Source organism: Bufo gargarizans, chromosome 2 (genome assembly GCF_014858855.1).
Source record: "Bufo gargarizans isolate SCDJY-AF-19 chromosome 2, ASM1485885v1, whole genome shotgun sequence".
In the NCBI taxonomy this organism is placed as follows: Eukaryota; Metazoa; Chordata; class Amphibia; order Anura; family Bufonidae; genus Bufo; species Bufo gargarizans.
In genome coordinates, this window is record NC_058081.1 from 266,009,719 (window position 1) to 266,153,897 (window position 144,179).

General features: G+C 44.0%; 2 protein-coding genes across 2 annotated transcripts; one reads left to right on the forward strand and one right to left on the reverse strand.

Annotated features, from left to right (window-relative positions):
• The first annotated feature begins 64,632 nt into the window (after positions 1-64,632).
• TMEM229A (transmembrane protein 229A) lies at positions 64,633-65,910 on the forward strand. The gene has a single exon (XM_044276935.1). The coding sequence runs from the start codon at positions 64,701-64,703 to the stop codon at positions 65,595-65,597; it is 897 nt and encodes a 298-aa protein (XP_044132870.1). The 5' UTR covers positions 64,633-64,700; the 3' UTR covers positions 65,598-65,910.
• A 15,852-nt stretch (positions 65,911-81,762) lies between these two features.
• On the reverse strand, positions 81,763-118,817 carry LOC122927925 (ADP-ribosylation factor-like protein 8B-A). The gene is made up of 7 exons (XM_044280266.1): positions 118,527-118,817; positions 118,268-118,348; positions 101,084-101,157; positions 99,846-99,939; positions 97,242-97,309; positions 85,892-85,962; positions 81,763-83,185 (listed from the first exon to the last, which is right to left on the reverse strand). Exons 1-7 carry the CDS (start codon positions 118,647-118,649, stop codon positions 83,136-83,138), a joined length of 561 nt encoding a protein of 186 aa, XP_044136201.1. The 5' UTR covers positions 118,650-118,817; the 3' UTR covers positions 81,763-83,135.
• Positions 118,818-144,179: the final 25,362 nt, after the last annotated feature.

Below are 144,179 nucleotides of genomic sequence, written 5' to 3' on the forward strand. Positions count from 1 at the left end.
AGCGCACATGCGAATATCGGCACGTCCCAGAACAGAGGCAAAGGGCTTTGCATTCATACATTAGTGAATTGAGTTGCGAATCTTCGTAAGGCGATTTTATTAGCGCACATGCGAATATCGGCACGTCCCAGAACAGAGGCAAAGGGCTTTGCATTCATACATTAGTGAATTGAGTTGCGAATCTTCGTAAGGCGATTTTATTAGCGCACATGCGAATATCGGCACGTCCCAGAACAGAGGCAAAGGGCTTTGCATTCATACATTAGTGATTGAATTGAGCTGCGAATCTTCGTAAGGCGATTTTATTAACGCAAATGCAAATATCTACACTTGTCCCCAGAACAGAGAGGCAAAGGCCTGTGCATTCATATAGTATAGCACCATATTCGCGAATACGTAGAACTTCGTAAAATTCGATTTACGAATATTCGTATTTTTTATTTTACTTTCCACCTTACAGATTACATTGATCTGTACTCTGTCAACTACTGTCATCACCCCCCACTGTATCTCGATTGATTCCCAAAAGTCTCACATTCCCTAGAAAGTGATTGAGTTGCGAATCTTCGTAAGGCGATTTTATTAGCGCACATGCGAATATCTACACTTGTCCCAGAACAGAGGCAAAGGGCTTTGCATTCATACATTAGTGATTGAATTGAGCTGCGAATCTTCGTAAGGCGATTTTATTAACGCAAATGCAAATATCTACACTTGTCCCCAGAACAGAGAGGCAAAGGCCTGTGCATTCATATAGTATAGCACCATATTCGCGAATACGTAGAACTTCGTAAAATTTGATTAACGAAAATTCGTATTTTTTATTTTACTTTCCACCTTACAGATTACATTGATCTGTACTCTGTCAACTACTGTCATCACCCCCCACTGTATCTCGATTGATTCCCAAAAGTCTCACATTCCCTAGAAAGTGATTGAGGTGCGAATCTTCGTAAGGCGATTTTATTAGCGCACATGCGAATATCTACACTTGTCCCAGAACAGAGGCAAAGGGCATTGCATTCATACATTAGTGATTGAATTGAGTTGCGAATCTTCGTAAGGCGATTTCATTAGCGCACATGTGAATTTTGCATAGCATATGTATTATGCGATGCGAAAATTCGAATTATCGCATATGCGAAATAATAACGAATTTGAATAATCGCGAATATTTTACGAATATTCTTTCGAATATTCACAAAATTTCGCGAATTCGAATATGGGACATGCCGCTCAACACTAGTGCTGGGCCTAAATTTATGACAATGGACTGTTGCAGTGGTGGGTGACGTGAAGCCTGATTCTCTGCTATGACATGCAGACTGATTCTCTGCTGACATGAAGCCAGATTGTCTGTTACGGGACCTCTCTCCTCTGCCTGGGTGCTGGGCCTAAATATATGCCAATGGACTGTTGCAGTGGTGGCTGACGTGAAGCCTCATTCTCTGCTATGACATGCAGACTAATTCTCTGCTGACATGAAGACAGATTCTCTGTTACGGGACCTCTCTCCTCTGCCTGGGTGCCGGGGCCTAAATATCTGAGAATGGACTGTTCCAGTGGTGGGTGACGGGAAGCCAGATTCTCTGCTATGGAACCTCTCTCCAATTGATTTTGGTTAATTTTTATTTATTTAATTTTTATTTTTATTCATTTCCCTATCCACATTTGTTTGCAGGGGATTTACCTACATGTTGCTGCCTTTTGCAGCCCTCTAGCTCTTTCCTGGGCTGTTTTACAGCCTTTTTAGTGCCGAAAAGTTCGGGTCCCCATTGACTTCAATGGGGTTCGGGTTCGGGACGAAGTTCGGATCGGGTTCGGATCCCGAACCCGAACATTTCCGGGATGTTCGGCCGAACTTCTCGAACCCGAACATCCAGGTGTTCGCTCAACTCTAGTCATGAGCTCTCACAAGCGGTCCTAAACGGGTCAGTTTTGCCCTAATGCATTCTGAATGGAAAAGGATCCGCTCAGAATGCATCAGTTTGCCTCCGTTCTGCTCTGGAGGCGGACACCAAAACGCTGCCTGCAGCGTATTGCTGTCCTACTGACGAAGCGGAGCCAAACAGATCTGTCCTGGCACACAATGTAAGTCAATGGGGACGGTTCCGTTTTCACTGACACAATCGAAAACGGATCCGTCTCCCATTGACTTTCAATGGAGTTCATGACGGATCCGTCTTGGCTACGTTACAGATAATACAAACGGATCCGTTCATGACGGATACATGCGGTTGTATTATTGTAACGGATCTGTTTTTTTAGATCCATGATGGATATGCCCAAAACGCGAGAGTGAAAGTAGCCTAAATTGCATTATTAATTTTTTATATAACTCTTGTTGAAACCTGGTGATGATTCTTCTGGGTGTTCTTTACTCCAAATAAGCATACAATAGACTTGGAGAGGATTACCAAATCAGGTTGATATAGTTTTCATACATAAATATAATACACTGGGAGACATATTACAACTTGATGGACTGCACTGACTATAAAATGACCGCTACCTGACATACCGCACTAACTATAAAATGAGCATTACCTGACATACCGCACTGACTATAAAATGAGCATTACCTGACATACCGCACTGACTATAAAATGACGCTACCTGACATACCGCACTGACTATAAAATGACCGCTACCTGACATACCGCACTAACTATAAAATGAGCATTACCTGACATACCGCACTGACTATAAAATGACGCTACCTGACATACCGCACTGACTATAAAATGACCGCTACCTGACATACCGCACTAACTATAAAATGAGCATTACCTGACATACCGCACTGACTATAAAATGACCGCTACCTGACATACCGCACTGACTATAAAATGACGCTACCTGACATACCGCACTGACTATAAAATGACAGCTACCTGACATACCGCACTAACTATAAAATGAGCATTACCTGACATACCGCACTGACTATAAAATGACCGCTACCTGACATACCGCACTAACTATAAAATGAGCATTACCTGACATACCGCACTGACTATAAAATGAACACTACCTGACATACCGCACTAACTATAAAATGAGCATTACCTGACATACCGCACTGACTATAAAATGACCGCTACCTGACATACCGCACTAACTATAAAATGAGCATTACCTGACATACCGCACTGACTATAAAATGACGCTACCTGACATACCGCACTGACTATAAATGACCGCTACCTGACATACCGCACTAACTATAAAATGAGCATTACCTGACATACCGCACTGACTATAAAATGACCACTACCTGACATACCGCACTGACTATAAAATAACCACTACCTGACATACCGCACTGACTATAAAATAACCACTACCTGACATATCGCACTAACTATAAAATGAACATTACCTGACACACCGCACTGACTATAAAATAAACGCTACCTGACATACCGCACTAACTATAAAATGAGCATTACCTGACATACCGCACTGACTTTAAAATGACCGCTACCTGACATACCGCACTGACTATAAAATAAACGCTACCTGACATACCGCACTGACTATAAAATAAACGCTACCTGACATACCGCACTAACTATAAAATGAGCATTACCTGACATACCGCACTGACTATAAAATGACCGCTACCTGACATACCGCACTAACTATAAAATGAGCATTACCTGACATACCGCACTGACTATAAAATGACCGCTACCTGACATACCGCACTAACTATAAAATGAGCATTACCTGACATACCGCACTGACTATAAAATGACGCTACCTGACATACCGCACTGACTATAAAATGACCGCTACCTGACATACCGCACTAACTATAAAATGAGCATTACCTGACATACCGCACTGACTATAAAATGACCACTACCTGACATACCGCACTGACTATAAAATAACCACTACCTGACATACCGCACTGACTATAAAATAACCACTACCTGACATATCGCACTAACTATAAAATGAACATTACCTGACATACCGCACTGACTATAAAATGACCGCTACCTGACATACCGCACTAACTATAAAATGAGCATTACCTGACATACCGCACTGACTATAAAATGACCACTACCTGACATACCGCACTGACTATAAAATAACCACTACCTGACATACCGCACTGACTATAAATAACCACTACCTGACATATCGCACTAACTATAAAATGAACATTACCTGACACACCGCACTGACTATAAAATAAACGCTACCTGACATACCGCACTAACTATAAAATGAGCATTACCTGACATACCGCACTGACTGTAAAATGACCGCTACCTGACATACCGCACTGACTATAAAATGAACGCTACCTGACATACCGCACTGACTATAAAATAAACGCTACCTGACATACCGCACTAACTATAAAATGAGCATTACCTGACATACCGCACTGACTATAAAATGACCGCTACCTGACATACCGCACTAACTATAAAATGAGCATTACCTGACATACCGCACTGACTATAAAATGACCGCTACCTGACATACCGCACTAACTATAAAATGAGCATTACCTGACATACCGCACTGACTATAAAATGACGCTACCTGACATACCGCACTGACTATAAAATGACCGCTACCTGACATACCGCACTAACTATAAAATGAGCATTACCTGACATACCGCACTGACTATAAAATGACCACTACCTGACATACCGCACTGACTATAAAATAACCACTACCTGACATACCGCACTGACTATAAAATAACCACTACCTGACATATCGCACTAACTATAAAATGAACATTACCTGACATACCGCACTGACTATAAAATAAACGCTACCTGACATACCGCACTAACTATAAAATGAGCATTACCTGACATACCGCACTGACTGTAAAATGACCGCTACCTGACATACCGCACTGACTATAAAATGAACGCTACCTGACATACCGCACTGACTATAAAATAAACGCTACCTGACATACCGCACTAACTATAAAATGAGCATTACCTGGCATACCGCACTGACTGTAAAATGACCACTACCCTGACATACCGCACTAACTATAAAATGAACGCTACCTGACATACCGCACTGACTATAAAATGAACGCTACCTGACATACCGCACTAACTATAAAATGAACATTACCTGACATACCGCACTGACTATAAAATGAACGCTACCTGACATACCGCACTAACTATAAAATGACCGCTACCTGACATACCGCACTAACTATAAAATGACCGCTACCTGACATACCGCACTAACTATAAAATGAACATTACCTGACATACCGCACTGACTATAAAATGACCGCTACCTGAGACAAGCAGCCTGGAGTGGGTGGGCATCTAGCACTTTCTATTCCCCCTGAGTATGGTCCATGACTATCTATCGAGGCAACGACGGTGCAACTGGAAAGCCCCTATACCCCTTACCCTGATTCTTTCCCCTTTCTTCTTTCTGCTTCTTTTCCTCCTCTTAGGTGTCTATACACCTTATTTTGTTCTGTGGGTCACCACAGTTCTTAGTTCAATTTAAATTGTTTGTCGGTCACCAAATTAGTGACTGCTCTGTTCACTTTTACTTTTCTTTGACTCATATGTCTGAAACTGCCTGGTGATTGCGTTAGGTGGGCAATGTCTGCGCATCTGCTTTGGAGCTATATGTGCAGCGTTATCGACATGTATTATTACTTGATCCATCCTGTATGATGTATGCTATCACCTGAATGTTTGCCGCAATCACAGTTCTGATGGCTTTATTCATGTATACTCACATGGTTAATGTGGCTGCGTCCACGCTTGTTTACTTCTTTATTTGTCGGTTCATGGTGCTGATAAAATAAAAAACTATTGAAACTAAAATGACCGCTACCTGACATACCGCACTAACTATAAAATTAACATTACCTGACATACCACACTGACTATAAAATGAACGCTACCTAACATACCGCACTGACTATAAAATGACCGCTACCTGACATACCGCACTGACTATAAAATGACCGCTACCTGACATACCGCACTGACTATAAAATGACCGCTACCTGACATACCGCACTGACTATAAAATGACCGCTACCTGACATACCGCACTGACTATAAAATGAACATTACCTGACATACCGCACTGACTATAAAATGACCGCTACCTGACATACCGCACTAACTATAAAATGAACATTACCTGACATACCGCACTGACTATAAAATGACCGCTACCTGACATACCGCACTAACTATAAAATGAGCATTACCTGACATACCGCACTGACTATAAAATGACCGTACCTGACATACCGCACTAACTATAAAATGAACATTACCTGACATACCGCACTGACTATAAAATGACCGCTACCTGACATACCGCACTAACTATAAAATGAACATTACCTGACATACCGCACTGACTATAAAATGACCGCTACCTGACATACCGCACTGACTATAAAATGACCGCTACCTGACATACCGCACTAACTATAAAATGAACATTACCTGACATACCGCACTGACTATAAAATGAATGCTACCTGACATACCGCACTGACTATAAAATGAACGCTACCTGACCTACCGCACTAACTATAAAATGACCGCTACCTGACATACCGCACTGACTATAAAATGAACACTACCTGACATACCGCACTGACTATAAAATGAACGCTATCTGACATACCGCACTGACTATAAAATGACCGCTACCTGACATACTGCACTGACTATAAAATGAACGCTACCTAACATACCGCACTGACTATAAAATGACCGCTACCTGACATACCGCACTGACTATAAAATGACCGCTACCTGACATACCGCACTGACTATAAAATGACCGCTACCTGACATACCGCACTGACTATAAAATGACCGCTACCTGACATACCGCACTTACTATAAAATAAACGCTACCTGACGGACCACACTGACTGTAAAATGAAATGAATGCCACCTGATAGACTGCATTTACTATAAAATGAACGGCTACTGATGGACCGCACTGACTATAAAATGAACGGCTACTGATGGACCGCACTGACTATAAAATGGACGCTACCTGACATACCGCACTGACTATAAAATGACCGCTACCTGACATACCGCACTGACTATAAAATGAACATTACCTGACATACCGCACTGACTATAAAATGACCGCTACCTGACATACCGCACTAACTATAAAATGAGCATTACCTGACATACCGCACTGACTATAAAATGACCGTACCTGACATACCGCACTAACTATAAAATGAACATTACCTGACATACCGCACTGACTATAAAATGACCGCTACCTGACATACCGCACTAACTATAAAATGAACATTACCTGACATACCGCACTGACTATAAAATGACCGCTACCTGACATACCGCACTAACTATAAAATGAACATTACCTGACATACCGCACTGACTATAAAATGAATTCTACCTGACATACCACACTAACTATAAAATGAACATTACCTGACATACCGCACTAACTATAAAATGAACGCTACCTGACATACCGCACTGACTATAAAATGAACGCTACCTGACATACCACACTAACTATAAAATGACGCTACCTGACATACCGCACTAACTATAAAATGAACGCTACCTGACATACCGCACTGACTACAAAATGAACACTACCTAACATACCGCACTGACTATAAAATGAACGCTACGTGACATACCGCACTAACTATAAAATGACCGCTACCTGACATACCGCACTGACTATAAAATGAACGCTACCTGACATACCGCACTGACTATAAAATGAACGCTACCTGACATACCGCACTCACTATAAAATGACCGCTACCTGACATACCGCACTGACTATAAAATGAACGCTACCTGACATACCGCACTGACTATAAAATGAACGCTATCTGACATACCGCACTGACTATAAAATGACCGCTACCTGACATACCGCACTGACTATAAAATGACCGCTACCTGACATACCGCACTGAATATAAAATGACCGCTACCTGACATACCGCACTGACTATAAAATGACCGCTACCTGACATACCGCACTGACTATAAAATGACCGCTACCTGACATACCGCACTTACTATAAAATAAACGCTACCTGACGGACCACACTGACTGTAAAATGAAATGAATGCTCCCTGATAGACTGCATTTACTATAAAATGAACGGCTACTGATGGACCGCACTGACTATAAAATGAACGGCTACTGATGGACCGCACTGACTATAAAATGGACGCTACCTGACATACCGCACTAACTATAAAATGAGCATTACCTGACATACCGCACTGACTATAAAATGACCGCTACCTGACATACCGCACTAACTATAAAATGAGCATTACCTGACATACCGCACTGACTATAAAATGACCGTACCTGACATACCGCACTAACTATAAAATGAACATTACCTGACATACCGCACTGACTATAAAATGACCGCTACCTGACATACCGCACTAACTATAAAATGAACATTACCTGACATACCGCACTGACTATAAAATGACCGCTACCTGACATACCGCACTAACTATAAAATGAACATTACCTGACATACCGCACTGACTATAAAATGAATTCTACCTGACATACCACACTAACTATAAAATGAACATTACCTGACATACCGCACTAACTATAAAATGAACGCTACCTGACATACCGCACTGACTATAAAATGAACGCTACCTGACATACCACACTAACTATAAAATGACGCTACCTGACATACCGCACTAACTATAAAATGAACGCTACCTGACATACCGCACTGACTACAAAATGAACACTACCTAACATACCGCACTGACTATAAAATGAACGCTACGTGACATACCGCACTAACTATAAAATGACCGCTACCTGACATACCGCACTGACTATAAAATGAACGCTACCTGACATACCGCACTGACTATAAAATGAACGCTACCTGACATACCGCACTAACTATAAAATGACCGCTACCTGACATACCGCACTGACTATAAAATGAACGCTACCTGACATACCGCACTTACTATAAAATAAACGCTACCTGACGGACCACACTGACTGTAAAATGAAATGAATGCTCCCTGATAGACTGCATTTACTATAAAATGAACGGCTACTGATGGACCGCACTGACTATAAAATGAACGGCTACTGATGGACCGCACTGACTATAAAATGGACGCTACCTGACATACCGCACTAACTATAAAATGAGCATTACCTGACATACCGCACTGACTATAAAATGACCGCTACCTGACATACCGCACTAACTATAAAATGAGCATTACCTGACATACCGCACTGACTATAAAATGACCGTACCTGACATACCGCACTAACTATAAAATGAACATTACCTGACATACCGCACTGACTATAAAATGACCGCTACCTGACATACCGCACTAACTATAAAATGAACATTACCTGACATACCGCACTGACTATAAAATGACCGCTACCTGACATACCGCACTAACTATAAAATGAACATTACCTGACATACCGCACTGACTATAAAATGAATTCTACCTGACATACCACACTAACTATAAAATGAACATTACCTGACATACCGCACTAACTATAAAATGAACGCTACCTGACATACCGCACTGACTATAAAATGAACGCTACCTGACATACCACACTAACTATAAAATGACGCTACCTGACATACCGCACTAACTATAAAATGAACGCTACCTGACATACCGCACTGACTACAAAATGAACACTACCTAACATACCGCACTGACTATAAAATGAACGCTACGTGACATACCGCACTAACTATAAAATGACCGCTACCTGACATACCGCACTGACTATAAAATGAACGCTACCTGACATACCGCACTGACTATAAAATGAACGCTACCTGACATACCGCACTAACTATAAAATGACCGCTACCTGACATACCGCACTGACTATAAAATGAACGCTACCTGACATACCGCACTGACTATAAAATGAACGCTATCTGACATACCGCACTGACTATAAAATGACCGCTACCTGACATACTGCACTGACTATAAAATGAACGCTACCTAACATACCGCACTGACTATAAAATGACCGCTACCTGACATACCGCACTGACTATAAAATGACCGCTACCTGACATACCGCACTGACTATAAAATGACCGCTACCTGACATACCGCACTGACTATAAAATGACCGCTACCTGACATACCGCACTTACTATAAAATAAACGCTACCTGACGGACCACACTGACTGTAAAATGAAATGAATGCTCCCTGATAGACTGCATTTACTATAAAATGAACGGCTACTGATGGACCGCACTGACTATAAAATGAACGGCTACTGATGGACCGCACTGACTATAAAATGGACGCTACCTGACATACCGCACTAACTATAAAATGAGCATTACCTGACATACCGCACTGACTATAAAATGACAGCTACCTGACATACCGCACTAACTATAAAATGAGCATTACCTGACATACCGCGCTGACTATAAAATGACCGCTACCTGACATACCGCACTTACTATAAAATAAACGCTACCTGACGGACCACACTGACTATAAAATGACCGCTACCTGACATACCGCACTTACTATAAAATAAACGCTACCTGACGGACCACACTGACTGTAAAATGAAATGAATGCTCCCTGATAGACTGCATTTACTATAAAATGAACGGCTACTGATGGACCGCACTGACTATAAAATGGACGCTACCTGACATACCGCACTAACTATAAAATGAGCATTACCTGACATACCGCACTGACTATAAAATGACAGCTACCTGACATACCGCACTAACTATAAAATGAGCATTACCTGACATACCGCACTGACTATAAAATGACCGCTACCTGACATACCGCACTTACTATAAAATAAACGCTACCTGACGGACCACACTGACTGTAAAATGAAATGAATGCTCCCTGATGGACCGCACTGACTATAAAATGGACGCTACCTGACATACCGCACTAACTATAAAATTAGCATTACCTGACATACCGCACTGACTATAAAATGACAGCTACCTGACATACCGCACTAACTATAAAATGAGCATTACCTGACATACCGCACTGACTATAAAATGACCGCTACCTGACATACCGCACTAACTATAAAATGAGCATTACCTGACATACCGCACTGACTATAAAATGACCGCTACCTGACATACCGCACTTACTATAAAATAAACGCTACCTGACGGGCCACACTGACTGTAAAATGAAATGAATGCCACCTGACATACCGCACTGACTATAAAATGACAGCTACCTGACATACCGCACTAACTATAAAATGAGCATTACCTGACATACCGCACTGACTATAAAATGACCGCTACCTGACATACCGCACTAACTATAAAATGAGCATTACCTGACATACCGCACTGACTATAAAATGACCGCTACCTGACATACCGCACTTACTATAAAATAAACGCTACCTGACGGGCCACACTGACTGTAAAATGAAATGAATGCTCCCTGATGGACTGCACTGACTATAAAATGAACGGCTACTGATGGACCGCACTGAATATAAAATGACCGTACCTGACATACCGCACTAACTATAAAATGAACATTACCTGACATACCGCACTGACTATAAAATGACCGCTACCTGACATACCGCACTAACTATAAAATGAACATTACGTGACATACCGCACTGACTATAAAATGACCGCTACCTGACATACCGCACTAACTATAAAATGAACACTACCTGACATACCGCACTGACTATAAAATGAACATTACCTGACATACCGCACTAACTATAAAATGAACACTACCTGACATACCGCACTGACTATAAAATGAACATTACCTGACATACCGCACTAACTATAAAATGAACACTACCTGACATACCGCACTAACTATAAAATGAACACTACCTGACATACCGCACTGACTATAAAATGAACATTACCTGACATACCGCACTGACTATAAAATGACCACTACCTGACATACCGCACTAACTATAAAATGACCGCTACCTGACCTACCGCACTTACTATAAAATAAACGCTACCTGACGGACCACACTGACTATAAAATTTATGCCACCTGATAGACTGCATTCCCTATAAAATGAACGGCTACAGATGGACCACACTGACTATAAAATGAACGGCTACTGATGGACCGCACTGACTATAAAATGAATGCCTCCTGACAGACCGCACTGTAATGGGATCTGGCTTCTATAAAAAAAAACTCAGCATTTTCCCGGACAGGTAGACCGTAGACGCAGCATGCTGTGCTATTCTGTCCTATGTTTTTGACAGAATCTGCAACAGAAGCTGCTGACGGATCCTCCAGAACAGATGTGGGTGAAACCTAACATGGTTTCTGTGCATGTAATCAAACCCCCATTATTTGTATCGATGCCATGTCCCATTCACCAGTGTCCCGATCACAGCCTCCTATTAGTCACATTAAACATAAAGATATCAGTAAAGTCTCCATGTTACACTATCCTCCTGTCCCTACTAGATTTTTAGTGTAAAATCTGCGGTGCGCTTCACTAGTCATACCAATTAGGGTCTGTTCACATGTTATGTATGCTTCTCCAACCTGCAAAAATGTACAGTATACGATAATGTATACATTTTTTACAGTGGAACTCTATCATGACTGATGCCCCTGTATAACATCATATACAGGAGCCGTTTAACGTATATGCCATGTTTACACTATAAACGCTCAGTAATAAGTAGGAGCTCTGACAGATGGAAAATGTTTCTGTCCGAACACGCACATTCTCTTACTGACTGTCACTACTAGAGATGAGAGAATTTCATATTTTGAAATTCGTTCACGCTTCGTTTGGTGGTAAAAGCATAATTGTATTATGGATTCCGTTACCACGGACCATAACGCAATTCTATGATGGAGACAGATCCATCTCGTTTCCGTTATGCAGGGAAGTCCTCTCCTGCATAAAAAAAACGGGACGGATCCATTTTGCAGCCCATTCTATTATGATGGAATAAATAACGGAATGCCTCTAAAGGCATTCCATCATAGAATTGCGTTATGGTCCGTGGTAATGTAATCCATAATGCAATTCTGCTTTTACCACCAAACGAAAAGCGAACCAATTTCATAACATGAAATTCGCTCATCTCTAGTCACTACAAACCATTGTCTGGGTTATACTTGTAAATATTTGCGTGGTAAGGATAATTTATCTTGATAAATTTAGTATTCTGCAGTCTATTACAGTTCCACATGGTTGTAACCCAGCTTTCCCAGAATGCTACAACGCAAACCAGCCTCAGTGTGACACAATTTAGGAGTGAGGAGGGGTCTTTATCTTGGTAGATTTAGTATTTGGCAGTCTATTACATTTCCACATGGTTTTATCCCAGCTTTTAAAAGACCCTGAAAGGCAAATCTGTTTAGGAATGGAGAGGGGGTTTCTCTTGGTAGATTTAGTATTCTGCAGTCTATTACAGTTCCACGTAGTTTGTGGTATCTGTGACTCTCTGTAGTCATAGTAGTGACGTCACTCTCGCTCCGTGCGAGCGCGAACCACTGTAGGGTTTCAAAAGCCGCGCCACCGGCAGGGGCGCGACTCTGCAAGATCCAAGGATCACCAACCGCACCCTGTGTTATATGAAGCCCATCCAACAGGTAACGCATAGTCTACTGAGTTTGTGGAGTGCTTTTAAACTAAGAGGTGGGGGTATTAGGTCTTGTGATCCATACAAGTTAGAGCGCAGTATCATTGATTTTCTTATTAGATTTAGTATTAGTATTGGTTGTAACCCAGATTTCCCAAAATCCTGAAATGCAAATCTGCATCACTAGGACACAATTTAGGAGTGAGCAGGGGGTATGTATGTTAGGAGATTTAGTATTCTGCAGTCTATTACAGTTCCACATGGGTTTATCCCAGCTTTCTTTGCATCCTGAAAGACAAATCTCCCTAGCCATGGCGCTGTGTAGGAATGGAGAGCAGGAATTATCTTGGTAGATTTAGTATTCTGCAGTCTATCATAGTTCCACATGGTTTTAACCCAGCTTTCACAGGGCCTTGTGTCATGGAACCATGAACCAGACGTACAACAAGAGATAAGTGGAAAATAAGAAGGTTTTATTGAAGAGCAAGCCGTAAGCAAAGTCCGAACGGATGGCTAAACCGAAGCAGGGTCTTGCGGAGACAGAGGTCAGGAACCAGAAGGGTAGTCAGACGAAGCCAGGAACAGGAACCAACGGGGTAGTCAGACGAAGCCGGAATCAGGAACCAACGGGGTAGTCAGACGAAGCCGGAATCAGGAACCAACGGGGTAGTCAGACGAGGCCAGGATCAGGAACCAGAAGCAGCAGCAGTCTTGGAAGCATGTGAACACAGGAGGACCAAGCAAGGAACTGAAGCCACAGACCTCCTATATATATATGAGCTGGGCATCCAGCTCCTCCCAGTGGGAAGGAGGAGCCGCAGGGTGGGAGGCTACAAGAAAACCCAGAAACCAAGATGGCCGCCAGCACATGTCAAACGAAGGGAACAGCAAGGAGGTAAGACCATGACAGTACCTCCCCCTCAAGGGCCCCTCCTCCGCGGAGTAAGGAACGGTTTCTGAGGGAAGCGTGCGTGGAAGGCTCGGAGCAAGACAGGAGCATGGACATCTGCGGAGGGAACCCAGGAACGCTCCTCTGGACCATAACCACGCCAATGGACCAAAAACTGCACCCGACCGCGGACCAGGCGTGAGTCCAGGATATTGCTCACCTCATACTCCTCACGATTGCCCACTTGGACCGGACGAGGCCGAGGAATCGAGGAAGTGAAACGATTACACACCAGTGGCTTCAACAGGGAGACATGAAACACGTTGGAGATCCGCATGCCAGGAGGAAGCGCAAGGGCATAGGCTACCGGGTTTACCCTGCGAAGCACTCGGAAGGGACCAACAAAGCGAGGCGCCAGCTTGGGAGTGGGCACTCGAAGGTTGAGGTTGCGGGTGGACAACCATACGCGGTCTCCGACCTGGTAGGAAGGAGCGGGCGCTCGTCTGCGATCAGCCTGGAGTTTCTGGCGCTGCGCAGAGACCTCAAGGGACCTCTGGATCTGTACCCAAGAAGCACGTAGGACGGAAAGGTGATCCTCCACAGCCGGAATATCCTGGGGAGAGAATACCTCCGGTAACACGGCAGGTTGGAACCCATAATTGGCCATGAAGGGAGACGTCCCAGAGGAAGAGTTCACCGCCGTGTTCCTGGCAAACTCAGCCCAAGGCAGGAGGTCAACCCAATTGTCTTGGTGATCGGAGACATAGCAACGAAGGAATTGCTCCAAGGCCTGATTGGATCGTTCTGCGGCCCCATTGGACTGAGGGTGGTAGGCCGAGGAGAAAGAGAGATGAATCCCCAACTGGGAGCAAAAGGCGCGCCAGAACCTGGACACAAACTGACTCCCCCGATCCGACACAATCTCCTTGGGCAAACCGTGCAACCGGAAGACCTCCCTGGCAAAAATCGAGGCCAACTCTTGTGCAGAGGGTAACTTCTTGAGAGGAACACAGTGGCACATTTTGGAAAACCGATCCACAATCATGAGAATGACCGTATGGCCTCGGGATGCAGGGAGGTCCACAATGAAATCCATCCCCAGGTGTGACCATGGACGCTCCCCGGTGGCTATGGGTTGCAAAAGGCCCAACGGAAGGTGCCGAGGGGACTTACTCTGGGCACAAACGGAGCATGCCGCTACATATGCGGCGATGTCGGAACGTAGAGAAGGCCACCAGAACAGACGTGAGACCGCCCAGGACAGCTGATTCTTTCCAGGGTGCCCCGCGGCCTTGGAGTTATGGTAGGTTCGCAACAACCGAGTGCGCAACTCCTCAGGCACAAAACATCTGCCGTTGGGTCTCCCAGAGGGAGCACCAGATTGAGCCGCCAAAATCTGCTCACCCAGAGGAGAAGTCAGGCTGGTGCGAATAGCGGCCAGGATCTGATTCGGGGGTATGACCGTAGTCGGAATCGACTCCTCCCCGGACAGCTCGGAGTACTGCCGTGATAAGGCATCCGCTCTGATGTTCTTGGAGCCGGGTAGGTAGGAGACCACGTAATTAAAACGTGACAAGAACAGAGCCCATCTGGCCTGACGTGGTGTCAATCTCTTGGCCTCAGAGAGGTAGGTCAGATTCTTGTGGTCCGTCAGGATGAGAACCGGAACCACCGAGCCCTCGAGCAAATGCCTCCATTCTTTAAGGGCCTGCACGATGGCCAATAACTCCCTGTCACCAATCTGATAGTTGCACTCCGCGGAAGACAGTTTCCGGGAGTAAAACCCACAAGGAAGCAGAGGACCCTCTGGTGTTCTACGCTGAGACAGGAGGGCGCCTACTCCCGTCTCAGACGCGTCCACCTCGAGGACAAAAGGCAACCCAGGGTTGGGATGCGACAGAATCGGAGCCGACACAAAGGCGGACTTTAGAGCCTCAAAAGCTCGGATGGCCTCGAGCGGCCAGACCTGAGGATTACTGCCCTTCCTGGTCAGATCCGTGAGAGGCTTGGCTAGCATGGAAAAGTCCCTGATGAACTTCCGATAATAATTGGCGAAGCCCAAAAAGCGCTGCAGGGCACGAAGCCCACTGGGCTGGGGCCACTGTAAGACAGCCGAAACCTTCTCAGGATCCATGGAGAACCCCTCAGCGGAAATGATGTAACCTAAGAAGGTTACCTGGGATCGGTGAAATTCGCATTTCTCAAGCTTACCGAACAGCTTGTTCTCTCGTAAGCGTTGCAACACTCGTCTGACATCCAGAATGTGGGCCTCCATGGATGCAGAATATACCAAGATGTCATCCAAATAGACCACCACACACTGCTGCAACAGGTCACGGAAAACATCGTTGATGAATTCCTGGAAGACTGCGGGCGCATTGCACAACCCAAAGGGCATAACCAAGGATTCATAATGACCGGTCCTGGTGTTAAACGCGGTCTTCCACTCATCGCCCGCCTTGATCCTTACCAGGTTATATGCCGCCCTCAGGTCGAGTTTGGTAAAGACCGTGGCCCCTTTGAGGCGATCGAACAGCTCGGAAATCAAGGGTATCGGGTAAGCGTTCTTGATCGTGATGCGATTGAGACCCCTGTAATCGATGCAAGGCCTCAACTCGCCGCCCTTCTTTTTCACAAAGAAAAATCCAGCCCCTGCCGGGGACGAGGATTTGCGAATGTGTCCGCGTGAAAGCGCCTCCCTCACGTACTCCTCCATGGCCTCATTCTCCGCTACCGACAGTGGATAGACTTTGCCACGAGGAGGAACGGCACCGGATTGTAACTCTATGGCACAATCGTATGGGCGGTGCGGAGGTAGGGCAACCGCGCGCACCTTATCGAATACATCCCGGTACTCTTCGTATTCAGGAGGCAACAGAGAGTCCGAGCAAGTACACAGCAACTTGACAGGCCCATGGATGCAACTAGCCCCACACTGCGGTGACCACGAGAGGATCTCGACCGATCTCCAATCGAAAGTCGGATTATGCTTCTGGAGCCAGGGGTACCCCAAGACCACCGAGTAGTGTGGAGACGAAATAACCTGGAGACAGACCGACTCTCTGTGAACGGCACCAATGGCTATCCCCACTGGAAGGGTCTCATGAGTCACGTGTGGCGGCAGAAGGGGTCTGCCGTCTATCGCCTCAAGAGCCAGTGGGGAACCTCGAGGCTGCAGAGGAATGGAATTGGCGGCAACGAACACTCTATCAATGAACAAACCACCAGCACCAGAGTCCACCAACGCCTGGGTCGTCACCGAGCCCCCGACCCAGGAGAGGACAACCGTGATCAGTGGTTTGTCAACACGGGAAACCGGGGACGAGGAGACTCCACCCAAGATCTGCCCCCGACAGGACCTCAGGTGCGAGCGTTCTCCCGGACGGTTCGGACAGCAAACGTAGGCGCCAATCTGTTAGGAGACCTCCGCAGGCTCTCCTTAAAGGAAGGTCTCTCCCTGAGTCTGGAGTCAATCAAAATCAGGAAAGAAATAAGAGACTCGAGCTCCACTGGTAGGTCCTTAGCTGCAACCTCATCCTTCAAGGCATCCGAGAGACCATGAGAGAAAGCAGCGACCAGAGCCTCATTATTCCAGCCCACCTCTGCTGCCAGGGTACGAAACTCAATGGCGTATTCAGCTACGGATCGTGAACCCTGTCTGATGGACATAAGGAGCTTCGCAGCAGAGGCAGCACGAGCCGGCACATCGAATACCTTCCGAAGAGAAGCAACAAAACCGGAAAACTCGGCAACCACCGGATTGTTGTTCTCCCATAAAGGGCTGGCCCAGGCCAAGGCCTTGTCCGAGAGCAGCGAGATCAAGAAGCCCACCCTTGATCTCTCAGTAGGAAAGGCATGTGGCAGCAACTCGAAGTAAATGCCCACCTGGTTAAGGAAACCTCGGCACTGAGTTGGCTCTCCCCCAAAGCGCTGTGGAAGGGGGGCAGAACCGGTCATACCCTGAAACACCACAGGCGCAGCAACAGGTGTCAGGGTAGACTCTGGCGCAACAACCGGAGCGGCAGTAGGAGCGGGCCCAGGAGCGACAACCGACCCATCGGCAACGGAAGCTAAATGAGCCGTGCGTTCAAGCAGGGTTTGAAACGCCACAGCGAACCGACCCAACAGGTGATCCTGCTGATCAAGTCTGGCAACCAGCGTAGGTAGCGAGGGTGGCCCTGTACCGTCAGAATTCATGGCTTGGTCCTAATGTCATGGAACCATGAACCAGACGTACAACAAGAGATAAGTGGAAAATAAGAAGGTTTTATTGAAGAGCAAGCCGTAAGCAAAGTCCGAACGGATGGCTAAACCGAAGCAGGGTCTTGCGGAGACAGAGGTCAGGAACCAGAAGGGTAGTCAGACGAAGCCAGGAACAGGAACCAACGGGGTAGTCAGACGAAGCCGGAATCAGGAACCAACGGGGTAGTCAGACGAAGCCGGAATCAGGAACCAACGGGGTAGTCAGACGAGGCCAGGATCAGGAACCAGAAGCAGCAGCAGTCTTGGAAGCATGTGAACACAGGAGGACCAAGCAAGGAACTGAAGCCACAGACCTCCTATATATATGAGCTGGGCATCCAGCTCCTCCCAGTGGGAAGGAGGAGCCGCAGGGTGGGAGGCTACAAGAAAACCCAGAAACCAAGATGGCCGCCAGCACATGTCAAACGAAGGGAACAGCAAGGAGGTAAGACCATGACACCTTGAAAGGCAAATCTGTCTAGCTATGGCACTATTTAGGAGTGAGGTGAAGGATTTATTTAGGTAGACTTAGTATTTAGCTGTCTCTATTACAGCTTCACACAATGTGTTACCCAAATTTCCCTGGATGACAAATCTGTCTAGCTATGTGACAACATGGAGGGTTTTCACTAGGATTCTTACTTAGCTTTTCCAGGCTCCTGACTAACAAATTCAGCTCAGTATTCTACAACACTGTGGATTTACCGATTCATAACCAGGCTGATCTGGCATTGTGCAGTCTGTAAAAGCTGGGTAAAAATCTCTGTGGAGCGGTGATGGGGGCATATTGGTTATCTAAAATACACACTATGCCTCCCTGATATATTACATGAATCTATCATATGGTACCAGGGCAACATAAATTGTTATCACCTCAAAAATCTTGTCGCCCAGCTTTTCCAGAAACCTGGATGTTGTTGTAGCTATATGAAGGTATTTATCACTATATAAATAGGCACAATTGGGAAAGCTGGGTAACAACCTCTGAAGAGAATTGTAATGGAGGACACTTTTGGTAAATATATTCTATATATACTATTGGGGTTATTTATCAAACTAGTGTAAAGTAGAACTGGATTAGTTGCCCATAGCCACCAAGGTTGAATCTGATTGGCTGCTATGGGCAACTAAGCCAGTTCTACTTTACACCAGTTTGATAAATGACTCTATCTATCTAATCAGGACATGTGTGAGTATATACTATATATGTAGCTTGATCTCCAACATACCTCCACATGCTACCCAGCTTTCTAAGGCTACTTTCACACTAGCGTTTGGCTGTCTGCTCGTAGGCTCCGTTTGAAGGGGCTCACGAGCGGACCCGAACGCCTCCGTCCAGCCCTGATGCAGTCTGAATGGAGCGGATCCGCTCAGACTGCATCAGTCTGGCGGCGTTCAGCCTCCGCTCCGCTCGCCTCCGCACGGACAGGCGGACAGCTGAACGCTGCTTGCAGCATTCGGGTGTCCGCCTGGCCGTGCGGAGGCGTGCGGATCCGTCCAGACTTACAATGTAAGTCAATGGGGACGGATCCGTTTGAAGATGCCACAATATGGCTCAATCTTCAAGCGGATCCGTTCCCCATTGACTTTACATTGAAAGTCTGGACGGATCCGTCCGAGGCTATTTTCACACTTAGCTTTTTTTTGCCATTTTAATGCAGACGGATCCGTTCTGAACGGAGCCTCCGTCTGCATTAATATGATCGGATCCGTTCAGAACGGATCCGATCGAACGCTAGTGTGAAAGTAGCCTTAAACTGCTAAAGGGCAAATCTGCAGAATTATGCAGTGAAGGGATGAATTATCACTGTGTAACTGGGCAGATCAGCTACTTAGCTGTATATTCTATGGCTGGTGCTGTGTATATACTACAGCTAGTACTATTGGCACTATGGTACCATTACCAAATCTATTTCATGCTATTACTAAGAGAGTCTTCCAACAAAATGGCCTGGCTCACTGTGTAGACACAAATTCAGCAGGTTAAACCCAACCCCTCCCCCTAAACTTCCTGGCTCACATGCACTAGCATCAGAGGGAGGGGGGGGGCGCTGAGAAGATATGACTGCAGACTGAGAGAACAATGCACTGCTTTTCTAGTGGTTTTTTTTTTGTCTACAACTTGGATATCTTGCAAAACGATAGCAAATAACTAAGACACATACAGTAAGTTGGATTTTTTTTTTTTTTTTGGTTGTTCTTTTTGTTTTGTGCTTAAATTCTGGGTTTAGTGTCCCAAGAATTTTTTTATTTATACCATTTTGGGGTACATATCGCTTTCTGGTGACTTTTTATTTATTATTATCATTTTTGAGGAGGCAATGTGAGAAAAAAACTGCAGATTGATCTTTTTTTTTTTTTTTTTTTTTCATTGCAGAGTTTGCCACTTGCAATGTTCTAGTATTGTATTAGTTTGGATGCAGTGATACCAATTATGTTTATTTTTTATTGTTTATTTTCTAATGTAAAATTAGGAAAGGGGTGATTTGAGATTTGAGCGTTTTTTACTTTTTCACTGTAATTTTTAGTGACATTAGGAGACTTGTACATGCACATGTACATCTTCTGATTGCTTGTACCATACAATTCAATACTATTGCAGTGTAAGGGTATTTTTACAGTCAGCCCATCAGGTTGTGCCCTGGACGTGTTTTGCTGGCAGCTCGCTATGACAGGGTTTTGAGTCTTCACGTGGCCCCAGGCTGCCATAGCAACCAATTAGAGAACCACGATTTTTCCCTCAGGTGCCACAGTTGCTACTGACAGCAGCATCTGCATTAAATGACTAGGACTGAGTTATCTCAGATCTCGGTCAGTACTCAGAGCGTGTGCCCACTTTATATAACCGCTTAACCATATGATATTCAGGTATGTCATATGTTATTAAGGGGTTAAAGTCCTCCTTTAAATTTGCTTGTATGTTTTATTTCCATTTTTGATCTGTAATATTAAAAGCACCTGTGTTTATCCATAAGCTGTACATTCCTGCATTTTTCTTTTATGTTCTCTACCCAAAGAGATGCTTATGTGCCTCACTGTGTATGCCTCTTATTGTATGATGTAACATTTCTAACCTTACTAAATAAATCATCATTTGGTAATGCATCAGTAAAAGAAGAGGTGAAATCAGTGCAGTTTTGTTGGAATGGAACTAAAGAAACCTCTGAATGTATTCATCTGTAGAATAAATTCCCAGAATACAGGCAATGCTCTGTTTGTTAATCTTTTGTGCAAAGATATTGGCCTAGTTTAATCAAAGAGTCAGCATTAGCACTCCTTATTCCCCAAAGGAAAGCGAGTGCCTAGATTGAGCATGATTTTATACATCTAGGCCACTGCTCTCACATGCCAATGAAACAAACAGTACATTGGTTGTCCCTGTATTTGAAAGTAATCAATCTGAAATCGCCTATTCATTGCCATTTTACATACATTATTACTATATGTAACAATGTGTTTTTACAACATGTATGTGTAATAAACATAAACAAACATCATACAATGCATGGATTTCATTCTCCACAGATATTTCTCTTGAGTATAATCAGATTATTTCCTTCGTCACCAAATACTTACCTATACTAGATGAAGACCCCCAAGTGAAAGATATATTATCTAACGTGTGTAGGTTCGTGGAAAGACGGGGCCTAACCCTAGGCAACCAGGTGGCACCCTCAATGTATTCCTCTCAGACCAGCAAACCCACTAACTGGGGTTCCTGTAAAGGTTTTTTCAAATGCGGCTTGATTAGATGCCACTTGTGTAAATTTGTTGTACCCACTAAACAGATGACACCTGTAGTACCCCAGAGGGGGCACTACCATTCTTACACCTAGCTACTATCTATAATGGCTAGCAAAGAATGTTTAATTCCAGGTCCTCTGATACTGTGCCTTAATAATATTGTTATGCAACTGTTATTACATATAATGTGCCTGGTTTTCCAGCAGGTGGCAGTGTATCTGGCAGACAGAACCTTTAGATAGAATGGAACTTACCATTCCATTCTCCCCCCCTTTAGGCAGAAGTGGACTAGTCCTGCTTCCTACCAAGGGAAGAGTTGGGGGAAGATATAATTCAGTCAAAAGTGGAGAAGTGGAGTTGGAGCAAGAGGGTTAAGTAGCATGGTGTGGTGAGGGAGAATTTCCCCTCGCTGCTGCAGGAGCTTTGGGAAAGTAGCTCAGAGAGCAGTCCACTCCTGATGTATAAAAGGACAGTACCTCTGAGAGGAAAAATAGAGCCGAAGACCCCTACTTAGCAAAACGGGTCACAGGATACCTTACTCTCATAAGCAACAGTAACTGAAGCTGATAGGAACCAGATTGAAGCCCGAGATCAGTTTACCAGTTTACCATTTGCTTGTTGGAGCCAAGAGAAAAATCAAGTATTGTTTGGATGACACAAGTTTATTGCAAGTTTATTCAAGTAAAAACCATTAAACTTAATTACATCTGGACTCTTACTCCACCAACTACAACTCCTTTGTTGCTATAGAACAGGGGTGTCAAACTCAAATTCATCGGGGGCCGCATCAGCAGTTTGGTCACCCTCAAAGGGCCGGTTGTATCTGTAGGACTATGTGTCCACTCTTTATTATCATAAATTATTGTCACTGCATTCAATTATTACAGTTTTTTGTAATAATGTAAGTAATAACTAGCTCTGAAAGCTTGACCTGCAAGCGCTGACTGGGGTCACATAGCATTATACTGATTTATGATGCTATGTAACCCTTACAGTTCTGGAATGTGTTGGATAACACTGACATAATTTTCGCCCTATAAGACGCACCGGCCCATAAGACGCACCTAGGTTTTTGAGGAGGAAAATAAGAAAAAAAATATTTTGAACCAAAAGGTGTGCTTTTGGTGGGTTTTGAACTAATTGTGGTCTGTGGGTGGCACTGTTATGGGGGATCTGTGGATGGCACTGTTATGGGGGATCTGTGGATGGCACTGTTATGGGGGATCTGTGGGTGACACTTATGGGGGATCTGTGGGTGACACTTATGGGGGATCTGTGGGTGACACTTATGGGGGATCTGTGGGTGGCTCTTATGGGGGATCTGTGTATGACAGTTATGGGGGGGATCTGTGGATGACACATATATAGCATCTTATGCTATGTGTCATCCACAGATCCCCTCCATAAGTGTCCCTGTAGTAGTGAATGACCCTCAATACACGGGCTAGGGGCCGGCATCTGCTTTTATAATGACAGCGGGGCCCGTGCAGTGACTATTCTACTACATGGGCCCCGCTCACTGTATAATCGTATCTCTAATAGTTAATGGTTACTGTATGTATATAATCGCATAAGGAGCACTGTGTATTATCGGTACTTACAACTACAAGCGCTCGCCAAGAGGAGGGAGGAGGCAGGCCGGGAGGACAGGCGCTGGCAGCGTGAGTCATACGTCATGCGCCCACGCCGCCTGCTTCATTCATAAAGTAGGCGGCGCAGGCGCGTGACGTATGACTCGCACTGCCAGCGCCCATCCTCCCAGCCTGCCTCCTCTCGGCGAGCGCTTGTAGTTGTAAGTACCGGTAATACACAGCGCTCCTTATGCGATTTATTATCACTTCCTGCAGGGGCCGCCTGCAGGAAGTGATAATAAAAGGTGAGGGCTGGCGGCCGGCGGCGGCTACGCGGGCCACATGACGAGGTCTGGCGGGCCGGATTTGGCCCGCGGGCCTTGTGTTTGACACCCGTGCTATAGAACCTAACCCTAGGGAGCGACAGTATTTGGGTAGGAGCACCATGACACAAACTGTTAGGGCCACAACATACCATTTGGCTTTCCTAACACTGAGACCCACTTGACCCTGGGGGGCAGCCTGCTGCACATCTACCTAAAACAATTATAAACATACTCATTTGTAAATTGTAATAGCACTCACATTATTTATATTATTGAGTGCAATAAATGTAATCTTCAGTATACAGGCAGCACTACACATGGCTTGAAAACTAGAATCGGTGAACATCTGAACAGTATATCCAATCCTGAACACAAAAGCCTGTCTAGTGCTGCAATGCACTTTGTGAATATGCAACAAGGAGATACAAGCTCACTTTAGATGAAAGCGATTGAAAAAGTGCACCAACCCAAATGAGGAGGGGATTGGTGAGGGTTCTCCTCAGACATAAAACCTTTTGGATACTGACTATGGGCAGTCGTTATCCAAATGGCTTAAACCTTAAAGGGAACCTGTCACCGGGATTTTGTGTATAGAGCTGAGGACATGGGTTGCTAGATGGCTGCTAGCACATCCGCAATACCCAGTCCCCATAGCTGTGTGTGCTTTTATTGTGTAAAAAAACGATTTGATACATATGCAAATTAACCGGAGATGAATCCTGTCCATGACTCATCTAAGGGACAGGACTCATCTCAGGTTAATTTGCATATGTATCAAATCGGTTTTTTTTACACAATAAAAGCACACAGAGCTATGGGGACTAGGTATTGCGGATGTGCTGGCGGCCATCTAGCAACCCATGTCCTCAGCTCTATACCCAAAATCCATGTGACAGGTTCCCTTTAAAGGGTCTCTGTCACCAGAATTAACCCTATTAAACTGGCTGACCTTAGCGATGTGCTAATGTCAGCAGACCCTTACTCTACTGTTCTTGTGCTTATTGATGGCCCCCTCACTACACAATTGTAACTTTTATGATATGCAAATTAGCCTCTAGGAGCAGGGGGGGAACGTTACTCCTGCTCATAGAGTCTCAGTTCTCCCACCTCATGTCATGCCCTCATGTATTTCTGTGCTTTCTTGCATATTCTCAATAGGCACAGTCCACCGTTCCATGCCAGATTTTCCAAAGTGGTGTTCTCCATGCATGCCTTGTTTTTCTGCATTTTTATTCATTTTATCATTTATGTATTATACCATGACTAAGGGCTCCTCCAATCGACACAATGTTTTTAACTTGTTTATGTCCTGAGATGATATAAACATTTTGAGTCTCATTTATTAAACAGAAATATGCCTATATTAGGAGTATTTCTGGCACAGATTGCGGCACTAAGGTCCTTTTCACTGCAATCTGCGACTTTTCCCCACTGACACCAGGTCTAAAAAGTGGGCGTGATTTGGACGGGAAAGGGGATGTGCCGGCAGGCCCGTCTCATTTACCATTTCTACGCCTAAAATCTGGCAACTGTGCAGTACAGGACTGAAGATCACCAGGCAGATACGCAGTACAACCTTCGATCTCCAGCCCTGTACTGCGCATCTGCCCATTGATCCCCAGCACTGTACTGTGCATTTGCCAGTCGATCTCCAGCCCTGTACTGCGCATCTGTCCGTCCATCTCCAGCCCTGTACTGTGCATTTGCCTGTCGATCTCCAGCCCTGTACTGCACATCTGTCCGTCCATCTCCAGCCCTGTACTGCGCATCTGTCCGTCCATCTCCAGCCCTGTACTGCGCATCTGCCCATCAATCTGTAGCCCTGTACTGCGCATCTGTCCGTCGATCTCCAGCCCTGTACTGCGCATCTGTCCGTCGATCTACAGCCCTGTACTGCGCATCTGTCCGTCGATCTCCAGCCCTGTACTGCGCATCTGCCTGTCAATCTCCAGCCCTGTACTGCGCATCTGCCTGTCAATCACCAGCCCTGTACTTCGCATCTGTGCGTCAATCTCCAGCCCTGTACTGTGCACCTGCCTGTCAATCTCCAGCCCTGTACTGTGCATCTGCCCATCAATCTCCAGCGCTGTACTTCCCATCTGCCCGTCAATCTACAGCCCTGTACTGCACAGCCTGGAGATTATAGGGCCAGGAGTGATTACGTCTACACTGCCTGGCCCAGTCAGTCAAAGTGGGGAGGTGGAACTAAGTGCATTTCTTTCAACTGACATGCTTCGAAGTAGCGTGGATTGGCCTCTCATGAAACTGGGCAAAAGATTCTCCTCTTCTGAAAATCCTGCTTCCGTCGACATTGCATCCTTTACCAGGTTTTTTGCCAGGATTATGGATGGGATGTCACTTCATCAATAGACAGGGCCAGAACTATTCCTCTTCCTGTGAATGTGCAAACTCCTGAATCCACCTCACATGCGCATGTGACATCCCGTACATAGCCCAAGCCGAACACCAGGTAAAGAACGTGATGTCAGTAAAAGCAGGGTTCCTTAGAGGCTGATCCTTGTGACTTTGTAATAATAAGTATATTATAAACTTTCTACAGGTATGTTAAGTGTAATAAAGGTGGGTGTGTGGGACCCACTGTGTCCCGGAAAACCCCTTTAATGCATTGATGCGTGTAATATAAAGGACTTTCACTTTCATGCGGAATCTGCCATTGAGCACTAAAAACAATATAATGAGGTTCAAAAATAATGCAGGCAATGTTTATTATTTCTGTCCATAATTTTTGTCTATGAAGAAATATAAATTGTGGGAATTATTTCTGGACAGTCCTGTGACCTTTATTTCGGCCCATCACCCCAATTGGAAATCCTCTATGCACAGAAGACAAAGATAAGGCTAAGTTCACCCCATGTTTTGTCCATCTTGATAAAGTGCACTTTTTATGTTAAAAACACTAATATATAAATATAGAGTATATTTAAAGTACCATATATTTAAAAAGCAACAGTATCAATATGATATTGCATCCTACTGCCTTTTGAAGTAAAAAAAACAACATTTGGATGATTTTTAGCAGCAGGATGCATTTGTCTTTGTACAATGTACAGTATGAAACTTGTGGTGGAAACTCAGTCATGGGGTCTTTTAAAAATCTATCTGGGGATCTGGAAATATAGATCTAATCTTACAAGGCAGGAAAAGGCTATAAAAGAATATTATACAAAAATAGGAAGTCACAAGACAATTAAGAAGAAAGAAGAAAAGGCTCCCATAGGCTGCTGCTATACTACAAAAAAAAATTCTTTAAATTGAAAACACATTCAAAAAGACAACCTAGTACAGTGGTTTTTTATGTTTTAGTGCTGTTTATGTGGCTTTTTCTTATCTGATATTCTGTTGTAGCACGTTTTTTAGAGATGCGTTTTTCTATAACAAAGTACAGGATATGAAAAAGCCATGGTTGAAAAAAATGCAATTAAAAAATGCCATAAACATGCAAACATGCAAGAAAATTGGATTTCTATGAGACAAAGATGCCCGAAAATTAGCAAAAAACACATCACCTTTTAAAACAAATGCACTGACCCAAAAAACACAATGTAAATGAAGAAAAACAGCACTAAAAAGCACGTTTAATTCCTGTAGAACTGCAGACAATATTTGGAGGTGGTGTTTTTTACCTAAACATAAAAAAAACTGCGAAACCAATTACCGAATAGCTTCTTAGCAGGTCAGGTATTCAAATCAAAACCACCAGACTGGTGGGAAAATCTGGCTGCTCCATGAGTAATGAAAGCTGAATGTTAGGCCTCATGCACATGAACGTATTTTCTTTCCTTGTCCGTTCCGTTTTTTTGCAGACCGTATATGGAACCATGGGTCCGTAAAAAAATGCACATGCATTCCGTTTCCGTATGTCCGTATTTCCGTTCCGCAAAAAAATAGAACATGTCCTATTATTGTCCGCATTACGGACATGGATAGTACTGTTCTATTAGGGGCCAGCTCTTCCGTTCCGCAAAATACGGAATGCACACGGACGTCATCCGTGTTTTTTGAGGATCCGCTTTTTGCAGACAGCAAAATACATACAGTCGTGTGCATGAGGCCTTAACTGCTAACTAGAGTCATTAGAAGAAACCTAAACAATCTATTAACAAATATTAAAGGGGTTAAGACAACTGTCACCCATATACCCCACTAAAGATTGCCAAACAATATCAATGGGATACATTTGAGAGATCCATGCCTTTATTTAACTTAAAGAGGACCTGTCACCTCTCCTGACATGGCTGCTTTATTGAAATAACGATTCTGGAGTATCTACTTATAACTTCTAGGTTGTGCCTTTCCTCTATTATTCCTACTAGAAGTTTATTAATGAACTGACAGCAGTCTGCGATATAGGTCCATCTGGGTGATACCAGTCGGTAACACCAGTCATATACACGGATACCACATTCTGTTGCAGGATACTGTCCACATTTTTACCTGTGCCTTTACAGGTATTTATGATGATGCCTGCTTAGACTGAATCTGAATGTACACAATGATACATCCTGCCACTGCATATATCTTGGGATAAAAAGTAAAAAGATTTCAGGTCAGCAAGCAGCTAGATTCACACATTTGTACTAGCAACATACCTACATACACACACTTTGACTATGGTTTAAAAGCATTTTTCCAATGATTCACAACCACAACCTCTTAGGATATGCGGCTAAGTGTATACATTTAAGTTTCATTAAAAGTTGTGTTCTCTATGCTGTTTGGTAGGCTGCATATCACTTCAATAAGGGGCACTGCAAAAAAGAGACTTGAATTACTGTAGCCTTTAACTTTTTTTGCTGCTAACGTCAGCAAGAAATAAATTAGGTCTCTTTCACACGTCAGTATTGACATCTGTGACAAATGTCCATGTTTCTTTTTTTTGCCCTCCGTGTGTCATTCGTATTCCATGTACACTACTAGGGAGAAAATTTCCAGAGAATCCCCTACCAATGGTCCATGAAAATCACTTCAATAGGCATATTTGGTCTGCATAATGGGCCAAAGTAGTGCACAGTCAGTGCAAAATCACTGATGTGTAAACACATTAAAATGAATGGGTATGTGTGCTGTCTGTGGAGAACATGGACAGCACACGTCTGACTCATACATTACACTGTTTTTGTGTCTGTAGAGAGAACAAGCTAGCAAATATAGCCCTGTGATTACAGCAGCCTCTACTCTGAGACAAGCCATGTGTAAAAGCATACTAACAGGGAAGGGGGGAAGGGAGCCAGAGTAGAAATTGTAATATGAGCTAGCCAATGTTTAGACTGCGAACATTACTAGGCTGCAACTCGACAATATTAGTGGCACGGCTAACAGTGATCATATCCTGTCAGTGAATAAGGAAAAGTTGGTTGAGTTTTGAATGGAAAAGTTTCACAAAAGTATTGCACATAAACTACAAGTTTATGGTTTTTACATTTTTAGTTACATGTTAACCTGCATCATCAAGCTTCATCAAGGTGATCCTTTGACTAGTTGAATCTCTACAGAGCTACTGTAGGATCTAAAGAATTTCTGGCCAATCAATCCTAGATTCCGATGACAACACTCATGTTGCTGTTTTTATAATTTACAATCGGATTTTTTTTTTTCTACAGTTCTCTAACAAAATCTCACTAAAATCATTCTTATAAATGTTAGCATATATGCTCACCATGACACTGGCCATGTGCTTGCATGTGAGCCTGGTTGTAGAGTAGTTCAGCTACAGACTGGCTACATTAGTCATTAATAGGGTCACTTATTAAAACATACAGTATACACCACTTTTTGGCGCATTAAAGTTGCACGTTTTGTCATTGCATCATATCATACATTTCTGCAGTAAAAACTCTAGAAAGTTACAAAGTTACATAGTTAATACGGTTGAAAAAAGACAGAAGTCCATCAAATTCAACTAAGGGATAAGTGGGGATGCGAATCCCAGAAAGAATTGAAACTCCGATTTCTACACGTTTTTATAAGCATTAATGTTGTTTACTTTTAAGAATTCATCTAAACCCTTTTTAAAACTGTCCTCTGTTCCTGCTGTGACCACGTCCTGAGGAAGTCTATTCCACAGATTCACAGTTCTTACAGTAAAGAAGTTTTGACGCTTCTGGAGACTGAACTTTTTCTTCTACACTTGGAGGCAGTGCCAGCTTGTCTTTTGAGCGCATTTTGCAGCATATTTTTTCACCATATTTTTTGTATATTTATATATTTGTATAGGTTAATCATGTCCCCCCTTAGACGTCTCTTCTCAAGACTAAATAAATTCAATTATTTTAATCTTTCTTCATAACTAAGACCCTCCAGGTCCCTTATCAGTTTAGTTGCTCTCCTGTACTTTTTCCAGCTGTAGTGCGTACTTTCTATGGACTGGTGTCCAGAACTGGACTGCGTATTCCAGATGAGGCCGCACCAGCGCTTTGTAAAGTGGCAATATTATATCCCTGCCCCGCGAATCCATGACTTGTTTAATGTATGGCAATATAATGGTGGCTTTAGAAGCAGCTGATTGACATTGTATGCTGTAATTTAATCTACCATCCACAAGGACACCCACATTTTTTCTCTATAAGTGACTCTCCCAGCGTTACATCACCTAGGACATATGAAGCACAGAGATTATTACTACCAAGATGCATAACTTTACATTTGTAGAAATAACTTCAGAAAAGTCACGGCACTTTTGTTCTTAAATCCAAGCTTAGTGCTTAATCACACCGAAAAAAATACAGCAACGTTTCGACACACAGGTCTTTCTCAAGCTACATGTGGTTTACAAGTGAACTTCAATACTTATAAAGGTGTGACATTCAATCCAGATTGATGGATGATTAAGGATGCAGCCCGTCCATACTGTAAAGCCTGTAACCGACAGAGAAGTCGGCCCAGTTCTCCATGAACCCAAACCCTTCCTTCCTGCAACAACTTCTGAGCCACTTATTTAACTCCCTAAGCTCCTGTTGTCTCTCTGGTGAAGCTCGTGGCACTGGTAGTATTTCTAAAAACACTACCTTAAAGTCCGGGACTTGTTTGGTTGAATGTATTAAGAATCAATGTATACACACAATACTGTGTTGGAGATGGACTGGAGATTGGCTCATAGAACGTCTGTTGAGCTCACTTTCTGCAGCGAGGAGAGACAGAGCACTCACAGGCTTCTTTCACCTTGTTTCAGTGATTGGTAGGGGTCTCATCACCCAGACCCCCACCAATCAAAACCTTTGATATTTCACTATGACATATTGCAAAAGATATCTGGCCTGGCAATTTTCCCTTGTCATGTCCCAAGACTTGTTAAAAAGTCAGACTGTGACTCATAGGGAGCCACTTCCATGAGGTGGCGCTAATGAGATGATTCTCTTTTCTCAGGAGATAGCTCTGTGCATTTTGTTTTCCCATGGAGCATTGCCAATAAGTCTCTAAACCATGCAGCACAGCCAGTAAGTCTCCACTCAACGCTTGTCTCTTTAATGACAGACAGTATCCTGCCTAAGCTACTAAGAAATAACAAAAGTATAATCTCTATACATCACAGGCTGATCATATAACTCTACATGCATCACTGTCCCTAATCTCTTCCCTTTCCTGCCCCAATAAGGCTGTAAATCACTACAATGACACCCTAAGAAGCACCCTGGACAAAGTAGCGCCCCCTACCCTCAGAACCTTCAAACACAGACCAAAGCAATCCTGGCTTACACCGCAAACTTGCTTCCTCCAGCGTTGCTCCAGGAGTGCTGAACGCCTATAGAGGAAAACTCACACACCCGAGAATTTTCTCCATTACAAATTTATGCTATGGCCCTATAGCTCAACCTCGCTAAACAGACTGACTTCACCACTCTAATCTCCTCACTGTCCAACAACCCAAAAAAACAATTTGACACTTTCCAATCCCTCCTCAGTCCTAAAGTTCAGGCACCCACTACAGACCTCTCTGCTGAAGACTTAGCCGCCTACTTCACAGTGAAAATAGAAACATGTCCATCATGAAATCAGCTCTCAGCCACTAAGTGCTATTCATACCCCTCCCCCCGCATCTCCTCTGGCTCACTATCCACATTTGACCCAGTCACAGAAAAAGTAGTCTCCAGACTCCTCTATTCTTCTCGTCCTACCACTTGCGCCTCTGATCCCATTCCCTCACACCTACTCCAGTCTCTCTCTCTGGCTGTCACCACTCGCCTAACAAAAATCTTCATTTGTGTCAGTTCCATCAGAGATCCATTATTTTTTATGGAAAAAAAAGTCCTACGAGGAGGACTTTTTTAATTTTTCAGTTCTTCTGACGTATCAGAAGAACGGAAAACAAAACAACTGTTTACAACTCTAAGGCCCATTTCACACGAGCGAGAATTCCATGCGGGTGCAATGCTCTCCCTCTCTTCTGGTATGTTCCCCTCCTCTTTCAAACACTCTGACATTACTCCATTAATAAAAAAAACATCTCTCAACCCATCCTGCACAACTAACTACAGACCATTCTCCAATCTTCCTTTCAGCTCTAAACTCCTGGACCGTCTGGTCTACTCTCGCCTTACCCGCTATCTCTCTGATCACTCTCTCCTCAATCCATTACAATCTGGTTTCCGCCTTCTGCATTCGACAGAAACTGCCCTCACCAAAGTGACAAATGACCTCCTGACAGCAAAATGCAATGGTAACTACACTCTGCCCAATCTCCTTGACCTCTCTGTAGCTTTTGACACTGTAGACCACCATCTCCTACTCGCCATGCTCCAATCCATCGGCGTAAAGGACACCGCCCTCTCCTGGTGTTCTTCCTATCTCTCTGGTCGCTCTTTCAGTGTATCATTCGCTGGCTCCACTTCCTCAGCCTCTCCCCCTCGCTGTTGGAGTTCCTCAGGGTTCAGTCCTAGGCCCTCTCCTCTTCTCCCTGTACACAGAACCAATTGGACAGACCATCAGCAGATTAGGTTTTCAGTACCATCTCTATGCTGATGACACACAACTATACACTTCATCCCTTGACATTACACCTGCTGTATTACAGAACACCGTCTGCCGTCTCTAAAATTATGTCCTCTCTCTATCTGAAAATAAATCTTTCTATCTACTAAATAAATCTCTCTATCTACTAACCTACATAAACTTGACGTCTGTCTCTCGGTGTGCAACACCGTCATCACTCCTAGGCAGCACGCCCGCTGTCTCGGGGTGACTTTTGACACTGATCTTTCTTTCACCCCCTATATTCAATCTCTCTCCCGCTCATGTCGCCTGCACCTCAAAAACATCTCTAGAATCAGCCCCTTTCTCACTATGGAAACAAAAACTCTCATTGTTGCCCTGATCCACTCCCGCCTTGATTAATGCAACTCACTATTAATTGGTCTCCCCCTCACCATACTCTCCCACCTTTAATCTATTCTTAATGCAGCAGCTAGGGTCACCTATCTGTCCAACCGCTACTCTGATACCTCCGCCCTGTGTCAGTCATTGCACTGGCTACCCATACACTATAGAATCCAATTCAAACTGCTCGTCCTCACCCACAAAGCCCTCCACAGTGCTGCACCACCCTACATCTCTTCCCTCATCTCTGTCTACCACCCTACCCATGATTTCCGTTCAGCCAATGACTTATGACTGACTTCCACAAAAATCTGAACCTCTCTCTCCCGGCTCCAAAATTTCTCCCGAGCTGCAGCGGTTCTCTGGAATGCTCTACCCCAAGAAATCAGGCGTAATCACAACATGCACAGTTTTAAGCGTTCGCAAATTTTCAGGGTGGCCTATCACCTCCCTTGATCTAACCTCCCATAGCCCATTTATCATTCCCTGAAGCTGAGCCTCCACTGCACCCAGAAGCACTTCGTATATTGGCTGCTGACCACCTCATGTGGCTTTGTATCTGCTCCCCTATTCTCCCAAGATGGCTGGACTATCGTACATAACAAGCAGTTCTACCTTTTGTGTCACCCCTATCCCCTCATAGATTGTAAGCTCTTGCGAGCAGGGCCCTCATTCCTCTTGTTGTAATAATCGAACTTGTCTGTTGCTATGTTATTTATGACTGCTTGTATATGAACCACTGAATTGTAAGACGCTGCAGAATATGTTGGCACTATATAAATATTATTATTATTATTATGATATAATAGAAAAACTAATATGGAAAGAAATACCCTCAACATACAATATTATTTGGTTCTGGAATGACCATTGTATGTTGAAACCATAATTCTACAGAAAATTGATAATTGGTTCCAAAGCCCCCAAAATGTCAAACTGAAAAAAGGAAAAATGAGGACTGAAGACAAATGAGCACAAAAACAATACAAATAAGCAAGTTACAGTATCTCACAAAAGTAAGTACACCCCTAACATTTTTGTAAATATTTTATTCTATCTTTTCATGGGACAATACTAAAGATCTGACACTTTGATATGATATAAAGTAGTCAGCGTACAGCTTGTATAACAGTGTAAATTTGGTGTGCCCTCAAAATAACTCAACATGCAGCCATTAATGTCCAAGTGAGTACACCACTAAGTGAAAATGGACAAATTGTGCCTAAAATTTCAATATTCTGTGTAGCTACCATTATCTTCCAGCACCGCCTTAACTCTCTTGGGCATGGAGTTCACTAGAGCTTCACGGGTTGTCACTGGAATCCTTTTCCACTCCTCCATGACCACATCTCGGAGCTGGTGGATGTTAGAGACCTTGCGCTCCTCCTCCTTCCATTTGATGATTCTTAATAGGGTTTAGATCTGGAGATCTTGTTTGGCCAGTCCAGCACCTTTACCCTAAGTTTCTTTAGCAAGGTAGTGGTCGTCCTGGAGGTGTGTTTGGGGTTGGTATCATGTTGGCACCGTTTCCGAAGGGAGGGGATAATGATCTGCTTCAGTATGTCCCAGTACATGTTGGCATTCATGGTTCCCTCAATGAACTGTAGCTCCCCACAAGCCGCCAGCACTCATGCAGCCTCAAACCATGACACTCCCACCACCATGCTTGACTGTAGGCAAGACACAATTGTTTTTGTACTCCTCACCTGGTTGCCACCACACACGTTTGACACCATCTGAACCAAATAAGTTTATATTAGAACATGGGACATGGTTCCAGAATGTCCTTAGTCTGCTCCTCTTCAGAAAACTGTTAGCGGACTTTCTTGTGCATCATCTTTAGAAGAGGCTTCCTTCTGGGATGACAGCCATGCAGACCAATTTGATGCAGTGTGCGGCGTATGGTCTGTTGTAGAGAATCTGGTCCATGGTTTGGTCTTCAGGCATCTTGTCTGTTCGGGCTTCGGTATATCAGTCGATTAGACATCAGGAACATTTTACTCCGGCGTATAGAAGGAATGGAAACAAAAAACGAAAGTATATGTCCTATTTCCTTTCGCCCCCGGATCCAATGGAAAACCAGTGAGCCCCAAGACCTCCCAAAGCTTTAAAAAGGATTCTGACCCATACTAGTCATAGCTCCGCCTCTGCCCTGCTCCTGTCATTATGGGCCTGACCCTTGTCAATGGTGTCTGCTAGCCAGGCATAACCGTATACCTTCCTCACAACTGGAGGATCCCACATCTACGGGTTGCCTAGCTGCCCAGACACCCATACAGGACTAACAAGCGAGGAGCAGGAGCCAGAGCTAATATTAATATTGTCTATCAACAAATGCCTCCTTGTAACAAATAAACAAAAGTGATACTCTTCATTCTTTGACTTAGTTGAGCAACTTCTTGCAGTGACCAGTGTGGATCCAGTTGTCTTGTCCCTCGAACTTCAGAGAGGTTGGCGTCATCAGCAGCACCTGGAATGGCCCAAGATATCTCAGCTCTAGTCCCGTCCTCGGATGTTTCTTTAGCATGACCCAATCACCTGGTTGACTAGAATGAACACTGGTTATTGAGTCTGGGTCTGGGAGAAACTCCCGAACCCGGTGGTGGACATCGGGTGATAACCCTTGGGGCTGCCTGGAGGCATACCTGATGGAATAAAAGGGTTACAGCGGAACATTCAGGCCATGGATCGGCCGTGATTTTTACCTTCTTTGCAAAAATCTGACCCAAGTACCAGCAAAGAAAAGGCAGTTGTGATGGTTTAGAAATTGATTGACATTTGAGAGGTTAGAAAGTTTGAAGATCGTTGTTTTCTGCACCACTTTCCCCCCTTCTCATCGTCCTTAAAACCAGGACGAAGAGAAGCTAGATTAAACATGGTGCATCGTCTCAAGGTTAGATGGAGAGATGACGGAGGGATGAAAGAGAGAGATAGAAAAAGAGAAAAGCGCTTCTCTTGGACTCTGCAGTCTTAGCGGGACGGGAGTACATGACAGTGTTAGTTCGCACTGTCTGGGACTTTTGAATGCCCTGTTGCTGGAGATCGATGGATTCATGCAGCCACAGTTCTGCTTTCTGGAGGGAACCATGGCTTTGGAGTCTAGTGGGGAATTTACGGACAAACTTTTTCCCAATCCAGACCTCAAAGGTCCCTTCTTTGGGGATGGTCCACTCTGAACCTACAGTCCCTTGGTGCCAGTCTTTGAGGGGCTTAACAACTCCTCCTCAATAGATGGATTTAATGTACTGCTTGGCTGTCCTATAGTCAGAAGTGGTACCCGTCTGTTCCCTAAATTTCCCTAAACCCATGCTCGAGCATACAGTTTCCCGCGACCTACGCAAGGAATTGTCCCGCGACTTACGCAAGGAATTGTCCCGCGACCTATGCTAGGACTGCCCTGCGACACACGCTGGGCGGCTATTACTTCCCCTTCGTTCGCCTCTGAGTTGCCCTAGGGTTTCTGGCACCGACACACGGACTCCGTTCAACCTAGTTAGACCTCAGGAAAAGAAGTAATCAGTGTGAGGAAAAGGGCTCTCGCCGTCACACGGCGGCCCTCTGTGTCTCCTAATGAGATATACCAGCCTCGGTTTTGGCTCTGAATAGTTACCGGACCACAGGATAGGGCTTCCAATTGACCTGGAGTGGAAAAAGGGGTGCACAGAGAACACACAGTACCTTCTGTGGGGACGAGGGGTGCACCGAGAACACACAGTACCTTCTGTGGGGATGAGGGGTGCACAGGAAACAAACACACAGTACTCCTGTGGGGAATGGGGTTACTCACACAGCTATTGGTATGCCCAAGTGATATATATCACCTTGTCTCCTTAAAAAAATGCTCATCAACTCACTTTCCTTTGCCGATATGATTCTATATAGTCAAGCTGAACAGCACACAAAGCCCTTTTTACAGTGACTGATCAAAAACCTCTCGCTCAGCAGCAACCCTTGAATTCAGCCAGTAGTTCCCACACAATATCATGAGACCCCCAGTAATTCTAACCAAATCTACAGAGAAAAGAGAGGGAGCGAGAGAGAAAAAGAAAGAAAAAGAGAAAAGCACCAAAATATGAAAAAAGGAAAAAATGGATAATGGACTAAAAATAAAAATGGGATGGTAAATAAGGAAAACTGAAAGAGACTTCAATAAAAGCCTAGCAAATAAAAATGGATTAGTAAAAGAAGAAAAATGTAAATTAATCAAAGAAATACCCAACCAAAAATAGACAAAAATAACTGAAAAATAAAAAAGGAAAAAACTTGATTACATACATTGAGATTCAGTAAAAAGTGAATTTTAACTTAAAACCCAAAACTCATACAAAAACTAAAACCTTAGGAACACATACAATTGTATAGGACTGAATTAACAAATCAATGTCTTGGAGGGTTCCCCTGAAACCGTACAGGAGAATTTCTACCCACCCAGTCATTGAAATGTTAATTTGCCCAGCCCCAAACAGCTTCAGATTTATTTTACCAGAGAAGCAGGATTTAACATCACAAGGTCCCAAAACCGGTTTCTTTCCTCTCTGAGCTTCACATTTTCACATTTTTACCGTTCATATTGATAAATGACCTTGGCTGTCCCTGGGTTCTCTGCCTTTGCAAAGAAGCATGTCTGGGACCATTACCCCACCTTGCTGAATAAACCACTTCACTTCTAGGTGTGGTTCTGGGGTACTTAACATACCTGTGTCTGTTGCCATTAGCAACATTACAATATCGTGCAATGTGACCAGATTTCATGCATGCGAAACAAAGGATAGCTCGCCTCCCTGCACAATACCTTGCACATGGCGATTTGACTTGGCGCACAACATTAACCATCCTAGCATGACTAGATCCCACACTACTATCTGTATTGAGTCCACTTACACACACTCATCTGAGGAATCTTCTGGCCTTGTGTTAATATGCCCAACTCCAGGGTCAGACACATTGTCCATCTCCATTCCTGAGTCGGTTCCACTATGTGACCCACAGTCCTCAGACTTCTCCATGCTTACAGCCCATACATTGCCTCTAACCCCAGACACATTACTCTCTAACGGTTGTTTCAATAACTCTGGCAATTCCCTTACAGCACCCTGTGCATGCCTCAGGCTTTCAGATAAACGTTCATTCTCCTTGCACAGCTCAGTATTACACCTCACAGTGCATTCATAATTAGCGCTAGCTTCAGCTGCCTGCTGGACAAGAGTTCTCAATTTAATAATTTCCACTTCTCCTTCCAAACTCAGCTTCAGCCTACAAGACTCCTGATATTTATCCGCTATCCACCCAGCAGCAAAAATCAGAGCATACTTGCCTTTCCTTTTGCGCCATTTTTTGGTACCGATCAGGTTTGCTACACAATTCTGGGCCTGCAGCCATGGATCAGTAGATCCCTGCATAGCCTGAAGAATGGCTGCCGTGTCCTTCAACTCTGCTACTTCTTTAAAAATACTTTCCATTGCACCAGAAAACAAACACCACAATGGTTGCTACAAAATACAACACACTAGCACCAATTTCTAGGAGTTGTCCCAATACTTTTGGCACAGAACCTTTCTACACTGTAGTACCCATATTAATTATGCCAAACAAGTCTACAATTCAGTGTAACAGCCACAGATATACAAACATTAAGCAGAATCATCAACTATAGGACGATTTCACCACTAAACTGCCACTAATGTTCACACAATGATTCCTGTATCAGACTGGTCACTGCGCTATACCATAACCGAACACTAAACAGATATCCAGCACAAAACTTATCAAAACAAAATCAAACTGTACATAGAAAGGTTACAAAAAGACAAGATAACTATTCGACAAAACTAACATTTTAGGCAAAAACAATCAAATTGCTTTCCATAGCAAACTAACTAAGATGGCCAACAAACTTAAAGATGGCCGACAAGCATGGTCATAAAGATGGCCGACAAGCACATGGTCATACAAACACTAAAACCAATTGCTGCCTCTATAAACCTCTATAAAATCGCCTCTTACAAAATCACAGTAACATAAAAGTTAAGAAGTTACAAGAAAACACAATACCCTGTACTGCTCATCATACACAATCTTATCATACAATCAACTCAGATCCATCAAAAATTGCACAATGGAAAAACTCTTACCTTATCCTTACACCCCTTGATGCGGCAGACAACAACCACATACACCCAAACTGTTGTTTAAATAGATTTTTTTCTGATATCAGCAGATTGGAGTACACAGATTTCAGTTCACAAAAAGCAAAACTTTCTCAAAAATGAGAGTAAGGAAAAGGATTTTACCTTATGCCGGCCTTTTTTGCTTTTTGAAAAATAAACTGTGTCTCCTTTAAGTTCTGCTGATAACAGGGAAAAAAATTATCTGCTTAACTGAGCTCGCCAAACTGTTGTAGAAATATTAATAGTTGTAATCAGCTCACATCAAAGTTTGTGTAAGGAAAAAGGTAAATCCCTATTGCCATAGCCGCAGTCAGAGACAGAACCAGGTGTTACCATATTGATTGAATTCTTGCTGAGCACTCCTCTCCGCCCTGCTCAGTCTGTGTCTTTTATTTACTAACAAAAGGTGTAAAAGGGGCTGGCCCAAGACAAGGATACGGGAAGTGATGACATATCAAAGGACAGGGGAGGGCATCAATGTGGCTGGCCAGACAATGCACCCCCCCATCCATGTATAAGGAAGGATGAGTCATGCCCATTACCTGACCAGCCAGGTGGCCGCCCACCCCCCCATCACTGTCAGCATGGACCTCATTCAATACTGCTCCAAAGTGATCAGTATCTAATAAAGATCATTCTACTGGTTCTCATAGGTTTGAGATTATCTGCGAGGCATTGCTACGGCTATTGTCAGTATACAGTACAAGTATACCGACAAGGCAGATATGCATGTCTTAAAATCAGATATGTGTCCAGAAAGGGATAGCGAAGCTGCAGCAGAGGTATAATATGTATCTCTCGTTATGCAGACTTCACTTCTCTAATGTGTATAGACATTTAAAGGGAAGAACCCCAGTGCTTGCACTTAGTGCTCACAAACCAGCAAACGCCCCCCTACACATTGAGAACACGTCTCCAAGCCCATGAGAAGGTTTTCATACTGATGGTTTTACCACTGGTCGCGATTCAACCCAAGTACCCTCTGCTAGAGCGTTCTTCGGTTAAATCCGACACAGGGAGACAGATGACAATCTATAAAAGCACACACACATCCTAAGATAAAATGTCCGCATAAAAAAATTTCCACAACAGGTCTGAGCACTGACAGGCTGACCTCCCACCCCTTTAACCTCTGCAAAAATGCTGGCAGCACTCATACATCTATTTTGAAAAGACAACCTCTGGATAAGACGCTGAGCATGTGCCCTCAACTTCTTTGGTCGACCAATGGCGAGGCCAGTTCTGAGTGGAACCTGTCTTGTTAAACCGCTGTATGGTCTTGGCCACCGTGTTGCAGCTCAGTTTCAGGGTGTTGCCAATCTTATTATAGTCTAGGTCAGGGATGGCCAACCTGAGGCTCTCCAGCTGTTGCTAAACTACAACTCCCAGCATGCTCACACTGCCTACAGCTATTAGCCTACATCAGGGCATGGTGAGAGTTGTAGTTTTACAGCAGCTGGAGAGCCGCAGGTTGGCCATTCCTGGTCTAGGTCATCTTCATGTAGAGCAAGAATTCTTTTTTTTCATATCCTCAGAGAGTTCTTTGCCATGAGGTGGCATGTTGAACTTTCAGTGACCAGTGTGAGAAAGTGTGAGAGCGATAACACCAAATTTAAAATACCTGCTCCCCATTCACACCTGGGACCTTGTAACACTAACAAGTCACATGACACCAGGGAAGGAAAATGGCTAATTGGGCACAAAATTGGCTTTTTTCACTTAGGGGTGTACTCACTTTTGTTGTCAGCGGTTTAGACATTAATGGTTGTGTGTTGAGTTATTTTGAGAGCACACCAAATTTACAAGCTGTACACCGACTACTTTACATTGTATTAAAGTGTCATATCTTCAGTGTTGTCCCATGAAAAGAGATAACATATTTACAAAAATGTCAGGTGTGTACTCACTTTTGTGACACACTGTACATGCAAGAGTCTGAAGGAGCAACTGAAAATTATTTATTCACAACCTCATTAAAGGGCATCGGTCAGCAGATTTGTACCTATGAAACTAGTGGACCTGTTGTTGCATGTGTGATTGGCAGCTGAAGATATCTGTGCTGGTCCCATGTACATATGTGTCTGAAAAATTAGGAGAAAAATGAAGTTTTAATGTATGCAAATAAGCCTCCAGGAGCAATGGGGACATTGTTATTGCTCCTAGAGACTCTGCTCTCTCTGCAACTGCCTGCACTTTGACTGACAGGGCGAGGCAGTGATACACGTAACATCATAACTAGGCTTGAGCGAATAGAGCTTCAGATCATAACATTAAATTGTATTGGCTCCGTATGGGCAAACTTCGTATTGCCCAAAGTTGTGCGAGGCTTCGGTGAATTAGTACGGTATTCCTATCTGCGTATTTAAAAACATTTTAAAATAGGAATCCGAAGTGGGCTTTGGTCCCGAAATACCAGCCGGTACCAAAGCCCACTTCGGATTCCTATTTTCCCACTTTGGTATTCCGCAAATAGAAATACCGTACTAATTCACCGAAGCATCGCACACTTTGGGCGATACGAAGTTTGCCCATACAGAGCCAATACATTTCAATGCTGAATAGAAACAGCGTTAAAAACTAATTTTTTGAACGAATCGACATCGGATCTATGATCCAAGCGAGATTCGCTCAAGCCTAATCATAACGCCTGGCATGTCAATTAAAGTGGAGAGGGCACAGCAGTTACAGAGAAAGCAGAGTTGAATACAGCTGAGTCCATCCCTACCGGAGTCCATCGCCCATCAGTGGATCACTGTAGTTTTAAAAATAGGTGGTCCATTACAATCAGACACCTATTATTGTATAGATGAGCAAGACCTCTGACATCCTACCACAGTCTCCTAACACCTTCATCCTTTGTTTTTATATTTTCTGTTGCATCATTTTCAATTCTAACCCTGTAAAATGGAAGAAGAATCTACCCTCCTGCCTTCAACTTATACCAAAATCTGCCCTGGTGACCCCATGCATTTGCATCTTAGGTTCAGTTCACATCCTGTCGGAGCCTACTGTCAGGGGTATTGCTCTGACGTATACTTCTCATAAAGTGGAATACACTGTCCAATAATTTCCATGCTCAAAAAAAAATACCACACAGTGTACTATTTTGTGGGGTGAAGGCGAAGTTGACAAAAATTTTCTTGGTATACTGATGTAGGACTCTTTTAGCTGCTGGGTTAATGGAGCCCTATGGCTACCTTCATGTTAGCCGGTGTATTCTCATAGTCTATACACAAAATGTAGAACTCAAACATGATATGAACAGAGCAGTTATCTCTCACCATCTGACAGATATATGCAAGTTCTCTTTCATCTATGCACAAAATCGGATTACTTTCTTTCTAAAGCAGTTAGCTCTTCATTCATCATTTGGCTTAGCAGCCTAATCCTGGTCTGCCTGGTTTATCTGACTGCCAATTGTTCATGACTGCTTGTTCTCTACCCGACCTGCACTCACTAAACTTACAAACGACCTTATGCTAAGCCAAAGTGACAATAACCAGTTGAGATAAGCCCTTCAAGATGCTTGGAAATTAAGCTATATAGAAGACATACTGTATGTGTTCACATATTACATGCATGTAATGTACAGGGAAAAGTAAGCTTGATCTAGCTGAGTAAAATTATACTTCTCTTTTCTTTCTAGGTGCTGGTGTTGTAGAAAAATGAAGATTTTTATTCGTATGCAAATGAACAATTGGAGCACCAATAAATGGACTTCTGTGGTTTGAGCACTGCTCCGACTACACTCCTGGTGCTCCAAACATGCTCCCCTCCCCTTAGATTGACAGCGCTAGACTTCACATCTAGCGCACTCATTCACAAACATGGTGCTTGCCGAGCAGCAAAGATGATTAGTGGCCACGCACTATTGACGTCATGCCACCCAGTAGTGGAGATGACTGCAGATGAAGTAGACCGTGCCTCCACTTCAGGGTTCAGAGTTGTTGATGCACATCAGGCTGGAAAAGGTTACAAAACCATCTCTAAAGAGCTTGGACTCCACCAATTGACAGTCACTCAGATTGTGTACAAATGGAGGAAATTCAAGGCCATCATACCCTCTCCAGGAGTGGTCGACTAGCAAAGATCACGCTAAGAGCAAGGCATGTAATAATCTTCGAGATAATAAAGGACCCCAAAGCAACCTTTAGGCTACTAAAGACCTTCTCACATTAACAAATGTTATTGTTTATGAGTCCACCATCATAAACCACAATCATGGTGTGTGTATAGCATAATTGCAAGGAGATAGCTGCTAGTCACCAAAAAGAACATCGCTGCCTGTCTGCAGTTTGCTAAAGATCACCTGGACAAGCCAGAAGGCTATTGGAACTATTGGGGTCATTTATCAAACTGCTGTAAAGTAGAACTGGCTTAGTTGCCCATAGCAACAAATCAGATTCCACCTTTCATTTTTCACAGCTCCTTCGGAGAATGAAAGGTTGGTTGCTCTTGGTAACTAAGGCTACTTTCACACTAGCGTTTGGCAAAAAACACTTCAGTTACTAATAATACAAACATCTGCATTTGTTATGAACAGATCCGGTTGTATTATCTTTAACATACCCAAGATGTTTTCTATTGTGTCAGATTGTGTCAGAGAAAAACGTCTTGCTCCGCATCCCAGGATGGAAAGCAAACTTCAGCTTTCTGCGGTTTTCTCTCCGGAATTAGAACAGAACAGAATGCATTTTGAAGCATTCCGTTCTGTTCAGTTACGTTTTGTCCCCATTGACAATGAATGGGGACAAAACGGAAGCGTTTGATTCCGGTATTGAGACGCTATGACGGATCTCAATACCGGGAAAAATTAACGCCAGTTTGAAAGTAGCTTAAGCCAGTTCTACTTTACACCAGTTTGATAAATGACCCAATATGTTTTATGGATGAATGAGACCAAAATAGAAATTCTTGGTTCAAAACTGAAATGTTACATTTGGAGAAGAAAAACACTGCATTCCAGCATAAAAGCCCCATCCCATTCGTGAAAGATGGTGGTGGTGGTAGTATGGTTTGGGCCTGTTTTTCTGCATATCTGTGCAATACAGAACCACTGGTGTGCCACTCTTATCTATGGGCTGCATCTGGTAAGGCAACTCACCTCTATTCAAGTGAATATGACTAATCTGCAATATCAGATACTGTCTATGGACAAGAGTGGTGCTGTTTCTGGGTAAAAACAGCATGGAATTTCATTCACATTCCAGACAACCGGATCTCAGGAGCTGTCACAAAGCAAACTCCCGAGCCTGCGACTGAACTGTAGGGTGGGCTGGCAGCCTCACTGAATGCTAACTGCTGCCGCCGGCCCACACGTCCTTACCATGTCCACTCACCACATTTCAGCTCCATAGCAGGGGAGGAGGATGGAGGACAGAATCACCTTCTCCTCTGCGCTGTACCGTACACTGCACCGTTCAGCTGACTGGTGGTGAGTGCCGGCGGGAACTTCTTCTGTTCCCTCACCTCCACCAATCAGTTTCCTCGATTCCTCCATCCCTACCAGGAGTGCAGTTACAGAGCTCTGCTCTGCTGCTGTGACATCGAAAAATACTGTGTTTTTCTGGTCCTCTGTTGTCCCTGTGTTTTGGCCTGTAACTTAAAGTCCCTGGGTAAGTACAGATCAGGGGCCATATACTGAAGTACATGGGTGGATTCCTATGGATGAGGGAGGTTATAGTCTCACAGTGAGAAACAGAAGTATTTGAACACCCTGCAATTTAGCAAATTTTCCCATCTTAGAAATCATGGAGGGGTCTGAAATTCCCATTGTAGGTGCAATCCCACTCTGAGAGACAGAATAAAAAAATAAAATTCAGGAAATCACATTGGATGATTTTTAAAGAATATATTTGTCTTGCACTGCTGAACATAAGTATTTGAACACCAGAGAAAATCAGTGTTAATATTTGGTACAGAAGCCTTTGATTGCAGTTACAGAGGTCAAACGTTTCCTATAGTTCTTGAACAGGTTTGCACACACTAGGGATTTTGGCCCACTCCTCCACACAGATCTCCTCTAGATCTGTCAGGTTTCGGGGCTGTCGCTGAGCAACACAGAGTTTCAGCTCCCCCATAACAGTGCATCATCCATGGATCCACCATAACAGTGTGTCACCCACGGATCCCCCATAACAGTGTGTCACCCACAGATCCCCCATAACAGCGTGTCACTCACAGATCCCCCCTTAACAATGTACATCCAACAGATCCTCATAACAGTGTGTCATCCACAGATCCTCCATAACAGTGTGTCATCCACAGATGCCCCCCCCATAACAGTGTGTCATTCACCAACCCCCCATAACAGTGTGTCATCCATAGATCCTCTCATAAGAGTGTGTCATCCACAAATCTTCCATAACAGTGTGTCATTCACAGATCCTTAATAACAGTGTGTCATCCACAGATCCTCCATAACAGTGTGTCATCCACAGATCCCCATAACAGTGTGTCATCCACAGATCTTACATAACAGTGTGTCATCCACAGATCCCCCCCATAACAGTGTGTCATTCACCAACCCCCCATAACAGTGTGTCATCCATAGATCCTCTCATAAGAGTGTGTCATCCACAAATCTTCCATAACAGTGTGTCATCCACAGATCCTCCATAACAGTGTGTCATCCACAGATCCTCCATAACAGTGTGTCATCCACAGATCCTCAATAACAGTGTGTCATCCACAGATCCTCCATAACAGTGTGTCATCCACAGATCCCCCATAACAGTGTGTCATCCACAGATCCTCCATAACAGTGTCATCCACAGATCCCCCATAACAGTGTGTCATCCACAGATCCCCCCATAACAGTGCGTCATCCACAGATCCCCCATAACAGTGTGTCATCCACAGATCCTCCATAACAGTGTGTCATCCACAGATCCTTAATAACAGTGTGTCATCCTCAGATCCTCAATAACAGTGTCATCCACAGATCTTTCAGAACAGAGTGTCATCCACAGATCCTTAATAACAGTGTGTCAGCCACAGATCCTCAATAACAGTGTGTCATCCACAGATCCCCATAACAGTGCGTCATCCACAGATCCCCATAACAGTGTGTCATCCACAGATCCTCCATAACAGTGTGTCATCCACAGATTCCCCATAGCAGTGTCATCCACAGATCCCCCATAAAAGTGTAATCCACAGATCCCCCATAACAGTGTGTCATCCACAGATCCTCCATAACTGTATTTTATCCACTAGGGCTGCACGATGTATATAGAAAAAATAATCGAATCGCGATAATCGCCAAATGCGATATGGCGATTTGGCCGACCCGAAAATGCTGCAATTATATATGAAGTATATATGAAGGGGCCCCGCGCACATAACTGGCTTTGTGTGTAAAGTATTTTACTACTGTGTGAAACAAGCTCTCTCCTATTGATAAAATGGCCAGCCTCTGTACTCACTTTCACTATAAATGCACTGCAGCGAGCGGCAGCGAGGTGGCCGGTCGGCGCGTGACTTTGTCCTCATGGCAAGCTGTGAAGGATGAAACTGTTATAAAATCCTTCAAAAAATTTGCATCAGTAATGCCTTGGACGATTCTGAGGATGGTTTCCTAATAAAGACACCAGTGATAGTGATATCAGTGATAGTGAGCCACTGAGCTTGAGTTCGGACAGTAGTGAGGAGTTTTTGGGGTTTCTGGATAACTAGAGGTGTATTGTTCTAAGATAAAAAAAACTCTCCTCATCTGTTAATTACACTAATAATGGTTCTTAATGCTGCTGTTGACTGTTGGTAATGTCTACATATTATTCTGTTATTTTATTAAAATGTTTTAGCTTACTTTTTAGTTAAAAAAATGTTTCGCCTATTTTCCTCCTCTGAAACCTAAGTGCATCTTATAAAGGGAAAAATACGCTATATATACAGTATACAGTACACCTGAGACCTTGTAACACTAACAAGTCACATGACAATGGGGAGGGAAAATGGCTAAATGGGCACAATTTTCACTTAGGGGTGTACTCACTTTTGTTGCCAGCGGTTCAGACATTAATGTCTGTGTGTCAAGTTATTTTGAGGGCACACCAAATTTACACTGTTATACAAGCTGTACACTGACTACTTTACATTGTATCAAAGTGTCAGTGGGGCTGATGGGAGGCATGGGGGCTGATAAAGAGACATATGTGGGCTCATGAGAGGCATGGGGCTCTTATCTGAGGTCTGATTGGGGGTCATTCACATTGGGGTCTGAGCTGAGGTCTGATTGGGGGTCTAATTGGAATCTTATTTACATTGGGGGTTTGATTGGGGGTGTCAGCTGAGGTCTGATTGGGGGTCTAACTGGTGATCTTATTGTCCTCCTCTAAAACCTAGATGCATCTTATGGGCGGGTGTGTCTTATAGAGCAAAAATTACAGTATATTTATTACATTTATTTAATAATTTTAACTCTGACATACAGTACAGACCAAAAGTTTGGACACATCTTCTCATTCAAAGAGTTTTCTTTTGTAGATTCACACTGAAGGCATCAAAACTATGAATTAACACATGTGGAATTATACATAACAAAAAAGTGTGAAACAACTGAAAATATGTCCTATTCTAGGTTCTTCAAAGTAGCCACCTTTTGCTTTCATTACTGCTTTGCACACTCTTGGCATTCTCTTGATGAGCTTCAAGAGGTAGTCACCTAAAATGGTCTTCCAACAGTCTTGAAGGAGTTCCCAGATGCTTAGCACTTGTTGGCCCTTTTGCCACTCTGCGGTCCAGCTCACCCCAAACCATCTTGATTGGGTTCAGGTCCGGTGACTGTGGAGGCCAGATCATCTGGCGCAGCACCCCATCACTCTCCTTCATGGTCAAATAGCCCTTACACAGCCTGGAGGTGTGTTTGGGGTCATTGTCCTGTTGAAAAATAAATGATGGTCCAACTAAACGCAAACCGGATGGAATAGCATGCCACTGCAAGATGCTGTGGTAGCCATGCTGGTTCAGTATGCCTTCAATTTTGAATAAATCCCCAACAGTGTCACCAGCAAAGCACCCCGACACCATCACACCTCATGCTTCATGGTGGGAACCAGGCATGTTGAGTCCATCCGTTCACCTTTTCTGCCTCGCACAAAGACACAGTGGTTGGAACCAAAGATCTCAAATTTGGACTCATCAGACCAAAGCACAGATTTCCACTGGTCTAATGTCCATTCCTTGTGTTCTTTAGCACAAGCAAGTCTCTTCTGCTTGTTGCCTGTCCTTAGCAGTGGTTTCCTAGCAGATAGTCTACCATGAAGACCTGATTCACACAGTCTGCTCTTAACAGTTGTTCTAGAGATGTGTCTGCTGCTAGAACTCTGTGTGGCATTGACCTGGTCTCTAATCTGAGCTGCTGTTAACCGGCGATTTCTGAGGCTGGTGACTTGGATGAACTTATCCTCCGCAGCAGAGGTGACTCTTGGTCTTCCTTTCCTGGGGCAGTCCACATGTGAGCCAGTTTCTTTGTAGCGCTTGATGGTTTTTGTGATTGCACTTGGGGACACTTTCAAAGTTTTCCCAATTTTTCGGACTGACTGACCTTCATTTCTTAAAGTAATGATGGCCACTCGTTTTTCTTTACTTAGCTGCTTTTTTCTTGCCATAATACAAATTCTAACAGTCTATTCAGTAGGACTATCAGCTGTGTATCCACCTGACTTCTCCACATCACAACTGATGGTCCCAACCCCATTTATAAGGCAAGAAATCCCACTTATTAAACCTGACAGGGCACACCTGTGAAGTGAAAACCATTTCAGGTGACTACCTCTTGAAGCTCATCAAGAGAATGCCAAGAGTGTGCAAAGCAGTAATCAAAGCAAAAGGTGGCTACTTTGAAGAACCTAGAATATGACAGATTTTCAGTTGTTTCACACTTTTTTGTTATGTATATAATTCCACATGTGTTAATTCATAGTTTTGATGCCTTTAGTGTGAATCTACAATTTTCATAGTCCTGAAAATAAAGAAAACTCTTTGAATGAGAAGGTGTGTCCAAACTTTTGGTCTGCACTGTATATTGTATTATTGGTACGAGGTCAGAATAGTGGACCCGTGTTTAGAAGAAGTTTAAAGGTATGGCCACACAGGGTGGAATTTTTGCAGCGGAATTTCCTCTATGGATTTGCTGTGCTTCTGCTACCTACTCCTCTTCCCTTAAAGGGGTTGTGCATTATCTCTGCCATTCCATTGATTCTCTATGAGAGCACCAGAGATAGCCAAACACTAGACTCGGCTATCTCTGGTGCTCCCGTGAAGAATCAAGTGAGTGGCAGAGTGCATCCACAACCCCTTTAAGGGAAGAGGAGTAGGAATGGGACCACCGTTCTTTGGATCGTGGGGGTAACAGTGTTCTAAATCTTGGCACCACCCCTTTAATTCACATCCCATCCCACGGTTAAACTAGATAGACATATTCAACTGCAAGATCTGCAGCATGTGGATGACTTTTCCTATGCACTTTGCTGGTGCAGTACAATGCTGCAGAACCACAGAGTTTATGCCATATGTGAGCATACCCTAAATAGGATGGTCCAGCGGGGGAAACACTGGGGCAGTGGGCTCTGATTGAATAAAAGGGGTTTTCTGATATTGATGACCTAACCTCAGTATAGGTCATCAATATCAGATCAGTTGGGGTCCAACTCCTGGCACCCCCACTGATCAGCTGTTTGAAGGAGCCTCAGCACTCCTGTGAGAGAGGTGTTCTCTTCAATGTTTACTTGCATGCCGTTGACACTGTAGTTGTGGTCTGGTATAATTACAACTGCTCCGTCTGACAGCTCGATCAGCGGTGCCGTCAGAAGTCGGCCATCCATCAATCTAAGGGCTTGTTCACACGACCATGCCGTTTTTTGCAGTCCGCAAATTGTGGATTCGCAAAACACGGATGGCGCCCGTGTGCCTTCCGCAATTTGCGGAACGGAACAGGAGGTCTATTATAGAAATGCCTATTCTTGTCTGCAAAACTCATAATTTTGGAGCAACGGATGCAGACAGCACACAGAGTGCTGTCCGCATCTTTTGCGGACCCATTGAAATGAATGGTTCCATATAAGGACCGTATGCGGAACACAGAAAACAGCCCATATATGGAACGCCAAATACGTTCGTGTGAACGAGCCCTAATATTGATGATCTCTCATCAATTGAGTGTGTGAATAGCTCACTGCCTTCTCAGTGTGGAGTAGGTGCTCTAGTCTAAACTGATCACCGTTCGAGAAGGAACAAATTGGCAAAATAAGTAAAATAAGACTGGCACTCTAGCATATGTGTACCATATGGAACAATAACAGTTTATTGGATATACTGTATAATCCGTGAGAACAGTCTCAATAAAAAAATATAAATACAAAATACAACTATAAAATAGTATAAAACACTAAATGACTCTAAATGGATCCAAAAAAGAAATCACACAAGGCTTCAGTAGTTCATGCCTATAGTGATGATTACAAACATAATACTGGTTCACAGTAATGGTATGCCTAAAAGGGGGCTGAGAGGGAGAGTGTGGATCACTGTGTACCTCTCTTAAACCGCATATAAGGTCCCTTAATTTACCGTAGAGAAACGAAAGTCCAAATAATGTGATGGAAAAAAAAAAACAAGAACCGTGACTGTTGGTTCCGTACCACATCAGACAATGCTACTACTCACCGCGCTGACCGTCTCTGCGATAACTCACCGGCGTCCTCGCTTGCCGCTAGCTGTCACGTGGTCCGGGTCAAGAGTCGCGAGGCGAGACTTTCAGCTGCCGTCTCCAAATTGAAGAGGAACAATCCTGGAAATATCAGACTTCGGAGCGCTACGATTTTGTTTAGTAAGTCTGTACAAAGTCCGTATTAAATTCTTCCCCACATAAATCTTGTGCATGTGTTTTAGTTAATTGAAGGCCTTTAGGGATTTTGTTCTGTTCAGGTATTGCCGTAATGATCTAATTTCCCAGTGCTGTCTTAATTGTTTTAATACCAGACGCTCTAGTTCCCTAAATGTATCATGGGTAGATCTTGCTTCGAATGATGTTGTACCAGCTGTCTCTGATGTATCAAATAGGAAGGTGTCTACCTTTTTTTTTTTTTTTATTCCATATGGTTCCACATATCCATACTAAAAATAGGAGGAGCTAAATCCACACAGTGGGTGATGGAAAGTCCGTCTTCATTGTTAATGGCTACGCGGCACCTTTAATGCACCTTTAAACAGGGGCTGTTGCTGGTGTGGGGTTTGGCTGGCTAGGTGGGCGAACAATATGTATATTATTGCCGTTCTGGACTGCAATCTCCTGCAGGTTATTTGACAGTACACACAGAATATTAATCAGCTCTGGCATACCCTCTTTTCCAACCTCAGCACTTTCCTGCCCTACAGGTGGGAGTCCTTCTTCTGCTATCTGCTTTTCCTCCTTTTCCATATAATCTATAATATAAAAATTGAGTGTTGTTAGTGTGAATAGCTCACTGCCTTCTCAGTGTGGAGTAGGTGCTTTAGTCTAAACTGATCACCCTTTCAGAAGGAACAAATTGGCAGAATAAGTAAAATAAGACTGGCACTCAAGCATATGTGTACCATATGGAACAATAACAGTTAGTAAAAAAGCCCAAACTATCCGGTGAAGATCGTATTGTTTAATTGTTTGGTGATTCAAAGTATACCTATACTCTGCAAGATTAGGAAAATATGTATGGGCCTAGCCATATGGTGTAGTTTTTTTAGTTTATCTCAAGATAGCAATGTTGTAGACTTTTTTCCTTTATTACATAGCTTGATCACATTAATGTGCAAACAATATGCAGAAAACGCATGTGGAGATGAAAAAACGCATGCAAAACGCAACCAAAACCGCAATGATCATTTTCTTGCTCCAGTCCTGCTTTTGATGATTACTGGAGGGAATATAAAAGGATATGACGATTTAATGGGGGTAGAGCCACTGAGGAAGGGGAAAGCAGTCCCCAAAACGCGTCTGGCGTGATTCACCCCTGCATACTTCTATCCATTGGAACATCTTTGTACGGACTTACTAAACAAAATCGGAGCGCTCCGAAGTCTGATATTTCCAGGATTGTTCCTCTTCAATTTGGAGAAGGCAGCTGAAAGTCTCGTCTCGTGACTCTTGACCCGGACCACATGACAGCTAGCGGCAAGCACGGACGCCGGTGAGTTATCGCAGAGACGGTCAGCACGGTGAGTAGTAGCATTGTCTGATATGGTACGGAACCAACAGTCACCGGTTCTTGAGAAAACATCACCGGTAAGACGCCAAGTGTGGGGGAAATTACTATATGGGGTAGTGTGGGGGAAATTACTATATGGGGCAGTGCGGGGGAAATTACTATATAGAGCAGTGTGGGGGAAATTACTATATGGGGGCTGTGTGGGGAAAATTACTATATGGGGCAATGTGGGGGAAATTACTATATGGGGCAGTGTGGGGGAAATTACTATATGGGGCAGTGTGGGGGAAATTACTATATGGGGCAGTGTGGGGGAAATGACTATATGGGGTAGTGTGGGGGAAATTACTATATGGGGCAGTGTAGGGGAAATTACTATATTGGGCAGTGTAGGGGAAATTACTATATGGAGCAGTGTGTGGTAAATTACTATATGGGGGCAGTGTGGGGGAAATAACTATATGGGGCAGTGTGGGGGAAATTACTATATGGGGGCAGTGTGGTGGAAATAACTATATGGGGGCAGTGTGGGAGAAACTACTATATGGGGGCAGTGTGGTGGAAATAACTATATGGGGGCAGTGTGGGGGAAATTACTGTATGGGGCAGTGTGGGGGAAATTACTATATGGGGCAGTGTGGGGGAAATTACTATATGGGGTAGTGTGGGGGAAATTACTATATGGGGCAGTGTAGGGGAAACTACTATATGGGGGCAGTGTGGTGGAAATAACTATATGGGGGCAGTGTGGGGGAAATTACTGTATGGGGCAGGTGAGGGGGAAATTACTATATGGGGGAGTGAGGGGGAAATTACTATATGGGGCAGTGTAGGGGAAATTACTATATGGGGCAGTGTGGTGGAAATTAACTATATGGGGCAGTGTGGGGAAATTACTATAGGGGGCAGTGTGGGGGGAATTACTATATGGGGTAGTGGGGGGGAAATTACTATATGGGCAGTGTAGGGGAAAACTACTATATGGGGGCAGTGTGGTGGAAATAACTATATGGGTCAGCTGTGGGGGAAATTACTATATGGGATAGTGTGGGAGAGAAACTACTATATGGGGCAGTGAGGGGGAAATTAATATATGGGGGCAGTGAGGGGAAATAGATATTGGGGCACAGTGGTGGGTGGAAATAACAATCTATGGGGGTAGTGTGGGGGGAAATTACTATATAGGCAGTGTGGGGGAAATTACTATATGGGGGCAGTGTGGGGGAAACTTACTATATGGGGCAGTGTGGGGGAAATACTGTATGGGGCAGTGTTGGGGGAAATAACATATGGGCAGTGGGGAAACTATATGTGGGGAGTGGGGAAATAACTATATGTGCAGTGAGTGGGGGGAAATACCTATAGGGCAGTGTGGGGGAAATTCTATATTGGGGCTAAGTTGGGGGGAAATTACTATATGGGGCAGTGTGGGGGAAATTACTTATGGGGCAGTGTGGGGGAAATTACTATATGGGGCAGTGGGGGAAATTACTATATGGGGCAGGGGGAAATTACTATAGGGGCAGTGGGGGGGGAAATTACTATATGGGGCAGTGTGGGGAAATTACTATATGGGGCAGTGTGGGGGAAATTACTATATGGGGCAGTGTGGGGAAATTACTATATGGGGCAGTGTGGGGGAAATTACTATATGGGGCAGTGTGGGGGAAATTACTATATGGGGCAGTGTGGGGAAATACTATATGGGGCAGTGTGGGGGAAATTACTATATGGGGCAGTGTGGGGGAAATTACTATAGGCAGTGTGGGGGAAATTACTATAGGCAGTGTGGGGGAAATTACTATATGGGGCAGTGTGGGGGAAATTACTATATGGGGCAGTGTGGGGGAAATTACTATATGGGGCAGTGTGGGGGAAATTACTATAGGCAGTGTGGGGGAAATTACTATAGGCAGGTGGGGGAAATTACTATATGGGGCAGTGTGGGGGAAATTACTATATGGGGCAGTGTGGGGGAAATTACTATATGGGCAGTGTGGGAAATTACTATAGGCAGTGTGGGGGAAATTACTATATGGGGCAGTGTGGGGGAAATTACTATATGGGGCAGTGTGGGGGAAATTACTATATGGGGCAGTGTGGGGGAAATTACTATATGGGGCAGTGTGGGGGAAATTACTATATGGGGCAGTGTGGGGAAATTACTATATGGGGCAGTGTGGGGGAAATTACTATAGGGGCAGTGTGGGGGAAATTACTATATGGGGCAGTGTGGGGGAAATTACTATATGGGCAGTGTGGGGAAATTACTATATGGGGCAGTGTGGGGGAAATTACTATAGGCAGTGTGGGGGAAATTACTATATGGGGCAGTGTGGGGGAAATTACTATATGGGGCAGTGTGGGGGAAATTACTATAGGCAGTGTGGGGGAAATTACTATAGGCAGTGTGGGGGAAATTACTATATGGGGCAGTGTGGGGGAAATTACTGTATATAGCAGTGTGGGGGAAATTACTGTATAGAGCAGTGTGGGGGAAATTACTGTATAGAGCAGTGTGGGGGAAATTACTATAGGGGGCAGTGTGGGGGAAATTACTATATGGGGCAGTGTGGGGGAAATTACTATATGGGGCAGTGTGGGGGAAATTACTATATGGGGCAGTGTGGGGGAAATTACTGTATAGAGCAGTGTGGGGGAAATTACTGTATAGAGCAGTGTGGGGGAAATTACTGTATAGAGCAGTGTGGGGGAAATTACTATATGGGGCAGTGTGGGGGAAATTACTATATGGAGCAGTGTGGTGTAAATTACTGTATAGAGCAGTGTGGGGGAAATTACTATATGGGGCAGTGTGGGGGAAATTACTATATGGGGCAGTGTGGGTGAAATTACTATATGGGGCAGTGTGGGGGAAATTACTATATGGAGCAGTGTGGGGTAAATTACTATATGGGGCAGTGTGGGGGAAATTACTGTATAGAGCAGTGTGGGGGAAATTACTATATGGGGGCAGTGTGGGGGAAATTACTATATGGGGCAGTTTGGGGGAAATTACTATATGGGGCAGTTTGGGGGAAATTACTGTATAGAGCAGTGTGGGGGAAATTACTGTATAGAGCAGTGTGGGGGAAATTACTATATGGGGCAGTGTGGGGGAAATTACTGTATAGAGCAGTGTGGGGGAAATTACTGTATAGAGCAGTGTGGGGGAAATTACTATATGGGGGCAGTGTGGGGGAAATTACTATATGGGGCAGTGTGGGGGAAATTACTATATGGGGGCAGTGTGGGGGAAATTACTATATGGGGCAGTGTGGGGGAAATTACTATATGGGGAAGTGTGGGGGAAATTACTATATGGGGTAGTGTGGGGGTGTTGCTATTAGGGGACATTATTTTTGGGGACACTGTACAAGCATTATTACCTGGAGCACAATATTATTACTGGGGGCACTCTAGGGGACATTATAATTGCTGTAGACACTATAGGGACCTTTGGGGTAATTTATCAAACTGGAGTAGAACTGGCTTAGTTGCCCATAGCAACAGATTCCACCTTTCATTTATGACAGCTCCTTTGGAAAATGAAAGGTGGAATCTGATTGGTTGCTATGGGCACCTAAGCCAGTTCTACTTTACACCAGTTTGATATCTGACCCCAATTATGAGAACTTGTCTGTGTAACAAACTTGGTAGAGATGAGATGCGGCTAAAAGAATTTGTTATGGCGTTCAGTGTCAAACGGAGGAGAAGAGGAAAGAGAAGGTCTACATGCAGGGGCGTACATAGAAATCATGGGGCCCCATAGCAAAACTCTGATTTGGACCCCCCCCCCCCCCTCACCCCATGCAATAAAAAATTGAATTATTGTAGCTGATCCGTTGGGGTGTGGGGTTTAATCTGATACTGATGAGAAAAAAATCTTGTGAAGTGTTCTTTTTTACTTTTAATAACATTGGATGTGTGTTATGTTGGTTATGTCAGCACGCAGCATCTAAAGTGTTACAATGGCAGAACTGGAACTAGCTCCAATCCTGCCAGCTGCCGCAATGTGTCACCTGCATGTTATAACGGACAGCAGCAGGTAATGGCGCAAGCTCAACTCCTGTGTCTGAACCATGTATGTGCAGGTACATAGCAGTAGCAGGAGATAATGAGGATTTAGGGGTCCAGTCCCTGCCCCCCTCCCCCCCTACATTGCACTAATAGAAATAGGCTATTACTAATAGATCAATATGGGGCAGGGACTGGACCTGTCTCAGAACATGTAGTATATGTCTATGCGGGGTTGTGTATAGTTGTACTGTATGTATAAACACCAGCAGAGGTCGCACTACATTTTTTCCAGAAGAGTAAAAATACTCCTCTTAACAATTTTGAAGAATATTTTTAGTACAAATTTTGCGGTAATTCACATATATAATGCATAGGCCCAGATAACGTTATGAGGCTGATATTTCTGCAGGGTTTACCAATGCTAATCTCCCATGCAGAAATAAATGTAGACAATTTTACATTTATCCAACATCATACACTAAACATAAGACCACCTGACGCTGCCATACACAGGGCCCGTCTGACGCTGCCATACACAGTTCTCACCCTACGCTGCCATACACATGGCCCGCCTGACGCTGCCATACACAGCGCCCACCTGACGCTGCAATACACAGCACTCACCTAACTCTACTATATACACATTGCACACACAGCCCGGCTACATGTCCATTACACAGATAGAACTACTGTGTGCACATTACACACAGAAAACTGTACAATAGACTGGTTACACTGGCATAACCCTGCTTTAGGCCTCTGTCACACGGGCGTCATGGTTTTGGGCCGGATAAGATGCGGGTGCCTCGCGGGAAAATGCACGAATCTTCTGCGCAAGTGCAAAACATTAATGTGTTTTGCACACGCGTGAGAAAAATCGGCATGTTTGGTACCGAAATAAAAAAACTAATAAAAAATATAACATGGTTATAAGGGAAAATAATAGCATTCTTAAAGGGGTTGTCCGAGTTATGAAAAAAAAAATATATAGCACTGAAAATCTGATAGGCAGCAATATATAACTAAGCTAAGCAAGTTTCAGGCAAAATATATACATATATATATATATATATATATATATGTCCTTATTTCCCTGGTTCTTTTCTGGCCCTTTGTTTAGATGCCCCCTCTACCCCTCCCCCAGCACTGCTAAGGGAGTGAATACAAGCGCTGCCCTGAGTGACATGTCTGCCTGCTGGGAGACTCAGCAGCATGTTGTATGTGTAGAACTACAAGTCCCAGCTGTACAATGACACTGCTAAGGGAGTGAATACAAGAGCTGCCCTGAGTGACATGTCTGCCTGCTGGGAGACTCAGCAGCATGTTGTATGTGTAGAACTACAAGTCCCAGCTGTACAATGACACTGCTAAGGGAGTGAATACAAGAGCTGCCCTGAGTGACATGTCTGCCTGCTGGGAGACTCTGCAGCATGTTGTATGTGTAGAACTACAAGTCCAAGCTGTATAATGACACTGCTAAGGGAGTGGATACAAGTACTGCCCTGAGTGACATGTCTGCCTGCTGGGAGACTCAGCAGCATGTTGTATGTGTAGGACTACAAGTCCCAGCTGTATAATGACACTGCTAAGGGAGTAGATACAAGAGCTGCCCTGAGTGACATGCCTGCCTGCTGGGAGACTCAGCAGCATGTTGTATGTGTAGAACTACAAGTCCCAGCTGTATAATCACACTGCTAAGGGAGTGAATACAAGTACTGCCCTGAGTGACATGTCTGCCTGCTGGGAGACTCAGCAGCATGTTGTATGTGTAGGACTACAAGTCCCAGCTGTATAATGACACTGCTAAGGGAGTGGATACAAGAGCTGCCCTGAGTGCTGGGAGATTCTGCAGTATGTTGTATGTGTAGGACTACAAGTCCCAGCTGTATAATGACACTGCTAAGGGAGTGAATACAAGAGCTGCCCTGAGTGCTGGGAGACTCTGCAGCATGTTGTATATGTAGGACTACAAGTCCCAGCTGTATAATGACACTGCTCAGGGAGTGAATAAAAGTGCTGCCCTGAGTGACATGTCTGCCTGCTGGGAGACTCAGCAGCATGTTGTATGTGTAGGACTACAAGTCCCAGCTGTATAATGACACTGCTAAGGGAGTGAATACAAGAGCTGCCCTGAGTGACATGTCTGCCTGCTGGGAAACTCTGCAGCATGTTGTATGTGTAGGACTACAAGTCCCAGCTGTATAATGACACTGCTAAGGGGGTGGATACAAGTACTGCCCTGAGTGACACGTCTGCCTGCTGGGAGACTCAGCAGCATGTTGTATGTGTAGGACTACAAGTCCCAGCTGTATAATGACACTGCTAAGGGAGTGGATACAAGAGCTGCCCTGAGTGACATGTCTGCCTGCTGGGAGACTCTGCAGCATGTTGTATGTGTAGGACTACAAGTCCCAGCTGTATAATGACACTGCTAAGGGAGTGAATACAAGTGCTGCCCTGAGTGACATGTCTGCCTGCTGGGAGACTCAGCAGCATGTTGTATGTGTAGGACTACAAGTCCCAGCTGTATAATGACACTGCTAAGGGAGTGAATACAAGAGCTGCCCTGAGTGACATGTCTGCCTGCTGGGAGACTCTGCAGCATGTTGTATGTGTAGGACTACAAGTCCCAGCTGTATAATGACACTGCTAAGGGAGTGGATACAAGTACTGCCCTGAGTGACATGTCTGCCTGCTGGGAGACTCAGCAGCATGTTGTATGTGTAGGACTACAAGTCCCAGCTGTATAATGACACTGCTAAGGGAGTGGATACAAGAGCTGCCCTGAGTGACATGTCTGCCTGCTGGGAGACTCTGCAGCATGTTGTATGTGTAGGACTACAAGTCCCAGCTGTATAATGACACTGCTAAGGGAGTGGATACAAGTAGCTGCCCTGAGTGACATGTCTGCCTGCTGGGAGACTCTGTGGCATGTTGTATGTGTAGGACTACAAGTCCCAGCTGTATAATGACACTGCTAAGGGAGTGGATACAAGAGCTGCCCTGAGTGACATGTCTGCCTGCTGGGAGACTCAGCAGCATGTTGTATGTGTAAGACTACAAGTCCCAGCTGTATAATGACACTGCTAAGGGAGTGAATACAAGTGCTGCCCTGAGTGACATGTCTGCCTGCTGGGAGACTCAGCAGCATGTTGTATGTGTAAGACTACAAGTCCCAGCTGTATAATGACACTGCTAAGGGAGTGAATACAAGTACTGCCCTGAGTGACATGTCTGCCTGCTGGGAGACTCTGCAGCATGTTGTATGTGGAGGACTACAAGTCCCAGCTGTATAATGACATTGCAAAGGGAGTGGATATAAGAGCTGTCCTGAGTGACATGTCTGCCTGCTGGGAGACTCTGCAGCATGTTGTATGTGTAGAACTACAAGTCCCAGCTGTACAATGACACTGCTAAAGGAGTGAATACAAGAGCTGCCCTGAGTGACATGTCTGCCTGCTGGGAGACTCAGCAGCATGTTGTATGTGTAGGACTACAAGTCCCAGCTGTATAATGACACTGCTAAGGGAGTGAATACAAGTAGCTGCCCTGAGTGACATGTCTGCCTGCTGGGAGACTCTGCAGCATGTTGTATGTGTAGGACTACAAGTCCCAGCTGTATAATGACACTGCTAAGGGAGTGGATACAAGAGCTGCCCTGAGTGACATGTCTGCCTGCTGGGAGACTCTGCAGCATGTTGTATGTGTAGGACTACAAGTCCCAGCTGTATAATGACACTGCTAAGGGAGTGATACAAGAGCTGCCCTGAGTGACATGTCTGCCTGCTGGGAGACTCAGCAGCATGTTGTATGTGTAGGACTACAAGTCCCAGCTGTATAATGACACTGCTAAGGGAGTGAGATACAAGAGCTGCCCTGAGTGACATGTCTGCCTGCTGGGAGACTCAGCAGCATGTTGTATGTGTAGAACTACAAGTCCCAGCTGTATAATGACACTGCTAAGGGAGTGGATACAAGAGCTGCCCTGAGTGACATGTCTGCCTGCTGGGAGACTCATGCAGCATGTTGTATGTGTAGACTACAAGTCCCAGCTGTATAATGACACTGCTAAGGGAGTAGATACAAGAGCTGCCCTGAGTGACATGTCTGCCTGCTGGGAGACTCAGCAGCATGTTGTATGTGTAGAACTACAAGTCCCAGCTGTATAATGACACTGCTAAGGGAGTGAATACAAGAGCTGCCCTGAGTGACATGTCTGCCTGCTGGGAGACTCTGCAGCATGTTGTATGTGTAGGACTACAAGTCCCAGCTGTATAATGACACTGCTAAGGGAGTAGATACAAGAGCTGCCCTGAGTGACATGTCTGCCTGCTGGGAGACTCAGCAGCATGTTGTATGTGTAGGACTACAAGTCCCAGCTGTATAATGACACTGCTAAGGGAGTGAATACAAGAGCTGCCCTGAGTGACATGTCTGCCTGCTGGGAGACTCTGCAGCATGTTGTATGTGTAGGACTACAAGTCCCAGCTGTATAATGACACTGCTAAGGGAGTGAATACAAGAGCTGCCCTGAGTGACATGTCTGCCTGCTGGGAGACTCAGCAGCATGTTGTATGTGTAGGACTACAAGTCCCAGCTGTATAATGACACTGCTAAGGGAGTAGATACAAGTGCTGCCCTGAGTGACATGTCTGCCTGCTAGGAGACTCAGCAGCATGTTGTATGTGTAGAACTACAAGTCCCAGCTGTATAATGACACTGCTAAGGGAGTGAATACAAGAGCTGCCCTGAGTGACATGTCTGCCTGCTGGGAGACTCTGCAGCATGTTGTATGTGTAGGACTACAAGTCCCAGCTGTATAATGACACTGCTAAGGGAGTGAATACAAGTAGCTGCCCTGAGTGACATGTCTGCCTGCTGGGAGACTCAGCAGCATGTTGTCTGTGTAGAACTACAAGTCCAAGCTGTACAATTACACTTCTAAGAGAGTGGATACAAGAGCTGCCCTGAGTGCTGGGAGAATCAACAGCAACTTGTAAGTGTAGAACTACAAGTCCCAGCTGTATTATGACATTGCTAAGGGAGTGAATACAAGAGCTGCCCTGAGTGCTAGGAGAATCAGCAGCATGTTGTATGTGTAGGACTACATGTCCCAGCTGTATAATGACACTGCTAATACACACAGGATCTTCCCCCTACCTTCTTGTGCAATGCTCTCTCTAGTCTGTCAGCTTCTGTGCCCAGCATTGTCTCCTCACTGCTGCAGCTAGCCAGTCTGTGCAGCTGAAGGGGTTAAGAATCCTAGGAGAGAGGCTGCAGTGAAGAGGGGCGTGGCCAGCACAGTGACGTCTCGTTTACAGGCTTGTAAACAAACATTATCAGAGCAGGGAGAGAAGCTGACATCACAGGTCATGTGACCCGCTGTATTAGTTCATCACGGCCGGCTGGCCTGGTGGTGCAGCCTTTAGTAACGCACCAGTAGTGGACTTTCTAGTGACCCTATCCACACCTGAGCGGTACCGCCCACTGCGGTTTTCATGTGCCATCTTGATCCGCCTTCAGACACTGGGGTTAGGTGGTCATCTAGAATTTTATATATAGGTTGTAGGTTTTCCCTTCCCCTCCCCCTTTTTTAAAATAATAAAGTATTCTTTTTATCAAATTTTCATAGCGTTCCGTACTCATGTAACCCTCAGTCAAATCTGATAAACCAGGCACTACAGATAAAGTGAGTGAATTGGACAGCTGTTACATTTGCCTAGTTAGGAACATAGAAACAACCCCTTTAATACAGAATGCTTAGTAAAATAGGGCTGAAGGGGTTAAAAAAATAAAAAAATTATTTAACTAACCTTAATCCACTTGTTCGCGCAGCCCAGCTTCTCTCCTTTCTTCTTCTTTGAGGAAAAGGACCTGTGGTGACGTCACTGAGCTCATCACATGGTCCGTCACATGATCCATGTGATGAGCGCAGTGACGTCACCACAGGTCCTTTTCCTCCTGGTTATCAAAGAAGAAGACAGAAGAGAAGCCGGGCTGCATGAACAAGAGGTGAGTTAAATTATTTATAAAAAATTTTAACCCCTCCAGCCCTATTTTACTAAGCATTCTGTATTAAGAATGCTATTATTTTATATTATTATAACATGGTTATAAGGGAAAATTATAATGATTAGGTCTCCATCCCGATCGTCACCTAGCAACCGTGCATGAAAATCACACCGCAGCCGCACTTGCTTGCAGATGCTTGCGATAAAAATAAATGGGTCCGGATTCAGTGCGGGTGCAATGTGTTCACCTCACGCATTGCACCCGCACAGAAATCTCGTCCGTGTGAAAGGCGCCTTATACACACCTTCCATACATAAAGTACCTCTACATTCTCCACCAGCACAGTCCTACAGGGAGCCTGTATTCCCCTAACTCCTCCCATACACATGGCTGCTCACATGGTAACATCTATGAAATCTGTACTCAGAGATTTATGAGATGGTGGGAGTCAGACTCCTGGCACCGCTGCCAATCCGCTGTTTGAGGAGACCGCGATCGCCTCTTTGCTTTGCGCTGTCATTTGCTAGCACTGTGCTTGGTATTACAGCTCAGACCCAATCACTCAGAGCTATACCTAGACCAGTGATGGCGAACCTATGGCACGGGTTCCAGAGGTGGCACTCATAGTCCTCTCTGTGGGCACCCACGCCCTGGAAAAAGTCTAAGGTGTACCAGTAGGGCTTTGACTTTTCCTGACATTAAACAGCACAGGCAACGCATTGAATGCAGACAGGCTATTATAGCGAAATGATAAAGTACAGGGAAGATATAATATTGGACTGTAGCATTCAGGCTACATTGCCGCATTGGCACTTTGCAATAAATAAGTGGGTTTTGGATTGCAGTTTGGGCACTCCGTCTGTAAAAGGTTCGCCATCACTGACCTAGACCATGTGAACGATGTCATATGGCCTAGAAGAGACTTTGGCGCTTACAAAGCACCGCAGCCTCTTCATACAGAAAAGAAAATTAAAATGGAGGGTAGACAGCCCCAGGCCTATCATGCACTTAATCCGCCCCTGCCCACCAGTGGCAGACAGGAGGGCCCAGATGGTCTTCTGGGCAACGGCCCACCGGGAAATTTCCCTGTAAGGTCTATGGCCAATCCACCCCTGCCGATGAGGATACATTTTGCTTGTGATGTAATTTGTATTGGCAGACATGTCTTATGGTGTGAGATGAGGCCCATTATCGGTTGGAGAATATCTGACATGATGTAAAGGCTAAGCAGACCGATTCCCGTCACCTGAAGAGCTAGATGAGACCATTGGGTGACACTAGCATGTCATATCCCTTTAATTAGCTGTTGCTTCCTTTAAGCTTTGTGTGAATTGTCAGGCTGCTGTAGGTCAACCTGCAACATGATCCCAGATGCAGTAAGAGGCAGCGACTGAGAACAAAGCACGGTGGTCTGATGCCAGATCCTGGGCTTGAGGTGACTGTGGTGGGGGGTGGGCTTCCTTTGAGGAGGAGCGCTGAATGCAGTGCCAGGCGCCGGGTAGCACTATGCGGCTCTGACACTGGGCAGTATGGGCAGGAGGCGGCAGGTGGCGAGAGCCCGGGTGAAGGCTCCTGCAGTGCCCCTGCCAGTATGGATGAGGCTGTATTTCTATGGCATGCACGGCCTGACCCTGGATGTGCTGAGCTCCTGTATCCGCCGCTTCCTTCACAGCCAGGACTACCAACTGCTGGGCTTCTCCTCCCCATACCGCTGCCTGCTGCATGCCCTCGCCCACCTGGCCCTGGAGAAGATCTACCTGCAGAGGAAGAGCTTCCCGGACAATGCCCTGGCGTTCCACTTCGTCTTCTACCCCTCGGTCTTCGTGGGCCTGCAGATCCTGCTCCGGAAAACGCTGCTGCAGGGCTGCCCCCCGGAGCGGGCACTGAGTGCGGCCGAGCTGGGGCTGCAGTATGCCCTGGCCATCTACTACTCCCAGCTCTTCCTCCGGAGCTTCCTCAGGCTGCAGTACCAGGGAGGAGTGGGGCCCAATGCCGGGCACCGGCTGCCCCTCGCCCTGCGCTTCACCTTCTACGGGATGCACGGCTTCATGGATGAAGTCTTCTTCACGTCCGCCTTCAACCTGCTGGAGAAGCCGGGCAGCCCGGTGAGCGGGCACACGTCCCTGTGGTCCTTCTTCATGTACGGCAGCTGCAGCCTGATCGTGGAGAGGCTCTTCCTCTACCTGTGCTATGGCCGAGGCTGGGGGGCTTGGAGAAGATTCCCTGTCTACATCCTCTTCGTCTACACCTGGGAGTTCTCCTGGGGTCTAGGGCTTCGCACATGTAATGCTTGTTCCTGGGATTATTCTCATTACCCTCTGAACTTCATGGGCCTGGTGACCCTCATGTACCTACCAGGATGGATATTTCTTAGCTTCTACCAGGACCTGCTGTCCAAGGTGCTGCTCCGAATACGTTATGTATGAAGCCTGCTGAGGGATCTTGTGGAATGTTCTGATGGTGGAGACATCAGGTTACAAAACCTCTGACAGAACGCTGCTTGGACTTTCTAGGAGTGATAGGCTGTGGAACCTAAGAAACTTCTCCATTTTCACATCGAAGTTTCAGCTAACCAAGTGTTTTCTAATTCTCTGCAGTTGTAAGTAGAAGACCATGGCAGCTTCTAGCAGCTGGGCCAATGCAGTGTACCCACTTTGTCATCTGCCAATTCCTATTTTCTTACACAGAAAACTGCTTTATAATGGAAAGTGTTTCCTTCTACATTAAAGGTGGACCAATTCTAAAGGTTGTTTTATTCTTGTGCATAGAATGGGGTGGGATTTTCTACTTTCTAGGTCACATCCTCTCAGTTTTCAAGACCTCTGCTTGCTGTCATTCTATAGGAATCATCAGTAGGTACGCCCAGGAGATAATCTGTCCTGTTCATATGATGGACGTGGGTCTATTGTCCAGTACTCACAATGACGTCTACGATCTGATAGGGATTTATGACACAGTGATATCCTATCATACAGCCAGTTTGGGTCTGGGGAGTCGCGGTGGTCCGGGAGATGCGGCCGACACACGGGCTGAGTTTCCTGGACCGAATGCGGTTGTGTCAATCAGGACTAAGGGATCGTTATGGACCCACACAAGAATTAGCCCAATTGTCCTTCAGTATGACTAATCTTTGTGTTATTCTCCTGGAAAAAGGGGTCATGTCCATTATTTCTGTGGTGGTTTTTCTTTACCTGCCTCCCAGAAATCGGTGCAGAAATTTTCCGATGCCATTCACATGTATGGAACTAGCCTTACAATACAGTTATTAATTGGATGTCACTTTTTTGTATCTTCTCAGAAACTCATTCTGATAGCATGCTCTATCAATATCAAAGACATATGTGAAATTTTTAGCAAAATTGTAAATATATATATATATATATATATATATATATCACATAAACTCTATTTCTATTACATGTAATTATTATTCCTGCCAGAGGTTTCTGAAGAAAGGTCCATGCGGGTGTTACCAGATAGGGGTGTGTCCTTGCAGTCTGACACTATCCAATCAATGCTGCCAGTATCACCCAGTTGCAGATTCATTTATAACCTTCTAGTAGCAATAACTGAGGAATGGAACAGAATAAGGGCTCATGCAGACACCTGTTAATCAGCCGTTCCGTGCATTGGGGACCGCAATGTGTGGTCCCCAATGCACGGGCAACATCCGTGTGGATTCTGCAGACAGATCCAGACCCATTCAGCTTGAATGGGTCCGTGGTCCGTCCACATTACAAAACAGTAGTTCATGCACAATTTTGTTGCGGTGCGGAGGCATGGACAGAAACCCCACGGAAGCACTTAGGCCTCATGCACCCGTCCGTGCCCGTATTGCGGCCCACAAACAGCGGGTGTGCAATACACGGGCAGCAGCCGTGTGCACCCCGCATCATGGATGCGAACCCATTCACTTGAATGGATCCCCAATCCTTAAGGTCGGTGTTGAACGGAGGCATGGAACCCACAGAAGCACTACAGAGTGCTTCCGTAGTGTTTCTGTCCGTGCCTCCGCACCGCAAAAAAATAAAACTTGTTCTATTTTTTTTTGTGGTGCAGACGGATCACGGATCCATTCAAGTTGAATGGGTCTGGATCCGTCTGCGGAGCCTGCGCGGATGTTGCCCATGCATTGGGGATTGCAAATTGAGGTTCCCAATGCACGGAACGGCCGTCTGCATGAGCCCTTAGGATGAGTTCACACTTCAGTTATTTGGTCAGTGATTTCCATCAGTTATTGTGAGCCAAAACCAGTAATGAAACCTACACAGAGATACGGTATAACGGAAAGATTTCCTCCTGTTCTGTGTCTTTGACCCGCACCTGGTTTTGGTTCACAATAACTGATCAAATAACTGAAGTGTGAACTCAAATGTATTTTCTATCTGTGTCCATTCCGTTTTTCTTGCAGACCGTGTGCGTAACCATTAATTTCCATAGGTCCACAAAAAAACGATAGTTACTACACATTCATTCCATTTCCGTATGTCCGCATTACAGACAATGATAGGACTGTTCTATTAGGGACCAGCTGTTCTGTTCCGCAAAATATGGAATGCACACGGATGTCATCTGTATTTTTTGCGGATCGGTGTTTTGTGGACTGTAGAATACATACGGTCGTGTGCATGAGGCCTTATAAAAATAGATGTTCCAGGATCATTATTACATGAGAAATGTAGTTACTAAAACAGATGTTAGGAGAGGTGACAGGTCCGCTGTAAAAAATAAAAATACTGTCCTTTGCTATTTGCTGCAAACCAGAAAAGGTCAGAGGTCACAAGTGTCATTAAACCAGGTTATTTTTTTTTACTGAGCTTATTTTCTGTAAATATGTTAATGTGCCGGTCTGTCAGCCGATAGGATCCCTATCAACCCTATAACACTGCTAACTACACAGTCAAGTCCTACTAATCTGAGCACCAGGTAATATCCAGAGTAACCATCGTGTGCAGCACAGATAGCAGCTAGACGGATTGGGAGGGACTCTGTGAGGTCCTGGTAGGTTGTCACAGGTATCTGGATCCATGCTGACTGCAGTGCACTGCACAACTGCTGGAGGGTGTGTGGGGGAAGATCGATGGAGTGAACACGAAGATCGAGGTGGTCCCAATTGGGTTCAGGTCTGGGAAATAAGCGTCCAAGGTAGTACTAGCAAATCTTGGTCATGCTCTTCCATCCAATGTCAGACATTTATAGACATGTAACATGTCATTGTCTTGCTGGAGGATCCCATTCACCACATGGAAGACAATCACCATGTATGGGTGTGCGTGATCTGCAAGGATGGATTCATACCCAAGTCAATTGAGAGTGACTTCTACATGGATGAGTGGGCCCACATAATGCCATGAAAACAGCCCCCAGACCATAACGCTGCTACCACCAGCTTGTGTTCTTATAGCAATGGTGGCAGGGTGTTTCTTCTCTGATGTTTCTTGCCCAGAGAAGGCAACCCCATGCCAATCAGCGGAGGTCCAATTCCAATATTGACGTGAAAATTGAAACCTTTTCTCGCAATCTACTTTGTTAGAAGAGGTGCAGAGTCCCATACGCAGTAGGGTTCACCGAATTGTGGTTTTAGACACATCTGGGAGCCCTGGTTCATTTTGGGGGTGAGCTGCTTCACAGTAGCGTGTTGGTCTGCCCTCATGCACCTTCGTAGCCAACATTCACCTCCCACATCAATGGCACATGGTGCTCCACAGTTTCCACGTGACTTATTTGCAATGATGCCATTTGTCCACTCACGATACACTTTCACCACAACAGTATGTGAACAGTTCACAAACTACAGTTTCAGAAATACTGCCTCCCATGGCCCAAAACCAATAATCCTCCCTTTTTGCAACTCTGATAACTCACTGCTTTTACAGCACCAAGGTATATGTGTGCAGACAGCCTATCACACACCTTATATACCCACCAAGCCAGCTCGTGATTTCCTTCACGAGCTACACTCTGCCGACGTAGGTGATGAGGTATCCTCATGGAATGTTAAACCAAGCATACATGAGGAAAAGATCTTTAAAGGTTATGTCCACCTTTGGGAGCTCTCATTCTGAGCTGAAAAAAAAAAATTCTATTGGTCTTTATTAAAAATGTTGAGCCCTTCTCTATGCTGCCTCGAGATTCTCTAGTAGTATGCTCTGTATTTTTACTGTTTGCCATCAGGCAGCTCAGCTGATGGCTCCGTATTAGAGATGAGTGAATCGAATCCCGCGAAGTGGAGTTCGATCCGAATTTCAGGATAAATTTGTTTCGCCTTGAAGCTGAATTTCCTTGTGCTTTATGTTAGCGAATCCATTTAACCTGAAATAGTGTAAAAAACAAAAAAAATATCTAACTTACCGTCTCCATTTGCTCACGACGGGCCATCACCCACCATCTTGATTGAAGATCTCGGCTGAAATCCCATGCTATGGTGACGTATGACGTCACCACGCCGGTTGGCGTGATGACATAATCTCGCGCCGCGCAAGATTTCGTGCCAGATCTTCAAGCAAGATGGAGGCGGCCAGGCCATTGCAAGGAAATGGAGGCAGTAAGTTTCATAGAATTTTATTTTTATGTTAATCTTACACTGTTTTTACACTCAGATGCGGCGATCATGTATAAACGTGGCATCTGAGGGGTACAATGATGGAGAGCGGCGCTATCGCAGCTCCCTGGCATTGCACCCGCTACTTACAAAAAAAAATGCGCTTCATGATGAAGTAATTCGTCACAAAGCAAATTTTTTGGTAAAATTCAGCAAATCAGCAGAATCAAACTTTTCAAGAATTCGGTCATCTCTACTTCTTATCTCATGGCTCATTTCTTATCTTACTGATAAGAATGTGGCTTAAATTAAGTGTTTATGACCTTTTAGTAATTTAGAGATAGGCACAAGGTGAAAGAACAATTCACACAGCCAGTTAACCCTTTGTGACAGAACGGGGGAATATTTTTTAATAAAGACCAATTGAAAAAATGACTTTCAGTCCAAAATGAGTAAAATGCAATTATAAAAAAAATTGCACCTGAAGGTGTACATAGCCTTTAAGGCCTTATTCACACAACCATACTTTCAGTTCGCCTCTGATATGCATTTTTTGCAGATTGCACACATACTCTTACATTTCTATAGGTCAGGTATCTTCTGTGTGCTGTCCGCATCTGTTTGGTCATTTTGCTAATTATAGAACGTATCCTATTCTTGTCCGCAAGATAGGCAGTTCTACTAATGGGAGTTAAACATATTGTGGAATGCACACGGCCAGTATCCAAATTTTGCTGATTGCAGTCTGCAAATTGCATAACAGTCATACAGTCATGTGCATGAGCCCTAAGGCAGTGTTCACATGACTGCTATTCATTTCCATTGCTCTGCTTCATTCTAGGAGTAGAACAATAAAAATAATGGAAGTGCCGGAATCGACACCTAGCTGACCCTAGTGGCACAGAAAACCTTTGTCTATATGGGTTATGGTTGGGGATACAGAATTTAACGCCTTCCCGACATATGTCGTAATAGTACGTCATGGTGGCAGGTGCGTTCCCGCATTTTGACTGCACAAGACGATCGGCAGAAAAATAAAAAAAAATATGGCTTTCAGAAAATGGAAACACAAAAACATATTTTTTTTCAAAAATGCTTTATTATGTAAAACTGAAACAAACAAAGTAGACATATTTGATATCGCCGCGTCCGTAACAAGCTGCTCTATAAAGATAACGCATGATCTAACCTGTCAGATGAACGTTGTAAAAAATAAAAACTGTGCCAAAACAGGCATTTTTTTGGTTACCTTGCCTCACAAAAAACTTAATATAGAGCAATTAAAAATCATACTGAAAGATCACGATTGCCCGATGAACGAGTCTTTGCTCGTTCATCAGGTAATCGACGCCAGTATTAGACTGCCAGATGATCGCTAACGAACATTACGTGTTCTGATTGGGTCCGATCAGCGGCATGGGCCCGGCTGTTACTGACAACCAGGCCCCTGCTGTATCCATCGGCATAGCTGAAAAAGCCAAGGCAGGTGGATTAACCCTTAACATGCCACAGTCAGCGATGACTGTGGCACGTGCATGTTTTACAGAGGGGGAGGGATCCCTCCTTTGCCCAATGAGCCTCACGCTCTGCATTGCTCCTAGGGGACTGGGTCTCCTAGGCAACTGTCAGCTTCTTACACTGTAATACACTGACAGTTCAATGCAGCATGTATTTTCCTGCAGTAAAACAGGGATTAAACCCTGAATAGCTGAAGTCCCACAGTGGGACAAAAATAACAATAAAAAAAAAGTGTTCAAGTAAAGTTTCAAGTAAAAAAAAAAAAAAAACTCCCTTTCATCTTATAAAATCATGTACAGTAAAAAAAAATAAAAATGCAGACATTAGGTATCGCCACATCTGTAGCGACCGGCTCTATAAAAATGTCACATGATCTACCCCTTCAGGGGTAAAAACGGTGCCAAAATAGAATTTTTTTTGGTCACCTTGCCTCACACAAGGCAAAATAACAAGCGATCAAAATGTCGTATGCACCCCAAAATGGTACCAATGAAACCGATCTTAATCACCGTAAAAATAAAAAAATATATATGGCTTTCAGAAAATGGCAACTCAAAAATACACATATACGGTATCACAGCGTCTGGCTCTATAAAAATGTTACATGATCTACCCCATCAGGTGAACGCTGTTAAAAAAAAATAAAAAAATGCCAAAATGGCCATTTTTTGGTCACCTTGCCCCCATAAAAGTGTAATATCGAATGATCAAAAAATCATATGTATCAAAAAATGGTACTAATAAAAACATCTGTCTTTCTGCAATAAACGAGTCCCTACACAGAACAATCTGCAGAAAAAAATAAGAAATGTAGCTTTCAGAAAACGGAGACATAAAAAACATTTTTTTTTGTGTAAATGTATAAAACTAAAATATATAAGAAAACAGACAATTTTTTTAAACAGAAAATTGTACAAAGGACAAAAGTATGATGACGGATTCACGTAGGTAATTGAAAGTAAAATGTTGTAAAATGACATAACATTAAAATTTGAAAGGAAAAGAATCATGTAGCAACTAATAGCACATGTATATTTAGCACTTCAAGTAGGCTCTGCATAACAAAGTGTTAACATAAGCATTCTTAGGAACTGTTTGGAATACCATTCTAAAAACAGCGCTGTGAGATACGTCTGCACTTCTAGTAAAAATTTGGCATGACTGTATGCAAAGAAGAATGTACAAAAAGTACAATAAAAGACCACAAGAATTAAAAAGAGAGATAGAGAAATAAAAAATACGATTTATTGTATGGGGTGGTAGCAATACAAACAGAAGAAAGGGAAAGAGAGAAGTCAGAGATATATAGAAAGAGATATGTATAGAGGTATACAGATCCAAACATTGAGACAGATTATAATGTCCTGTATGTCCCTGAGGTGCGAAAGTCTTCCTGGGGGCCCCAAATCTTCAGGCATCGTGTGTGTTTCTGGGGGGTATGGGCTATCAGTTCCTCCATTCTTTGATATAACATTACTTCCTCAAACCATTCCTCGAGCGTTGGGGAGACCCATCAATTTCCAGTGTCAAGGAATCACTGCCTTCGCCGCTTGGATGAGAAATTTGAGCAGTGAATTTTTATATGCAGGGATAGTGAGGTCGAAAAGGTATAGGAGAAAGGCTTCTGGTGTGTTTGGCATTGGGAAACCTGTTATTTTGAAAATAGCCTTGTGGACCGAGTCCCAAAACGCTCAAAGTGCCGAGCATTGCCACCAAATGTGTAGAATCGTGCCCTCCGCTGTCCCACACCTCCAGCATCTGTGTGTGACTGAGGGATACCATTTATGTACCCTGTTTCCCCGAAAATAAGACATACCCATAAAATAAGCCGTAGCAGGGTTGCGGCTTATATGCTCAATATAAGACATACCCCGAAAATAAGCCATAGTGATGGGAGTGGCTATGTACCGGCGCAGAGCGGTAAAGAAGACGTGGGCAGCCGTTCTCATCTGCCACATCGTGACATCCGCTGTAGGTGCTGTCTCACCTACAGTACCCCATTGTGACAGGTGCTGTCTGATCTGCCCCACATCTGTAGGTGACGGGAGAGTTGTAGGCAGCCCCATCAACACGGTCGGCTCCCTCTGTCAGGTCCCGGTCGTTGTGTGCACAACACGCTGAGGGAGAAAGTGAAAGTAAAAGTCTCATCAGCATCAGTGTGCAGATTCACTGGATCCCTGATAAATAAGCATAGTGGGTTTTTTTCCGGAAAAATATAAGACAGTGTCTTATTTTCGCAAACACGGTAGCAGTGTCAGTACCCTGTACCACCGGGACAGGATCTTATAGCAAGTCTCTTGTGCTCTTGTGGCTAACAGTGCTTTGTGTGAAAATTTTTTACATCTGAGCCAATGAGAAGAGGACAACTGGATACCTAAATCCCCTCCATATGTTGCACAGAATGGAGGAGGCAGGGAGGATCTCTGCTGTAGGAGTAGTTTATATATAAAGGATATGTCTCGAGACCCAGCCGAGGGGCTCAGACAGGCTTGTTCGAAGACTGTCAAATTCCTTGTACAATTATGCGAAGCGAGCAAGGAAGTGAAAAAATGCCAAAGTTGGAGATATTCAAAGGTATGTTTTGGTGTGGGGGGGTGTATTACCTAATATAAAGGTTAAAAGTTTCAAGGGAGTCCCCACGAGAACCTGGCAGAATCGAAGAGGGGAGGTTTTTGTGCCTGTGAGAAACGGGTTAGGGGCTGCTCCGGGGGGGGGGGGGGTAGATGGTGATCAAAAATGTGAGATGTGAGTGAGGAGTCCCTGCGGATCTATGAGAGAAAGCTCTGAGCTGATACCCCCAAGAATGGCAAATGTATGGTTCGAAGTGAAGGAGAGAGCAGATCGCCCTGTCCTCAGAAAGCTCCGCAGCCACGGGAGAGAGGTCAATGCTAAGGGCGGCAAGTCTCTTGCTATGTTAACCCACGCTTTCTGTGAAGAAAGCAGGAACATGTCCAAAAGGCTGGAATATGCTGTGGAATGGTAGTATAACCTGCAGTCCGGGAGACCAACCCCACCCAAATCCTTAGCTCGGGTCAGAGTTTCCCAGCGTATTCGTGGTCTCCCGGAGGACCATACAAATTTCGAGAAACATTTACGAATCTGGGTCCAGAAAGAGAGGGGGATCCGGATAGGGATGGTCTGTAGGAGGTAAAGAAGTCTGGCCAGAAGATTCATTTTTAATATGCTAATCCATCCGAACATTCAGGGCATGGGATTTGGACATGTTGATCTTAAAATTAGACCACGTCCCAAATCGAGACAGTTCCGACTGTAGACATGGAAGAGAGATGCGGGAGTTGGTGACATACAACAGTAGGTCATCCGCAAAGGCCGCACACTTGTACTCCTGGTTACCTGCCTGGATACCCTGGATATCGGGGTTATCACGAATTGTTGCCATTAGATGTTCTATAACCAGGTCATATAATAAAGGAGACAGTGGGCAACCTTGGCGTGTGCCATTATGGATGGAGAAAGGGGGAGAGAGAGTCCCATTGATTTTTATCCTTGCTGACGTTGTTTGGTATAAGTTAAGTATCTTAGACATGAACCAGGGGCCTAAGCCAATATGTGCAAGGGTAGAGCGTAGGGAGGGCCATGAGATACGGTCAAAGGCCTTCTCTGCATCGAGAGATAGGACCATAAGGGGTATATTGTGAGTTTTAGCATAATGTATAATGTCCAAAGTCTTGAAGCTGTTGTCCCTGGCCTCCCTTCCCGGCACAAACCCCACCTGGTCTAAGTGAACAAGAGATGGCAAAAACACCTTCAAGCGATTTGCCAAGAGTTTAGCGTATATTTTAAGCTCCACATTTAAAAGAGAAATCGGGCGATAACTCGCACACATCTGGGGGTCCTTATCAGGTTTGGGAATGACCGCTATATAAGCTGCAGTGAACTGTGCCGGAAAGGGAAGCCCAGACGACACCGTATTGAAGACCCGGAGAAGGAAAGAGGTTACTTTTTCTGAGAATACCTTGTAAAACCTTGCCATAAACCCATCTGGGCCCGGACTCTTACCCCCGGAAGATATTTAAATACTTCCTGAAGCTCTCCAACAGTATAGGGAGCCTCAAGGCTGCCTGATTACTCCGCCTTCAGCTTGGTGGCAGAAGATAGGGGCAAGTCCCCTGGCTCAGAGTCATACAAAGCAGAATAAAAAGAATGGGAAGTGCAATGTCTGGAGTAGTATGTACCAGTACATCCTGCTGGTCTTAATGACCTGGATGTGAAAACTGCCATTTGACCCCCTGAGGGCTCTGGCCAACATGCTCCCACTTTTGTTACCTAATTCTTAGAATTTGCTATGGCAAGTCTGGATCATTTTTTGGTATGAGCATTCCAGTAAGCGTTTAGCTTCTAGACGGGCATCCTAGAGATCTAGTAAAATAGCCTGAGTAAGTGCACACCTGTGAGCCAGCTCCAAAGAGGCAACCTTTTGTAGGGCAATAGAAAGATTATGAGCTCTCTCCCTTTTGATGCGAGTCCCATGTTTGACCAAAACATCCCGTATCAAACATTTGAGAGCCTCCCATTGCAGAGGCAGAGGGGTGGCATCTGTCAGGAGGTAGGCCAGAAAATCTGTGATTGTCTGGGATACCTCAGCGGCACATACTGAATCAAGAAGGAGAGTAGATTCGTAGATTCTAACCAAGTGAGAGCTTGATGTTGGATCAGGATATAATCTATGCGACTATAGGATGAATGTGGCGAGGAGTAAAAGGTGTAGTCCCTGTCTGCAGGGTGTTTTATACGCCAGGGATCGCTAAGCTGCAGTTGCAGGAAGGCTTTCTTAACCTTCCTTATTGCCTGGTAAGAAATGGCCGCACGTCCTGAGAAATTGTCTAGGGTGGGATCGAGAGTGAGATTCAAGTCTCCACATAAGATAACCGTGCCTCTTAGCTTGGGGAGGACCTTGTCGACCAGGTCAACTAGGAAGGTAACCTGATTTTAATTAGGGGAATATAAGTTTAAGAAAGTAAATTCCCAGCCACCAATACCTAAGGAGAGGATCAGGTACCTGGCGTCCGGGTCGACCACACAGTCCAGCAATTGGTAAGTCAAGGATGTGTGAATTGCTATGGCAACTCCTATGGACTTGTTGAGTTTATTATTTGCAACATGCCAGGTACAGACCCCTCCCTAAAATGCGTTTCCTGAAAGCAAACAATATGTACCTTTTGGCTATGAAAATGATGAAGAACCTGATGTCGTTTCTGAGGTGTGTTAAGGCCTTTCTCATTGAATAACGCAATTTGTAGCACAGGAGTGATGCTTGAAAATTTGCGCTCCAGGCCGCATCATGGAGTCTGGGCTGTGAGAGGCGGTAGAAGGGGGCAGTAGGGCAATGGAGGATGGTAGCAGGGAGGGAGAGGGTATTGGAAGGCATGCCTGAGAAGTTATGCTGTCCTTATCCTTCAGGTGGTCTGCCTCTTCCACAGTGCTGGCAGGTGCTGTGGTTTCTTGCTCGTCCTGCCGAAGCGGGAGTGGGCCGCCATTCTGCGCTTCTGGCGCCAGGACAGCAGCGTAACCGGGATGTATGTTGGTCCCGGTGGAGATCCCACTGTCAGGCGGCGCAGAACAGGAGCGGAGATGTCTTGCGTGTGGGGGATCGCGTCCACGAGGGCCAGATGGAGGATTTAGCAGGGCGTGTTGTAAAGGAGCCTCCGCCATCTTGGACGGAGCTTGTCCGGTCTGTCGGCATACTTTCTTCAGGGCCGGCCTGTTTTGCAAAGTATGAACACAGGTCGCCCTGGTATGCAGCGAGGGGAGCAGATACAACTTCACATTTTATCAGGTCTAAGTAGATATTACTGATTGGTGCACTAAGTATTGTTGTGACATCACAGCCCTATGTCTGTAGCATGTATGTATGGACAGCAGAAGCTATCAGCTACACTATATCAGGATATAACCTACACTATCTCCCACTATCTATCTGTATTATATATGAGCTAACTAATTAATTAACTATCCAATGTAATGACACAGGAAAGCAGAGAGCACAGCAATAACACTGCCGTCTCTCTCAGAAAGGCAAAATACTGCATACAATAACTGCTGGGGAGGTTCTTCTATAGTAAGGGGGTAGGCAACTTTCCTATTGGTTGCTAGGGATGTTGCTAAGCTCTGACAAAGACATTGCAGCCTTCTCATTGGCCCACAAGCAAGAAGAAGAGAGGGATCATGAGTTCAGATGAAAAAAATAATAATCTAGAATATTCGTGAATACAAATATATAGCACTATATTCTAAATCTTCGCGAATTCTCGAAGTGGTGATATTCACAATTAAACCTCACAATTTGAATATTCGTGCCAAACACTCCCTGTCAGAACTCCGTAAAAAAAAAAAAAAAAAAAAAAAAAAAAAAAAAACGGTGTCAGAACAGACATTTTGTGGTTACCTTGACTCACAAAAGGCGTAATATTAAACGATCAAAAATCACATGTACAACAAAATAGTACCAATAAAATTGTGTTCTTATTCTGTAGTTTCCAAAATGGGGTCACTTTTTGGGGATTTCCACTCTTAGGGTGCATCGGGTGGTTTACAAAGTCACACAGTCCGTAAAGATCCCATAGATTATAATATTATTCTATTGTTGTCTATAGTACAAGCGATCAGAAGATCACATAAACAAGTCCCCTAAGGGGACTGAAATTACAGTAAAGTGGTTTAAAAACTAAAAATTCCTTCTTGGATGTTTTTTTTTTTTTTTTTTTCAATGTTACCTCATTTGCTGTTTTATCATGCGGTTGCTGTCCCATCATGCTTTAGGGCAGTGAGAAGTGTCCTGACATCAGCAGATCATGTGACACTAACCACGCCCTTTGTTCTTACCAGTGACGCTTCCTAAGTCCTACATTACAAGGCTCCAATGCAGGATGTGACCTACAGCAACTGAATCTCAAATCAGATTTGCCACTGGGTGCAATGGTAGCCTAATAATTTTTGATAAATGGTGGTAATTGGGGAAAGTGATATAACAGCAGTATCTGTTGGGCAGGACACATTTATTTTAAAGCACAACCCCTATAATCACTAACATACAGTACATTTACCTGTATGGATGTCCGTTTAACCCCTTTCCAACTGCCTCACGTACATTTACCTCAGTGGTCAGGTATTTAAAAATACTGCTCGTGAGCACAGTGGGTGCCATAGCCGCCAGGTGCCTGCTGTTTTAAACAGCAGGCACCCGGGACTAATCTGTGCGATCGACAATTAGGTTAATCACACACATTTAATGCATCAGATGTTGGGGTCAAAAACCAGGAACACGTGCAAATGATCTGAGGCTGCTGCACATAAGTTCTATGGATAGCCAGTCTGTGGCAGGGCTCTATAGGAACATAGTGTAATTCTCATAGAATCCAATGCTAATGCAAAAGTGTAAAAAAAAAAATAAAAAAAAATGCGGTAATTGCTTAAATGACAGCACCCATGCGAGTAGTATCTCCCATGCAGACCGGAAACCTGAGAAGATAAAAAGGTTCACACAGACTTAAAGGGGTTGTTTGGGTTCAGCTCATACCCACATTTTCACCCAGGCAGCCACCCGATTTGAGCATCGGACCAGTTCATGCTCAGATGCTCTCCTTTTCCCTGCGCAAAAAGACATTTTGTGGAGTTCCGGTGACGAACCGGGCTCTCTTTAAGGCTGCCAGACGGGGGCTTCTGCCCAGCAGTGAGCCCGGTGACATCACTGGCGGGCGGGCTTTAGCGCTGCTCTAGCCTGTAAAACTGGTAGGGCAGAACCAGAGCCCGCCAATCAGAGCCGATGACGTCACTGAACACACTGCCATGCGGTGTGTTCAGTGACGTTGTCGGCTCTGATTCTACTCCATGGGTATGAACCCGGACATACCCATAATTTCACCAAGGCAGCCCCACTGTTCCGTTATTGATTCAGTCATAATAGAAGTCTATGGGCTGCAAAACGGATCTGTCCCGTTTACGTTATGCAGGAGTGGTAACAGAATCCATAACGCTGTGAGAGGCTCCGTATGGCTACATGAACACACAGTACCAGCAAAGTGTAGGAGATTTCACAAATCCCATGTACACGTATTTTTTAATGAGTGAGTGAGATCTGAGGCAAAACCATATGAAATCAAGTTTTTGGTGCAGAAACACAAATCTGCACCGATTTTCTGTTTACAAGTCCGCACCCGTGTGCAGGTAGGGGGAAGAGCAGTTTTGTAACCTCTGAATACCCCTATTGTAGCCTAGGACAGTTGTAAAAGGTGTTCCCATCAAGACCAATTTGTTGGCTACTAAAAAGGCTTTGGCGTTGAAAACTGACAACTACCTTTATGTTCAGAAGGTGGGTTACACATCTACATTTGTCAATGTTGGTGGCTACACAACTGATAATTCGGTCTTGATTATACACTGTGGGGCAAGGCGATTCATGACACATTGTAAAAACATCTGAATATATGGTGGAAGCCAGAAGCTTGAAAGCAAAAAAAAAATATCTTTTGCCCAAACAACATTTGAGGTAGATCACCATTCTAAGGCACTTCACTGTGGGCCGTGATACTTCAGGGCTGGCAAGATCCCATATAAATAGCAATTTACAGGGGGATTTCTAGCAACCAGGGTGCAAGCTTCAAATTTCCACCAACCACCACTTCCAACGGCACATACACAGATACCTACCGCTCCGTGGTCTTCTGCCGGCGTATAGTGTCAGGACGTATTGCACTATGACCTGATGCTGTGCGACGTCAGGTCACAGTGCAGAACTGAAGGAAGGGTGTGCTGGATCTACAAGTGGCAGCACTGTCCAGAGTAGGAGAGGTAAGTTATTTTGTGTGATCTGATGTCTGATTAAGGGGCTATTCATATGACCATATTTTTAGTTTATGTGACCTGTCCAGTCCACATTTTTTTTGCAGCTTGCATGTGGACCCATTCATTTCAACGGGGCCGCAAAAAAAAAAAAAAAAAAATGTGAACAGCACATATCCGTATATATGATTGGGCAGCAATCAGTGTTTTGCAGATCCGCAGTTTGCAGCCAATAAAACGTAGTTGTGTGAATACCGCCTAAAATTTGAGAGTCTGATCTGAGGTCTGATGAAGATTGCTGGTGGGTCTGATAGGAGATCTGATTAACAATGGGGAAGGGGAGGGGGGTCTGACCTAGGTGTCATTTGGTGTGCCTTATAGGCAAAAAATATGGTAAATTAATTGTCTTATGTATCTCCCTATACAGGTTGTCCAGTTCTTCACAAGTAATAGTATATCCTCAGGCTAGGCCATCACTACATTATCGCCAGGGCCCGACAGCCTGCATCCCTGCTGATCAGCTGTTGTACAGCATCTTCAGTGCCGGAACTAGACAGGTCCATCCATTGTGCAGTATAAAAAGCTGGTTAGTGAGTGGGAACAGCACTGCTGTAACCAGCTCCTTCCAATGCACAATGGATGGAGCTGTGTAGTTTGGAGCCACTGCAGAACAGCTGAGAGGCTCACTGTGATCTTCACACCCCTGCCTATCCTGAGGCTAAGCCACCATTTATAAAAGGAGTGGACAACCCTGTTAAAATACACCACGAGCTACATTTAATGTAGCCTAGGTCAGGCATGCTCAACCTGCGGCCCTCCAGCTGTTGCAAAACTACAACTCCCAGCATGCCTGAACAGCCTACAGCTATCAGCCTACAGCAGGGCATTATGGGAGTTGTAGTTTCAGAACAGCTGGAGGGCCGCAGGGTGAGCCTGCCTGGTCTAGGTACTCCACAATAATGGAAGTCTACTTACCTGTACTGCCCATGAGATCAGATGCCAAATCGACATCAGTTATGTGTACAAAATGCTATTAGTCACCTCTGTATGCTGATCTCTTCCTTTCTTTGGTGCAATGGCCAATACAACATACAGGGAGCTGAGCATTAGTATTAACGTTGGTTCATGCAGTCTTAGCAGTAGGATGTCGCCATCACTTACGCTCTATGGTTTCACATGTATTATTTTGTTACTGATCATTTGGATTTAGAACACTAAATTCATTATAAAATAATATCCAGTGCACTGCAGTAAAAGTGAATAGAAAAGTTGTTTTCTAGCTGTACTGTTTTCAATACACTTTTTTGGTGGTGGGAGAGTCATATGCCTCTGGGCTTGTGCCAAGTGAACTTTCAAGACCCTAGCAATGCCCCTGGCCATTTCTTAATATTACATTATTATGCGGGGGGTTGGCTACAGAGAAAAATTATAGTTATATACTGATGCAACATTGCTATGCCAGACGGTACCTACAAAAGGAGAGAGTTACCTGCTCTTTATTTTCCTCCGATCTGGCTTTCCTGGAGCCTGTACCATGATGAGACAGGGGAAGTGTCTCGGACTACCCCAGCTAAAAAGCAGGCCCCAGGGGAAATAAATGTTGGGTAACCATATCCGTACGTTACATATGCATTTCAGTTGTGTTAGAATGATATACATTACATATGTGTTTGACGCATACAACCTTTAAATGCTATTCGAGAGCAGCAGTGAAGAAACAGTATCAGTAGGGATCACAGAAAATCTCTCCTTTTTATTGAATCAAAGTTCATCTTAACAGTTGATAGATGTTGACATGCATGGACAATACTTCATAGAGATTCTTCAGAATTTATTACCATGGTATACTACAGCTGAGTTTTGTGCCTTAGGGCAGCTTGTTATAGGCACGATCATTTTTCACTACATTCACATACTGGACTACAACAGCAATACCACAAATAGTAAACTAAAGAACGCACTATCTGGTATGTATTTCCAGGATATTCATTACTGCCTGAAGGACAAAGGAAGGGTCATGGGACATGAAACCTGGCCCTCCTAAAGTGCTTATTCCATACTGGTGGCATGTCTGGTGACCCAACAGAAGCCGGTCGCTTTGTGTAGTCCACACATGATTTCATTTAGAATTTACAACAATCTGCAGGAAACAGCCGTAGATGGCAGGGAGTGATTTATAGTTAAAAGGAAAAAAAATAAAAAATTAAAAAGAAAGGGAAGTGAAGGGAAATGGGCGATATCAAGAGAAAGGGCTTTTTAGAAAGAGGACATCGCTGGAACATTTGCATAGGGTATAAAAAGTTTTAAATCAAACATTTCACATGGAATACAATTATTATTTTTTGTTTGTTTTTTACATTTCATTAAAGAAATGTTAAATCTGAAGTGGAAACTGATACTACACAGGCTGTAAACCCAATTAGCTGTAGATTTACCAACAATGATTGAACTTCTTAAGAAAATACCTTTGGCAGACACACATTATTATGCATAATATATTTAAGGCAACCCCGATGAGTTCTAGTAATATTTACAGCAACTGAATTAAAAAGTGTCCAAGGCAAATACGTACACATTCATAATCATCTCATCATTTGTTTTTACTACAAAGATAGATATCAGGATTTGGTAAATTGAAGCACGGTCACGTGTAGCTTACATACATATGCAATACATAAATCCAGAATACATGGTTGTAATGGAGCAGTCATTGCACAAAAGAGTAAATTCAGTATGCACTGGCAGGAAAATGCACTTCTGTGTTAACCCATATTGCATAAGGGCCCTCTTACCGTCCGAGTATAGACAAAAAAAAAACTGTACATGGCTAAATTTCACTGTGCATCACATACTACTGAACAGAAGTCGATACATGTCGTCCTATACACAAGTGCTAAAAGGGTCAATAATGCAGACTATAAAAAGATCCACAAACCACATTTCCAATTTTTCGAGAGAAACAAAAACAAAGCATCAAAAACCAGCAGTTAAACCTTGCATAAACTGCTCCAAATGATGTGTGAATCCCAGTAGCAGCCATCTTTCTGCCACCATGTAACAGGCAGAATGGAAAAGATATTGGGAAAGATGGTTTGGTGGTGGATCTTCAGTAATGTCTGGACTTGGAATGCTGAATAAGCCACTGCAATGTGATGTCTGAAACAGAAGACCATAAAGACCATTTTTACTCAGCAGGACAACATACTGTATTTTTCGCTTTATAAGACTCACTTTTCCCCCCCCAAAAGTGGAGGGAAAATGTCCGTGCGCCCTTATAAAGTGAATACTAGCGAGCGCTTCCATACGGAATAGTATCCATTGGGAGCATTGAGGGAAGCGCCGCAAGTGCTCTGAAATACTCACCCTCCCAGTCTTTATTCACGGGGCCGGTGCTTCACTGTCCTGACCTGCGTACAGCGTCAGGACGTAGTGCGCGCACTATGACTTGACAGCGTAGGCCGGGAATACAGGGAAGCGCGACTTCTGCCGGAGGTAGAGAGGAGTCGCGGCGCAGGATAGGTAAGAGAATTTTTTTTATTTTATCTGATCTGAGGTCTGATGGGGGTCTCACTATGTGGGCTGATAAGGTCTGATGGGGTTCTGACATAAAGGGCTGATGTTATGTCCTGATATGGGGGTCTGATCTGATGTCCTGATATTTATGGGGGTCTGATCAGAGGATCTTAAACCTGGGGTGTGTCTTATAAAGCGAAAAATACGGTACTTTAGCCAAGGTAAAAAAAAATACAAATGACACACAAGGCTCATAAAGGTTAGGGATGAAGATAAGCAGTAGTGCTATGTCACAGGCTTTGCTGCAACTATTTTAGTCACAAGGGTAACATAAGGGTACCAATTATACCTTACATATAAATTAAATGATCATTTAAAAAGGGGTTATCCAACCCCTATAATGACCCCCCTGATGCCCGGGCCCCTCGGATTATACTTACCCCGCTCTCCGGCACCCGCGTCACTCCTGATGCATCTCCCACGATGCTAGGGAGGCTCATCCCCGTCGGACTGCTATTGGCTACCCCAATCACCAGATGTTTTGATCAGTGCGACAGGGAGATGCAGTATGAATGAGATACCACTGCACACCTGAGTGCGCAATGGGTATCCCATTCATATTGGACTTTGGATTCTATCTACTCCACTTAGCACCTCAATTTCCCTGGACACTGAGTGCAGCCCAGGGAGATGCAATGTAAGCCATGTGGGTATCAGGAGTGACTCTGGTGTCAAGGAAGCAGCCATTAGAACTGTATAAACATTGTCTGAAGACAAATGTGATTGGGATTGCAATTCACACCCAGACATGGTCCACAGACTAGATCTGCACAGCTTCTGGAAATGTGGAATTAAAGTAATCCATCCATTTCTTTAGTTCCATCCCCTTCAAGTATATCTGTACCCACAGAGTGCCATGTGTTGACTCAATTCTTGCATGCATACATTCCACAGACTATGCCCACCAGAACACTAAAATGAATGTTGTTGGTAAAACAGCTGTGTATTTGTAAAATCGTGCAGCCATTAATAATTTGGATGCCACACAGATCTGCAGTAAAACCACAAATCATGGCCTTAGCATTGTGGCCATGGTGACTACTTCAAATATGTGGCCACAGGATGAAAAAGGCGCTCATAGGGTAAATAAGTAAAGAAGAATCAGCGTCCTTCAAATTAAGGTGAATATGTGATGCTCACCTGTTTAGGTTGCACTGAATTGGGTGCAACCGTGATGAAGGTCCGCTGGATGAACTAGGTATCAGGTTGGAGGTGCCGTGTCCAAAAGAACCTAGGGCAAGGGCCAAGTCTGCCATACAGCATTGTACTACGTTGTCAGTAAAAGCGACAGAGGAGCATTAACCTGCAGCTGCAGCACACCAGGTAACTTCCCCCATCCAAAGTCCGCACCCAGAGCCACATCCATTTATTGCCATTTCCTCCAACCACCAAAACAATGCACTCACATCTACTTATGATGTCAACATCCATTACATACCGACCAATCACGTTCATCCGCAGGAACTAGTCACAGTTCGTGGCTCCATTATCTAATGTTATTAATCTGTTTATCTTTTTTATCCATTTATTTTTTAATCCTTCTATTTATGTATTTACGTACCAATTGATACACCCCACCTGACCCATATAATTTAACATGGGAATACATATGAATTAACCGACTTCTAGCTATTTATGTATGAATTCAGGCTTACATACACAATTTCATATGACGACATATGAAAACGGATTCTTTTTATCAAACTGTTGTGTTTTTGCGAACCATTACCTATACACCTACGCATTCATTTTCTTGGATGCTTATTCCTTATAGGCCCCTTTCCTCTAGAGTCTTTATCCATCCAGAGAGATATAGAATATAAAAAAATATTTTTATATATATTTTTTTCTCTTCTCTTCTACATTTTGTCTTTTGAACATAGCACTTTATTTCATTGTACTATTTTAATTGAAAGATATTTCCACTCCTCATTTTATTTTTAGTTCTGATTTTCAACTATTATTATTGTGAGTTTTATCAAACCCTCGCTTTTTATACCTACAATTTTTCTCCCCCTTTTGAGTACAAATTGTACATGTATTTACATGTTTATGATTTATGTTTCTTGTAGACTTGATAAAGGGGTCATGCGCACCCCGAAACGCGTTGTCTCTCAATAAACCTGTATTTTTCCAATCCGGTTGCAATTTGCGCCTCACATCCACCAGCTCGCCAGACCACAAAAGCCGTGACGGGCACCGTCATTATGTTGACTACCTGTTAGGGCTGTACCCTTATGGTTGTAGGTGAAAAGTATGAAAAATTCTAATTTAATAAGCAAAAAATACCTATATTATCTTTCTCTTTACAGGAAATAGAATAACAACAGATTTCTCGATCTTGAATCGCTGAAAGGTGTCTGTGGAGAAACACAAAAGCAGAATAATAATTATCCCAGGTAAAAGCAGTAGATTAGTGAAATTATTCTCTCATAGGTGGTATTGGTATGAACAAACACAATACACTGAAACTAGCCATCAATTGATACAAGTCTATATACTGTATAACAAGAGAGCCTAGAGATCCAAATGCATGTTAGTTAACCACTTCAGCCCCGCTAGCTGAAACCCCCTTAATGACCAGGCCACTTTTTACACATCGGCACTACACTCCTTTCACCGTTTATCGCTCGGTCATGCAACTTACCACCCAAATGAATTTTACCTCCTTTTCTTCTCACTAATAGAGCTTTCATTTGGTGGTATTTTATTGCTACTGACATTTTTACTTTTTTGTTATTAATCAAAATGTAACAATTGTTTTGCCAAAAAATGACATTTTTCACTTTCAGCTGTAAAATTTTGCAAAAAAAAAAAATGACATCCATATATAAATTTTTCGCTAAATTTAGTGTTCTACATGTCTTTGATAAAAAAAAAAAAATGTTTGGGTAAAAGTTAGAGTTTACAAACTATGGTACAAAAATGTGAATTTCCGCTTTTTGAAGCAGCTCTGACTTTCTGAGCACCTGTCATGTTTCCTGAGGTTCTACAATGCCCAAACAGTAGAAAAACCCCACAAATGACCCCATTTTGGAACGTAGACACCCTAACGTATTCGCTGATGGGCATAGTGAGTTCATAGAACTTTTTATTTTTTGTCACAAGTTAGCGGAAAATGATGATTTTTATTTTAATTTTTTTCTTACAAAGTCTCATATTCCACTAACTTGCGACAAAAAATAAAAAATTCTAGGAACTCGCCATGCCCCTCACGGAATACCTTGGGGTGTCTTCTTTCCAAAATGGGGTCACTTGTGGGGTAGTTATACTGCCCTGGCAATTTAGGGGCCCATATGTGTGAGAAGTACTTTGCAATCAAAATGTGTAAAAAATGGCCTGCGAAATCCGAAAGGTGCTCTTTGGAATGTGGGCCCCTTTGCCCACCTTGGCTGCAAAAAAGTGTCACACATCTGGTATCGCCGTACTCAGGAGAAGTTGGGGAATGTGTTTTGGGGTGTCATTTTACATATACCCATGCTGGGTGAGAGAAATATCTTGGCAAAAGACAACTTTTCCCATTTTTTTTATTTTTTTTTATACAAAGTTGGCATTTGACCAAGATATTTTTCTCACCCAGCATGGGTATATGTAAAATGACACCCCAAAACACATTGCCCAACTTCTCCTGAGTACGGCGATACCAGATGTGTGACACTTTTTTGCAGCCTAGATGCGCAAAGGTGCCCAAATTCCTTTTAGGAGGGCATTTTTAGACATTTGGATCCCAGACTTCTTCTCACACTTTCGGGCCCCTAAAAAGCCAGGGCAGTATAAATACCCCACATGTGACCCCACTTTGGAAAGAAGACACCCCAAGGTATTCAATGAGGGGCATGGCGAGTTCATAGAATTTTTTTTTTTTTTTTTTTGCATAAGTTAGCGGAAATTGATTTTTTTTTTGATTTTTTCTCACAAAGTCTCACTTTCCGCTAACTTAGGACAAAAATTTAAATCTTTCATGGACTCGATATGCCCCTCACGGAATACCTTGGGGTGTCTTCTTTCCGAAATGGGGTCACATGTGGGGTATTTATACTGCCCTGGCTTTTTAGGGGCCCTAAAGCGTGAGAAGAAGTCTGGAATATAAATGTCTAAAAATGTTTACGCATTTGGATTCTGTGAGGGGTATGGTGAGTTCATGTGAGATTTTATTTTTTGACACAAGTTAGTGGAATATGAGACTTTGTAAGAAAAAACAAACAAAAAATATATATATTTCCGCTAACTTGGGCCAAAAAAATGTCTGAATGGAGCCTGACAGGGGGGTGATCAATGACAGGGGGGGGGTGATCACCCATATAGACTGCCTGATCACCCCCCTGTCATTGATCACCCCCCTGGTAAGGCTCCATTCAGACGTCCGTATGATTTTTACGGATCCATGGATAGGATCCGCAAAACACATGCGGACGTCTGAACAGGGGGGTGATCAGGGAGTGTATATGGGTGATCACCCGCCTGTCATTGATCACCCCTCTGTAAGCCTCCATTCAGACGTCCGCATGTGTTTTGCGGATCCGATCCATGTATCCGTAAAAATCATACGGACGTCTGAATGGAGCCTTACAGGGGGGTGATCAATGACAGGGGGGTGATCAGGGAATCTATATGGGTGATCACCCGCCTGTCATTGATCACCCCCCTGTAAGGCTCCATTCAGACGTCCGTATGTGTTTTGCGGATCCGATCCATGCATCCGTGGATCCGTAAAAATCATACGGACGTCTGAACGGAGCCTGACAGGGGGGTGATCAATGACAGGGGGGTGATCAGGGAGTTTATATGGGGTGATCATGGGTTCATAAGGGGTTAATAAGTGACGGGGGGGGGGGGGTGTAGTGTAGTTTGGTGTGGTGTTTGGTGCGACTTTACTGACCTACCTGTGTCCTCTGGTGGTCGATCCTAACAAAAGGGACCACCAGAGGACCAGGTAGCAGGTATATTAGACACTTATCAAAACAGCGTCTAATATACCTGTTAGGGGTTAAAAAAAATCAGATCTCCAGCCTGCCAGCGAGCGATCGCCGCTGGCAGGCTGGAGATCCACTCGCTTACCTTCTGTTCCTGTGAGCGCGCGCCTGTGTGCGAGCGTTCACAGGAAATCTCGGCCCTCGCGAGATGACGCGTATATGCGTCACTCTGCGCAGGGCTGCCGCCTCCGGACCGCACATCTGCGTTAGGCGGTTAAAGGGGTTGTGCCACTTCTTTAAAGTTATCCCCTACCCAAAGGATAGAGAATAACTGATTGCTGGGGGTTTGACCATTGGGACCCCCACCGATCACAAGAACAGGATACCCATTTTGCATTAACCCCTTCATGCATTTGGACGTGACTGTATTTCCAAATTGCAAGTGACTTAGTGCATTTGGACGTACAGTCACATCCAATCTGCTTACCGGGGCTGTGACACTATAAAGTGTCACAGCCACAGTCTCCGTTCTCCTGGAGAGCAGAGACACCGGGGAAGCCGTCAAGGATCAATCGAAGCGCTCTGATTGGTTAGTCTCTGCAGAAAGAAAATGCCAGTTTCAGGCTGCGATTTCGACGATTGAGATCACCGCCTGAAATCAGCCGTAACCCCCACTGTGACCCCATTCCCCTGATATCTTCACTGCCCACCATATGCTGCAATTTAGCCTCCGATTGCCCCCATTGTCCTCCTGCAGCCTGTTCCCGATGTGCCAGCTATAATGGCAGCGGCTCGGAAACAGAGCCTCTGCCATCAGCACCAATTTGGGCCATTGCAGCAATCTCAACCATTTAACTCCATAGAGGACGTGGTCAGTAGCCACCCGCGGCATCCATGGGGTTGAGAGGGAGGGAGCTCCCTCTCTTCCATCAGGTCGACGCTGCTGCGATGGTTAACATGGCAAGCAGACGTCTTACAAAAAGGTATCCGGGTTGCCATGTACCTAAGGCTGACCAGACCCTAGAAGAGGAAGAGAAAAAAAAAAAATATTTAAAAAAAAATGAATTGGTATCGCCGCACTTTGTATCACCATAATCTTATCAACCCACAGAATAAAATAAATCATAATATTTACCAGAAGAGAAACCCAATATAATATACAATTTAAAAAAAAAAAAACACCACATTAGTGAAAAAATTAAAATGTTAGAAAATCCTGATTATGCTCCTTCCTTTCTGAATGCTGCTTTGCCCCCAAACAGCGGTTTATGACCACGGATGAGATGTTGCCAAATTCAGGAAAAATGCATAACAAATTGGGTAGTGAAAATGAAAAATTTGCATTTAAAGCAACTATATATTGGAAATAAAAATGTAATTTTCATTTTTACAGCCATGTATCTAAATTCTATGAAACACTTGTTGGGTCAAAGCATTCACTTCACCCCTAGATTTATTCCTTGAGGGTGTAATTTCCAAAATGGGGTCACTTTTTTGGTTTTCTTTCTAGGGGTACGTCAGGGTCTCTTCAAATGTGACATGGCACCTGAAACCCATTCCTGCAAAATCTGCCCTCAGTTAATATGGCGCTCCTTTCCCTTTGAGCCCTGCCATGTGCCTATAGAGCAGTTAAGACAACAATAGGGTGTTTCTGCAAACTGCAGAATAAGGGTAATAAATATTGAGGTTTCTTTGGCTGTTAACCCTTACTGTGTTACAGGAAAATTGGATTTAAAAATGGAAAATCTGAACAAAAAATGAAATTTTAAAATTTCCCCTCCAATTTGCTTTAACCACTTTCCGTCCGCCCATAGGATATAAACGTCCTATGGGTGGACCTCTATTTCTGAAAGCACGTTTTAAAACGTCCTTTCAGAAACAGCATCTGCACGCTAATCGTGCAGCTGCTGATCGTGTTGCCCGCTGTCAGTGACAGCAGGGACAGTTCCCAGGTGTCCCTGCCTTCCGGATCGCTGCAGACACAGCGCTCACCGAGCACTGTGTATGCAGAGCAGGAAACGCTGTGCGCTTCCTGTTCCGGCCCGGCGGTCATGTGACCGCCGGGACCGGAGAGTGCAGGAGCTGTGTGAGGTCTTTCAGAGACCTCGATCAGCCCTGCTCTGAGGCTGTACAGCGCAGAATCATGCTGTACAGCCTCTCTGGGGGGTGCATTTCTTCTGTAACTGGGGCTACTATATCAGCCCCAGTTACAGGAGAAATCAACAGTGACAAAAAAAAAAAAAGTGAAGCAAATGTCCCCCAGAGGTCTTGTATGACCTTATGGGGGACGAAAAGTGTAAAATAAAATAAAAAAATACAAAGGGTTGAAAAAAATAAAATAAAAAAAGTTTCACATGTAAAAAATAAATAAAAAAAAAGTCCCCAAGTAAGGAATAAATTTTTTTTTTTTTTTTAAATAGACATATTTGGTATTGCCGCGTCCGTAAAAACCAGCTCTATAAAAATATCACATGACCTAACCCCTCGGGTGAACACCATTAAAAAAAAAAAAAAAAATGTCAAAACAAGCAATTTTTGTCACCTTGCATCACAAAAGGTGCAACACCAAGTGATCAAAAACGCTTATGTCCCACAAAATGGTACCAATAAAACCGTCACCTCATCCCGCAAAAAATGAGCCCCTACATAAGAAAATCTCTCAAAAAATAAAAAAAACTATAGCTCTCAGAACATGGACACATTAAAAAACATAATTTTTGTGTTTCAAAAATGCTATTATTGTGTAAAACTTTAATAAATGAGAAAAAGTATACATATTAGGTATCGCCACGTCCGTAACAATTTGCTCTATAAAAATGTCACTTGACTGAACCCCTCAGGTGAACGCTGTAAAAATAAATAAATAGAAACTGTGCTAAAACAACCAATTTTTTGGTCACCTTGCCCCATAAAGTGTTATAATGAATGATCAAAAAAATCATATGTACCTAAAAATAGTACTAATAAAACTGGCACCTTATCCCCTAGTTTCCAAAATGGGGTCACTTCTTGGGAGTTTCTACTGTAAGGGTGCATCAGGGGGCTTCAAATGGGACATGGCATCTAAAAACCATGTGGAGTTCCTTATCTTCTGCGCCCTGCCGTGTGCCCATACAGCAGTTTATGACCACATGTGGGGTGTTTCTGTAAACCGCAGAATCTGGGTAATAAATATTGAGTTTTGTTTGACTGTTAACCATCGATGTGTTAAAGAAAAAATTGGATTAAAATGGAAAATCTGCCAAAAAAAAGTGAAATTAAAAAATTTGATCTCCATTTTCCTTTAATTCTTGTGGAACGCATAAAGGGTTAACAAAGTTTGTAAAATCGGTTTTGAATACCTTGAGGGGTGTAGTTTCTACAATAGGGTCATTTATGGGGGTATCCACTATGTAGGCCCCACAAAGTGACTTCAGACCTGAACTGGTCCTTATAAAGTGGGTTTTGGCAATTTTCTTAAAAATTTGAAGAATTGCTTCTAAACTTCTAAGCCTTCTAACATCCTAAAAAAATAAAATGACATTTCCAAAATGAGGCCAACATAAAGTAGACATATGGGGAATGTTAAGTAATAATATTTTATGAGGTATCACTTTCCGTTTTAAAAGCAGAGAAATTGAAATTTAGAAAATTGTGAATTTTTCAAATTTTGGGGTAAATTTGGGATTTTTTCATAAAGGTGAAATATTTTTACTCAAATATATGACTATCATGAAGTACAATGTGTCACGAGAAAACAATCTCTGAATGACTTGGATAAATAAAGGCGTTCTAAAGTTATTACCACATAAAGTGAGATATGTCAGTTTTGCAAAATTAGGCCTGGTCAGGAAGGGGGCAAATGGCCCAGATGGGAAGTGGTTAACCACTTCCAGACCGAGCCATTTACCCCCTTCCTGACCAGGTCTAATTTTGCTAATCTGACATGTGTCACTTTATGTGGTAATAATTTTGGAACGCTTTTACTTATCCAAGTCATTCAGAGATTGTTTTCTCGTGACACATTGTGCTTCATGTTAATCAGCTTTTTTAGAGACTAGTTCAGTTCTGAAGTCACTTTGTGGGGCTTACATAATAGAATCAACCCATAAATGACCCCATTTTAGAAACGACACCCCCTCAAACTATTCAAAACTGGTTTTAGAAACGTTGTTAATCCTTTAGGTATTCCATAGGAATTAAAGCAAAATAGAGGCGAAATTTCAAAATTTTACTTTATTTTGCAGATTTTCCATTTCAATAATTTTTTTTCCTAGAACACATCAAGGGTTAACAAAACAAACCTCAATATTTATTACCCTGATTCAGCAGTTTATAGAAACACCCCATATGTGGTCATATACCGCTGTATGGGCACACGGCAGGGCACAGAATGCAAGGAGCGCCATATGGTTTTTGGAGGGCAGATTTTGCTGGAATGGTCTTTGGGCACCATATTGCATTTGTAGAGACCCTGAGGTATCACCACAGTGAAAACCCCCCAAAAAATTACCCCATTTTGTAAACTTCACCACCCAAGGAATTGTTAAGGGGTGTAGCGAGCACTTCACGCAACAGGTGTTTCATAGAATTTTTAATACTTGGGTGTGAAAATGAATTATTTTTTTACAAAAAATGGTGCTTTAGGGCTCATGCACACGACAGTATTTTGCGTTCAGTAGTTTTTTTTTTTTTAGTTCAGTATGCGGTACATATATTGAATCATTCATTTCAATGGTTCAGCAAAAAAATAAATAATGAAGTGTCTCTGTGTGCATTCCGTTTCAGTATTTCCGTACCGTGAAAAGATAGAACATGTCCTATTCTTGTCCGCAAATCATGGCGATTGGTTCCATTCAAGTCAATTGGTCCGCAAAAAAAACGGAACACATACGGAAATGCATCCATATCTGTTCCGTTTTTGCTGAACCATCTATTGAAAAAGTTATGCCCAGCCCAATTTTTCCTATGCAATTATTGTATATGGCATACGGAAAAATGGAACATAAAAACACAACACGGAACAACGGATCCGTTAAAAAAAAAAAAAGGACCGCAAAACACAGAAAAAGCCATACTGTTGTGTGCATGAGCACTCAGGCCCAAACTCTCTTTTACACAAAAGATAACAGGAGAATATCACCCCAGAATTTGCTACCCATTTTCTCCTGAACACATTAAGACCCCAATTGTAGTCGTAAACTTATTTGGGGATACGCTAGGGCTCAGAAGGGAAGAAGCAGCATTTGGATTTTCTAACATGGAATTTTCTGTTGAATGAGCTGCGTGAGGGCTTATTTTGTGGGGGACAAGCTGTAGTTTTTATTGGCACAATTTTGGGGTACATTTGGCTTTCTGGATGCTTTTTATCTCATTTTTTGGGAGGTGAAGTCACAAAAAAAGCTGTTTGTTGTAATTTTTCTATTTAAATTTTTTACACCGTTCACTTAATGGGGTAGATCCTGTGTTTTTTTTTTTTGTAGAGTCAATTGTTATGGACAAGGCAATACCAAATCTGTACATTTTTAATTTTTTTTTTTACATTTTACACAATAAGAGCATTTCTAGAAAAAAATAAATTGTGTTGCAATTTTCATAGAGCGATTATTATTTTTTTATCGTTGCAGACACGGCGATACCCAATGTTTTATTTTTTTTCTTCTATTCTTAAAAAAATAATAATACGGAATTGTGGAGAAATTTTTTTTGTGGAACTCCCCCCCCCCTTCTTCCAAAAACACTTTATTTTACACTTTGTCCCCCCCATAAGGTCATACAAGACCTCTGAGGGACATTTAACTTCATTTATTTTTTTATTTTTAACTACCGTATTTTTCGCCCCATAAGACGCACTTTCCCCCCCCCCCAAAAATCGGGGGGAAATGCCCCTGCGTCTTATGGGGCGAATGCGGACAATTTAACATCGCTGGATGCGATGTAGCGTGAGCAGGGGCCGGGGGAGGGACTGGAGGAGGAGCTGGGGGCCAGGAATAGTGGCGGGGCGGTGCAATCAATGTACTGTAGCCCCGCCCCGCCGATATACTAATATTAAATGTCTTATTCGATTAAAATATATTAGATATGCCCCCTCACTCCTAAATTGCTAATCGTACCTCAAATCCTATTCCTAGGTGCTGTAATGCAGGCCGGGCGGGCGGTAACTCCCTGATGTCACGTGCCTGCGCCGCCTACTTTATGAATGAAGCAGGCAAGTGACGTCAGCGAGTGACGCGCCGGCCGTCCGGCCTGCATTACAGAAGCTAGGAATAGGCTGTAAGGTACGATTAGCAATATAGGAGTGAGGGGGCATATCTAATACATTTTAATCGAATAAGACATGTAATATTAGTATACTGGGGGCGGCAGAGGCGGGGCGGCGGCGGGCGGGCGAGCTGATCCGTGGATGGCACAGTTAAGGTGGGGGGGGGGGGGTCTGTGGATGCCACTGTTTTGGGCTGGGGGGCTGTGGATGGCACTGTTTTGGGCTGGGGGGCTGTGGATGGCACCGTTATGTGGTGGGGGGGGTCTGTGGATGGCACATATATAACAGTGCCATCCACAGATCCCCCCCCCTGTAACAGTGCCATCCACAGATCCCCCCCCCCCTGTAACAGTGCCATCCACAGATCCCCCCCCTGTAACAGTGCCATCCACAGATCCCCCCCCTGTAACAGTGCCATCCACAGATCCCCCCCCCCCCTGTAACAGTGCCATCCACAGATCCCCCCCCCCCTGTAACAGTGCCATCCACAGATCCCCCCCCCTGTAACAGTGCCATCCACAGATCCCCCCCCTGTAACAGTGCCATCCACAGATCCCCCCCCCCCCATAACAGTGTCCGTCATCCACAGATGCCCCCCATAACAGTGTCCGTCATCCACAGATCCCCCCCCATAACAGTGTCCGTCATCCACAGATCCCCCCCATAACAGTGTCCGTCATCCACAGATCCCCCCATAACAGTGTCCGTCATCCACAGATCCCCCCCCCATAACGGTGTCCTTCACAGATCCTCAGTAATAGTGCCATCCACAGACCACCATTAGTTCCAAACCCACCAAAAGCACACCTTTTGGTTAAAAATATTTTTTTTCTTATTTTCCTCCCCAAAAACCTAGGTGCGTCTTATGGGCCGGTGCGTCTTATAGGGCGAAAAATACGGTATTGATTTCTCCTGTAACTGGGGCTGACATAGTAGCCCCAGTTACAGGAGAAATACACCCTCCAGAGAGGCTGTACAGCAGAATACAGTGCTGTACATCCTCAGTGCAGGGCTGATCATGGTCTATGGAAGACCCGACAGCTTCTGCACTCTCCTGGCCCCGGCAGTCACATGATCACCGGGCCGGGATAGGAAGCGGCAGTTCGCTTCCTCAGCTGTATACACAGCGCTAGTTGAGCGCTGTGTATACAGCGATCTAGAGGGCAGGGGCACACAGGAACGGTCCCTACCTTCTCTCTAGGGTGCCCTGCTGTCACTGACACCAGGCCCCCCCCCCCCCCCGCCCGGCAGCTGCGATCTCTGAAAGGATGTGCCAGAACGTCCATTCAGGACGGTTAGTTCTTGTGGAACACCTAAAAAGGTTAGTTCTACTAGGCATGTCTCAAAGTGACAAGTGACTCCATAACAGAGCTGGTCCTTTAAAAAATTTTAATTTGCTTCTAAACCTTCTCACGTCCTTAAAAAAAAAACAAAAAAAAAAAAAAACACACATTTACAAAATGATGCCAACATAAGGTAGACATATATGTGAAGTAATTAAAATTTTGAAAATAGCTAATTTTTGCCAAATTTCAGCAAATTCACCACTAACATGAAGTATGATGTGTCACGAGAAAACTCAGAATGGCTTGGATAAAAAAGTGTTCCAGATAAAAAGTTATTACCAGATAAACTGACAAATGTAAGATTTTAAAAATGGGGCTCTGGCATTTGGTCCAAATTGGCTGCTTGAAGGGGTTAATGCTCTATGGGACTGCTGGAAATGGAGTACATCACTCTGCTATTTCCGTCAGTTCCATAGAGAATGAATGAAGTGGCAGGGTGCATGCTCGGCCTGCGGGACTCCTGTTGTCACAATTAATTGGTAGGGGTCCCAGCAGTCAGCTATCCCCTACCCTGTGGATAGTGGATAACTATATAACTTGGAACAAATTTTTAACATTTGAATCATGTCCCTAGACTACACCTGGAGTCACAGTAAGCATTGTAAAAGTGTACTAGTCATGATAAGAATTATAAAACTAGTAACACAATGCAAATAAAAAGGTCTTCACAATACAGTTGCAGAGAAAAGTGTAAGTTGTACATAAAGGCCGGGCATTACCTTAATGCAGTGCGCCCAGCCCAGAGTGACCCATAGGACTTTGCCTTTCCCTGTGCTGTCCACAAAGGATATAACTAGAGATGAGCGAATTTCACGTTACAAAATTCGTTCACGCTTAGTTTGGTGGTCAAAGGTGAATTGCGTTAGAGGCATTCCGTTATAATAGAAGTCTATGGGCTGCAAAACGGAGCCGTCCCGTTTGTTATGCAGGAGAGGACTCCCCTGCATAACGGAAACGGGACGGCTCCGTTTTGTAGCCCATAGACTTCTATTATAACGGAATGCCTCTAACGCAATTCACCTTTGACCACCAAACTAAGCGTGAACGAATTTTGTAACATGAAATTCGCTCATCTCTAGATATAACATAGTAAGTAAGTCTTCTAAACACTTGCACCAATTACCCCGCCATGAACTTACAGCTTCTCAATAAGTTGTTTTTCATCCAGTGCGCCAGGCAGGTCTCTCTTGTTTCCCAACACTAAAACCTGTTAAGGAGAACCGGAAACCTATTAATTAAAAATAAAGTTATACAAGGCGAAAAAAAATGCGTTCATTTATCAAACTGGTGTAAAGTAGAACTGGCTTAGTTGCCCATAGTGACCAATCACATTCCACCTTTCATTTTACAAAGGAGCTGTCAAAAATGAAAGGTGGAATGTGATTGGTCGCTATGGGCAACTGAGCCAGTTCTACTTTAAACCAGTTTGATAAATCCCGATAATATAAACACAATGATGGATTAACTGCTTGCAGAGTATACCTGGGGGCGAATGGGATCGTCTCAGTCTGTACTACAACTGACCAAATTCATCCTTACCCATAACTATTTCTCTTTTGACAAGGAGATATATATTTACAGTGCACTGGGACCGCCATGGGTAAAATGGCACAGCAATAAGCAAATCTCTTCATTGCAAAACTGGAAAAATGACTTTTTGGTATCCCACCCCAAAAAACCCTTGGCCTACTTCAGTTTCATTGATGACATCCTAATAATCTGGACCGACTCTGAACATGAGCTGATAAAATTTAATGAACAATTCAATAAATTCCATCCCATAAACCTGACCCATAACTATTTAAACACAGAAGTCAGCCTTCTTGACACCACAATAATACTTCAAGACGGCTCAATACAGACATCCCTGTATTGAAAACCTATTGATCGGCCTACATAACTCAAATGGGACAGCTTCCACCCCAAACATATTAAAAAGTCCATCATCTATAGTCAAGTCGTCAGATATAACCGAATCTGTTCCAGCCCATCAGACAGGGATGAGCATTTACAACATCTAAAAGGACATTTTTACATCAGGGCTATCAATCCTGATCAGATCACAAGAGCCACCAAGATCCCCAGAAGTCAACTTCTCCAATACAATAAAAAGAAAACAGAACCAGCGTGTACCTCTGGTTATGACCTACAACTAGGAGGTACTGATAAAAACTGCCAAAAAAACGACACCATGTCCTACATAAGGATGACCGACTAAAAACAATCTTCCCAGATCCCCTCTTCCCATGTTCTACATCTAATGTTGTTTATCTGATTCTCTGCACTAAATGTCTTGTTGGAGGCCTCTACATTGGAGATACAGGACAAACTCCATGCAAGGATGAGGTCCCACCGCCACACAATTAAAGAGAAGAAGCTACACTTTCCTGTGGCTAAGTATTTCTGTAGCCCAGGACACAATGAAGAACACATGAAAGTTCTCATATTAAAAAGGTAACTTCAAATCCTAAAGAGCTAGAAGAATTTGGGAATACAAATTTATAACATTGCTTGACACTTTGAATACTGGACTGAATTTGTCCCCGGGATTTATGGCACACTACAAGATCTATAGATTGCAGCACAACCCATCTCCAAATTCTGACATGGTGCCTGGACACTATAGACAAGGATGCCCAAACTGTGACCCTCCAGCTGTTGCAAAACTAATCCCAACATGCTTGGACAGCCTACAGCTATTAGGACATGCTGACAGTTGTACTTTTGCAAGAGCTGGAGGGCCACAGGTTGAGCATTCCTGCTACAGACCATATTTTCTAGCTATTGGTGGGGTGACCAGCGGTCATTTCCCGCTTGAACAGCCATTTAAGGTGTATTCTTTTCTGAGACATTCATGACATATCCACAGCATATGCCATAAACTTCTGATAAGTGTATTTCCCCAACCTGCATCTATCATCTGTCCCATTTCTCTCCATCTCACTGGCGACCACATCCAGGTAGTGAGAGGTGGCTGGGTTTATGGAAACAGCCAAGCTCACTAGACTATACCGTTTCTGAAGTGAATAGGAGTTACAGAAACCATGTACAAGAGCAAAAATCGGTACACTAGAGTTCAGTACAATGCATCCATAAACTAGGCCGCTTCTTGAAGCCTGCATGCCGCAGGAACTTGCATTCAAGAGAAGTGAATCGCATCAATCCGAAATGTATGGCATATCCTGTGAATATGAATAACCCTTTAATGACATTAAGGCTCTAGTGACTATAGGAAGAGAATGTTTAACTATAAAGCAATGAATGCTTTTATTATACATACGTCTCTCTGGTGTCATCCGGAAAAACGGATCCGGAATACATTTTTATTTTTTTGCATTTTTTTCCCCGTCTGTGCAAATGCCAGATCCGTTTTGCCGGAACACTTAATGACGGATCCGGCACTAATACACTTCAATGTAAATTAATGCCGAATACGGCATTCCGGCAAGTGTTCAGTCTTTTTGGCCGGAGAGAAAACTGCAGCACGCTACGATATTTTCTCCCCCCTGAAATGGCAAAAAGACTGAACTGATGCATCCTGAACGGATGGCTCTCCATTCAGAATGCATTAGGATAAAACTGATCCGTTATTTTCCGGTATTGAGCCCCCAGGACGGAAATCAATGCTGGAAAAGAATAACGCTAGTGTGAAAGTACCCTTACTTTAAAAAGGTGGCATAAAGCAGATTTAAAATAAATATAAAATAAAAAGCATTACCACTATTACATATATACACACTTACAGGGATTCCATGCAACTGTGGTTTATCGAGCAAGTTGTGCAATTCATATTTTGACGCTTCCACTTTTTCCAAGTCTGCTGCATCTACCATGTACCTAGTGAGAAAAAATAAATAAAAATGACAGCAATTGTAGAACCCTCTCTTGAATGTACTGTATCTGAAGAAGGACAAGGTCTCTGTCAGGGAATACTTGCCCTCACCAATCGCTCGCTGCTTACCGGCTCCCTGCTGGTCTCTACTTGGTTCCGTCTCAACTCCCAGAAAATGTCTGGAGACGCCTGCTCAGCCAATCAGTGTCCAAGGTGGATCACCGTTGTGGCAGGATCAGGAAGTAATGACCAGCAGGAATGGCAGCAGCAGAACATCTATGAGGGTGGGGTATACCACGCAGAGATTAAAGGGGAAAAAACAAAAAAAACAAAAAAAAAAAAAAAAACACAACACCATCTTGATTGCCTAAAGTAAGCAACAAACTTAAAGGGGTTACACAGACACATCCTCCCACCAAACTTAGCTGGAAAAGACATAACTGACCACTGGGCAACCGTCTGATGCCCACAGAGTATCTATTCTACGTCTATTCCAATTGATAAGGCACATGCATGATACTAGCTGGGTGTCATGACTGTTTACCCCTCCCCCCACAAATGTAGCAGTATCTATCCACGCACCATGATAGATCAGGCAGGAGAGTATGCCTGTAAAATCACTTTTAGGCCCCTTGCAGACGAGAGTGTGCGGAAGTCCAGAAGCTTTGCGAATGCGTTCAGTGAAAAATGCACAATTTCACAAAAAAAGTAATTCAGTTTTGTCTGCGATCGCATTCAGTTTTTTTTTGCGCGGGTGCAATGCGATTTAATGCCTTTTTGCGCACAAGTGATAAAAAAAACTGAAGTGTACAAACATCTCTTAGCAACCATCCGAGAAAAACGCATCGTATCCGCACGGATGCGATTTTCATGCAGCTCTATTCACTTCTATGGGGCCACCATGGCGTGAAAAAAATAAATAAAAAATTATCGCAGAATATAGAACATGCTGCGATTTTCACGCAACACACAAGTGATGCCTGAAAACCAACTCACGTATACACTGACCCGTTGAAATAAAGGAGTCTGGATCACGCATTGCACTCACGCGGAATACTCACTCGTGTGAAAAGGGCCTTATAGTTTCAATAGTAGCAAGCTAACAAATTAGTGATTTCAACACAACATGAAAAATACCATCTTACTTACACAACTGCATTAACACCTCGACAGTAGCGCTCCCACATACTACGAAATCTTGGCTGACCTCCAATGTCCCAAACCTACAAGAAAAAATAATTAAAACAACAACTAGATAAGACTCAGCTCGACTAGTTTAAACCACATGGCTTCACCATCATTAGTAGGCCAAGCTAGTATTAGTGGCCTACAGAACCAAAGGTTGAATGCAAAGCAGGTACCAATTTCATTGGGCCGCTAGCTCCATCTCTTCGGACCGCTCACAGCAGTGTGCATTCGGCCTTAGTATCCCGGCCTGGCATCCTGCTGACAGCAGGAGCGCAGGGAGTCATTGGTTGCTATGACGCCATGCGCTTCATGCCGCACTACAGTAATACACTGGTATGATCTATACGAGTGTATACTGTAGTGCAGCGGCGGCATGAAGCGCATGGCGTCATAGCAACCAGTGCTTCTGCTGTCAGCAGGATGCCAGGCCGAGATACCACAGACTGCTCACGTCCGTGTTCTACGGCCGTGTGCATTCAGCCTTACTTAGGAATGGAGTTGTCTCTCCATCCTAATAAAATCAGGAGGGTTAGGGGTTCCTGTCATCTACAGCTATTATTTAGCTAATTTGGCTGAACAGGCCACTGAGTGGTGGTCTCCATCCTCCCTCCAGCAATGGGTCCACATTGAAGATCTCTACACTAGGAAACATTCATTGAAAGCAGTAATGGCCGCATATACTCTGAAGCAATTTTCACGCACGCTGCCCCTAAGCACTACGCAAGCCACAGTGTTTATTTGGATTAGTCTTCTGGGCTCCGAGAGGCACTTGTCTTACCATTATTAATTCCTACCTTCCTCTCACTGCCCTGGGATATCACAATCCCACTAGATCTCTTGCAGGTTGGGATATGAACTATAGGGGGTCTATATGATTAGTCTTCTTTCAAGGATTTTGAAACACTGCATAACAAATTCTTACTCCACCATTTATTTTACCATGTCATGCCGGTCCGTCACATCATGTCATCCTTACCACGATCGAAGTTCCAGCCCGTGAGTAGACCATTAAATAGGATCTTCGAATCCCAAACAGCTACACGCTCTAAGCTTACTACATTTTATTCCTACCTACTATCATCTGATGTGGAGAGCAAACAGCCATTTATGTTGAAATGGGAGCAGGAGGTAGGGAAGACCCTTTTAATAGCTCAGTGGCTGTTAGCCTTATCCTGGTCCTTTAAATGCTCAGAGTGTATAAATCACGTGGAATAAGTCAGGAAAATTCAGCTAAGCTGGTATTTAACACCGAATAGGTTGGCCCATATACTCCCCCCATGCTAGTGTGCATCGACAGGGACTCTGGCACATATGTGGTGGTTTAGTCCATCCGTGGCCGCTTTCTGGACCGAGATCACCACTATTCTTACACAGCATTGTCTATGACTTTCTGGCCTCCCTTCATGTACTCGCTGGGTGGTAGCGCACATCCTTAACCCATCCGGTACAGTTATTGCTCGCCGCTGGAAACTGGCCCAGCATACCCCCAACTGCTGAAGATGTGCAATGTGAGATGCAGGATAGTTACTTATAATAAGTGGCTCAGTAACTATCCTGGATCGCAGATTTGATGATAGGCAGGTGCCACATAATCAGACTTTCGATGGAGGCTTTACAGACATTACTCTGTCCCCAATGGGGCTCACAATATAAGTTTCCTATTAGTATGTCTTTGGAGTATGGGATAAAACCGGATTAGCCGGAGGAAACCCACGCAAACATACAAACTCCATGCAGATGTTGTCCTTGATCAGATTCGACCCCAGCGCTGCAAGGAACAAGTGCTAACCACTGAGCCATCGTGATGCCCATATTTCTGACTGTTGTTCTTTATCTTGTGTTAGTATTCCGTGTTTTCATTAAAAATTTCAATAAAAAAAAACTTTTTGAACATTAACGGTGGTCTACAGAGCTCTCACATGACGGGCTAGACTAGTCCCACGGCTTTTCTACATGCCTACTAAAATATGCTCCACTCTTGTATCAAAAGGATTCCACAAAGCACTCCACCTAGGCAGAGCCTTCTCCTTCATGTTGTATGAGCTAATGAGGCCTGAGAAGCGCTCCTGTAACAAGACCCGATTCCACTACACAAGCAGGGTTGCTAACGGCCTGTAAATTTTTAGATACTACGCAAAAAAATGGTATTTTCTTCTACCGTCCATAGCATGCCAGCAGGGAACCCAAAAAAAAAAAAAAATATAAAATAAAATAAATAAATAAATATGTCCTTCCCATACAAAGTTCGACTTTACTTATCCGATATGCTGGGGACTTTGAATCTGCTCCGAAAGTCTGTTTGTGAAACATCTCCACAGTATAGTTCTTTATAACCTTTAGTGTATTCAGTGGTGGTATGTTTGACCTCGGCCCCTTTTTTAATTTACTCATGTGTTCAGCTTTGGGCTATTTAGTCCTGCTTCTCTATGTTATCTTATGACCATTTGTGTATTCAGCAGGGGACTATTTAGTCTTCCTCACCTACCGTTCCATATTTTACATTCAACCATTTACTCAACACCTGGTTATTTAGCCTTGACCCCACCTGTTATTCCGTGACCATCCAGGTGTTGGTGGCGGGAGACTTGGCCTTTTCTATATCTTATGTTTGTATGTGTACTCAGCAATGGAATGTGTGGCCTCGCTTCTACACGTTACTTCCGTCTAACCCTTGTACTCAGCAGCGAACCACCCATTCCAGCTTTTGTAAGCTCTCCTAGAATTACTTGTGCATTCTCTGGCGGGATATTTGACCTAGCCTTTTCCTTCTATACTTCCCTTTTTGTTCATGTCCCCATTCCTTTCACTCACCCCTCCCCCTTTAACCCGTCTACCCTGTCCTAATACTGGTATCTTCTAGACCCGGCAGTGACTTCACATGGTTAAGAGCTGAATTTTGTGGCGGCTATATTCTCCAATTAGAGCTAGAGCTCCAACTTAGACCTCTGTTCTATCTCGTGGCTCCGTTAGTGCAGACACTGATGTTAGTTATCTGCACTCCCCGTACAGCTTTTAGCCAAAGCTATTAGAGCCCTAAATTGTTACTAGTTAGACTTTGCTTAGAGTTTTAATCAAGTCGCACTTATGTGCAATAGTTTATATGTTTGCTGTATTTTCTCAAAGTTTGGGCGAACTATGTCTACTATACAGATGGTAATATCTGGTTATATGCACCCGTACAGGTCTCTTAACTTCCACAATTAACTCCAATGTCCGATGTGGTAACATGTGTCACACAGTACATACTGGTTACACACCCCATCTCACAATATTGGTTGGGTTGTCCATTATGAGGGTTCTTTTTATTCAATGTCATGGCTGAAATACATATTCTGTCTTGGAATGTTAGAGGATTGGGTTCCCCAGGGAAAAGAGCGAGGCATTATAATCCTCATATTTTGTGTATCCAGGAAACGCATCTCATTCCAGACCTCTCTAGCAGGTTACAAAAACCTTGGGTCCAATGGGCGAGACATGCTTGCCACACCACGCACGCCAGAGGCGTGTCCCTATTGGTACACATGTCTGTCAGATGGGAGGTGGAGAGTTTGGTTGTGGATCCGGAAGGACGACATATTTTTAGTCTCAGCCTTCATTAATTGTATGCACTATGTTATTATAGGCGTTTATATCCCTCCGCCAGCTAATATGGCGATACTCAACCAAGCAGCCGCGTTCGCTGCAGCACACCCACAAGCCTGGACTCTGTGCATGGGCGACTGTAATATGGTACTTGACTCCTTTCTGTCATTCCCACTCCGCTGGCAGGTTTGGTGGGCGAGATGGGATGGGTGGATGTGTGGAGACACAGACACCCGCACGACCGCATCTACTCCTGCCATTCCTCTTCCCACCAGACTTTGTCCCACATTGACTATGTATTCATAAATTCATCATTATATAAAATCGTATCTCCCAGGTCGAATATGGGGTTAGAGGTATTTCTGTCCACTCCTCTTTGTACTTAATTGTCGCTGCAACTACATTGAGTCCCTATGGTAGTATGAGAATCCACCCCTTTTGGTTGACCTTGTTGACACCACATGATCAAATCCCTGACCAATTATCAGTGTTCCTGGCTTGTCAGGACCCCTCCGAGAACCCTCTTATTTATGGGAGACATTGAAGGCTTATTTCAGGGGCTGTCTGAGATCTTCTAAAGCATACGTTAAAAGAGCTTCTGCCAGACAGGAGTCCGATATGGAGTGGGATTGCGTTAGACTAGAGGCTGCATATGTCGCTAACCCTTCTGACTCTAACATATATGGCTTTTCCAGGGCCGCCAATACCTTAATCTCCTGAAAGAAAAGGCTCAGCGTAAACTTTTCTTCACTAAGCAATCATATTTTGAACTAGGCAATCAGTCTAGTAAATTATTAGCTCACATAGTACACCAAAACCAACATTCCCCTGCGGTGTTGAAAACCTATAGTACCACAGGATCACGTTTATCAAAACAGAAGCGATTGCTCACCGCTTTTATGAGGAGTTTTGAGTTTTATTAGGATCTTTACAGATCTCACTTACAGGTCCCCATAAGTGAAATACCTTTCTAAATTAGCTTTACCTCAACTTTCTCCCCAAGATGTGGATTCTTTTGATATGTCTGAGGAAATTAAATTGGCAATCTCATCTATGTCCAATGGGAAGTCCCCAGGGGCAGATGGCATTCATTGGAAGTGTATACCAAATATATAGACTCCCTTATAGAACCCCTCAAACAGATGTATGCCAAGGCAGTCTTCGAAGACTCCCTACCTCAGTCATTACATGACGCTACTATAATAGTGATCTTAAAACCAGACAAAAATCCGCTAGAATGTGGGTCATACAGAACGATATCCCTGCTTAATCTTTATTATAAGATTTTAGCGAACGTACTTGCGAACAGATTGAATAAATGCATGCTGAATGTCATCCACCCTGATCAATCTGGCTTTATGCCATGGGAAAAAAAAAAGAAGTTCAGGTTCTAGCACAAATAGGCATCACACAACAACAGCGATGGGTCTTTGCGCCTTATGACACCGCTAGGGCCTTCAATTAGGTTGAATAGCCTTATCTTCTGGAAACTCTCAAAAGATTTGGTTTTGGCCCAATCTTTTTTGTATAAAAAACCCAGGTCTAATGTTAATGTAAATGGTATCCCCCTCCTCTCATTTCACTCTTGGTAGGGGCACTAGACAAGGGTGCCCACTGTCACCCCTATTATTCGCGTTGGCCATTGAACCTTTGGCGGTTAGTATAAGACAGGATTAAATATTCTGTGGCATTGTCCTGGGAGACAGAGGACAGATTGGGTCTGTATGCAGATGATATGGTATTATTTATGTCCAATGTGGAAGACGCTTTCCCTCAGGCAATACGACTAACGATTTTGGCAGATACTCTGGTCTTTGTATAAACTGGTCTAAATCCTTTTTTCTTTCCACTATACAAGGTCCATGATAAAACCACCTTCTATGAGTTGCCCATCATTCAACATTTTAAATATTTAGGAATTACAATTACCAAAGACTCAGGATCTTTTCATTCCTTGAACACACTTCTCTTGTTGACATATTGCAGAGAAGTTCAAACTTTGGGGATAGCTCCCGTTGTCAGCTGCGGGCCGCATAAACCTTATAAAGATGATAGTGCTATCCAAATGTCTATATATTTTGGAACATGCCCCTTATACTGTCTCTAATAGATTTTTTCAGCAGATGAACTCTTTATTCTCACCATTTATTTGGGGATCAGGAAGACCTAAATTATCATTATCCACTTTAATTCATCCTAGAACCAATGGAGGTATGTCCTTACCCAACATGCATCTGTACTACTTGGCAAGCCAACTGAGATATTTGAAGTCTTGGTTGCTCCCTAGAGTCCAGATGCCAAAAATTCAGAGGCCCATTTGGCTTTCTACTTGAATATCCAATACCTTTGGCCGGTGTTAGAAAAACCAATTATTTCCACGCCAACTATTACCCATTCACAGAGTAGCCATCCAAGTATGGACGGCAGTGAAGAAATTATGTGATTACTCAGACGTAATAGAGGAGCTTCCACTATGGGATAACCCCCTCTTTCCTGATTTATTGTCATTTCATGATGCTTTTTTTAGGAGAAATCACAATTTTTGCTGCATAGGGGATATCAATCAAAACAAAGTAGTTATATCATTTACAGGTCTACAAACTAGACTCCAACTACCTCACAATGCATTTTATCGCTACCTACAGCTCAGGCATACTCTCACTCAGTTCCCGGGAGGGCCTTCTATATCTAAAATTTCCACTTATAGGAGTCCTGAAGTCACAGGGTCCTAGCGGACTCATCTCTTTCATATACATTCATCTGATAAATACCCAAATTAAATCCACTCAATTGCCTGTGATGCATAGATGGCAAAATTTGATCCCTGACTTAAAGAGGACCTTTCACCGATCCTGACATTGTTAACTAAGTATACAGACATGGAGAGCGGCGCCCGGGGATCTCACTGCACTTACTATTATCCCTGGGCGCCATTCCGTTCTCCCGCTATGCCCTCCGGTATCTTCGGTCACTAAGTTATGGTAGGCGGAGATTTCAGTCACTAAGTTATGGTAGGCGGAGATTTCAGTCACTAAGTTATGGTAGGCGGAGATTTCAGTCACTAAGTTATGGTAGGCGGAGATTTCAGTCACTAAGTTATGGTAGGCGGAGATTTCAGTCACTAAGTTATGGTAGGCGGAGATTTCAGTCACTAAGTTATGGTAGGCGGAGATTTCAGTCACTAAGTTATGGTAGGCGGAGATTTCAGTCACTAAGTTATGGTAGGCGGAGATTTCAGTCACTAAGTTATGGTAGGCGGAGATTTCAGTCACTAAGTTATGGTAGGCGGAGATTTCAGTCACTAAGTTATGGTAGGCGGAGATTTCAGTCACTAAGTTATGGTAGGCGGAGATTTCAGTCACTAAGTTATGGTAGGCGGAGATTTCAGTCACTAAGTTATGGTAGGCGGAGATTTCAGTCACTAAGTTATGGTAGGCGGAGATTTCAGTCACTAAGTTATGGTAGGCGGAGATTTCAGTCACTAAGTTATGGTAGGCGGAGATTTCAGTCACTAAGTTATGGTAGGCGGAGATTTCAGTCACTAAGTTATGGTAGGCGGAGATTTCAGTCACTAAGTTATGGTAGGCGGAGATTTCAGTCACTAAGTTATGGTAGGCGGAGATTTCAGTCACTAAGTTATGGTAGGCGGAGATTTCAGTCACTAAGTTATGGTAGGCGGAGATTTCAGTCACTAAGTTATGGTAGGCGGAGATTTCAGTCACTAAGTTATGGTAGGCGGAGATTTCAGTCACTAAGTTATGGTAGGCGGAGATTTCAGTCACTAAGTTATGGTAGGCGGAGATTTCAGTCACTAAGTTATGGTAGGCGGAGATTTCAGTCACTAAGTTATGGTAGGCGGAGATTTCAGTCACTAAGTTATGGTAGGCGGACACAGAGCTCACAGCCTGGGAGGTTATTTTCTCCCAGGCTGTGAGCTCTGCAATGCGATTGGCCAGCGCCACAGCAGAACAAGGGCAGACTCCACCCATCATACCTTAGTGACCGAAGATACCGGAGGGCATAGCGGGAGAACGGAGCGGCGCCCAGGGATAATAGTAAGTGCAGTGAGATCCCCGGGCGCCGCTCTCCATGTCTGTATACTTAGTTAGCAATGTCAGGATCGGTGAAAGGTCCTCTTTAACAGTGGATGATATATGCAAGGTCATGGAATCAGCCATGTATGTTTCCCCGGCAATAAATAATAGATTTATACAAGTAGGTTAAATAAAATGGGGAGATTAAATCACACTAGATGCCATAGAGAACGCAGATTTCTGGCATCTCATATGGGCTTGCCCTTACATTGAGACGTTCTGGTCGGAAGTCACCAATTTTCTTTTCCGGACTGATTCATATACCGGTCCCCAAGCTATGATTATTAAATGTACTAGACGAAAAGACATATACCCACTATACTAAAATGTTCCTTCGGGAAACATTTTTGGCAAGAAAAGCAATAGTTCTAAGATGGATGGGGGATTGAGTTCCTTCAATCTCTCAATGGAAAGGTTTAATTAACACAATTATCCCATATGAAAATATTGTTTATAAACATAGGAAATGTGAACCTAAGTTTGAAAAGGTTTGGGGAGCCTGGTGCTCCTCTCAAAATACACTACATTCAATGTCTTTCATACAAACCCAATTACCTTTAAGTCCATAGATCATTATGTTTGGGTAACAACCTTTATTGTATAATTGGCCAGTAATTTGGCATTTTGCCTATACTCTGATGTATATATGCTGATGCATTTGTAAACCTGCTGCTTATGTATACAACTGAATGTCATCGTACGCTGGCTCATAGGTTGAATAATTCATGATAAAAGACGGATTGAATGTCATACATATCTCTCTATTTGACATGTACTGTTTACTAATGTGTAGTGGTAACAATTGTCACCTGTTACTTTGACAATGTCTGTTATATCTACTTTACTTGTTCAATAAAACGAGTTAAAAAATAAATAAAAAATGGAATGATATCACTCATTTAGTGACTCTCATGGGTACAGGCCACAGAAATCGCACACCGTGATTTTTTTTTTTGACAAAACAATACTTTCCACTGATATCATCCTAAGTAATTCTTCTGTTAGTTTCCATATTACACATAACCAGTGTCCACCTCAATTACTCCTGCTAACCTTATTGTAGGAATTATGTTTAAAATTCTTCCTTCATAAAAAGCATTTTTGGTTTTGTCCATTTTTAGATGAAGATGCCCAAATGCACAACTGGCCTCTTTCAGGACACCAATAAAATATTGCTGATCCGGTATGCAGAAGGTAAAACAAGTAAAGAAAAAGTAAGCTGTCCACACAAATACACAAGGATTCAAAGAACCCCAAAGAGAGAATCCATGTGTCCTGTACTGCCCCTTCAGGACCTTTATTAAAATTACATAGGGTGTTAGGATACGCAGGGGTGGTGAAACCATAGCATGGTGTAAAAACTAGGACCAACATGCTGTAGCCCCCAGCAAACTGGAAATACTCCACGCCACTTCCCCAGTGGTCAAAGCAGGCCCCTTTTTAGTGAACACAGTAAGGACTCGCCCTCTTCCTTAGCCAACGGCTGCCTACTTGAAGGCAGATCAGGTTGGAAATCTAAGGCTGGGTTCACATGGGCGTTGTGTACTCAGGCACTGTTCTGGTCACTGAATCTAGCCTGTAAGGTGGCTTTTGGCACACACACACACTACAAGCAGCATTTCTTGGCCCATCCGAAAGCTGGTATATACGCAAGAAAGCTGCTGGATCCCCATTCACTATAATACCGGATAGCGCTTTTGGACGGAAAAAAATAAATAAATGCTGCGTGTAGTATGTATCTGGCTATGCCGGACACAGTGAACTCTGGCAGTCTGATCCTTCGCCATAACAGACTGCAGGAGTTCACAGGGAAGATGTGAACGCGGCCTAATGTCCATTGGTGCAGCATAAAGATACACATTCAATAGCAGTCGGCCAAATGATTTTTGCTTGCTTAGTCTATTGTGTGTGGGCACCTTAAAGAGGTTGTCCCACAATAAAATATTCTACATTTTTAAAACCAGCACCTAGATTTGAATACTTTAGCAATTCCATGTAATAAAAAACAATTTTGCATAGCCACAGAGTTATTCAATAAGATGTATCTGTATAGCGCCACCTGCTGTTTTTGTTTTTCCTATTTCTTTGACCTGCTCATTGAGAAGGCCGCACATGCTCAGTTTCATCCTTCAACTGCCTCCTGAGCTGTGATAGGGAGAGCTGAGACACGCCCCCTTAGCTGCAGCAATAAAGACCCTCCCCCTGAGCTGTCAGCTTGATATAAATCTAGCAGAGCAATGAATGGGGAGATCTCTGGACCCACGTGAGGCACAGGGCTGGTTCTAGCTTTGTGAGAGAGAGAGATTGTCATGTTGTATATGATATCTGATTTTCATTTTTTATATTAAATCATGAGATAACCCCTCTAACTGTCAAAGATCAGGCATGTTGGATTTCAAAAGATGTGTCCGGCTGCATCATATCCCAGTCTCAGTAAAAGTAGAAAAATACTGGCTTCCCGTCATGCTCCTACTATTTCTGCATACTAGGGATATGAAGAAATGCGCGCATTGCTTGAGGAGACACTGAGCTTTCCATCCGAAAATCAATACCAGGTTTCCTGTAAAAGCCTTATAAACAATAAGCACAAGATGAGGAGCGTAGCTTGGTACAGACGTTTCTGACCTGAATGTCCACCAGGCCACACTGCACGTCAGGCACTGAACTAGCCGATTGCACGTGATCACCAGCACAATCATATGACGGCTCGCTCACGGCTTCAGATCTTGCCCTCAGCTTGGAACGGTTTCAAACTGCACAGAGCAAATCATATAAATCTTTATAGATTACTTCATTGCCTGTGAAACATCAGATTTATATATATAAAAATCAATAAAAGGGACATTAGTATCAGCGCAGTCAGTGCATGCACATCTTCCACAAATCATGCTTCGTCATACACTGGGACATTCAGTTCTCGGAGGCGTCCACATATTACAAGGCCTCTATAATCAGATATGGGTTTCTACCATAGTCATTGTTTAGCTAGGTAAACATATGCATTGGTAACCATTGTATTCCCCCCATGCAAATGCTAGTAATACAAGATGTATGCAGTGTGACAACTGTGCAAAAAGCCCTATGGATCTCGGTTTCTTGGACTGTAATTTATGACCAGAAGTTTATGATAGAAGGAAAACCCCCTTTAAACAAGATTTTATTTATTTTTTTACTGATGGCGGGGGTCTGACACCCAGGACCCCCGCCGCCAGCTGTTCGAGAAGGCAGCGTCGCTCCTGCGAGCACCACGGTCTTCTCTCTGCTTTGCCTAGGCCAGTGACGACGTGCTTATTGATCACACGGTGAATGGGACTGAGCTGCAATACCAAGCACTGTCACTTGGCGAGCTGCGAGAAGGCTGCAGCACTTACAGGAGCACCCCTGCCTTCTCAAACAGCCGATTGGCAGGAGTCCCGGGTGTCAGACCGTCACTGATCACATACGGATGTCCTGTTCACACAAGACAGATCATCAGTAAAAAAATAAAAATTATCTTGGAAAACCCTTTTAATCAGATAATGTGCAGCAATACACATGAATGAAGTATACAATAACTAAAGATTTTCCACCCAAAAATTAATTTCCTTACAAATATTCTTTGGTGTACACCCTTTTAACAACAAAGCTACATTACACACATGGACGCTTGCGAGTCTTGGAGACACCACGTACACGGATACCAGGCCTCTGGTACAGATCACAATCCATTTTGCAGTCTATATTGACAACACATTGTTACATTGTGTCAGAGCCACAAACTACCAAACCAGCCAGTAATAATGGAACAGATTACAAGGAGGAAGATACTGTCATGCAAAAGTATAAGGCTACTTTCACACTTGCGGCAGGACGGATCCGACAGGCTGTTCACCATGTCGGATCCGTCCTGCGGCTATTTCGCCGTGCGCCGGACCGCCGCTCCTTCCCCATTGACTATAATGGGGACGGGGACGGAGCTCCGGCGCAGCACGGCGAAAGCCGCAGGACTAAAAAGCCTGACATGCAGTAATTTTAGTCCGGCGGCCTTTCGCAGTGCTGCACCGGAGCTCCGCCCCCGTTATAGTCAATGGGGACGGAGCGGTGGTCCTGCGAAATAGCCGCAGGACGGATCCGACATGGTGAACAGCCTGTCGGAGCCGTCCTGCCGCAAGTGTGAAAGTACCCTAAGATGATTTACTAAAGGGACACTACCATCAAAAACTTTAACCATTAACTACCTTCATCTACGTATAAAAAATAAAAAATTTGATGGCTATAATTTTTGAAGCTCTTAGGCTAGTTACAGATGTGCGAGTACAATGCGAGAAACACGCTGCATGTGTAATTGTGATTTGCTGTTCTGACCTCTGCTCCACTGACAGGATGGCACGCCATTAGGGTCCATTTACATATCCGCAAAATGGGTCCGCATCCGTTCCGCAATTTTGCGGAACAGGTGCGGACCCATTTATTTTCAATGGGGCCAGAATGTGCTGTCCGCATCCGCACTTGCGGAAAAGAATAGGACATGTTCTATTCTTTTTTGCAGATCCGCAATTGCGGACAAGAAAAGGCATTTTCTATGAGAGTGGAAGTGATGCGCAGTCTGCAAAATGCAGAACGCACATTGCCGGTGTCCGTGTTTTGCGGATCCGCAAAATACATATGGACGTGTGAATGGACCCTTATATTGATGTCTTTCTCTGCGTGACCTGGAATCTACTGAACTTTTCTGACATAGTGCCGGCAATGTAATTCAGTAGATAATTACAGCATTACACATTACATTAAAGGGGTTATCCGAGACAAAAACAAAATGTCCCCCTTATGCCCGGGCCCCTCACACTGAATATACTTACCTAGCTCCCCGCCGCGCCACTCCTGGTCCCCGCACGTGGATGAAAACATCTGGTGTTGGGGGGGGGGGGGGGAGCAGCCAATGGCAGACAGGGAAGGCGATTAGTCTCATAACCCCTTTAAGTGCAGTGCTCTTCTGTGGACATCTTTATGTAGGCTTATCAAGAGAACAGTAGAGCCATCATACTGTCCTCCCAATTCTACAAATACTGCTTCCCCTCACTCTACCAGCAAACGGACAACTGGTTACCCATCTATGTAGGAGTTTTATCTCCCTGTGCTGACTGCTACTGAAAGACAATATATTGTATTTGATTTTCAATGGCATAGTATTGCCCAAATGAACAAAAGCAGCCAAAAATTCTTAAGAAAATAATAATGTTTTCTTTAAATATTGAACTTAAAATAAAATAAATACCCTGATGGACGTGAAGCTTTAACTAACTGCCATTTGTCATAAATGCCCTGTAAATAATACCCTAAATGGATACAGCTTCATATGTATGGTCACTAGCAAGGAGGATTGACATGTTTATTGTAGACATAACCAGCAATAGGGCTCATTCACACGAGCATACTGCAATTCAGTGCAGAAGCAGTATATCCGTGTTTCCTTCATTCATATGCCTGCATCCAAACCAAATTTCTTGGTATAGTTCCAGCTAGGGGTGGGCGATATAAACGATATACAATAATATCATCATCAATTCGGCAGACGATATAGATCTTAGTTATATCGTGATAGATGACCACTGAGCGGTAGTGAATTGAAGAAGCTTCTCACTCACCGCTCCGTGGCCTCCCAACTCTGCACCGCGCTGTAGGGCCTTGTGTTCACACATAGTCAGCGCGTTGGCGGACGTCAGGTCCCTCCCAGTGCATGCTGGGAGGAAGATGCGGCCCGTCTCCTGTGGACTCCATCAGACAGCCATACAGAAAGGGTAAGGGCTGTTTCACACGAGCGGATGCCGTGCGTGACATCCTCTGCTTGAATGACAGCCAAGACCCGATGTGGACAGCAGAAGCACGGAGCAGTAACATGACTGATAATGCTCCGTGCCTCTCTGTGATCACTTTACTACGAAATCACAGTGACAACTTTATCTCACTGTGATTTCGTAGTAAAGAGGTTACAGAGAGGCACGGAGCATTATCAATCATGTTACTGCTCCGTGTCTCTGCAGTCTGCATCGGGTCTTGGCTGTCATTCACGGAGCGGATGTCACGCACGGCATCTGCTCGTGTGAAACAGCCCTAAATAGCAAGGGCCCGAATCTACTGATGGGGGGGGGGGGGGGGACACGATGATGGTGGCAATGGCATAGGGCTGATGGCGCTGGCTGGGGGACACGATGATGGTGGCAATGGCATGGGGCTGATGGCGCTGGCTGGGGGACACGATGATGGTGGCAATGGCATGGGGCTGATGGCGCTGGCTGGGGGACACGATGATGGTGGCAATGGCATGGGGCTGATGGCGCTGGCTGGCGGACACAATGATGGTGGCAATGGCATGGGGCTGATGGCACTAACTGGGAGACATGATGAGGGTGGCAATGGCGCTTTGTAATTTGTATACATACAGAAGAAAATAATATAATATATTGCGATATATTGCAAATGCTTCAAATTATATTGCGATATAGATTTTAGGCCATATCGCCGAGCCCTAGCTCCAGCACAGATCTGTAAAGTATAGCTTATTAACCCTCTCTTGTATGCATGTGTATTCCAGCAAAAACAATCCGCTACATGATGAAACGTTAACATCAACATGCAAACCCTGCAGCATTTTGGGGTTTCTAAGGCCAACATACAGTCTATGTAGACAACATGTGGGTGTCAGTCTGATTGCCAGGTAGGCAGTCATGGGTTGCCCATCAGTCTACACACCAAACCCAAATGGAGAGCAGCTGCAGGAGCACTAAGCACATTTTACTTAGATGCTCCGAGGACCAGATATGGCAGTTGTGACACCAATGAATGAGGCAGTAGACCATACAGCCAACACCATTCTGTCGATCCAAGCTGCGGCTTCTCTTCTCTGAACTGGTGATCAGGACTGCAATCTTCCACCAAAAAACTGTTATTACAATACAAAAAATGCTAACGTTGACAGCCATGACACGTAGGGGTACGATATTGTACTAGGGCTCAGTCACACAGCCGTGGTTCGGCCGTGCTTGTATAGTGGCCCACAAACAGTTGAATGGGTCCACAATCTGGAAGGTCGGTGCGGAACCCCATGGATGCACTCCTTACCATGGAAAAATAGAACATGTATTTTTTCGCGGTGTGGACGGATGACGGCCCTATTGAAGTTGAATGGGTCTGGATCCTTTGCGGCAGCTGCACGGATGGTACCGTGTATTGGGGGCCGCAAATGGCTGTTTGATTGTGCCCTTAGTCTGCAACTAACAAATCTCTTCCTTGTACAAGCAGCTTGGGTGCTACAAACAAGAAGGCAATGCTGAAACGCGCTGGCCAAGCGATCATCTTGGTAAATGAGGCATCAAATACAGCTAGTGTACAGAAGATGGCGCTTTTAGTCACTGCCTGGTCTTCTAAGTTCTCTCTCAAACAATAGGGCAGAGCTATGACTGGCATCTACAGATTAGTTGCACTGTCCAATAGGAGTTGGAGATAGTACGAGATCCACACGTCACCCGAGGCTCAAGCTGCTGCTCTGCCCGTCCCTTGTACAAGTGCTGCTTGTTTTACCGCAGGATACAACTACAAAGTCATCAAAACAGCAGAAGGAGGAAGTGATTGCAAGGGTGACCGTTTTCCTTCACAGCGAGGATGGAAGTATTAAGGTTCCTTCTAAACGGGGCGATTTCAGCCCCAGATGAAATACAAGTCGATTGGCGCTTGTTGGAAGGGCCTTTCATAAGGCTTGTTGCAAACTGAACGGGGGAAGAATGATTGTGAGCACGATTCATCGCCCATCCAGTAGGTATACTGTCAGCAGCCCATACCCTGGGTACAGAAGCAAAGTGCTGCTGACAAATGTCGATTTTTGGTTCCAACTAGGCAAACGATGCTCAGCAAGGAAGCCTGAAGACCTCCTTCAACTGCTATGGGGCACAAACACTAAGAATGGCATTTCATCTGCACATTTCTCTACTTAATAAATTTGCCACATGTTCAGGCAGACCGTGCGCCAGAGATTCAAATCTATGCCAGCTATGAACTGATGCACATTTCAACTGTATATGTAAGGGCCGCACCCTCCCACTTTTGAAGGATTGCAAATTATTCTGTATGTAGGGCGTGTGCCATGATTTGTGACTGTTTTATGCCATAAAAGTAAATGATACGATCAATATGCCAGTCAGTTTACATAAGACTATAATCTACTTAAAGTGGTTGGCCATTTTATATTACCAGCTGCAGGTGTGCTGGGAACAGTAATAAGCATCATCATACTTTCTTCACCTACGTCCAATCCCAGGTCTCCTGGACTGCATGCCCGGGCTGCCCACAGAACATGGCTCCATCTATCAGCAGCCTCCATTCACTTACACTGGGGACGGGCAGTGGATTTAGCGCATGTATATGTCAATGGAGGCTGCTGATGGACGGAAGCCCCCCCCTCAGAGGCCATGTTCCGTGTGCAGCCCCGGCACCAAGGTCAGGAAACCTGCGTGTAAACACGAACTATTCATGTTAAACTACCAGACGTTGGTGACGATAGTTTATTACAGGGGGATTATCCGACCCCTACAATACCCGCTAAAAAGCCCGGGCCCCTCATACTGGTCATATTTACCCCACTCCCCGGCACCCACAAAGCTTCTGCTCCCCGCACGCCCACCGTTGCACCTCCCCATCAAAACATGAAAGGGAGGGATGGGGTGTCAGGATCTGCCAATAGCAGGCCGCGACGGGGATAAGCCTCCCTAGTATCACCTGCGATACTGGTGAGGCCGTTACTGTCACGGCCCGCTATTGGCTGCAGCCCACTCCCACCCTAAAATGTTTTGATCCGCGTGACAGGGAGATGCAATGGCGGACATGTGGGCATCTGCAGCAACGTGGGTGGCGGACATTTTGGGGGGCATTACAGGGGCTAGATAACTTCTTTAAAGCTTATATTACTACCTGCATGTCTGTCCCAGAACATGTGCAGCTAGTAATATAAACAGAACAACTCCATAAAAATAAATTAAATTATATATGAATAAATCATTAACTGTAATTATATTACTTATGTTATGATCCTGATTTACAATTTTTTCATAATTCTATGGGAAAAGTGAGCTCTGGCTGTAAAGTCAGTAACTCCGGTAAGTAATGCCATGCAAAACCGGTGAACAGAATAATGGAGCCTGGGCAATAAAACACAAACACGATCTTTTTAAAAAAAATTCCACCACAGTATATGCAGCTGAAGAGGAAGACTCAGGAACACATCCGGCCCTGGGCTGAAGAGCTTGCAGCAGAGGCGGCAGCCTAACGGAGGGACAAGCACGGACCGAACGCTCTTCTGCCAGCAGAACCCCTTTAACTGACGCCTTAGAAGTCCATGCGTTTTAACCGACAGCTGGTGGACCCACACCCATGTATCTGAGGAAGGTGGCTGATGGCAGGACATGGGACCCCACCGACCCTGTAGACAACAAAGACTTACCTTGATGGTCACGTTGCCTTTAGTAACTTTTCTCATATTGAAACCCACAGTGGGAATCATGTCTTCTGTGAACTGTCCAGACTGCAAGAAAAGAGGAAGAGGCACATGAGTATGTCACAAGGAGGACATGGACCTGCAGTGATCCAGCAGTAGGTGTGGTCACTATATAGAATAGCCTCCGCTATACCAGGCCCTAATGGGACCGGGTCCACACAGGGGCGAGCAGTCCCCACATCCAGGCCGGATTAGCAGTCTTTACCGCAATAACGTTCACGAAGGTGGTCTTCCCGGAGTACTGCAGCCCGACCAGCGTCAGCTCCATCTCCTCCTTCCAAAACAGGGACTTGAACCAGTCCAGCAGCTTGTTGATAAGGGCCAGCATGGTGCCGCCGTGGGACGCGGAGGTAGAAGAGCGATATACTGGTGAGGTCAGCGAAACGCAGCCGCTCCCGGAACCCGACGGCTACTGAACACTGCTGAGCGGCCGCAAGTCATATGACAAGCGTGACGTCACACCACCGGCTTCGTAATGGGAGCTAGGAGCGCGGGCAAGCACATGATTCCGTCACGTGACTTCCATATCACATGATGCTAAGTTTACGTTCGGGCCTGGGAGGGGGCGGGGCTTGGGATTGACGCACGCCGTCAGTGAGTCACGTGATAGGATTAGGCTTGTTGTTTTTATCACTTGGTGAGTGACAGGGAAGTGGAATGTGCCTTACTTACAGATTACGATTGCATGTCACGTGACTGGGGGGATATATAGATAGATATATGTACGGTATATATATATATATATATATATATATATATATATATATATATATATATAAATCCCCCGTTGTGATGGCACATCCCAGTCACGTGACATTTGGAGATAGAGATATATAAGGAAATTTGTGCAGATTTATGAAAATAATGCCAGTTTTTTTCTAATCATTTCATTTTGTCCAGCATTGACCATGTCGTTTAAAGGGAATGTGTCATCTTCAAAATCACTTTCAGAGTCAGCATACCGCCATGTAGAGTAGGTGCCCCCATACATAACCATACCTTTCTTATGAAAACTCAGTCCTCTAATCCTGAGGAAAGCTTCTTCATATATGTATGCACCTAAGGTTCCTGGTGGACCATGAGTGGGACTGCTCCGTTTGGTCACCTGGCTTCCTCTGTGTCGTGGCCACTAGTCTTGAGCGAAACAAGCTTCGTTCAAAACTTCGGATTAATACTGTACAGAGATCCGTCTCCGTACAGTATTAGGATGTATGGGCTCCGATGAGCAGAAGTAAGTTATTCGCGAAGTCGCCCGTGACTTAGTTGAATAACTTTGGGAATTGATTTTTGAAGTGGAAAACCACTTTAACCACTTCAGCCCCGCTAGCTGAAACCCCCTTCATGACCAGAGCACTTTTTACACTTCTGCACTACACTCCTTTCACCGTTTATCGCTCGGTCATGCAACTTACCACCCAAATGAATTTTACCTCCTTTTCTTCTCACTAATGGAGCTTTCATTTGGTGGTATTTTATTGCTGCTGACATTTTTACTTTTTTTGTTATTAATCGAAATGTAACGATTTTTTTTGCAAAAAAATGACATTTTTCACTTTCAGCTGTAAAATTTTGCAAAAAAAACGACATCCATATATAAATTTTTCGCTAAATTTATAGTTCTACATGTCTTTGATAAAAAAAAAATGTTTGGGCAAAAAAAAAAAATGGTTTGGGTAAAAGTTATAGCGTTTACAAACTATGGTACAAAAATGTGAATTTCCGCTTTTTGAAGCAGCTCTGACTTTCTGAGCACCTGTCATGATTCCTGAGGTTCTACAATGCCCAAACAGTAGAAAACCCCCACAAATGACCCCATTTCGGAAAGTAGACACCCTAAGGTATTCGCTGATGAGCATAGTGAGTTCATAGAACTTTTTATTTTTTGTCACAAGTTAGCGGAAAATGATGATGATTTTTTCTTTTTATTTTTTTCTTACAAAGTCTCATATTCCACTAACTTGCGACAAAAAATAAAAAATTCTAGGAACTCGCCATGCCCCTCACGGAATACCTTTGGGTGTCTTCTTTCCAAAATGGGGTCACTTGTGGGGTAGTTATACTGCCCTGGCAATTTAGGGGCCCATATGTGTGAGAAGAACACATTTTGATTGCAAGGTACTTCTTACACTTTTGGGCCCCTAAATTGCCAGGGCAGTATAACTACGCCACAAGTGACCCCATTTTGGAAAGAAGACACCCCAAGGTATTCCGTGAGGGGCACGGCGAGTTCCTAGAATTTTTTATTTTTTGTCGCAAGTTAGTGGAATATGAGACTTTGTAAGGAAAAAATAAAAATCATCATTTTCCGCTAACTTGTGACAAAAAATAAAAAATTCTAGGAACTCGCCGTGCCCCTCACGGAATACCTTGGGGTGTCTTCTTTCCAAAATGGGGTCACTTGTGGCGTAGTTATACTGCCCTGGCAATTTAGGGGCCCAAATGTGTAAGAAGTACCTTGCAATCAAAATCTGTAAAAAATGGCCTGTGAAATCCGAAAGGTGCACTTTGGAATATGTGCCCCTTTGCCCACCTTGGCTGCAAAAAAATGTCACACATCTGATATCGCCGTACTCAGGAGAAGTTGGGGAATGTGTTTTGGGGTGTCATTTTACATATACCCATGCTGGATGAGAGAAATATCTTGGCAAAAGACAACTTTTCCCATTTTTTTATACAAAGTTGGCATTTGACCAAGATATTTTTCTCACCCAGCATGAGTATATGTAAAATGACACCCCAAAACATATTCCCCAACTTCTCCTGAGTACGGCGATACCACATGTGTGACACTTTTTTGCAGCCTAGATGCGCAAAGGGGCCCAAATTCCTTTTAGGAGGGCATTTTTAGACATTTGGATCCCAGACTTCTTCTCACACTTTCGGGCCCCTAAAAAGCCAGGGCAGTATAAATACCCCACATGTGACCCCACTTTGGAAAGAAGACACCCCAAGGTATTCAATGAGGGGCCTGGCGAGTTCCTAGAAATTATTTTTTTTTTGCATAAGTTAGCGGATATTGTTATTTTATTTTTTTTCTCACAAAGTCTCACTTTCCGCTAACTTAGGACAAAAATTTCAATCTTTCATGGACTCAATATGCCCTCACTGAATACCTTGGGGTGTCTTCTTTCCGAAATGGGGTCACATGTGGGGTATTTATACTGCCCTGGCTTTTTAGGGGCCCTAAAGCGTGAGAAGAAGTCTGGAATATAAATGTCTAAAAATGTTTACGCATTTGGATTCCGTGAGGGGTATGGTGAGTTCATGGGAGATTTTATTTTTTGACACAAGTTAGTGGAATATGAGACTTAGTAAGAAAAAACAAAAACAAACAAAAAATTTCCGCTAACTTGTGCCAAAAAAAATGTCTGAATGGAGCCTTACAGGGGGGTGATCAATGACAGGGGGGTGATCACCCATATAGACTCCCTGATCACCCCCCTGTCATTGATCACCCCCCTGGTAAGGCTCCATTCAGACGTCCGTATAATTTTTACGGATCCATGGATCGGATCCGCAAAACACATGCGGACGTCTGAATGGAGCCTTACAGGGGGGTGATCAATGACAGGGGGGTGATCAATGACAGGGGGGTGATCACCCATATAGACTCCCTGATCACCCCCCTGTCATTGATCACCCCCCTGTAAGGCTCCATTCAGACGTCCGTATGATTTTTACGGATACATGGATCGGATCCGCAAAACACATGCGGACGTCTGAATGGAGCCTTACAGGGGGGTTATCAATGACAGGGGGTGATCAGGGTGATCACCCCCCTGTCACTGATCACCCCCCTGTAAGGCTCCATTCAGACGTCCACATGATTTTTACGGATCCATGGATACATGGATCGGATCCACAAAACACATGCGGACGTCTGAATGGAGCCTTACAGGGGGGTTATCAATGACAGGGGGTGATCAGGGTGATCACCCCCCTGTCACTGATCACTCCCCCTGTAAGGCTCCATTCAGACGTCCGCATGATTTTTACGGATCCATGGATACATGGATCGGATCCACAAAACACATGCGGACGTCTGAATGGAGCCTTACAGGGGGGTGATCAATGACAGGGGGGTGATCAGGGAGTGTATATGGGTGATCACCCGCCTGTCATTGATCACCCCCTGTAAGGCTCCATTCAGACGCCCGCATGTGTTTTGCGGATCCGATCCATGTATCCATGGATCCGTAAAAATCATGCGGACGTCTGAATAGAGCCTTACAGGGGGGTGATCAATGACAGGGGGGTGATCAGGGAGTGTATATGGGTGATCACCCGCCTGTCATTGATCACCCCCTGTAAGGCTCCATTCAGACGTCCGCATGTGTTTTGCGGATCCGATCCATGTATCCATGGATCCGTTTAAATCCTGCGGACGTCTGAATGGAGCCTTACAGGGGGGTGATCAATGACAGGGGGGTGATCAATGACAGGGGGTGATCAGGGAGTGTATATGGGTGATCACCCGCCTGTCATTGATCACCCCCCTGTAAGGCTCCATTCAGACGTCCGCATGATTTTTACGGATCCATGGATACATGGATCGGATCCACAAAACACATGCGGACGTCTGAATGGAGCCTTACAGGGGGGGTGATCAATGACAGGGGGGTGATCAGGGAGTGTATATGGGTGATCACCCGCCTGTCATTGATCACCCCCTGTAAGGCTCCATTCAGACGTCCGCATGTGTTTTGCGGATCCGATCCATGTATCCATGGATCCGTAAAAATCATGCGGACGTCTGAATGAAGCCTTACAGGGGGGTGATCAATGACAGGGGGGTGATCAATGACAGGGGGTGATCAGGGAGTGTATATGGGTGATCACCCGCCTGTCATTGATCACCCCCCTGTAAGGCTCCATTCAGACGTCCGTATGCGTTTTGCGGATCCGATCCATGTATCCGTAGATCCGTAAAAATCATACGGACGTCTGAACGGAGCCTGACAGGGGGGTGATCAATGACAGGGGGGTGATCAATGACAGGGGGGTGATCAGGAAGTTTATATGGGGTGATCATGGGTTTATAAGGGGTTAATAAGTGACGGGGGGGGGGGGTGTAGTGTAGTGTGGTGTTTGGTGCGACTGTACTGAGCTACCTGAGTCCTCTGGTGGTCGATCCTAACAAAAGGGACCACCAGAGGACCAGGTAGGAGGTATATTAGACGCTGTTATCAAAACAGCGTCTAATATACCTGTTAGGGGTTAAAAAATTCGGATCTTCAGCCTGCCAGCGAGCGATCGCCGCTGGCATGCTGGAGATCCACTCGCTTACCTTCCGTTCCTGTGAGCGTGCGCGCGTTCACAGGAAATCCCGGCCCTCGCGAGATGACGCGTATATGCGTCGTTGAGCGCAGGGCTGCCGCCTCCGGACCGCACATCTGCGTTAGGCGGTCCGGAGGAGGTTAATATTTGGAACCGAACTCGGCTTCGGTTACGACTGTTATCTCGGAACCAAAGCCGAGTTCGGGTACAAGTGGTTTTCCACTTTAAAAATCAATTACCGAAGTTATTCAACGAAGTCACACTTTACGAATAACTAACTTCCAGGGCCACTTTAACCCATTCCGGACCAAGCCATTTTTCACATCTGTGACCAAGCATGATTTTGCAAATCCATGTGTCACTTTATGTGGTGATAACTTTGGAACGGTTTTACTTATCCAGGCCATTCTGAGATTGTTTTCAAATTACACATTCATGTTAATAGGGAATTTGAGTCGATATGTTTTACTTTTTTTTTAAAAAATCCCAAATTTACAGAATATTTGGGGAAAAAATGCAATTTTCTAAATGTGAAATTCTGTGTGTTAAAGACAGATAGTGATACCTCGTAAAATAGTTAGTAAATAACATTCACCATGTGTCTACTTTATGTCAGCATCATTTTGTAAATTACATTTTATTTTTCAAGATGTTAGAATCTTAGAATTTCAGAAGCAATTTTTCAAATTTTCTATTAGATTTTCAAAAAGGACTTTTTTAAAGGACCAATTTAGTTCTGAAGTCATTTTGAGGGCCTTACATAACATGAACCACCCATAAATGACACCATTTTAGAAACTACAGCCCTCAAGTTATTCAAAACTCTGTCCACCCTTTAAGTGTTCCGTAGAAATGGAAGCAAAATGACGGTGAAATTTAAGATTTTCATTTTTTTGTGAACTTTTTCTTTTATTTTAATCCATTTTACCTGTAACACACAAAGGGTTAACAACAAAACAAACCTCAATATCTATTACCCTGATTCTGCAGTTTATATAAAGCCCCCATTCATGGGCACATGGCAGTGCTCAGAAGGCAGGGAGCGCCATATGATTTTTGGAGGGCAGATTTTGCTGGAATAGTTTTTGGGAGCCAGTCACATCTGAAGGGACCCTGAGATACCCTAAAAAGGAAACCCATGAAAAATAACTCCATTTTGGAAACTACATCCCTTAAAGAATTTATCAGGGAGCAAAGTGAGTGCTTTGGCCCAACAAGCGTTTTTTTTATAGATTTCTGAAATACTTGGCTGTGTAAATGAAAAATTAAATTTTTACAATAAAATGTTGCTTTATGCCTCATGCACATGACTGTTGTGTGTTTTGCGGTCCGAAAATTGCGGATCTTCAAAACACGGAAGGCGTCCGTGTGCGTTCCGCAATTTGTGGAACGGCACGGACAGCCATTAATATTACTGTCTATTCTTGTCCGCAAAACACAGACAAGAATTGGACAGGTTATATTTTTTTTGCGGACCATGAAACGGATGCTGACAGCACACGGAGTGCTGTCGGCATCTTTTGAGGTCCCATTGAAGTGAATGGGTCCGCATCCGAGCCGCCCAAACTGCGGCTCGGATGCGGATCAAAACAACGGGCGTGTGCATGAGGCCTTAGTCTCACACTTTTCATTTTCACAAGGGGTAAAAGGAGAAAATGCACCCCACCAATTGTGTGTAGTTTATTTTTTCATTTTTAATTAATTATAAATGAACAGATATGGGAAAAGGCAATTTATTATTTATTTATTTATTTTTACACATTTTTTTTATCAAGTCCCATTTGGATCTTGAAGATCCAGTGGACCTGATGGCTATACAGTGCATTGCAATGCACTGTACTGTCAGTTTTACACTGACACTAAGGGCTCATGCACATGACTGTATGTATCTTGCGGTCCGCAAAAAAACGGATCCATAAAAAATACGGATGTGTGCATTCCGTATTTTGTGGAACGGAACAGCTGGCCCTTAATAGAACAGTACTATCCTTGTCCGTAATACGGACAATAATAGGACATATTCTATTTTTTTGCGGAACCGACATACGGAAACAGAATGCACACGGTAAAAGTTTGGGCATAACTGTACGCCCATGTGTGCAAACTTAGTGCTCACCTGGACGTACATTTCCGCCCAGGTACTCGTAGGGGTTAAAGGGAATCTGTCATCAGTTTCCTGCTGCCCTCACTTTTAAATCCTAACAGCTCCAGCGCCTGCCAATGAGTCCTCATATTTGGCTCTCCATGCCTACCTGCCTCTGAGTGACAGTTTTTTTTTCCATATGAATCAACAGCAGGTGGGCATGGTGAGCCGGGAGCTCATGAATATGGGGACTCAGTGGCATGATCTGGAGCTGTTCAATACAACATTTTGAGACAATTGAAGAAAGTGACCCAGTATTTTGCTAAGGAGACCTGTCACTAGTTTATATTGCGCTTAGCTCACCATAAAACTGGTGCCAGGTTCTCTTTAAATTCCCAGTCTGCCCCTGCTTGTTTCGGTAGGCTGGGATCCACCATAAAAGTCAATTGGCAGTATACAAATACATTCCATCACTAAATAACCAATCAGGATGTCCCACATTATAGTCAATGGTTAAAAAGTGGACCCAGGCAGGAGGATGGGGGAAGAGAGAACGACCATCCACCGTGTCCTCCTGGACACAGCTCCACAGACAAGAGTCTTAAGGCTGATAAGTAATCATACCCTACACTGTCCTACAGACCCCCTCTCTTTATCTTGTCTGATCATTCTCTCCTAATCTACCTTATCCCTGATTCCCCTTTAGGAAGAAGGGCAGAGTGCTTGGTGGGAAGCAATAGCTGTGTATATGAGTGTGTATTGTATTGTGCGTAGGTAGGTAAAAGGATTTTACTAGACACATACAGTATATCTTTTGGGTGTAAAGAATATTGTGTAAAATAAGTGTATATTGTACATATGTGTATATATATATATATATATATATATATACCTCAAGAGTATACAGGTCATCACTGCTGAAATCAGTGCTTGGCTGCAGCGGTAATGTGGTGTGTACAGGAGTTCATCACAGCAGCTGGCGGAGAGGACCAGAGCGGATGCTGGAAGCCAAATGAATGCCAAGGACCATACTTATCCTAGTCAGTCTACGTGGTCTGCCTGGCTCTGGTGTATATGTATCTGCAGATGCTCTGGCACTCCTGTTGTCTTCTGTGTTAAAATGCTCTGTCATCTGAACCTGCTCTAATAGGACAAATAAGTAGAGATCGCCCTAAAAAGCAGCCGTTTTCAGTGTGGTTTTTAAGCCAGGAGTGGATCCAAAATGAAGCAAAATTATATAGGAAAGACTGATACCTCTCCCCTGTTTTGTGTGCACTCCCGCCCGTGAGTGATTCCACCCTAGGTGGATCACATATACTTTTCTTTCTGAATTGATTGGACATGAGAATTGACTTATCATTTTCACACTAAATGCAGTACGATGGGTTTGTGTGAACATGGGAGTATGGCTATAGGAATAGCATTTCTTCTGTAGTTGTGTTACATTCTTGTAATTTCTTCTTTCCTGTCTTCTGATGACTTATAAATTATGCAACACATTTTATTGCACATTCATGTTGTTGGTTTTATGTTGTTTTTCTTTTGTTGATGACCATAAGGTTAGACTGGAATTGATGGCCTTACGTCATGTCTTACTACACCCACTTCTCTCATACTGCAGCTATGTTATGGTGCTAACATAGCTGGGCACCTCCCGCATGCAAACATTTGGAGTCTTCATCACCTATTCCATCAAATCTGATGTAAAATATTGCTGCATACATCACTACTTTTCCCAGTGGGATCTCTTGGATACTACCATATGATGTATCCTGCAGTATGATGGATACAACCAACAGACCATACTGACTTATAATGGGGTCCATTTTATGGTATCCATTGTATAACGTATCTGGCAGTATGATGGATACCACCCAATGGACCACATTGAATTATAATGAGACCATTTAATGGTGTCTTATATGATGTATCAGGCAGTATAATGGATACTGTTTAACCCCTTAAGGACACATCCTTTTTACACCTTAGGACCAGGCCATTTTTTGCAAATCTGACCAGTGTCACTTTAAGTGCTGATAACTTTAAAACGCTTTGACTTATCCAGGCCGTTCTGAGATTGTTTTTTTGTCACATATTGTACTTCATGACACTACTAAAATTGGGTCAAAAAAGTTAATTTTTTTGCATAAAAAAAACACCTATTTTACCCAAAAATGGGAAAAATTTGCAAATTTCAAAGTTTCAGTTTCTCTACTTCTGTAATACATAGTAATACCCCTAAAAATTGTGATGACTTGACATTCCCCATATGTCTACTTCATGTTTGAATTATTTTGGGAATGATATTTTATTTTTTGGGGATGTTACAAGGCTTAGAAGTTTAGAAGCAAATCTTGAAATTTTTCAGAAATTTACAAAAACCCAATTTTTAGGGACCACTACAGGTCTGAAGTCACTTTACGAGGCTTACATAATAGAAACCGCCCAAAAATGACCCCATTCTATAAACTTCATCCCTCAAGGTATTCAAAACTGATTTTACAAACTTCATTAACCCTTTAGGTGTTGCACAAGAGTTATTGGCAACTGGGGATGAAATTTGAGAATTTCCTTTTTTTTGCCTAATTTTCCATTTTAACCCATTTTTCCCACTAACAAAGCAAGGGTTAACAGCCAAACAAGACTGTATCTTTATTGCCCTGACTCTGCCGTTTACAGAAACACCCCATATGTGGCCGTAAACTACTGTAAGGCAACACAGCGGGGCGTAGAGTGAAAGGAGCGCCGTATGGTTTTTGGAAGCCAGATTTTGCTGGACAGTTTTTTTGACACCATGTCCCATTTGAAGCCCCCCTGATGCACCCCTAGAGTAGAAACTCCATAAAAGTGACCCCATCTAAGAAACTACACCCCTCAAGGTATTAAAAACTGATTTTACAAACGTTGTTAACCCTTTAGGTGTTGCACAAGATTTAATGGAAAATAGAGATACAATTTCAAAATTTCACTTTTTTGGCAGATTTTCCATTTTAAATTTTTTTTATTTCCAGTTACAAAGCAAGGGTTAACAGCCAAACAAAACTCATTATTTATGGCCCTAATTCTGTAGTTTACAGAAACACCCCATATGTGGTCGTAAACCGCTGTACGGGCACACGGCAGGGCGCAGAAGGAAAGGAATGCCATACAGTTTTTGGAAGGCAGATTTTGCTGGACAGTTTTTTTGACACCATGTCCCATTTGAAGCCCCCCTGATGCACCCCTAGAGTAGAAACTCCAAAAAAGTGACCCCATTTTAGAAAGTACGGAATAGGGTGGCAGTATTGTTGGTACTAGTTTAGGGTACATATGATTTTTGGTTGCTCTATATTACACTTTTTGTGCGGCAAGGTAACAAGAAATAGCTTTTTTGGCACGTTTTTTTGTTTTGTTATTTACAACATTCATCTGACAGGTTAGATCATGTGGTAATTTTATAGAGCAGGTTGTCACGGACGCGGCGATACCTAATATGTATACAATTTTATTTATTTATGTAAGTTTTATACAATAACTTAATTTTTTAAACCAAAAAAATGTTTTAGTGTCTCCATAGTCTAAGAGCCATAGCTTTTTCAGTTTTTGGGCGATTATCTTGAGTAGGGTCTCATTTTTTACGGGGTGAGATGACGGTGTGATTGGCACTATTTTGGGGTGCATATGACTTTTTGATTGCTTGCTATTACACTTTTTGTGACGTAAGATGGCAAAAAATGGCTTTTTTTACACAGTTTTTTTAGTTTTTTTTACGGTGGTCATCTGAGGGGTTAGGTCATGTGATATTTTTATAGAGCCGGTCAATACGGACGCGTCGATACCTAATATTTATACTTTATTTTTATTTATGTAAGTTTTACACAATGATTTCATTTTTGAAACAAAAAAAATCATGTTTTAGTGTTTCCATAGTCTAAGAGCCATAGTTTTTTCAGTTTTTGGGCGATTATCTTGAGTAGGGTCTCATTTTTTGCGGGATGAGATGATGGTTTGATTGGTACTATTTTGGCGTACATGCGACTTTTTTGATCACTTTTATTACCTTTTTTGGGAAGTAAGGTGGGCAAAATTTCAATTTTCTCATAGTTTTTATTGTTTTATTTTATTTTTTTAATTTTTATTCAGTGATAAATGTTTGTTTTTTTTATCTTAACTTTTTTCACTTTTTTTTACATTTTTTTGACCCAGACCCACTTGGTTCTTGAAGATCCAGTGGGTCTGATGTCTGTATAATACAATACAGAACCCTATATAGGGTTCTGTACTGTATTTTACTTACACTGAACAGATCTATGCTTTTAGCATAGATCTGTTCAGCACCATGGACAGCAGGACGCCAGAGCAGGCGTCCTGTTGCCATGGGAACCTTCCCCGTCTGCCACAACTTCGCAGACGGGGAAGGGTGAGTACGGGGCTGCGGGGGGCTGTCAGGGGGCTCTCTCCCTCTCCATCGGGGGGCTGCAAAGGCACAGCAGCCGCCCGATGGGAGAGGGAGGGAGCCCCTTTGACCCTGACAGTTAACCTTTTCCATACCATACCTTTTCCATACCTTTTCCGTACGGACCGCGGTATGGAAAGGGTTAAACGGCTGACATCTGCACAGATCTCAGCCGTTTATACCAGGGTGTCAGCAATGTGCTGGCACCCTGGTATAACCCACTAGAAGCCAACGAATTTTCAAGGGGAGGCGGGCGGGGGATCGCGATCCCGCCTGCTGCACCGCCCGCCTCCCGCAACACCCCCACCGCCTGCGACAGGGGGGGTGCAAAATCTTGATTTTAGGCACTCTAAAGTTTCTGATCCCCGCAGTCAGGGACCGCGGGGATCAGAAACTGCAAAAAGCGCAGCAAACCGCAGGTCTGAATTGACCTGCGGTTTGCTGCGATCGCCAACACGGGGGGTCACATGACCCCCCCATGGCGTTGTGACAGGATGCCAGCTGAATGATTTCAGCTGGCATCCTGTTCAGATTAACCCCTGGGCAGGCGTCCTGTTGCAATGGGACCTTCCCCATCTGACACAACTTCGCAGACGGGGAAGGGTGAGTACGGGGCTGCGGGGGACTGTCGGGGGGCTCTCTCCCTCTCCATCGTACGGACCGCGGTATGGAAAGGGTTAAACGGCTGACATCTGCACAGATGTCAGCCGTTTATACCAGGGTGTCAGCAATGTGCTGGCACCCTGGTATAACCTACTAGAAGCCAACTAATTTTCAAGGGGAGGCGGGCGCCTCCGGCAATAGCCACCGCCACCTGCGACTCCCACCCTGCACCACCCACCAGCATCAAATCGTGCAGGGGGGTGCAAAATCTTGATTTTAGGCACTCTAAAGTTTCTGATCCCCGTGGTCAGGGACCGCGGGGATCAGAAACTGCAAAAAGCGCAGTAAACCGCAGGTCTGAATTGACCTGCGGTTTGCTGCGATGGCCGACACGGGGGGGTCACATGACCCCCCTGGCGTTGTGACAGGATGCCGGCTGAATGATTTCAGCCGGCATCCTGTTCAGATTAACCCCTGGGGCGCCGGAATGCCTATTTAAAGTTAGGATGTACCGGTACGTCCTGTGTCCTTAAGGACTCGGGAAATAGGGCGTACCGGTACGTCCTGTGTCCTTAAGGGGTTAATGGATCACACTCACTTATAATGGGTTCTGTTTTGTAATATCTATTGTATGATCTGGCAGTACGATGGATACCACCCAACAGACCGCATTGACTTATAGTGGGTCCAGTTGGTGGTATCCATTATATGACATATGTTATGCAAGCAGGTGTGGACCCACTGTACCACTGACTGGCTATACCCTGGATGGGCTTGATTAAGTAACTACCTGGTCCTCACTAGAGCCTCTGATGGTGAGGATAGGCTTGGGCCGTTAGGGTAGTTGCCAGGTGCCACTCTAGAGCAGTCCCCGAGTCAGTGGCAGCTGACCAGGTGGTCAGAGATACCAGTGCAAGCACCGAGGGGAAGGCCGTGCTTAGGAAGTCCGAAGTCAGGGCAGGTAGCTATCAAGCAAAGTCCGTAACCGAAGTCCAAGGTCAGAGGCAGGCAGCAAACAAGCAAAATCCATTAAATCTAAAAGCAGGGTCCGGTACACAGAAAAGCAGAAACTTCCAAAACACCTTCAACCTAGGAACTAGACAAGCTAGTGACCAAGATTGCTCAGGCGCCTTCCTGGGGTGGGAAGCACCTTTAAATACTTCCTGCAATTGAGCCATAGGCTGGGGAGATAGAGGGCGTGTACGTGCTGCCTCACAAGGGAGGAGAGACACAAGTCCTAACAAATAGTACAGGTCTCCAGCAGGAAGTAAACTCTGGCATGGAGCACAGATATAACAGTTAAGCCACCTGCTGCCCACGCTTGTCAACACAGTGGATGGCAGCAGGAGGGAAAGAAGGATCCCGCCGCCCATGCCCGCGGGTAGGGGTAGCAGCGTTGACACGGACCACGGGGCTAACAACGTATCCAGCAGTATGATCAACTGTACAGTCGTGGCCAAAAGTTTTGAGAATTACATAAATATTGAAAATTTGAAAAGTTGCTGCTTAAGTTTTTATAATAGCAATTTGCATATACTCCAGAATGTTATGAAGAGTGGTCAGATGAATTGCATAGTCCTTCTTTGCCATGAAAATTAACTTAATCCCAAAAAAACCTTTCCACTGCATTTCATTGCTGTCATTAAAGGACCTGCTGAGATCATTTCAGTAATCGTCTTGTTAACTCAGGTGAGAATGTTGAGCACAAGGCTGGAGATCATTATGTCAGACTGATTGGGTTAAAATGGCAGACTTGACCTGTTAAAACTGTTCTTCCATTGTTAACCATGGTGACCTGTAAAGAAACGCGTGCAGCCATCATTGCGTTGCATAAAAATGGCTTCACAGGCAAGGATATTGTGGCAACTAAGATTGCACCTCAATCAACAATTTATAGGATCATCAAGAACTTCAAGGAAAGAGGTTCAATTCTTGTTAAGAAGGCTTCAGGGTGTCCAAGAAAGTCCAGCAAGCGCCAGGATCGTCTCCTAAAGAGGATTCAGCTGGAGGATCGGAGTGCCACCAGTGCAGAGCTTGCTCAGGAATCGCAGCAGGCAGGTGTGGGCGCATCTGCACGCACAGTGAGGCAAAGACTTTTGGAAGATGGCCTGGTGTCAAGAAGGGCAGCAAAGATGCCCCTTCTCTCCAAAAAAAACATCAGGGACAGATTGATCTTCTGCAGAAAATATGGTGAATGGACTGCTGAGGACTGGGGCAAAGTCATATTCTCCGATGAAGCCTCTTTCCGATTGTTTGGGGCATCAGGAAAAAGGCTTGTCCGGAGAAGAAAAGGTGAGCGCTACCATCAGTCCTGTGTCATGCCAACAGTAAAGCATCCTGAGACCATTCATGTGTGGGGTTGCTTCTCATCCAAGGGAGTGGGCTCACTCACAATTTTGCCCAAAAACACAGCCATGAATAAAGAATGGTACCAAAATACCCTCCAACAGCAACTTCTTCCAACAATCCAACAACAGTTTGGTGAAGAACAATGCATTTTCCAGTGCGATGGAGCACCGTGCCATAAGGCAAAAGTGATAACTAAGTGGCTCGGGAACCAAAACATTGACATTTTGGGTCCATGGCTTGGAAACTCCCCAGATCTTAATCCCATTGAGAACTTGTGGTCAATCCTCAGGAGGCGGGTGGACAAACAAAAACCCACTAATTCTGACAAACTCCAAGAAGTGATTATGAAAGAATGGGTTGCTATCAGTCAGGAATTGGCCCAGAAGTTGATTGAGAGCATGCCCAGTCGAATTGCAGAGGTCCTGAAAAAGAAGGGCCAACACTGCAAATACTGACTCTGCATAAATGTCATGTAATTGTCGATAAAAGCCTTTGAAACATATGAAGTGCGTGTAATTATATTTCTCTACATCACAGAAACAACTGAAACAAAGATCTAAAAGCAGTTTAGCAGCAAACTTTGTGAAAACTAATATTTGTGTCATTCTCAAAACTTTTGGCCACGACTGTACACACTTATATAATGCGGTCCATTTTGTGGTATCCATCTTATGATGTATCAGTCAGTATAACTGATACTACCCAACAGACTGTACTCTTATAATGGTGTCCGTTTTGTGGTATCCATCATACCATGTATCCAGAAGTATGATGGATACCACCCGAAGAATCACACTGACCTACAATTGGGTGTTTTGTGGTATCCATTCTATTAGGTATCCGGAGGTATGATGGATACCACCCAATGGACCACTCTGACTTATAATGGGGTCCATTTTGTGGTATCTATCATATGATGTTTCCAGCAGTACGATGGATACCACCCAATGAATCACACTGACTTACAATGGAGTCTCTTTTGTGGTATCTATTGTATTAGGTATCTGGCAGTATGATAGATATCACCCAATGGATCACACTAAAGTGACAATGGGGTCCGTTTTTCTGGTATCCATCATATGATATATCTGGCAGTGCACTTTGTTTCCTATTCTAAACAAAAAAAACACGATTGTAAACAGAGCCCAACACATCACATGTATAACTTATTCATAACTATCTCTTCTCCTCCAGACTTTACCAGTCTGCTTTCTGTTCGTGGTCCTCTCCTTTGGTACAACCACTGAAAGGTGCTAGGATAATAGAAAGAAAAATAGCTTTGCAGTTGTGAATTTCTCCGGGTTAGAAAACACAGCAACTTTACAAAATTAGCGACAACCAACCCTGGTTGCAATAGCTTTCACATACAGTGCCTTGAAAAAGTATTCATACCCCTTGAACTTTTCCCCATTTTTTCACGTTATGCCCACAAAAGTATTTTATTGGGATTTTATGTGATAGACCAACACAAAGTAGCAAGTATGTGTGAAGTGAACAAGACCCCTTTTTATCAATATTGTGTAGGACCACCTTTCTCTGCAATTACCGCTGCAAGTCTTTTGGGGTATGTCTCTACCAGCTTTGCACATTTAGAGGCTGACATTTTTGCCAAATCTTCTTTGAAAAATAGTTCACACTTAATCAGATTGGATTGAAAGCGTCCGTGAACAGCAGTTCTCAAGTCTTGCCACAGATTCTCTGGGATTTGAGTCTTGACTGGGTCATTCTAACACATGAATATGCTTTGATCTACTCCATTCCATTGTAGCTCTGGCTGTATGTTTAGAATCATTATCCTACTGGAAGATGAACCTCCGCCCAGTATCGAGTCTTTTGCAGCCTCTACCAGGTTTTCCTGCAGGTTTGCCCTGTATTTAGGGTACTTTCACACTAGCGTTAGAAGAATCCGGCAGGCAGTTCCGGAAATCCGTATGCAAACGGATACTATTTGTTTCCTTATTTGGATCTGTCTGACAAATGCATTGAAATACCGGATCCGTCTCTCCGGTGTCATCCGGAAAAATGGATCCGGTATTTATATTTTTCACATTTCTAAAGGTCTGCGCAGACTGGGAAAACGAATCCGTCAATGTGGCAATTTCCTGAACACTTGCTGCGGTATTTTCTCCGGTCAAATACCGTAAAAGGGACCAAAGGGAAGACATCCTGATGCATACTGAATGGAATGCTTTCCATTCAGAATGCAGTAGGGTAAAACTGATGCGTTTTTTTCCAGTATTGAGCCCCTATGACGGAACTCAATAACGGAAAACTTTAATGCTAGTGTGTGGGTATGATTTGTTCATGGTGATGTGCAGTGTTAGTTTTCTTCCACACATAGTTCACCTCTGATCTGACCAGAGCACCTTCTTCCACATGTTTGCTGTGTCCCTTACGTGGCTTGTGGCAAACTGCAAACAGGACTTCTTATGGCTTGCTTTCAAAATGGCTTTCTTCTTGCGACTTTTCCATAAAGGCCAGATTTGTTGAGTACACAACTAATAGTTGTCCTGTAGACAGATTTTCCCACCTGAGCCGTGGATCTCTACAGTGACCATGGGCCTCCTGGCTGCTTAGTTGCCAGGGCTGTCAGTTTAGGTGGAAGGCCATGTCTTCGTAGGTTTGCAGTTGTGCCATACTCCTTCCATTTTTGGATAATCGATTTAACATGAGATGTTTCCAGATTCCAGAGCCTGGAATATTTTTTTAGAACCTAACCCTGCTTTACACTTCTCAACAACTATCCCATGTGGAAAAGTCCAAGGGGTATGAATTCTTTTTCAAGACACTGTATTAGGGTGTTTGTAGACATGGCATTAGTGTGCCATATGGAAATCTGACTGCAATGCTGCTAGTAGGGTCTAGACACTGAAACACCTGTTTTTTGCTAAGGTTGGGTTCCCATATATATCCACCCAGCCATTGTAGTTTCCCTTTTGCACAGTACAGAAATGCAGGAGGGAAGCTGATGTCAGAACTGATACCATGGTTTTCTGGGGTTTCATTTCTGACATCAGGCGCATCACTTGTGTTACGCTGGATGTCTCCGTCAGCTGGACAGAAACACACAGCGTGCATCGCAACTGATGTATGTGAACCTGCAGCAAGCCACAGGTGCGGTGGAGAGGTTGGAAGTAGTTGTACTCACGGTGGCAGCTCTGGCTCTGTTGCTTCTAGGGCCATACAGTGATGGGAAGGACGCATGTTTCCTTCCTTTTGGGGCACACCCTGGTGTTGGGGTCCACCTGCCTGGTGTTGGTACGGGTTGCTCTTGGTGTTGATGGGTGCTGTAAGGTGCAAAAGCAGGGTCTCTTAGCATCTAATAATGGTATGGCAGAGCAGTGGAGTGGTACAGGCAATAACAACACCAGGTTAACAGCACAATGGTTCTTTACTGAACAATTAAGTTCAGGCACATTAGTCACAGTCCTCACCATGCATGGACTAGCAGTTCTTACACAGTTCTCACTGTTATCATGGCTGCAGTAGTAGTTGACAGGCCACGTAGTTGTCTGTGATTTTTTTTTTCCTTTTTAATAACCATATACATATCTAATATTTTATAATCCATAAGTCCGTCTAATCTAATCTATGGACGTAATTAACAATAATTGGATACAAATGTCCATATTTATGTGGAAAAATCAAATGGAGGACTCGTGTACTCAAGTATAGCTTCACATTCTTCCCCGATACAATACATATAAACAAACCGGACAAATGGAATTTCCCCCTAACTAACCCCAACCACCCACCCTCCCACCTTGCAGGAAGACAAAAAAAAAAAAAAAGTATATGCGGTAGCAAAGAGAAGTAGAATCCTAATTAATTATCTATGTCCCAATCTTTCCATAAATTATTCCACTTTAAGTGAGCTCCTCTTTGTTTGTAGAGTATCTTCTCGTAGCTTTTCACTTTCTCAACCAAGCTCAGCCAGTTTTTGCAATCTGGGGCGGCAGAGGAAAACCAGGCTCTGGAAATGAGGAGTCTAGCCAAGAATATCACCTTAATCAACAGATGGCATTTTATGGGCTGATAATTAACCTCCGATAAGTCTCCCTGGGGGACAAAGAAACAACAATTTTGAGTTTACACGCCAGGTTCTTTTGGAACAAGCTCCAGTACCTACTCACCATTGGGCAATCCCAGAACATATGTAAATGATCTGCCTCAGAATCACCACAACTTGGGCAGTTAGAGGAGGCCCTGAGTCCTCTTCTATATAACCATATGGGTGTAACATAGATTTTGTGCAGAATATTGAATTGTACAACAGTGTGATTGAAATTGTGTGAAACCAGCTTTAAGCTTTCCCCTATATTCTCCCAGTTTGGATGGCCCACCTCTGCAAGAAGAGAAGACCAAGCTCTCTGTCCTGGGGAGAGAACATCCAGAAAAAAATTATCCATTAAGTGTCTATAACAGTGTGATAGTTTAATTCTCGTGACAGTTTTCTTACAAATTAAATCATGTAAAAATGCAGGAGTATCTATAATGAAGGAGTGACTATTTAGAGTGCTAAAAAGTGCAGACCTCAATTGGAAATATGCATACCAAGCCACCTCACCTAACTTTGCCCTTAGTTCCGTGAGGGGCAAAATTTGTCCCCCACTGACTACTTGATGTAGATGCTGAACATTTTTAGTCCTCCAATACTGGCGGCAGCTTAAGTCGTTTAAGTTAGAAAGTTTTGGGTTATGCCATAATGGGGTGCAGGTGAGTGATGCCTTAACTCCACACCAACTCCTTATGACCAACCAGGTCTTTCTGACCATTCTGCAGAAGAATGAGTACCCACTCGGGATATTTGACAAATAATCAGATTCGAGTACAGTAAAAAAAATCCGAAAAGCCTGAATCTTTCACTACTCTACTGCAAAAAGGGCTATTTTCCCAGTCGTTAAAAAGACAGAGTTGGGAAGCCACAAAATAGCCCTTAAAATGGGGAGGTTAAGACCTCCCCGATTGTAGGGCATGGAAAAGTAGAGTGCCTTCAGTCTAACACGCTTCCTCCCCCATAGTAAATCATTGAGCATACGTTCTATCAATCTAAAGTGCTTGTCTGGAATCCATATAGGCAAATTGCGCAGGACATAAAGAACCTGGGGCAACACTACCATTTTTATTAATGAAATCCTATCCGCTCTTGCTGGCAGGATTTTTTGCCATATCTTAATTTTAGCTCTCAACTTCATCAACAAGGGAATCAGGTTAAGTTGTAGATATTCCTGAGGTTTGGCAGAAACTGTTATACCCAGATACTTTATTGAATCAGAAATCGTTAACTGGTTATTCCCTTCGCCTCGCAACTCGTCTATAGGGAGGAGAACGGTCTTATCCCAGTTGATCTCAAGTCCAGACGGGTCAGAAAAAAGACCAACCAGGTCCATTATACGAGGGAGAGTAGTGTCTGTTTGATGGATAAAGACCAAAATGTCATCTGCGTAGAGGGATACTCGGTCATGCTTCCCCATTATGCCAAAACCGGCCACCTTCGAGTCCTGTCTTATCATGGCCGCTAGCGGTTCAATGTAAATATTAAATAGATAGGGGGAAAGGGGGCAACCCTGACGGGTGCTCCTTCCCAAAGTGAAACTTTCTGTCGTCAAATCATTGATCCTAATCCTGGCAGTGGGAGAGTTATACAGTAGCTGAACCATCCCCATAAATCTTGGACCAAAGCCCATTTTTTTCATCACCTCCCAGAGAAAGGTCCACGCCACCCTGTCGAAGGCTTTGGTAGCATCCAGCGACAGGATGGAGCGGGCACCATGCCCCGGGGACTGAATATTCATAAATAGCCTATGTAGATTGTTGTGGGTACCCCTTTTTGGCATGAAGCCATTTTGATCTGGGTGGATAATGGTGGGCATAACCCGCGAGAGCCTCCTAGCCAAGATTTTTGAAAATAACTTAGCATCGGTGTTTAATAAGGATATTGGTCTATAAGAGCTCAGTTCTACTGGGTCTTTATCCTTTTTTAGAATTAGAACAATAAGGGCCTCCATCATAGAGTATGGTAGTCGCCCTCCCTGTGTTGCTTGGGAAAAGACATGCAACACCTGGGGGAGAATCACATCACTGTACTTGCGATAGACCTCGTATGGAAGGCCATCCAGTCCTGGCGATGAGTTCCCCGAGATAGACCCGAGGGCCTCCTGCAGCTCCATAATAGACAACTCCTCCTCCAGATATTCTTTTTGAGCTTCATTTAAAGTAGGAAGTGGAATTCTCTCCAGGAACCGCATCGCCAGTTCGGATGACAAACCTGAGGAGGATCTATATGTCTGAGCAAAGTATTGTAGAAAGGTATTCCCAATTCCCTCTGCATCTGTTATTGTTTCCCCCTCTGCGTTGCGGATCGAAATAATAGTTTTTTTTTTTTTCTTGTTGTGAAATTATTCTAGCTAAGAGCTTACCCGGGCGTCCAGACTCAATAAAATAATTGAGCCCCTTAAAAAATTCCCTATGGTTTGCCTTCTCTATTACATATTTCCCCAGAGCACAACTAGCCTTCTGCATCTCTTCCCTGTTGTACTCAGTAGGATGGCTAGCATATCGCTCTGTTGTAAGTGCAGCAATCTTATCCAATTCCTGCTCTTTCTTCCTATATGTTCTCTTTGCTGCAGCGATCTCACTTATAAAGACCCCTCTCAAATATGCTTTAAAGGCATCCCATACTATGTTGATGTTAGCAGAGGGAAGATTCACCTCCCAAAAGGAGGACATCAGTAGTTTGATCGACTGAGGGTTGTCCATAATAGTGAGCCAATATGGATTCAGCTTAAATCCTAGCCCCCTAATGTCCTTATTCTCCACACTGCCAACCTCAACCAGAACGGGTGTATGGTCCGAGACTGTTCTTACTCCATATCGCATCTTCCGGATATTACTCAGGTTGCTCTTATTGGTAAATGCTAAGTCGATCCTAGACATTGCTTTGCCGCCCCTGCTGACACAGGAATATACTCTCTTTCCTCTGCAGAAATGTTCCCATATGTCCACTAGACCCACCTCTAAACAAAATTGGGGCAACGGAGAATTAAGAAAACTCCTCCCCCTTTCCGCATCTAATGTGAATCTATCTTTATTGGGGTCCATAACCGCGTTAAAATCCCCCATCAAGATTAAGCGACATTCTGATCTCCTTTCAAAAAAAAGCATTAGCTGGAGCAGTGGATACATTGAGAATGGCGGAGGTATGTAGAAAAAAGCAAGAATATAACTGTGGCTATGCAGCTTACCATGCAAGAAGATAAATCTACCCTGATCATCTATGTGTGATTTTATAAGGGTGAAATCTATGGAGTTATGAATAAGAACCGAGACACCCCTAGAGGAGCCACTAAAAGTGAAATGATATGAATGAGACTGCCATCCCGTTGTCAGACGGGACAGGGTTTCTTTAGTTAGATGAGTTTCAACTATACAAATGATTGCTGGAAGATATCTTTTTAATGCGTCCATGATCGCTTGCCTTTTAACCCTTTCTCCAAGCCCTCTGACATTCCAAGCTACAATCCTAGTGGACATCAATCACAGCAAAGGAAAAAAAAAAAAAAAACATTCCTGCAAGGTGGGACCCCTTCCCTCCCTCCTGTCCTCCCCCTTCTCTTTTGATCCGCCCGAACTAATCAGCGAACCTCTAACCTCCGGCCGTTCTCCCCCAGCCTAGCCCTCCCTCCCTTCCATCCCCTCAATCATGATACTGCATAATTTCAGATGCCTATTCGATCCATCCATTCTAGCGCTTGCTGTGGTGTCTCGAAATAAAGGGAAGTCCCATTATGAATTACTCTTAATTTCGCTGGATACTGTAGGGAATATTTGATCTCCTTAGCCGCCAAACGTTTCTTTATCTCTATAAAGTTTCTTTTTTTTTCCTGAGTCTGTCGCGCATAATCAGGAAAGAAGAGCAATTTTGTGCCCTGATATTCAATGGGTGTGCATTCTCTTGCTCTTTTTAGAATCATGTCTCTATCGGCGGACAGTAACAATTTATTTAAAATTGCACGCGGCGGTCTCCCTGGTATAGGCTTCCCTCCTGGAATTCGATGGGCTCTTTCTATTTGAAACATAGCAGAGAAGTTATCGCTGCCGAGACTATGCAAGACCAGGTCTTTAAGTTGTTCCTCTAGATGTCGGCCTTCAGCTCCTTCTGGAAAGCCAATTATGCGGACATTGTTTCGCCTTGACCTATTTTCTAGATCCTCTAACTTGTTTTGGAGTACTTGATTTTCTGAGGCCAGAAGTAGCGTTTTAGCTTTTAACATGCCCATGTCGGTTTGCAAGGAGACAACAGTTTTTTCCACACTGAGGACTCGATCACGAATCTTTACTAGGTCTTCCCTTATCAAAGAAATATCGCTCTGCACTGACCCCAATTGAGTGGACATACCTTGCACTAAAGTGCCGTTATTTTCCACCGCGCAAAGGATTTTATCCAAGACAAATGGGTCATATTCAGTTTGTATTTGTGCGGGGGGGCATTCCTCGCCTGCCTCCTGGTCTGGGTCCTCTAATCCATCCTCAGAGAGTTCATCATTTTGGAAAGTCTTAACAGATTTTTTTGACTTAGCGGGAGGTTTGATTTTAGCTGGGGTTTTTTCATTTAAAAAGGGCGATTTCAGAAACTTGTCGATTTTATTCTCTGGAGTCTTAGCTCCAGGCTTAATAACAGAGGCGTCAACTGAGCGTCGTTTTGGGGCCATTCTCCACACTTTTTTTTTTCCCCTTTCTCTTTCCTCCTCTTCCTTTCTTTCTTCTTTTATTTTTAACCCTTCGCCCCCCCTCTTCTCCCCAACCTCTCCTTTGCCCTTTCCCCCTTATTGCTTCCAATGTCCCCCTCTCAATAAACACCAAAAAAAAAAAAAAGAAGCAAGGAGGGAAAAAAGGGCAATGAGCAACCCAAAAAAAAGAATTTTGTTTAAGCGCGGGCTATCCCCTCATTGCACCAGTGAAACAACAGGATTAGCAGTATGGTGAGTATAGAATAAATTAGAACTCAGTTCTCACGTGACCAGAGCCTTGGTCCCGGTATCCGCCGCAGTTGTCACAGTAGATCAAAGCCGAGAGGTAGGGGGGGACGGTAAGATGTAAAATGGAAGCGAAGGATCCAACCAGGGTAGCAGAAGTCCAGTGGCAAACAGTGCGGCAGGATGAAAAATCCGGAGGAGCGGAGGATCCAGCGGCAGGCAGAGCGGCGAGACAGCAGGCGGACCTGATAGTGAGGACGCTGTCAAGCCAGCAAGAAGGAGCCGCCGAGAGAGCAGCAACCAGCAAGGAGAGGGAGCGGAACAGCGAGGCAACCGGATCCGAGGGCGCAGCCGGAGAACGGGACATCCAAACAGCAAAAGCCAGCAGCAACAGCCAGGCGCTCCCCGACAGCGTCCCCCCGACAGCGTGCAGAAGCGATCCAGGAGCGAGACCAGGTGCGCAGCTTGGAGCGTCAGCTGATCGGCATCAGCTGTTCAGCGGGAGCTTGGAGGGAGGAGGCCGGCACGAAGGGGAGAGCGAGACGCAACGTACTCACGTCATCTCGCCGTATCCTAATCTGTTGTTGTCTGTGATTTTAATATTGATATTGATACCCTTAGAAAGGAACATCACAAAGCATAATTTCTAATGATTTTCCAGAATTGTTATTTCATTTGGAATAAAATAATTTACTAAAACAGGCTTGTCAGGAGAGCAGACAGGTTCTTTTTAAATGCAATAGACAAAAGTAATACTCTAAGGCTACTATCACATTTGTGTCTTCCCTTTCCATTATTGAGATCCGTCATAGGACCTCAATAGCAGAGGAAAACGCTTCCGTTTTGTCCCCATTTATTGTCAATAGGGAATGGAGTGGACCAGAATGCATTCCGTTCCACTTCATTGCATTCCCATGACGCACACAAAAGCTCTCCAAGCAGCATTTTTTTGTGCGTCCTGAAATGCGGAGCAAGACTGATCTGTCCTAACTCACAATGTAAGTCAATGGAGACAGATCCGTTTTCTCTGACACACAAGAAAACGGACCTGTCCCCCATTGACCTAGGCTACTTTCACATCTGAGCGGTCAGGAGTTCAGAGATAAGGGCTACACATAATGCCATCAGAGCAATCTGCCAGTCTGATTCACTGTAAAACAGGAAGCATGATACACTGAAATTGAAGTCTGTAAAACAAAAACTGTTGAATGAATAAAATGCAGTTATATAAAAAACAATTGCCCCCATAGGTGTCCATGGCCTTTAAACCTTCACAAATATATAGGAACTGGAACTTTAACTTCACTAAGGCTACTTTCACTTCTGCGTTTTTGCTGGATCCATCATGGATCAGCAAAAACTCTTCTGTCACCATAATACAACCGTCTGCATCCATGGATCCATCTGGTTGTATTATCTCTAAAATAGCCATGACGGATCCGTCTCTAAAACCATTGTAAGTCAATGGGGGATGGATCCGTTTTCTTGTGTGTCAGAGAAAACGTATCCGTCTCCATTGACTTACATTGTGAGTCATGACCGATCCATCTTGCTCCGCATGCCAGGACGCATGGGAATGCAATGAAATTGAAAGGAATGCATTCTGGTGCATTCCCTTCAGTTCAGTTTTGTCCCCATTCACAATGAATGGGGACAAAACTGAAGCGTTTTCCTCTGCTATTGAGGTCCTATGACAGATTTCAATAGCGGAAAGGGAAAGCGCAGATGTGAAAGTAGCCTAATGGTTTTGGAGACTGATCTGTCATGGCTATTTTAGAGATAATACAACTGGATCCATTCATAAAGGGTGCAGATGGTTGTATTATCATGATGGAAACGTTTTTGCTGATCCATGACGGATCCAGCAAATACGCAGATGTGAAAGTAGCCTTAGACATGTTTTGTCCAATTTCATGAAGTTCCAGTTCCTATATATTTGTGAAGGTTTAAAGGCCATGGACACCTATGGGGGCAATTGTTTTTCATACCATTGCATTTTATTCATTCAACAGTTTTTGTTTTACAGCCTTCAATTTCAGTGTATCATGCTTCTGGTTTTACAGTGAATCAGACTGGTAGTTTGATCTGATGGCTCTATGTGTAGCCCTTATCTCTGAACTCCTGACAGCTCATAAA

What these genes read in the sequence shown, in the direction of transcription:
- TMEM229A (XM_044276935.1), top strand. Translation starts at nt 64,701, where the DNA reads ATGGGCAGGAGGCGGCAGGTGGCGAGAGCCCGGGTGAAGGCTCCTGCA.
- LOC122927925 (XM_044280266.1), bottom strand. Translation starts at nt 118,649, where the DNA reads ATGCTGGCCCTTATCAACAAGCTGCTGGACTGGTTCAAGTCCCTGTTT. An exon ending in CCTTCGTGAACGTTATTGCG is followed by an intron (nt 118,349 to 118,526) that starts GTAAAGACTGCT and finishes CTTTTCTTGCAG; the next exon opens with TCTGGACAGTTCACAGAAGA. An exon ending in TAAAGAGAAAGATAATATAG is followed by an intron (nt 83,186 to 85,891) that starts GTATTTTTTGCT and finishes CTTCTGTTTCAG; the next exon opens with ACATCACATTGCAGTGGCTT.